Here is a 119,299-nt window from a genome sequence, read left to right as displayed (position 1 = left end):
TCGTCTGCGGTTGGGGATAGGAGAATGTCATAAAGAAAGATTTAAACAAAATGGGAACTTCCTGGAAGGATTTAAAGAGGGAACTAAACTAAACTTCTCTAAACTTCTTTCTAAGATGCCCTATCTCTATCATTTTTATTCTATAGTTCCTGGAAAAAAGTTTATTATCCTCATTTCTTTTTCTTTCCATGACTTTTACCTTTTAATCTGGTCTTTACATGTTCAAAGCACCCCATCTCTAGATTTTTTGTATAATTACAACACAAACACTATATTATGGATATTCCAGCGAAACACCATTTTATAACTTGCGAGGCATTTCGGAGCGGCAACTATGTATTCTACAAGTATATGGACAGATCATGGGGGAGACACTCCAAAAAAAAAAAAAAAAACCTCCTAAGAAACCCCAGATGTGTACACCTGTATAAATGAATTATTCTCTTTCTGACCAAATTTCCAAAAAGATTCCTGCTGGAATGAGTGAAACAAAAAGAGCCTAAATACATCCTAAGACTTGTGGGTTGGAACCAAGGAGTACCAAGAAACCCCTTTATCGAGCTGTTCCCAGCACCCATTGTACTGACGAGGTAGATGGATCACGTTATTCTGTGACCAAAACCATCTGCAATAAATAGCCATTTTCTAAAAATATATATTTAACAAAGAGAGGAAGAGGAAAGAGAGAGAGAGAGAGAGAGAGAGAGAGAGAGAGAGAGAGAGAGAGAGAGAGAGAGAGAGAGAGAGAAAGAAAGAAAGAGGGGGGAAATAATAAAAAAAAGAAAATATATACATACATTAGAATAACACGAGAACTAACCTGTAGAGGGTTGATAGGAATAGGTGCCCCCTCTATCCTTGGTTCTGGTTCCATATCAAAAGAAAATGTAGAATATTGTGGAAGTGCGTCTCTTAGATAATATAACGTACTGTCAAGCCGTTTCTCAAGCCTTAGGACTTCGATACGTTTTAGTAACGGATTATATAGTTCGTATTTGATTTCAACACCTATAAGAACAATACATATTGTAAAATAGTAAATACAAGAAAAAGATTGATGGCTTTACACCTTAAAATTCTTAGTTGTGAATTCAAATTGTCAAAATCACATTTTCATGCTTCCCAACCGGTATGTACTTGATTCTTCTACTGGGAGGGGGGGGGGAGAAGGAATAAAATAAATATAAACAAAATAACTTCATTAATAATAAAAAATAGGCGATAAATCTCATATTATATAGGGTTGCTTACTTGACAAAAACAAAGACAAATTTTATGGAAAATATACAGTCAGATGGGATACTTCACAAAACTCCGAAGGTTACTCATATGTATCTCTTCCCATCTGCGTACATACCATCTTAAAAATATGTTTATTTAGAGTCTAGCCCACATTCTTGGATTATTAAATCCCCCAGCCCTCTCTACCCGGAACATGTGCCGACAGAAAATTTGGTACATTATGACTGTGCAGCGAAATTCCATCATTGAAAATATAGGAAAGCTATAGGTAAAACTCTGAATAGGTCTGAGATATTACCCGTTTTTATTAGTTTTCCTTACTCTTTCATCTAACCTACAATATAGGATGGTCAGAATACTACTATTGGATGATGATTTCCCTTTTCCCCTTCTCTCTCATTTTAGTAGCTGGATTGGGTGGGCGCCACTATTGCGCAGTACGTCGCTAGTTCTTTACCTAATATAGTCCTCAAGTTTTATGCAACTGGCAAACGTTTGCTTGAAAAAAAATCAGCAGATGGCTTAGATGAAATAACCTCTTGAAGAAGACATTTCAATCCCGTTCCTTAATTAATGTGAACAGAGCAAGGTGTGTTCCTGCATAGAGACTTCCGGTAAAGCACGATTAATATTAAATTCAAATCTTTGTAGCAAACATTGTAACATGGTAAACATAATAGTAAAGGCAAAGATATATTACGAAATAAAATAAGGAAAGCTAATGATTCATTCACATACATAGAATTTTTACTACACTTGAGGTACGAATGAAAAATAGTTCAGTAAGACAACAATACAATTGATATATATGAAGGCACAGCCACTCAAGTCTTTTTTTGTACAAGCCTAAACATGGAAAGGCAAAGAGTTAAAATGAGAATCCTGAAAGTATGGACGCTTTATAGGATGTTAATAAAGATATAACTGCTATTTTCTTTAAGGAGTATTGTTGTTTTTTTATTTTTGTAATACGAAAATTCATATTGTTCTTCCAGGTACAAATTGTAACACGCGTATGTTCAAAATCTCTCGTAGAACCTTTTTTTCAAATGTCGATACATGGCGATTTGCATCGATGTTATGATACCTGATGAACTTAAAAAGGCTATCCACACGCAGTAAAATAATGAATTCTTTTTGTAGCCCGCTTGAATTCCTAGAATGGATTCAGCAAAATTGGGATCTTAAATAATCAATCAACTCAGCTGAAGCTTTTTCTTCTACCTTCGTTTTTTAAAATTGGACAGCCCTCTCACCCCACTGGAATTTGAAATATACCTTATTTTGTATCTTGATAAAAGATACCTTTAGAATTTGCATCATTCGGAAAAATCCTTTTTGCCAAAATATCGCTTCGGCAAAAGAGCTAACTTAGTTCAAGTTCTTTTACTTATAATTATCTCAAATGTAAAATAAATATCAAAATGATACCCTGACATAACTTTCACTAGTTCATTCATTTACTTCATGTCAAAGCTTCTTATTTCAGCTAGGCAAAGGAGATACAGGAGGCTGTAGGATAAAAATATTTCTTTCCACCTCTTTGGCAGGGAACCTCTGGGACCAGAACCGTGAAGTTGCTCATCGAAGGCTAACTCCGGGAGACAACTGCCATTCATTTGTTGTATGGGGCCTAGCCATCTAAGATCTTGCGGTTTTGTTTTATCCAGTATTGCATATTTGCTTTCAAATTATGCAGAAGCTTAGAGTTGAAGACTCTATCGTGGTATGTGATATAAGCGATGCGTCGTAGGGATTTCGTTTCAAAGGGAACTAAGCGACATCGACCGCCTGTTTTAAGCGCCCACGACTCACAGTCATAGATGGCGATAGGAATAACGAAGGATTAAAAAAGTCTCGTCTCAAGAGCAGTTACTGCATTCTAAATCCTCTAGATGTGTATCAAGCCTCTAAAACCGAAATTCGTAAGTGACTAGCGTCCCTTGAAGAATGGATTGGTTATTACCAGAGGAAGGTGAAATCTTCTACCCACTCAATGACATCCCCGATAAGCCCGGGCTGAGATTTACCTGTGAATTGGACTTGCGTGAGCAGTAACTGGCTTTCGTTTTTGAGGCATTAAAGGAACTTGGCAATTAGGTCAACGATATCGGCATATGCTAGTTCCGTGAGCTGAGATAGCGCCTCCAACCTCCAATCTAGGTAAGGGGAAGGTTGTCCGTGAGTGAAAGGATACCATTTGGGTAGAGATTGAACAGCTCTGGTGACAGTAGACAAACACTAGTTGAGGGTCCCAGGCTTCAAGTGAGTACTTCTCTAGTCATGGCGCGCCTGCTGAACTTTTTATACATGTCTTTAATGAGAGTGAGAAAGTTGAATGAGATTTCAAAGTGAAGAATGATGTGCCAAAAACCTTCTCTTCAGGCAATATCGAAAGCTTGTTTAACTCTATGAAAAGGTGGTAGATACAGCGGCTAGGTTCATCATACTTTTCCATGATCTGGTGGACAGTGAATATCTAATTAATTGCTGATTGTTTAAGTTCGAAGGCGGCTTGGTATTCCTAAATGACCATTGAAGAAATGGCTCATATCGGCTCGAGCATGATTCTTGTGAGAAATTTTGTGGCGTGTCTGGTAAGATTTATTGGGCAGTAGGGACCATCATGGCTCTCACGCCAGGGTGAGGGAAAATGACATTTTTCCCAATCAGCAGTGGCGATTTTGCGGTAAGTCTACGAAGAGTTCACAATTTTGGCTGGATTCTACCAGGGCCAGTAACTATGTTTTTTGTTTTTTTTTTCTGATGTCTGTTTATATTTCTGAGCAAAAAGATGGAAGACTTCGGTTTGTAAAGGTTACAGGAAAGTTGTCAAATATTATTGGGTCTAGATAGACAACCAAATTCAGTTTATTGTTAAACTGTTTTTTTTTTCTTCCATGGAAAGCAGATTCTGACAGTGGATTGCATTTAGTTTTCGTATTCGTCAAGAAGTAAATGCTTAAATGTTCCTGTAAATTAAATTAAAGCCACCAGGAGGACCTTTTTTGGGCCAATTGCCGTACTCTTCTGTATATAAAGAGAAAGTACCCTTCCTGGAAGGCCCATTCTCATTTTCCGAACTTCCCATTACTTTTTCTCAGACAAGACAAGGGGATTATTTGATAGTAATTGGAAAATAGTGTATTGCATTTTACTTAATATACTACTAGTTTTGTAACTCACACAAATTTTTCGGCCCTTCTATTCAAGGGGTTAAGATAGATAGAATGTCAAAAACGACAACAGGGAGTCATGGCCCTCCCTCAGAAGCTGGAAGTTTTAATTATTAAAATCAAACAGTTCGTGGTAACGAACTGTAAGTAAGGAGCGACCCAGCTCAATGGTAACCGAAACTCGAGAAAACGGAATTTTGATACCAATAGATACATCAAAAGAATCAGATTTTAATGCTGATTTCAAATATATCAGTTTCATCAAGTCTAGTGCTACACATCAAAAGTTAAGCGCCTGAGAAAATTTGGCTGATTTCCGAAAAAAGGGGGAAAGACCCCCTGAAAGCTATAGAACCTTAATGTAATTCACACCATCATATTCAGCGCATCAGTGAACCCTACTGCAGAGGTTTCAAGCTCCTATCTACAAAAATGTGGAATTTTGCATTTTTTGCCATAAGAAAGATCACGGATGCGTGTTTATTTGTTTTTTTTTTTGTTTTTTTTTCCAGGGGTGATCGTATCGACCCAGTGGTCCTAGAATATCGTGGGAGGGCTCATTGGAACGGAAATTAAAAGTTCTAGTGCCCTTTTTGAAGTGACCAAAAAAATGGGGGGCAACTAGGCCCCGTCCCACGCTCATTTTTTTCCCAAAGTCACCCGATCAAAATTTTGAGATAGCCATTTTGTTCAGCATGGTCGAAAATATGATAACTATGTCTTTTAGGATGACTTAATACCCCGAAGTCCCAGGGGGAAGGGCTGAAAGTTATGAACTTTACCCAATCTTAACATATAGTATTGGTTTATTGGGAATTATACAGACGTTTTTAGGGGGGATTTTTTCTGGTAGTGGGGGGGGGGGGTCGGGGGTTATGTGGGAGGATCTTTCCATGGAGGAAGTTTTCATGGGGAAAGGGACATTGCTATGAAGGGGGCGCCGGATTTCCCAATATTTTTAAAAAAGATCAGAAATTATATAAAAAAAAAAAACAAGTTTTTCAACTGGAAGTAAGGAGCAACATCAAAACTTAAGACGACAGAAAACATTACGCACATGATAAGGTTCACCCCCTAGTCAATGCCTCGATCTTTAAGCCAAAGATTTTTTAGTACTTTCATAATGAGCTATTTATTCTAATTAACGGCATTTGTGATTAAGGGGGCATTTTTAAAGAATTGGAACAAAATTCGAACTTCAGCTTAAAGGGTAAGGTATTGACTAGAGGGCAAACCCTCTAATATACGTATTAAAAAATGTATGAATATAGGATTTCGTTACGTAAGTTAATTCGTAAGTTACATATATTTAATACTAATAAAAACGTTCGTAAATAAAATTCAACAAGTTTCGAGAAAGCCATTTAACCAAATAAAAGTAACATTAACATGCAAATTATGTTTTTATTACTCATGTACGGTGAGCCAAAATCAAAACCTGCATTAATTCAAAAACGTCCAAAAATTAAATAAAAAAAAAAAGTTTTTTTTAACTGAAAGTAAGGAACGACGTTGAAACTTAAAACGAACAGGAATCATTCCGTATATGAAAGGGGCTGTCCCCTCCTCAACGCCCCACTCTTTACGCTGAAGTTTTACTTTCTCACAACTCTTTTTTTTTAACAATGAAAAACTTTAGCGTAAACAGCGAGGCGGTGTGGAGGGGACAGCCCCTTTCATATACGGAATAATTTCTGTTCGTTTTAAGTTTCAACGTCGTTCCTTACGTTCAGTTAAAAAAACTTTTTTATTTATTTAATAAAGTATCAGCAACTGCATCAAATTTACATCACAAACAGCAGATTATCATGGGTTAACACAGGTCCAACCCTATATGACAGGATAACTAGATAATTATATATTACCAAAGGGGTAAAAGGGAATGATAAGAAATAGAACCGTACTCCGGAAAACATTCAGAAGGGATTCCTCCCTCCAGTGTTTCCCTGACAATTATGGAAACAAACAACTCATCCTCCTTAACAAAGGAACACAGACCATAACTACAATGAATCTTAAATCTTAAAATCTAAACTACATAAATTATAAAAAGGCACCACAAATTTTACGTGAAGGTTATTTGAACATTTTTTCAAGAGAAATTTGATGCTTCAAAAAATAACTTTAGGACCAAATGTCTTCCTAGGCCTAAATATATGTACCCCTTCTGTGTATACATGGAATAACAAGCATTAAAATTTCCAAACGAGTGTTAAGAATACATTCCCTCTGATCATCGCTATAATTGAAGAAACAAATACGAAGTAAAGGATCAAACTTACCATGACCATCGACCATGTTCCTTAAAATACAGCTGGTTCTTAGTCCAGAGCCAATTCTGTCAATACAAATTCCAACAAATCGGTTATTCTTTGATGGTGAATTAGGATCTGCCACAGTAATTGCCAGTATACTACCTAAATACAAGAAACATACGTATATATATATATATATATATATATATATATATATATATATATATATATATATATATATATATATATATATATATATATATATATATATATATATATATATATATATATATATATATATATATATATATATATATATATATATATATATATATATATATATATATATATATATAAGAAAAGTTGCTATTAATCTTTACTGCCCTATTTCAGATAAATTGTCTGAAAATATGGCAACATGGGTATTGGTTTATTGATTTGGAGTGAAAAATTTAATCCTCTACTGCATCACTATTAACCATCAGCCCTGCCCCAGAGGGATGGCCAAAAAGTTCAGTATTTCGTAATCAATCACCCGTCATCTGTAAAACATGGTCTAACCATCTAAACTTTTCAGTCTTTAAACCCTCAGAATGTGGCATCAAACCACATTTTTCATTCAGTTTATTGTCTTTTATACAGTTAATTTCAACAGATACAAGAAAATATCCCTAGAGAATTCCCTGCAAAACATCCAGCATATCTTCTTCAAATTTTCAAATTCCCCATCCTTCAGATATAACCACTGTTATTATCTTGGATTTCAATATTCTATTATCAGTTACGACACTTGTCTTCCTGTATTTCCAAATTTTTTTCGACTACAACAAACAACCAAACACCATGCACCTAGGCTATTATAATTTCTCACCATCAATATACACACCATATTTACTGATAGTGCAACTCAGGTAAGTGAAGCTATCCCCTTCACTAATTGTCTCGTTATCCATAATCTACTCTTCATCCTTTTTTATTCATAGTCTTAACAACCCAGTCTTTCAAACAACAGCTTTTGAACCTATTTGCATATCCTGAACACTCAAAACCTCCAAACATTCATTCATTTTGCTTATATTTTACCTTTGACACCCAAATTAGCTGCATAATTGAAGTCGAGGAAAATTTAAACTTCCCACTTGATACCAAGTTCTCCCATAGCCTTTGCTGTGCTGCTCAGGACAAAATACATCAAAATAATCCAGGGATAAAGCCCAACCTTGCTTATGCTTATTTTCCGATTCGACAACGAATCAAATACCAGCCTTAGTTCCTACCTCAATCGCAGCAATGCTATTTTCGTACATAGCACCAATTACCTTAATGCACTTATTTGGCATACCATACAAGGATATGTCCTTGACTAAAGCTTTACTATCAGCTGAATCAAATGCCTGTTCATAACCTACAAAACTCAGGGACTAAAAATGTCCTTGCATGCGTCTTTTTTTTCAGGAAAATAGCTTTTCCAGGAGCTAATCAGTTGTTTTTATCAGTCCTAGGCCTTGGACCAACACAATAATATTTTAAATCTTTTGCCCAATTTAGAATAAAATTGTAAAATATCTTCGATCTATATTCAATTTTTCTTTTTTAGGCTCGGATATATTGGAGTATTCTAGGTTTTCAATGTGAGCAGTATAAACTATCACCTTATCTGATTAAACTGTTGAATATATATTTTTATGAAATCCCATCACTCTCTCTTCCCATTAACTTTGAATCCCCTTCCCCCTTTACAGGCTATGGAGCCTTTAAGGGAATCAGCTCTATTTTTTGTCTTCTGTTTAGATAAATAAATCTTGTCTTAATCTTTCATTATTCTATAAAAAGGCAATTAAGAGAAAATAGACTTAGATAAAAAAAAACACAAGAAAACGAAATAAATAGAAGAGAAAGAATAAATAGAAGAACCAGATAAAAATAAGTCAAGTAGGGAGTTGCACAGACTCACAAACTTAATTCAACTAACTTAAAATGGCACATATTAGCTTTCGAGCCTTAGATAACAAATTGAAGCCAACCAATCGCTTTGGTTTCACGTGGCAACTTTCCTTCATTGAAAACCAAAATAAACTGATCAATATACAAATAAACTCCAACTACATACAAGGCAGGATATATAATCACAAACAAAAAAAAAAAAAAAAAAAGGAAAAAAAATCTTAACCAAACAAAAGCCCCACAACCTTTTAAAATCCATGACTTTAAAATAAGCATAGCACAAAAAACCTGAAACAAACGCCTCAGTTGTGTAGAATGTAAGATATTGCCCACCACATTTTTAGAGGGCACCATGGCCCAAAGGCTCTCCGGATGCGTACCAACCTGTTTGCAAGAGAGGGGGGAGGGCAGTGAGTTTAAAAATGCTATACTGCATTTTTAATTTGATTTTTTTTTAACTGGAGTCTGTCAGAAATCATCTGCTTTGATATTTATACAAAAACTTATTTGATGAAATACAAAACTAATACAAAAACTTATTTGATGAAAAAGGAAAATACTAGTGAATATTTAGAAAATTTCATAATTTATAGGACTGCTAGTCTTGAATTACCAACCAACTACGAGAAGATATATCAAATTTTAGCTCTTTTTCACTGAGATGAAAAGCTGATTCAATTAGAAATATCAAAGCAGATGATTTCTGACAGACTCCAGTTAAAAAAAAATCAAAGTAAACAATGTATACCGAATTAATATATATACTAAACATGAAATATTAAGCATATAATATGTAATACATAAATGGTATGCATAGCATGTAAAACACATAATATATAATACAAGAATATGTAACACCTTACAATCACCATCCCTTCAAGAGCGTCACTTTAGTTTGATTTGCAAGTTTGGCTGATTTCCTACCAGCACTGATTAACAAAAGCATATTGCCATTACTCATGAGGATGAAAGTAAATCCAAGATTCAGACCCCCCTCCATTCAAACGAAACACTTTTCAAATTTATTTGTGTCATATTATATGTCATTTTTTTTTATAAATGGCAATCCAGTGTTTTCTTATTTGTTAAAGTGTAAGTACGGACACCATTTAGTCGGAATTTATTCTTGACTGTGACAGCTTATGCAGATGAAATGATTCTGACACTCAATTAGAAGGCATCTATCCAGAAGTACTTTATACTGCACAACTGAAGTTCAAGACATCACAGATTTGGTACAATAATAAGTTGATGTTCGATTTCTTAGATTATATTTGCAGCATAAAAGTTTCGAGGATGTAGCTATTAGTAAACGTGTATTTTAACTCTTATCTGTCGCAGACACATATGTATGAAGGCTATTAATTTTAGAGTACTCCCCTTTGGAGGGAGGGGGTAAACATAACAGAAAAAAAACCATAGAAACCAAGGAGAAAACTAATAGTAATCTTTATATTTAGAGGGACATGTGCATTTATAAGCAGACATGTATGCAGGAGTTTTTCAGATGAGAACCCAACACTTTGATTATAACTAAAAATAGGAAATTACATGGAAAAATACAAGGGGCGATAGAAAAAGCACAAGAATCACTAGATTTTGGTTGGAAGGGAGGGGGAACGAATCCAAGGGCCTCCTCTAGCTTGCGTACTCGATATTATTAGTAGCTATGTTGATTATTCAAAAAAATCTAATATTGTTGTACTTTATTAAACACAACTAACTGTTGGATTTTACAGACCCTGTGACCGATTCAGGGAGACAAGTACTAATCTTAGCCTGGGTCTGGTTTGGTTTTGTGCAGTTCTAATTAAATTCTTATTAGTTTATCAGGCAAAAAAAATAAAAATAAAAAGCAGGCCTGGAAAATGTAAGCCTATGAATATGAAAAGATAAAAAAAAAGAAAGAAAAAAAGATATGTTCTCGCCCAGGCCGCCATGAGAACTAAGCCTTGGTGTTTTCCCACCTTGTCGTCCCCCTTTTTTGGGGGCCCTGTATGTGGCTCATATGTCCGTACAAATAAAAATTGAAGAATAGTAAAAATCTTTCTAGAGGAGGTTCAACGCCACCTAATCTTGTTGGATAAGCAATTTAAGGTAATCTAAGGTAAAATAAAATTCAGGAGCACTAATGGTTGATCTCTCTCAACCATGCCTTTCATAAGTACAGAGCACAAGTACACTTAAGTACTGTACAAATATACTTAAATGCAACATCCCAAAGCATGTTCATAGAAAAGAAATTTAGGAATGATAACAAAATAAAATTCATGGATGCTAAAGTTTGATCCTCCCTAAGCATGTGCAGATATTGTGCTAAGTACAACACGCATATATATTAAAGTACAAACATACCTAAATACATTGTCCTAAGCATGCCCAGAGAAATAGATTTTAGAATATTTTTACCAACATAAAATTCAGGAATACTAATATTTGCTCTTCTCCTAAGCATGTCTAGTCTCTCCAATTTTTCTCTTAGCTTATTTCTAAATGCTGGATTGGGATCTGGCAAGAACTCAGGGTAAACAAATCTGTAATCTGGGAGACTCGTTCTTTCTTTAGTTGGCTGATCATTTTTAGTTGTTTCAGCTTTTGGAAATACAGATGTTGAATACTTTCCTGTAAGAAATTTGCAAAGTTAGACTAATAATGCAGGAACAGGTTCCTTATTAAAACTTCTGGTAACACTCTTGACTTTGTCCCCTTGTGAATCAAATATTATGATAACAACATTCTCGTTTTATAATATGCAAAAAATGTGTTACATGGATTTTCTTGGTTACTTCTAGTTTAACCTATATTTTGTTAATTTTCAATATGATTGCTACATCTTCTGCATGCACTTTCATTTGAAATATTATGGATATTAAACTCACACTATATTTTTTTCACTTTGACAAATAATTTCAGAAATAGCAAATTAAATTAAAAAAAATGCCAGTAGAGTAAAAAGCATTTTTACTTTATACTGCCTAACTGAATATATCATCAAAAAAGCCTTTCTTAAATATAACAATCTTTGAAGCTGATGTTTGCAAATTTTTGTTAAGAAAGAAATAGATGACACACACCACAAATATTTAAACACAGGAACACACAAAAGATTAAAACTGAATAACTACATTTTTTCAAATAAAACATAAATATAGAAAAAAACGTGAATTAAAATGGAAACAAGCAATAAACCAGTTGAATATAATTTTTCTGTACACCATAATATAAAAATATTGTTATTAAAGTGTTTTCTTTAGAAACAGGCAAAGACAAAAGGGTTACCGTGCTTATTCAGGTGAACACTTAAAACAACATTCTATTCTTCATATCTGCTTTTCTATCTGAAAAAAAAGGGGAGGGGGACTTTTATAGACAGTTATTAGCAAAGATTACTTTGCTTTAAAGTCCCATTTTTTGATTTTCTTCTAAGATTTAACGTATTATACTGCCTGTTTAAGAGTAAATTTCGTTTTTTAGCCTCCCCCCTGTTTTAAGTATATGCTGTTTTCTGCCACAAAAAAAGTTGACTCTGTAAAAACAATAATTAGTGGATGAAGGTACGAGATCGAAAACATATCCCTGGGTTCTGGTAATAGGTATATCTCTTTCTAAATGTTCAACTGGTATAGTACAACTGATAGCTTTTCCAATCAATAAGGTTTTTAAATATGCAACGTATACTTACTTATGAGCACTATCCATCCTCCCTGCAAACTTTTTTTGTGATATATTAGATGCACCTTAGCTAGAACCCGAGGACGTTGCATTTTTTTTCTTTGTTCAGGGTTCAAGTCTCAAACTCAAATAAAAAAAATGGACACCTTCAGATTCTTGTTCAAATAAACTTTTAGCTGGTTTGAGAGGCTGCTGCACTTCAAAATATCTAACAGTCTGTTGAAGTTAGTAAATCTTACTCAAATATGACAAGGTGCCAATTCAATTGTAACAAGTTAGTTCTGAATTCCAGGAGAAATCATCAACAGTTGGCAGATCAAGGAAGGTGTGAAAAAGCAGTAACCTGGACCTAAGGCTAACCTAGAAAATCCATAACTTCCTAAGAGGTTCAAAAACGTAGTTCAACTGCAAGTATGATTTCTCAAGAAGCTTCTATTTTGTGATTGTATTGATGGAAGAATTGTGGCTAAGAAAGACTCATTTCCTGCATTTCTAACCCCCAATTTTGAAACAATTATCTCATATTCTTCCATTACAGCTAGTGCTTGTGTGTGCCTGTGTAATGGAAAGCCATAGTAAAAACCCTCTTAAAGCAAGTAAATGATTGATGGAATACTAATTCACTGAGAAGCAACCGTCAAGCTTACATTACGCATGCTTCAGCCTACTGAGGTAACTAATCCTTTGGCAAGCCTTTTCACTGCAGATGTCATGATTTTAGTGACGGTTCTGGCATTTCTTGCGCTGGGGTAAAATCTTGATTAGCACCCCCCTCACCTGTCTCCCAGAAATCCTCACGCCAAATCTTAACAAAATTTTCACTAACTATCAAAATTATTTTCAATTAATTATTTGAATTATTAAATTGTTTATTCACTATTAATTATCTTAATTATTATTGTAAATTATTCTTTATTTTGTTCTTAATTAATTGATAATTTATTAATTGTTTTCATTTATTAACTGCACCCTCTACTTTATTTTAATAAAAAAGAATTTCAAAAATTATAAAATGATAATAACTGTTAAATTAATTATTTGACATTTTGTGTCCCTAAAATTTCCGTGTCTGGTGCAAGTGCGCCCTGTGTCCCCTCCCTAAAACCGCCTCTGCATGATTACATCCCTGATAAGTATCAGGATTTGTTATGCTTGGTAACGTAGAACAGCTGGTGCCGTCTATTTATTCTTTAAGATATAACATAGTGAAAATGAGGGGTAAGGATTTTTAAACTTTTTTTTTATTGCAACCAAATATAGTAAGCACAAAAACAGCTGAGAGGAATAAATAAAAAATTAAAGGGGAGTTGAACTAACCAAAAGGCACTATATACATACTACCACTACTGCTGCTTCACTAATGCTAAGGCAAAGGATGTTAGGGGAAAAATCTCAGGAAATGTTGAACTGAATCAAAACATGTTATGTGCATGCAGGTTGTCAAAAGGGCATGTCAGCAAAATCGCAGTATGTGTATACTACTACTCTTACTACTACTAATGCTGTTATAGATATATACTACGGGCATTAAAGTGAAACTTTCAGGGAATGTTGACCTAATTAAAATACATTATGTACATGAAGGTTGTCAAAAGGGTGTATCTGCAACATCTTAGGAACATAGCTTAGATAATTAAGTTGAAACTTTTTTGCATGTTCAACTTAACCACTGTGCATACTACTACTATACTGCTACTGTTAACACTACTACTACTACTGCTACCACTACAAACAAGGCAAAGTGTGTTGAGGTGAAAATTTCAGGAAATATTGAGGATGATTTTGAACTAAATCAAAACACATTATATGCATATGCAGATTGTGGAAATGATACATCAGCAAAATCTCAAGAAGAGCTTAGAGTATTAATTTGACACTTTTAGGGTGTGTTGAGGACGTTGAAAAAAAAAACAAAAAACAAGGTGCTATATGCATAATACTAATACTGTTAATACTACTGCTGCTGCTATTACTACTATTGCTAAGAGTACTGAGGTAAAACTTTCAGGGAATGTTGAGCTAAATTAAAACCTACTATGTGTACTACTCTGATAATTCCCTCTGTCAAACAATATCACATCCAACTTGTTTCAGGGAAGGTCAAGTTTTCAACACTCTTGATATGGTTATTCCCAACAATCCAGACCTTCTTATTGAGAATGTAATAACCACACCTGCTGGTAATATTGACCATGTTGTAATTATTTCTTGGTTATGTTTGCCTATTAAAAAGCCTTCTTCTAAGCAACGAAAATATGTCAAATACAAACTAGTCTCTGAAAAACTTGCCGGGAAGAATTCGATCTTCGAGACCTTTTGTCATATGAGCTTTGTACGTACCCCCCATCCCTTTTTGGATCCTATGAAGTTCTGCGTCCTGCTGACAAACCATCTCTGTCAAACGCAATTCGAAAGGCGTCAGGGGACCAATCGGATGAGCGCTTAGACTCGTGCCACTATGTTGTTGAGGGCGGCTGGCTTCTCCAGAAATTGAATTGGCAACCCAACTCTACATTTGACTTCATTTGTAAAAGTTATGTCAAGTATGTCACCACTAGATCTGGAAAAGCTTCAGTAGTTTTTGATGGATATGACAATGGTCCTTTGACGAAAGGTATGGCTCACCTCAAACGTTCCAGGGGTAAACAGTGCCCAGTGGTAGAATTCACTGGTACAACAAATCTAACAAGAAAGAAGGAAGAGTTCTTGCAAAACTGCACAAACAAGCAGCAGATAATTCTTGCAATAGGAGAAAAATTGTCCTCAGCAGGTTGTTTGGTACAACATGCCTCTGCTGACGCGGAGGTCCTGACTGCAACCACAGCCATTCATAGTGCAAGAACTCAGTTGACATGTCTCATTGGCAACAACACTGACCTCCTTATCCTTTCATGTCACTGCCACCCAGAAAGGTCTGTATTTCAGATCCGAGACGAAAGCTTCAAACAAACATAAGCTATTGAATATTTGCTCCATCAAAGAAAAACTAAGGGACATGTGTGATGCAATTCTATTTCTGCACGCGTTTCTAGGCTGTGACACCACATCGAGATTACAAGGAATTGGTAAATCTGTTGGACTGTCAGTGTACTGGTCCAATCCGTCTTTCCGTGATCCCGCTAAGGTCTTTATGGACTCAAAGGCTACGAAAGACAAGCTCTTTGTTGCTGGTGAACAAGCTCTTTTGAGAATTTATAAAGGAAAGCCTGAAGAAACTCTCGTGTCCTTGAGACATCGTCTGTTCTTGGCCAAGCTCGCTTCCTCTTCCGCATTTGTCTAACCTGATTGGATGCCTCCCACACCCTCAGCTGCAAAGTTCCAATCTTTTCGCATGTATTTGCAGGTAATGGAATGGAAAAGCGAGGCTGCTGCAATGAAACCGGAGAACTGGGGATGGCGACTCTCTGCTGATAGTTACATCCCAGTAATGACGGGGAAGAAACCAGCTCCCCAAAGTCTTCTTCAAATTATCTGCTGCAAATGGAAATCAGGTTGCAATACCGCCAGATACACTTGCCGTAAGAATGGCATGCCCTGCACACTTGCTTGCAGAGAGTGCATGGGAAAAAGCTGTAATAAGTCTGAACCAACATCTCTAGAAGTAGTGTTTTGCAATAACGGTGGTCGTGCTCTTTTGTAGTGCTCATTAATGAAATGATGATTCTCAATATTATGTGATCTAAAAATGATGATTATCAAAACTGTGATTCATATATAGAGGTGTTAATGTTTTTGTTTTCCGACTGTAAAAGAAGCTGATAATAAGAATGATTTTTCAATTTTCTATGCGTCTATGCCTATAGTTTCCCTTTTTCTGCAGTCTGGTCTTCACACAGTTGATTTTCATTGGATAACCAGGTTTCCAACGATTATCAAAGCAACAAAAAGTGGGGTACTTCTCTGCTCCTCTAAATTGCCGTTTGAGATTTTCCTGTGTTGCTGTTTGAAGTATTTCAGGCTTCCATTGATCTGACCTTTCTAACACTTCATAAGAAAAGCTATTTCCTTTATTTTTGCAATGGAGTTATTAAAATCTTATTTATAGTTTAATCTAAGCTGCAGATGTGTTACAATAAAAGTAACATCATTTTCGGTTTCAGCGAGTTGATTTATATCAGAATTGAATCCCCGAACGTACAGAAATACAAAAAATTGAAAAAAATTTCACCCCTTTCATGTCCATTTAAGCAGCTCAGAAGGTTTTCCCGGCGGGCGATTTTCGCGGATTTTGGATATGTTGTTCAGCGATTTTTTCTGAACGTTTTAGTGTAAAAAACGCTTCCTAATTGTCAAAAAAGGAAAAACCGATTTTTTTTTGTCCCTACCACCCCTTTAAGCAGCCGTAGAAGATTTTTCCAACGGGCGATTTTAGCAAATTTCAGATATGTTGTTCAGCGATTTTTTCTGAATATTTTAGTGTAAAAAACTTCCTAAATGTCAAAAATGGAAAAACCTATTTTTTTGCCCCCTTCCACCCTCTTCAAGCAACCCCAGAAGGTTTTCCCAGGGGGCAATTTTAGTGGATTTTGGATATGTTGTTCAGCAATTTTTTTTGAACATTTTGGTATAAAAAAACCTTTTGTTGCAATTTTGTCCCAGTCAAACCATACTTTTACTGGACTAAATTAAGTTGAAACTTTCAGGGCATGTTGAGGGGGCTTATTGATGTATTCCTCAATACTCAAGATTGTAACATGATGAGGGTCAGAATTCCTTCAGCCCTATATAACTCCAAAGGTTTTGTAGGTTTTCAATGCATTTATTTGGATATTATGCCTGATACACATTCATCCAAAGCATTATGGTAAAACTATTATTAAAACTTGTTGCAAAATTTCGTCCAAAATCATAAGATGCAATTAGTAAAAAAAAAAAAAAAAAAAAAAAAAAAAAAAAAAAAGACCAAACAAGAGCAAGAGCAAGAAGGAGAGGATTTATTAGGCTATTTTATAACTTAGAACAATGAGCTCTACTCATATACCAAACGTTTGAGCCAGGGATGCAGAGGCATGCCAAATTTTACAAGCATAATTTTTCAGTACCAAGTTTGCAGTTTATTTCAGATTTCCTCAAATAGGCATACCCAGCTAAGTAAGGCTGCTAGCAAAAGCAACTTCAGAGCAAGATAGACTTATTGAACTTCTGTCTACTTTACAGTTGAATGGCAGAACAACTCTTTTATATGTGTTAAAGTTCAGACCAATGTGGTCATACTCTTCTTGGAGAAGCTTGAAAGTCACCATCTTTGGAAAGTTCAGTAAGTCACTTACAAATGTAACTAGCAAGAGACCACCTCTTTTGAAGATAAATATACAGTTCAATTAATCCTGAGCACCAGTAACACAATTATTGAACAAAACTGGAGAAGTCAAAGCTCCTTGGCATATGCCTTTCAGGATCCAAAATAGCAGACCACCATATTCAATTTTAATTTTCAGATTTTTCTACATATACCCCATACAAAATTTACCATATCTCAGCATCAGCACCTTTCATATGAGACTCAAGCAAAACCTGCACACATGTACACAAGTCAAAAGCTCTTGTGACATCAAGTGTACATAAAGTCAAGAAATCACTTTGGTTTTCAATATCCCTTTGCAAATTAACAAGTCAAAAGAAAGCATGCTCTCTAGCTAAGCCTTGCTGGTGCCCAAAATGGCAAGGAGGAGCAGAACATTTATCTTCAATGTTTCTTATCAAAAATGACTTGAAGAGCTCAAGCACAATGCACAAGAAAGTAGTAGGTCAAGAACTGTACAATGAAGTGTTTTTTTTTTCTTTTTAAGAATAGGAGTTATTTGTCTGACACAAAATTGCATAGGAACTACACTGCAGACCAGAATAATCTGAAACAGTAGGACTTTAATGTTACACAATTAAAGGAAACAAAGATGATGAAGTAAACAATGATTCAGAAGAGGAAGAACTCAAGCTGGCTTTAGTCTCTGGGGATTGTAACTGTATCAACAAAGATATGTTTCCCTTTTTTTATTTAGTTCATGATTTTTTTTTGTAGTTCTCATAATTAAAAAAAATATTTGTATAATTCTGTTAAATGATACATTGAATAATTTAGCTTCTTTTCTATCATTTTTGAGGAAGGACACCAATTGGTTATGTTTTGCTCAGTTTTTCTGTATGCTATAGTTATGTTACCACAAAGTATATTGCACAGAAAATGCACCCTTAAATAAGGATATAGGATCTACATTAAAATTTTACCTTTGTCAACTTAAGTCCTTTTTTAATTAGATTGTATACATTTTCAATGAATCAATGCCATTTGAATATATTAGTTCAAAGTAATAGATTCAATAATTGAACTGTGAGTTTAACTTTATACCAAACAAAAAGAGTTCCAAATAGGGGCAGGTACTTATATTAGGCAGTGAAACAAAAATATATACAAAGGCTCTAGATATTTTGATGACACAGTCGGTCATCATCATCAGTAGAGTTACTAACATATCAAAATTAAAACAAACTATATTTATACTAAACAAAATAATCACTTCAGGGTCAAAGCAAGTTACCATTCCATTGACTTAAAAAGTTTACTAACTGTTCTTGAATTTTGTAATACTGTGTTGAATAAAAGTGAACATTTTTAATAAGAAGATTATTCAATGCAGTATTACATAATTCAAGAACAGTTAGTAAACTTTTTAAGTCAATGGACCAATAACTTGCTTTGACCTTGAAGTGATTATTTTGTCTAATGAAAGGATGTGTCCCTATTTGGAACTCTTACTTGTTTTGTCATAGAAAAGGCAGTGTAGTCTTGGAGAAAAAATAACTTTACATCATTGTCTAAAAACTATAAACAAGGTTGGAATATTCCCCAGGAACAATTATTATACTTGGAAAGAGCATAAAGTGATGTATTCACTTCCTAGCTAAATTATATGAAAAACCAAATATTACCAAATCAGAAATCTAAACTGTACCTTTTTTGTTTTAGCATGTCTCATTCTGGAAATTTGCCACTCTGCACCTTTAACTAGACAGTCTGATAAATTTTTGGCAGTTCATATTATTGACTTACAAATAAAGTGAACATACCACTCAATGCCTTTTTTTGTGGTCTTTACAGATATAATAATCACTTCTATTGGAAATTCAAATTTACCCACCCCCACCCCCTAATGTGCAAATATATACCATGAATTGTTGATGGCAAGTTTCAAATTGCAAAATTAAGTGCTATTTTTGTCAATGGTATTAAAAAAACTTTAAACAGTAGGAAAATGTTTGATATTTGAGTTGCCTAATAAATGAGACTGTTATAAATAGCCTAAGTATTTTTGGAATATGTTACTCTTGAAAAGCTTATTTCTAAACTAGTTAGACTGTCTTTTAACAAATTTTAAATAACTTAACTAGTTTTTATAACTTCTTTGTGTGTTTACAATTCAGGGCATATATTTGCACATTAGGGGGGTGGGGTGGGTAAATGCGATAGAAGCAATTATTATATTTGTAAAGAGCATAAAAAAGGCATCAAGTGGTATGTTCACTTTATTCCTAAGCCAATAATATGAACTGTCAAAAATTTACCAACAACCTTAATGATGAAACAACCTAATTCAAGCTGGCACAAAAGAGGGTAAAGTTCTACAAAATCATATTATTGAGTTAGGACAAAAGTGAATACACCATTCAATGCCTTTTTTTTATGCTGATTACGAATATAATAAGTATTTCTATTGAAATGAGTTTCAGCCCCCCCCCCCTATATCTCCCAGTTCTGGGTTAGGTTAAGTATAGCCTATATAGGGGGGGGGGGCTGAAATTCATTTCTGATATAAATGCTTATTATATTTGTAATCGGCATAAAAAAGGTATCAAATGGTGTATTCACTTTATTCCTAACTCAATAATATGATTTTGTAGAACTTTACCCAAAAGAGATTTTGCAGTTTGCCTAGCCTAATTTAACTTTAAAAGTGACTACTGGGTATTTTACCCTAGCCTGTGTTCATCCTTTTACAAGCACAATTAACTGAGCATCAACAAATATAGCCCATTATGTCAGAAGATAATGTTTAATGGAGAATCCACTGGTAGCCTAGATCCTTTTGTTCTTTTGGTATTATAGTGTTTAGCTCAAAGGGGACAATGCATAGGCTACAGCTGTTACCTTTCAGTACTAGGCAGATTTTCTGAGCTACCTGCATACATATATCCTTAAATTAACTACGAATTTTATATGACATTGACTGAAAGTTACTTTAACCTACTGTTTCAATTAACTTTTAGAAAATCTTATCACTGTCCTTGAGGGAAGGTGCCCAGTGGATATCTTTAAAAAAAATATATTCTATAGAAAGTAAAAATATTACCCAACTACACTTAGTATTAAGATAAAACATGATGCTAGACAGATAATAACATTTTTAAGACTCATACACCTTTAACTACCTAGCTGAACATTTGACTGTCTATGCAATATACAGAATATCTACCTAGTTCGATAATAACATAGCTTAGTGTTTTGGATATAGGATATCCAAATAGGCAGATAAGAAGATTCTCTAAGCAGTTTTGGGTTAATATCCAACTAGCCAGATAAATTGTTTCTCTTAGGAACAGCAAGAATATCCACCTAGTTGGATAATAATGTAGCTTAGTGTTTCTGATATATATAGGCCTATCCAACAAGGCAGATAAGAAGATTCTCTAAGCAGTTTAGGGTTAATATCCAACTAGCCAGATAATTCATTTCTCTTAGGCACAGCATGAACATGTAACTAGGTGGATAAATTGTTTACCAAGATAAATTAATACCAAGTCTTAACACTTCTGATATATATCCAACCAGGAGGATACGTAAATTCCATTAGGCTATGCAGTTTTGGGATAATATCCAACTAGCCAGATAAATTGTTTCTCTTAGGCACAGCAAGAATATCTAACTAGGTGGATAATGCTGAGTCTTAAATCTTCTAATATATATTTAACTAAGCAGGAAGTTACTTAACTAGCCTACCTAGTTTGATTAATATCAGAAGGGCTAGGATAAAGTATTATCTACTAAGTTAGATGTTCATGCTATGTCTAAGAGAAAAAATTGTCTGACTAGTTGGATATTATCACTAATTTGTATGAAGAATTAACTTATCTGTCTAGTTATATATATATCACAAACATTAATTTAAAGTATTATCCACCTAATTAGAGATACTAAGTTGGCTCTTATGCTCTATTGTATTTGGCTAGCAAGATTAAACTATTTTTCTTTTAAATTTCAATTATTTTCTTAGTTAGATAATTTCTTATTTTCTTAAAAGGATTTTTTCAGATAGTTAACTAGTTGGATAATTTAGGCAATAACTAAGTATGATTGGATATTATTTTTACATTCTATAGAATATAAATTTTTAGATAATATCCATTGGGTATACTCCCCTGTCCTTGATACTACATTACGTATACTGGGGTAAAAGGGATTTATAGCCAACATGAACCAAAAATATTTTAAACAATTTACCTATTGATTTGCATTTTTGGGGCATAAAACAGTTTCTACCAAAAATACAAGCGATCTGCTTTGAGATTTTTCCACTAGAATTTGCCATTTTTTACTCTAATCAGTGTTGACACGTTGACACTTGATTTAATTCGACACTACCATTGCCATTGCCAAGGTCTTGAGATAAATTGTCCGGTTTTCCGATCGAATTGTACCGCAGAAGCTTCGTTGTGAAGCCCAAAGGACCCCAACGCCGTGCCAATTTGTAGCTGGCACACCACCGATGAAAGATGTACCGGCATGGAGGAACGTTTCGATGTGTCACCGGTACCATTGGGACGGCGGCGCACCGTCAGTTTGTCTATATTTGGCCATATGTTTTTCCAGCAATTTGTTAATTTTGGTATGCTAGGTAAGCTAGCGTACTAGGTAACTTTTTAAAAGTCTATCAATATTGATTTATCACCATGAATTGTGAATAAGATCTTATAAAGAGAGTAAGCAGTGGCATATTTAAAAGGACAAGGGGGCTTGCCAGAAAATTTTTTCATAGAGCTTATCCCCTCATTTGTGGCAGTCCTCTTCATTTCTTGCAGCATAGTGTGAAAATTTATTTGAAGTAGCTCAGAGCAATAAAAAATTTTCCCTTGACAGATCTAATTTTGCATTTATAGGTCTATTAAGATTAATCAGTTTTAAGCTCTACTGGCGTCATGTGCCGTAGCTTATCATTTCATCGGTCATTCCATTCCCGTGCACTAGTTTCAAGTGCATTTTACAGCCAATTTTTTTTTTAATCTTGGGATTAAGGATTATCGGTTTCCGTCTTTAAAGTGACTCAGTATACAGCGAAGTGGCAAAATATTTATAATTTAGAGGATTTCAAAGTGTTCTATTCCGTAAAATTTTTATCCTGCTTAAAACGACCTGACATTGTAATGTATTAACAAAAGATTTGAACTGCTTGGATCTATGACAAGTATTGAAAAACCAGTTTTGAATTATTTTGAATTTTGTACACTGAAAAATGGGGGATAATACCGTTAATCGTTATTTTTGTTTTAAAGTGTAGATAAAGACTTCGGCTCAAATTAACGATTCTAATTTAAGAATATTTCTAAGAAGTCTTGAGCTAAAAATATATTCTTGAACTCTTGCTACCAAGGCCACATTTATTTATTTTATTTTATTGCTCACTGTTCAACTTTGGCGTAAAAAGATGAAAAATAAAATAGGTCAGAAACACATAGATTTTTCTTTCTTAGTTCAAAGTGAGCCAATTCGGAAAATTTAATAAAGTCCAAAGGTTGCCAATTATGTATTTTACTATATTCTTTTCAGAAATATCACTTGTATTTTGGAAATAAAAGAGGAATAAGATTAAAATCTTGTCCGAAATTCAACCAAATCCTTAACGTTTTTTCAAATTTACGAAACGATTTTATATTTTGATTCGGCTTTAACTATAATTATTATCTTGATATACCATGACGAGAACTGCTTTACAGAATTTTTAAAGCGTATCACTAAATTTTGGACCTTCTCTACCGGATCTTGGAATTGGTATCAATATCGGCTTGGAATTTAGACTTTCTGAGATTCTGCTGTAAGTAATCCGTTTTTTTATCGGATTTAGTATAATTTTTGGCTTTTGATTCAAATTTACCAGATCTTAAAAAGTTAGGTATGCTGCCCCTTTTCCGTTGTGGCACCCTTGTCTGCTAGAATAAAGATACAAAGAAGCATCCACTTGCTTTTCCATGCATTGCGGCTTCCAAATTTTGTCATAAATAAGGCCTCCAAACTGGGTCAAATTTAAATTGTATAAGGTATTTGTTAGAACTTGTTGTTCATTGTACAAGTACGTCTGAAAGGCAGGCAACATTATTTATTAACTTTTTCGTTCATCCTCCCTCAAAAACCAAATTGAGCACTATTTCTCGTGTGATGATTAGTTTGTAATTTGAGTAAAATTCTTTTTCAATTCGACAAAATATTTTTCTTTTGCTCAAAGTTTCGTATAGGAATTTCATACAGCCCAAATGTTTAAAAGTATGTCAGAAATTTTGGATTGTATCATAAAATATTCAAATGTACTGTATTTTACAGAGATCTCAAAATTGTACCAGAAATCTAAATGTATTATTTTGATTCTCGTTTCACAACGCATTCGATCGTTGCAAATGAATATCCCCACCAATAGCAAAATAAGTTATACATTCTTCAAGCATCAAATCACCCCACAGAGATTTTTCCATCCTCGGGGGAAATTTTCACCATCCTCGGTGAAAACTCGCCTCAGAAAATTTCCTAGGGAAAATTCAGCCTGAAAAATTCTCCTTACTTTCATTTAAAAAATACTTATTTTTTATTTAATTTCTGATCATTTTATAAATCAATCTGAAAATCCCTCAGTACAAAATTTTCCCCAGAATAATGATTCAGTGACTAGTATCTGAAGTGACACCCAAGCAAGCTAGTGATTATAGAAGGAGCGGAATGATCAAGCGACACGAACGCCTGTGACCTACTGGTTGAACGCGTTAAACCCTAAACAACAAACAGCAGCATGCAAAACTATGCACGAGCCCAACTCATAAATCAGACCGGGTGATCTTATTTCACTCAGCCATAAATTATATTTTCATGCTATAAACATAAGCGCGCAAAGGTTTAACTATTACAGGAAGAGTAAAGGTCTCAGTCTCTTTCACAAAGACTGACACTAAAACTGGTAACCAGTCAATACATGGCCATATGAGAAGGGGATGGATTAACTCCACCAAGCCATGCACTAATTATCTATTGATTATGATGTCGCTTGGACGATTTTATCAGAACAATGCAAATGATTGTTAGACGGTATAGGGGGGAGTCAGCCTCCTGGTCTTTGCCTGCGAACCAAAATAACAATATCCTTACGAAATTCCTACAAATAAGGCTTTTACTTTTATGTCATATAATTATTCAACCCCTATACATTTACTATATCCATTCTCCCTGTAATTAGCTTTTGCGACACAGCAGATGCATCATATCTATAAACCAAGGAGGTTGTGCTCGTTTTCTTTCTTCAGGATTTCCATAAAGACAAATTGATATCATTAAACTTTTGCTGATATGAACTTAAAATTGGCATGAGAGGCTGCCACGCTTCAAAATTTCTGATAGTCTCATGAAGCTAGTAAATCTATACTCAAATATAACACAGAGCCAATTCAATTGTTTTGTTAGTGCAGTTAAAAAAACTCACTTTTTTATCTTTATTTACTTAAATGATGTTTAGTATTGTTATGGGACAGAGACTGGAATTACCCCTTAAACTTGTTTTGGGCATGGGGGTAATTTCAATGGAACCTATTCTGAAAAGGGCTTTCTGTCATTGTCAAATATGAAAATGATCATCCTGTGCTCACATTTAAATTAAGGAGACTTGTCAATATTAGTATAAAACTTCTTTTGATATACTGATTTACTAATTTCATGTTCCAGCCTTTTTTAAAATTAAATGATAGACGAGTTCAAGCCTACGGGTATTTTTTCCCAGTCTAATTATTAAATAACACTGTTTAATAAATAATAATCTGCATTTACGTTGTGGAACCATAAGTATTATCAAGGAATTTAAAAAACGATTTATTTGGAGGAAATTAAACAATTAACAGGTTGAAAATAAAAAAAATAAGCATAGTGTTTTAAGCTAGCCTCTTTCTAGAAGTATTTGTAAGAAAATATCAAAAGTATTTGCTAACTATAAGAAATAGTAGCAGTCATGGTTTACACTATAAGTGTTTATAATGCAAAAACTAGTCATCCTATCTTCTTACAATATCAGCTTTTTACACTTCAAATTTTTAAGCTTCGATTCAATTTCTTAGGGAAATATTTAGCAATTCTAGCTTAAATTTGTTTGTTAGCTATCGAAAATAAAATTTAGTAAAACTGTTAGCAAACAGTTTTGTTCAGACAGTTGAAAAATAAATAAAATTGACTTTGTTTATTTAAAAAGAGAAGTCTCCGTTTTTCATTTAAAATCTTCAACTAAATATCAAAAACACATGTACTAGATTTCTCAGCTAGATGCAAATTAGCTGCTTAACGAAAAGGTGGGTATCTATCCAGATCAACTCTGGTGTCAAGGCAAAGTTGAACTAAAGCTCTTTGCCGATTTCACCAAGAGCTTATGCGGGGCTCCCACGGCCTGAATAAAGTTAATAAAGTTTGTCATGAAAGTACCAACCATAAAGTTTGTCCCACTCACACAAGAACATATAACTGTCCCACTCACACAGAGAACATATGTTGGACTATGTGTTACTTTACTGTCCCACATATAACTGTCCCACTCACACAGAGAACATATATTGGACTATGTGTTACTTTTCTTGCTTACCTATTCAACAAAATAAATTTATTTAGTTATGTTTTCTTATTTATTCTTATTCTTATTCAATAAGTTAAAAGTAACTTATTCAATATAGTTATTCTTTGTTTCTTTTGCCAAGATATTTTTTGGCAAAAGTATTTTTTGTTTCTTTTACCGAGCTGAATATTTAAACAAGTATACACGATTATATTTGTAGAAACTAATTTGTATGTTGTTTATTTGAAATTTTCCACATGTCTTCTGCTATTGGTTGAACTTTAAGGACTTTCTTGAAAAAGTTAAATAAAGATTAACTTCTTTCCGACTGCACTGTTTCAATGGCAAAAAAAATATCTAATCTAACAAATTTTATTGAATTAAGTTATTGCTAAGTTTACATCCAAGTTTTTTTTTTTATGAAAATGTCTTTTTTGAAATATTATTCAATGTAATATAGGGCTGCAAGAGCATGCTGGTGTACTTTTAGGGTTGAGATCGATGTCTGTTGCACATCTAAGGTATCAGATCCTTAAAAATTGTACTAAATTTTATTATTTTCGATCATCTGAGTCCTTTCTTAAATTTCTATTAAAATCCATTTTATATGATGATCCCGGCAAAAAAAAATAAATAAAAGAAACAAATGGGCAACATATTACTCTTTGCTAAGACTGTTATTGTTTAATCCAGGGGGTTGTAAGTTACATCTATAGATTTTTCAGCCATAGTGCTTCAAATAGTATACTTTTTGTATCGATGCGACACCCGTTTTTTAGATTTAGGGCTATTTTTCAAAATTCCTATATAACTCTTTCGAAATAACATTTTCTATTAAGACGAATCGAGATTATGGTTACTACTCCTGAGTCTGCTACAAATTACGATTCACTTGCCAGTTCTTTCGAATTTTTTTTGCCAGGTTTTGGTTATTATGGGCCGTGGTTCGTTCTTTGCAATTTGGAGCTACCGCTGCATCTACGATAGTGCTATTGCGTTGATTTCAATTTTTCCCAAAATACAACATTTGACGTTACACTATAGTACACTACTCTCTTTCGAATACATTCAGTATTTTTCAAAACTTTTCTATTTCTTTACTCAGTCAACCCTAAAAAGGATTGGACGGTTCTTATCAATGACCAGAACCTCACATCCGCTTTTATTTGACAATGGAGTTTGTATCTTTTTAATACTTGCTATTGAATTCAATAGTCTTAACCCAAAAAAGTTTAAAATCAACCGTTTTATTGTAGAGCACATGTAACGGCACCCTTGAGCATTCCTGTTAGTCGCTAGTCGCTAGGATTGATGCAAAAAGTCTAAGACTTTAGAGAATCAAAATAATTTCGGTAGCGGTCTGTTGTTGCTTGATATACGTTATTTCCCATGTTGTGTCTTCGGAATACACTGGGACCTTGGTTTTTCGAGCCTCAGGAATCAGCTGCACATTTTTGAGTCAACAATATTTTCACCAGAAAAGGCCTAAATGCTCCTGATGTAATATCCCGTGAATTATTACTATTATTTCCATTGTTTTAAATAATTAGACTCGCAACAGCTACATTTCCTGACGGTACGTTTTTTCAGAGATTTGTTAAAAAACTGGATGAACTACCACGTTGGTTTGCTGACCGCTGCATTACAATTGCAGATTTTTTAAGGGTCTGTCTTTTATCAAATGCCTAGTGTCCTAAGTTGCAAAGTCTCATAGTATCTGATTTATCCTGAGTGAGTGCTAAGATGTTAAAGTTGTCAATAATTGTGCTTATTTTTTGTCATTGTCATTTTGGTTTTCTTAAATTTTTTCTCATACTCCTCTTAGGAGGTGCTTGTTACATACAGGCCCAAATAATACATAAATGTGTCTAGAAGAGGTTTTAATAAAAAATGATAATTAATTGGTAAGCCAGCCGATTTCGAGGTTGAAGAAACTTTGTCTTGTCGCTTGCCAAAAAAAAAAAAAAAAAAAAAAAAAAAAAAAAAAAAAAAAAAAAACAATGTAGTTAAATTTTGCCAAGGAAATTCTGCACATCAGGCCGAAGAACCCAGCATTAATGATGAGAAAGGTCACTCTCATAATTAATCACGGATCAGATTGTAAGCCACCATAGTTCATCTCATTATGCGACCACAGAATAATATTAGACATTAAAATTACTTCCTAGTTCACCATTAAGGTGTTGATTCATATGTAAAAAGGTGTTAATTAACTAGCAGTTTTCCAAGGTAGAAACACCTGGAATTATTCGATGGAGTGTGATTCTAACTAACAGTAACGAAGTTTGTTTGTCTTTGGGTCTAGCCCCACATAAAAAATGTTCAGATTGACGCGATTTGTTCGTATAATTTATCTGCTTTGTATAAGATTGACGAACATGCCCCCCCCCCCCAAATATATAGTTAGCCTAAAATAAATATATTTGTAAATGATAAAAAGCAAGTTACTTTAAGAACGAATTTATCACGGAACGAGATTTAGTCAATTGTGTCAGTTCGAACAGTTCCTTCAATACATGTACTTAGAATGGACTCAATACATAAATGTAGATACTAAAAAACGGACATCAGACATTAGGACATTTTTTCTTATTGTTGCTGCCTTTACACATACTTTTTCTTATAGAAGACCACATGATTTGTCAGATACGCCCTTTCTCCTTTTAGTCTTTCAGCCCCAGCTTATTATTTCAAATTAGGTCATGTTATTAAATCAGATCTAGCTTGAAAGTGAAAATTCTAGGACCACTTGGTCGATACGAACATCTCTGGGAAAAACAAACAAACAAAACAAAAACAATGTAAATACGCATCAGTGATCTTTCTTCTGGCAAAATATTCAAAATTCCAAAATTTTGTAGATAGGAGCTTGAACGCCCACAGTAGGGTTCTCTGATATGTTGAATATGATGGCCTCATTGTAATTAAGGTCCCTTGAACTTTTGAGGGTCCCCCCCCTTTTGAAAATCAGATAAATTATCTTAGGCTCGTAGCTTTTGATGGATATCATCAAACTTGTTGCACTATATGTGTTTGGAATCAGTATGATAACACAATTCTGTTGATGTATCTATTGTTACCAAAATTATGTTTTTTAGAGTTTTGCATACTATTGGGCCGAATTGCTCCTTTATTATAGTTTGTTACCACGAACTACTTGAAATTCACAAAGGTGCAAATGTTAGAGGATCCAGTTTGAAAGTGGACCAAGTCAATTTTTCGTGTTATAAAAGTAGGCCACTATCATGACAAAAAAATATCATATTAATAAACTCAGGGCCGTATGAAAGGAGAGAGGGGGGGGTCTATCGGTATTAGCCCCCCCTCCAATACACCAAAATACAGTACTAATGTTTACGGAAACCAAAATGTCTATGGTTTAAAACACATTTACTTATTAAATCAGTAATAATCAGGTTTTTTAGAAGATAACTGGGAGATAACTGTTGTACAAATTAGCAGTGTTCTTTTTCAGGATATTCGTAATGACCCTGAACTAAACAAGATAGTTACTTGACCTATATCCATACACGTCTGATATCAAAGTGTGAGATGTTCAATCAATAAAGCACTTGTATTTTAGAGATGATGCGATGTTATGCCGTCAAGACCGGGAGCTTTACATCGTTATCAAACCCGGATCACGCCCGCGACATCACTTTTCGCAACACTAAACGCGTTGGGTTTTTACTTAATTTTTTACGTTAATTTAACAAAGACAAATAACATTTGAACATTCTATTGTTCAGAAAACATTTTAACTCCGTTTACTCTAACTTACTCTGAGACAAGGGATTTGCTTTTGATACTTATGAATAAGCATTCAGTACTGCAAAGGATCGCAATATCTCAAGACTGTTTTTATGTGCATCATTCGGAAAATGGAATTCTACCCCGTTGAAACTAATTTAACTTTCTTATAATTGTTTACTAAATTTTTAACTTAAGGATGGACTGAATGGTACCTGAGTAGCTTTCTCCAGATATCCTTATGGGTCTTAAAGTTCTATGAGATGACCTGCTTTATAAACGCGCTTAAAAATAGTTAGATCCTCAGATTGGCCTGGTTTTGAGCAACTTTTTCTACTACAAGAACAGACCAAGTCTAATATATATATATATATATATATATATATATATATATATATATATATATATATATATATATATATATATATATATATATATATATATATATATATATATATATATATATATATATATATATATATATATATATATATATATATATATATATATATATATATACGATATATATATATATATATACTGGAATAATTGGGGTACAAGGATAATTTAATGGCTCATATTTTTTTAATTAGCGATAATTTTTAATGGTTTTTGGCTTTTACCATTTGTTTTTATGCTTAAGACAAGATCAAACACAATAAAAACCTATTTAGTTTAAGTAGTCAACGTATCCAAAGACATTCTTCTGTCTTATGGATTCCTTATCTTGAATAGGCTATGATTCAACCTCCCGTTTTCTTTGGCAAGTCGTCAGCAATCAAACAGTTCGTGGTAACAAACTGTAAGTAAGGACCAACCCGGCTCAATGGTAACCGAAACTCTAGAAAACGGGTTTTTGATACCAATAGATACGTACATCAAAATAATCAGATTTCAATGCAGATTTCAAATATATAACTTTTATCAAGTTTAGTGCTAACCCATCAAAAGTTTCGCGCCTGAGAAAATTTGGCTGATTTTCGAAAAAAAGGGGAAAGACCACCTAAAATAAATCACACCATCAGATTCAGCGTATCAGAGAACCCTTCTGTAGAGGTTTCAAGCTCCTATCTGCAAAATGTGGAATTTTGTATTTTTTGCCAGAAGAAAGATTACGGATACGTGTTTATTTTTGTTTGTTTTTTCCAGGGTGATCGTATCGACCCAGTGGTCCTAGAATATCTTGGGAGGACTCAGTGGAACGGAAATTAAAAGTTCTTGTGCCCTTTTTAAGTGACCCAAAAAATGGAGGGCAACTAGGCCCCCTCCCACGCTCACTTTGTTCCCAAAGTTACCAGATCAAAATTTTGAGATAGCCATTTTGTTCAGCATGGTTGAAAATATGAGAACTATGTCGTTTAGGATGACGTAATCACCCGAAGTCCCCGAGGGGAGGGCTGAAAGTTATGAACTTTACCCAATGTTAACATATAGTATTGGTTATTAGGAAGTATACAGACGTTTTCAGTGGGGAATTTTTTCTGGTAGTGGAGGGGATCGGGGGTTGTGTGGGAGGATCTTTCCATGAAGGAAGTTTTTATGGGGGAAGGAACATTGCTGTGAAAGGGGTACCAGATTTCTTAGCATTATTTAAAAAAAAGATCAGAAATAAAATATAAAAAAAACAAGTTTTCCAACTGAAAATAAGGAGTAACATCAAAACTTAAAACGAACAGAAAATATTACGTGTATGATTGGGTTCACCCCCTAGTCAATACTTTGCTCTTTAAGCCAAAGATTTTTTAGTACTTTCACAAGAGCTATTTATTCTAAGTAACGGCTTTTGTGATTAAGAGGTCATTTTTAAAGAATTGGAGCAAAATTCGAGCTTTAGCATAAAGAGCGATGTATTTACTGGGGGAGAACCCACTAATATACGTATTAAAAATGTATGAATATAGAAGTTCTTTACGTAAGTTAATTCGTAAGTTGCGTATATTTATTACTAATAAGAACGTTCGTAAATAAAATTAAACAATTTTCGAGAAAGCCATTTAATCAAATAAAAGTAAAATTAACATGCATATTTTGTTTTAATAATTTATGTACAGTGAGCCAAAATCAAAACCTGGATTAATTGAAAAACGTTCAAAAATTAAATTAAAAAAAATTTTTTTTTAACTGAAAGTAAGGAACGAAGTTAAAACCTAAAACGAACAGAAATTATCCCGTATATGAAAGAGGCTGTCCCGTCCTCAAAGCGTCGCTCTTTACGCTAAAGTCTGACTTTCTCACAACTCTTATTTTTTTTAAACAATAAAAAACCTAGGCGAAAAGAGTGAGGCGTTGAGGAGGGGAGACAGTCCCTTGCATATACGGAATCATTTCTGTTCGTTTTAAGTTTTAACGTCGTTCCTTACTTTCAGTTCAAAATACTTGTTTTTTTTTATTTAATTCCAGTCTAGTATTAGTTCCCCGTAAAGTATACCGCTTAAGACGCTTATAAGGTTTGCGGGTACAATTTGGTACCGTGGAGGAACACAAGATAAAAGTGAAAGACATTATTTATTTCAATGAGAGACAGCGAAGTAATGCTGCCTGAAGAAAGAGCCAAATGCCATTTATGTATTATTTGCTGTTTTTTCTTTCTTGGTCACTTCGTATTAAATTGATAGTCATAGAAAATTGGGCCGGGTCTACTCGATTGGAAATTCAAGTTTTCATTGACCTTATATGAGCTGAGAATGATTGGTTAGCAATCGGCCCTCCTTCCGTGTTCTTTTTTTTCTACCGCTCCCGTTTTAAAATATATACACACACAAAACTCATATACACACACCTGAAGTAAATTTTCGAAGCCTCTTAGTATTCTATGGATAGCTTTAAATTTTATGAATTTTAGATATTATAAATCATTATGAACCAAATTATTTGATGTATATTATTTTTTTTTTGAAGAATTTTGGGTTTCGGCCACTATTAGCACGAGTTGCTCCATACTTACAGTTCGTTACTACCAACTGTTTTATATCAAAATTCCACATTTAAAAACTGCAAGACTTAATTTGGAAGAACGGGTAAAAGTCTAGGTGTGGCAGTAAAAAAAATGTTTGTGGTTTTCGTTTTATCTTAAGCTAATGACATTTCAAATGACTTGATGAAGTAATTGGTCTATAAAACACTACCTCGGTTATCAACCTGGCGTGAGATTCCAACTAGTATAGGAAATTGGAACTTAAACATGTTCACCACTATTTAATAAAGACTTCATCAACTGTTAGTGTGTTTGCAAATCTTATTATGAGTAATGGCATGGCAAAAGAAAGAGAAAAAAATAGTGCTAAAGCGTGGATAATTGTTATTTCCAGCTTTTTTGCGAATGGTATAATTTTTGGAATTCATAATTGTTTCGGTGTTTTATACCCTTGGTTAAGAGATGAATTTGCGCAGAATAACGTTGATAATCCATCAGCCAAAGCATGTAAGTTCTCTCACATCATTCAATTAATGACTAAGCTAGTGATAACTGCCTGGTGATCCGAAGTACAAATTACTTCGGTCATATCTTGGATTTTTGTTCGTTTTTTTTTTCGGGGGATGGGGGTATTAGGCTACACAAAAAACTGAAAAAACACATAAAAAATTTACTTATATGCTTTTTTATTGCGCTTTTACGAGTCGGGTGATCATTTAGGGGAGGGGTCTGAAACCTCCTAGCCCCCCTCCCTGGATATGGTGCTGACTGCTTAACACAAATCCGGCTTTGGGAGTAAATTCAACTACAAATTCTAAAAATTGATATCAGCTTTTTTCGGAGACAGTTTTTTTTTCAATTTCAAATAGACCATTCCATAATTTCAAACCTATATTGAAATTAAAGTTTTCTTGATGGAAGTAAAGAGCGAAGATAAAAATTAAAACGAAGACAAATTCCAATTTATTTATTTTTTATTTTTTTTTTTTCCTGTCACCTGACATGTTCTACAGTAAATTGTTAGTATATTTTTGAACAGATGACTTCAAATAAAAGAGTTAGAAGAAACACAACTATAATACTGGAACAACTTTTCAGTCTAAAATACATTCAATCCGTACGAATATAGATCTCGAACGAACAAAATCAAATGGATTATTTGGGTTTGTTATACTTCTGACATACAGCCTAAATTCCTTAGCAATTCGAGAAACCTCAGTCATAAATAGTACAATAGCGCTGCCTTAGTAAAGAGCGATGTGGACAAAATTTATTAATAATCTTTTTTATCAATTTTCTTTTCAACAAGGCCCTTCGTATAGAAGGGGTTGTCGTAAAAACTCGTAGAAAAAGTTGAAAGAATTGATTGAAAATTTAAAGCTCTAGTGCCATTTTTAATAGTCAGAAGTGATTGTAGGGCATCCATGCCCCCTCCCACGCCTAATAATTTACCAAATACATCCAATCAAAATTTTTAGATAACCATTTATTCAACATAATGAAAGGTCCAGAAACTACGTCTCTTGGGATGTCAACCCTTCACAGCCCTCGGGCCAAGGGCCCATAAGTTAGTAAGTTCGCCTATTTTTTACATATAGTATTTGTAATTAGGAAAGATGCCACATTTTACCTTTAGTGTTGAAAAAGACCAGGGACATTCAGCGCAAGCTATCAGAGAATGTTTTGGGGAGTGTTGAACTAAATCAAAACTCGTTATGTGCTTACATATTGTCAAAAGGGCGTAACTCATAAATGACTAAGGGTGTTAATTTTAAAAATTTCACGGAATGATGAGGGGGATGATCAAGAAGGCAATATTTGCACGCTACTACTACTACTCATACTGCTAATAATACTACTGCTATTCTACTAAAGCTTTCATTTTACTAAAGCTACTACTACTACAACTACTGCTTCTGTAACCACAACTATCAAGACTGAGGATATTGAAGTACAAACTTGAGGAAATGTTGAGCGGAAAATTGAACTAAATCAAACCATACTACTTGTATACATATTGTGAAAAGGGCATATCAGCAATATCTTAGGAACGATATACCACATCATGCGGAAATTTACAGGGCAGGATGAGGGGGGTATTCAACTGACCAAAAGGCAATTATGTACATACTACTACTAATGCTACTGCTAGTACTGTTACTACTACTACTAATATTATACTAGTACTACTAAGGCTAAAGAGTATGACGGTAAATATTTAAGAGAATATTGAGGGGAAAGTTGAACTAAACCAGAACGCACTACATGCATGCAGGCTGTCAAAAGGGCGTTTTTCAGGAACTTTCTGATAATGCTTTTGGGAAGATCAATTCACCAAAAGGCAATATGTGTACGGTACTAATAATATTACTACCATTACTAGTACTACTACTACTACCACTACTACTACTACAACTACTACTCCTATCAGGGGCGAATCTCCAGCATTTTTATTGGAGGGGGGGGTGGCAAGAGGGGTCCATATCTGGATAGTCAAAGGGCATGGGATGTATAATATTTTTTTCTCCACTTTATTGGGGGGTTGGGGAGCAACTAATACTAAGGCCAAGACGATTAAGATGAAAATTTTAGGAAACGTTGAGTGGGAAATCAATCTGAATTAAAAGACACTATGGGCATACAGGCTGTCAAAAGGGCATATCGGTAAAACCATCGCAACGGCTAATAGCATTAAGTCACAAACATTCAGGGCTTGATGATGGGGATATTCAACTGACCAAAAGACAACATACTACTATTGTTACTATTACCACAGCTACTACTGATAGTAGCCTACTACTAAAACTAGTAGCAATATTCCTGCTACTATTACTTTTAATACTGCTACAACTAATGCAAGGGTATGAAGGTGAAAATTTTAGGGAATATTAAGGGGGGGAGGGGTTGAAATGAAGGAAAACTCACTGAGTGCATGCAGGTTGTCAAAAGGACGTATCCATAATATCTTAGGGACGGCTTGGAGTATGAAGCTGAAGCTTACAGGACTTGTTATAGGGGATGTTGAACTAACCAAAAGGCAAATATTTGCATGCTACTCCTCCTCCTACTACTACTGCTATTTCTATTGCTACTACTACTACTACTACTACACCTTCTGCTACTGCTACTATTATTACTGCTTCGAAATCTAATACTGCTCCCAAAGCTCAGGGTAGGCTACCAAGGTGAGAATTTCAAGGAATGTTGAGACAGTGTTGAACTAAGTCAAAACACACTATGTCTATGCAGGCTGTTGAAAGGACATGTAAACAATGGCGCAGAAACTATTTACGGAAATAAGTTGAATCTTTCAGTGTGTGTTGAGGGGATATTGAAAAGAACAAAAGATATTATGTGCATACTGCTACTAATGCTACTACTACTACTACTACTACAGCTATTGCTACTACTGAAGCTAAGCGTATTAAGGTGAAGCTTTCAGGGAATGATTAGGGGACTGCTGAACTAAATCAAAACACACTATGAGCATGCATTTTGTCAATAGGGTGTACCAGCAATATCTCAGGGACGCATTAGATTATTAAGCTGACACTTTCAGGTTATGTTAAGGTGGATTTTGAACCAACACAAGGTACTATTTGAGTACAACTACTACCACGATTACTTTTCTTTGAAGATGTCTTTTGTGAAAAAGTTTTTTACAATTAATTTTTAGCAAAAACCTATGTTTAAAAATCCTTTAAATATAAGGACGTATTCTGGGTCAATTTCTTATAGCTAGTTTTGTAGATGCATCGTGTACAAATTGCGAAGCAATAATATTTTTTTTTTTTTAAATACAATATACAATAAACCTTACGATAAGATCTTTGTCTAGCTCGGTGATGAAGCTAAAGAAGTCAAAATGAGTTTTTATTAAAATAGCACATTAGCTATAAGTTTTGATTCCTACTTCTTTTAATTTTCCCCACGAAATATGCACAACTTTGTCACGTAGAGAAAGAATCCCAAAGTGAATAATAATCTGTCAAACATTTCGTGGTAACGAACGATAAGGAAGGAACGACTCGGCCCAATTGTAACCGAGATTCAAAAAACAGAAACTTTGATAACAATTAATGCATCAAAAGAATTGATTTTTTATGTTGGTTCCAAATATATAAAATCCTTTAAGTTTAATGTTAAAAATCAAAAGCTATGAGTCTGAAAAATTTGCCTGATTTCCAAAAAAAAGGGGGAAACAAACCCAAAAGGCCAAGTGATCTCAATAAAAATCCCATCATCAGAAACACTGTATCAGAGAATTCTACTCCTGTTTAGATTCTACTTCCTGTTTACATAAATTTGGAGTTTTGTATTTTTGCCAGAAGAAACATCACGGCTGCGTGTTTAATTGTTTTTTTTCTTTTTTTTTTTTTTTTTTCTTTGCGCAAGGTGGATCGTATCGAACCAGTGGTTGTAGAAGATTGAGAATGGACTCATTCTAACGGAATTCTAACTGCCCTTTTAAGCAACCAAAAATATTGGAGGGTGAATAACCCCCCTCTTACTTTCCTTTTTTCCATAAAGACATCGGATCAAAATTGGGTGAAAGGCAATTGGTTCAACATAGTTAAAAACTAATTTCCCTGGGGAGAAGAGTTTCCGGAGAGAATTCTAAGGGAGGGGGAATTTTATTGCATGGTTTGAAAAACAGTCAGAAATTAGATAAAAAAAAAAGTTCTTTTCAATTGAAAGCAAAACTGCTGTCAAGCAGGGTCGTATCCAGGATCTTCTTCGGGGAGAGGTAAAACACATCCTCCTCCGAATATACATGTGTACACATGTAATGCATGTATAACACATGTATTACATGTGTTTTATATGTAATATGTATCTTTGTTACTTTTGTACGAATCAGACCAAACTTAAGGGGGGGGGTCAAACTGGTAGCCCCCTCCCCCAATAGAAAACAAGAGAAGATAATGAGGAAATTTGTGAAGACAGCGAATAACACGCTAGTGTTATTCACACACACACACACACACACACACACACACACACACACACACACACACACACACACACACACACACACACACACACACACACACACACACACACACACACACACACACACACACACACACACACACACACACACACACACACACACACACACACACACACACACACACACACACACACACACACACACACACACACACACACACACACACACACACACACACACACACACACACACACACACACACACACACACACACACACACACACACACACACACACACACACACACACACACACACACACACACACACACACACACACACACACACACACACACACACACACACACACACACACACACACACACACACACACACACACACACACACACACACACACACACACACACACACACACACACACACACACACACACACACACACACACACACACACACACACACACACACACACACACACACACACACACACACACACACACACACACACACACACACACACACACACACACACACACACACACACACACACACACACACACACACACACACACACACACACACACACACACACACACACACACACACACACACACACACACACACACACACACACACACACACACACACACACACACACACACACACACACACACACACACACACACACACACACACACACACACACACACACACACACACACACACACACACACACACACACACACACACACACACACACACACACACACACACACACACACACACACACACATATATATATATATATATATATATATATATATATATATATATATATATATATATATATATATATATATATATATATATATATATATATATATATATATATATATATATATATATATGTGTGTGTGTGTGTGTGTGTGTGTGTGTGTGTGTGTGTGTGTGTGTGTGTGTGTGTGTGTGTGTGGGGTATATATATATATATATATATATATATATATATATATATATATATATATATATATATATATATATAGCCGTTAATTTCCTACTAATTCCTACTACTAAGCCGTTAAATTCCTACTAATTTACAAGAAAATAATTTGAATTAGGCCTATGTATGGACGGCTTTTTCTTATAATGTATGTCTAACTTCGTCCACCGAATCCCTTTGTCTTTGTGATTGAGGGTATTATTGCTGCATTTCCACTTTCCAGAAGAAAAATTTTATATAATTCTGGACAAGTTTTCCAAATTGATTTAATTGCAATCAAGAGAAATAATAGCAAATTCAGCGTTGGGTAATTTCATTGTATACAATATTATACGGCTATATATCTACTTATTGGCTGGTGGGGGAGGTTAAGTTCGTTGGTACGACTTAAGGAATCATATAAGTAATTCTTTCAGTATGTTTTTAAAATAGTATTCGGATATTTACAGTGTTTCCTTGTCGGGAGTGGTATTGCTCCAATAATAGCTAATTGAGAAATAATGGTTCCTCTATTAATTTCCAGCTTTTGTGGGGTCTCTTGCCGTTGGTATGACATTCCTATCTTCTCCAGTGGCTGGAATCCTTACAGATAAATTTGGTGCAAAGAGCACCGCTTTGCTTGGAGCCATCCTTGCGTCAACTGGCATGCTTTTATCAGCGTATTCGTTAAATAAGGTGAAGTTGTAAATGTTTTTATGTTCTATCGGTTTTCGGTTTTTATTTTTCGGCTATTTTTTAACAAACTGATTCTCAGTTTTTCTATTTTTCTCAATTATCGGATTTTATTCTTCGTTTTCAATTGAAAAAAATCGATTGTCGAGTTTTTTCTTGATTTATAATTGGAATTTAATAATTTTTTCAGTTTATGTTTCATTAATCAAGTTTTTGGTATGTTCTTTTTTGCTTAACTACAATTTGGATGCTTCAACGAAAGACGCAAATTTTGCTACCATCCAGTTCTTAAAAAACTCAGATTTATCCATTTGCCAAATGGAATTTTTGAAATTTGCATTGCACATTTTTTACTTTGCAAATAAGTCAGAAATAATTAAAAATATGAAAAACTTTCTAACTTTGAATCTCGCGTGTTTCGAAGTTTAAGCGTGATAACCAAGGCAAAAAGTAAGAGCGTAACATCACAAAAGCACTAAACAACCACTTGTAATCGTAACATAACATCAAAAGTGTATGTATGTGCGTATTTATATAATAGTATCTAGACAACATAATATCTGACCAATCAGGATTGCTTACACAAAGAGAAAACACATTTCATTGACTGAAAATGAATTCAGCTTTATAGTATTTTTAACTATACAAGTCATGCCGGAAGTTTTTGTCTCGGTTAAAACCATTAACCTGCAGAAAATGGCAACATTCCTAGTTTAAGGAAAATCTGCTTTTTTTTACCTTGAGACATGTGCACAACGCTTCTCGCTCCATCAGTTTTTACAATGACGTGCAATGAAAAACACTGGGTGTTCAGTTAAAAAAAAAGGAAAAATAGACAGATGGGGTTTTTGTCAATGCATGATTAATCGTACACTAAGGTCTGCACTAAATTTGCTAGAATTTAGTGGTTTATCCCTTTAAGGCTTCCGGCGACAAAATTTGATCAGTAAATTTTTTTTTTAATACTTTTGACAGGCAGGACATTAGAGTTGTTCTTTTCAATTTTTTGAACGAAAATACCAAAAGACACTTTTGAATGAAAATATCCCACCCCCAAAATTTATTCTTCAAAATCTACGGAGAAGAGGAAAATTTTGAGAGGGTGTTCTGGATTGTTTATTTTATTGATTGAATTTATTTGCTATATTATAGATTCTTTCTATGAAAAAATAAGAAAAAAAATACATACAATGAACAGTTTATGCTTCTATCTCCAAATTGTGTATAAAACCTAGATGCGTTTGATATTCACACAGTAAGGACCTTCCGTTACTGTAAATTCCTTTTATATCTGCCTCGTTGGTATAGGAACCGATAGGCTATTCAATTGTTTAGTGCCACTGATATACAGATATCTTATAATAAGCTGGGTGCTAAGTTAAAAGAAGAGGCGTCCCTGTGATCCTTTTCATCCTCTTGTGCGATTATTTTGATTTGCATTGTTGTTTTTTATATTTAATGTTGCTTTGCATGTGTTTCTTCTATATTTGTTTTTATTTTTATTGCCATCTGTTACTCCAATTTATTATATATAATGTTAGTGGGTAAAAAACAAATTATTAATATATTAGACAGCCAATCTTTCAAATATTCTATTGTTTCAACTGAAGATGTAAACTTATTGTAGCATTGTATGACTTGTGGTTGAAAAACAGGTTTATTTTCTTTTTCCAGTTCTACTTTTTTCAAACTAATCTTTCCTTGTGTTTCTTTTCAGCTATTTTCTTTTTTACTTCTTTTACAAAACTCTTTGTCTCTTCAAGCAAAACCAAGCTTTTCACTATTTTTTGTACCCTTTTACTTAGCCTTTTACAACTTCTACCATTCTAATGACCTGAATTCAATTAAAAATGTTTTTTTATAGTCATTAAAGATTACTGGACTAAAATTGTGAAGTTTGATGTATTTTTCTTATTCCGTGAAGCTTAGCACTACTATACCAAAACTAAGAACTCACTGCACCACCAATCTGTAGATGCCATCACAGCTGCACACGATCCTCCTCTACCTTGCAATATTCAAAGCTTCACTCCTAGCCCCTCCAATGAAATTTCCCCGTCTTTTAAATCCTTTCTTATGACCTCTTCCTTTTCTTCTATTTCTTCTTCTATTCGGGGTGACCAACTAAGTTTCATTTATCATGCCAATTTTCTTTCATGAAACAGATTTGAAATCATTTTTCCCGTGATTTCATAACACGGGTCCTGCAGAGCCCTGGGGTTCTTTAAAAAACTATTTAAGGTTTTAAAGACCAGAGTAAGCTTTGATTAAATACAAAAAAACATGATAACTAAGATAAAAAAAAACTATTAATTAATGAAAGAGATATGACATATGTGTGCCTATTTGTGTCCTTGCAAACAAATGTGGGTGCTTACAAATATGTTGTGCTAGTCTCTCAAGAGGAGAACGACTGAAAAGAGTGACGTAGGCATTTCAGGCATTATAGTTAAAATAAAGCTAAAAACAATCCTTCAGCAGCACGGTATGCAATTGCAGTCTACGTTTTTGCAAAATGTTCTTCGTTATTGCTCTTTTAAATACTTTTAAATTTAGTTGCATTATTAGCCGTTGCTGGAAGATCACAAATACTGATCCTTCAGGTTTGTAGCAGCTTCTTCAACTCTCTTTATAATTAGCACGTAAAATTAAACCATAAATTAATTGCCTGATAAAAAGTTAGAACCAGATAATATAAAAATAGTATTCTAAGTCACAGGCACGCAACAAAAAACAAGAATAGTTGTAATCAATGGTAATATAGAGTCAGATCCAAATAAGTGGTATTTCTTGTTTCAATCACGTTCGGAAGTAGAGTAGTACCTACCATTTTGCTAACTCTATGTTCCTTCCTATGCTATTCCAGGAGCTTATGTTCCTTCCTGTGTTATTTGGGGAGATTACGTTCCTTGGCACCTTTTCAGAGCATGTACCTATGAATTCTAGACGATTATGTTCCTTCCTGTGCTATTTGAGGAGATTACGTTCCTTGACACTTTTTCAGGGCATGTAGTTATGGATTTGGGTGGATTATGTTCCTTCCTATGCTATTCTATAGCGCTATGTTCCTTCCTATGCTATTATAAGGGCTTATGTTCCTTCCTATGCTAGTCTGTAGCGCTAAGTTCCTTCTTATTCTATTCAAAGAGTTTATGGCCCCTCCCATGCAATTCTAATGGTTCATGTTTCATCCTACGATATTTCATAGCACTATGTTCCTTCTTATGCTATTCTTAGGGCTTATGTTCCCTCACATGATATTCTATATCCTTATGTTCCTTCCTGTGTTATTCTATGGGACCTCTACACGTGATTAAGTCAAAAGTGTAATAGATATGAAGCGTACAAGAAAACCCACGCCTAAGACACTACAGTTACACGTGGACATTAAAAAAAAAGCTGGAGGCTATAAAGTGATTAAACACGTTTTGAAACTAGATGCTATTTGCATGCCAAAAAATTGGATGCTACAATCAGAATTGTTTGATTGACAGTTGCAAAAAGGGATAAGGGATTCGCGAATTGGACTGTACGAACGTTATTAATTGAATAATAGGAAAACAAACCGACCTAGATAACATTTGCGAATTGGATCGTACTAAGATGGAGAAACAAAAAGGGGTGGTCTTATGACTTGTCCTACCTTTACTTCTTCGATGTGTACTGTATAATACACAAGTGGTGTTTGAACAGTGTTGTCAATTTAAAATAGAGTTTAACGAGCAATGGGTGAAAAGTGTTTTGGGGGTGATGGGTTGATTGGCAGAAGGATGTATTAGCATAGTTATAGTGGAGGGCGAGTTGCTAGCGAAAAACTCGTGTGGATGAGTTGAAATAATATTTTTTAAGAAGAAATGGCTGAAAAGTGTTTTGGGGGAGATGGCTTGATTGGCAGAAGGATGTATTAGCGTAGTTATAGTGGAGGGCTAGTTTCCAGTGAAAAACCTGTGTGGATGAGTTGAAATAAAATTTTTAATAAGAAATGGCTGAAAAGTGTTTTGGGGGAGATGGGTTGATTGGCAGAAGGATGTATTAGAGAAAATTGCCTAATTATCGAAAAATGGGGAAACACCCTCCAAAAGTCAACAGGATTAGAATTGTCTTGGGGGGAATTTTCCATGGGAAGGTTGGGGGTATTTTTACGTGAAAACAACTTCAACCATGGCCCGCCCCCTGCGACCAGAAATTAAATTATAAAAAAGTTTCTTCGCCTCTTGAATACACAATGCCGAAATTTCATTCAAGAAATTACGAAAAAATTGTAAGTAAGTAACAAAATCTCTGTGTGTGGGCAGGGTAGAGCAAATTCCTCACAAATTCCACTATTTAATGCAAAAGTGTAATAGATATGAACCCTACGAAATGGCTGAAAAGTGTTTTGGGGGAGATGGCTTGAATGGCAGAAGGATGTATTAGCGTAATTATAGTGGAGGGCGAGTTGCTAGCGAAAAACCCGTGTGGATTAGTTGAAATAAAATATATAATAAGAAAAGGCTTAAGATAGGGTTTTTGTAGATGTGGTGTTTGTCAGAAGTTTTCATTAGGAAAATCGCCTAATAATCGAAAAATGGGGAAACACCATCCAAAAGTCGTCAGGAATGGAATTATCTTGGGGGGAATTTTCCATGGAAAAGGAGGGGGGGATTTTTACGTGTAAAAAACTTCAACCATGACCCACCCTGCGTGATCAGATGTTGAGTTATAAAAAAAGTTTCTTTGCCTCTCGAATACACAACTCTGAGCTTTCAGTCGGAAAACAATGACGGAATTTTCAGTGGGTTCTAAATTCCAATCAATAAGCTCATAAAAAGTCTGGATTTCTTACTGTGATTCCTAAGAGTACGGATTATTTTGCTGCAACACCGCCAGATAGAGGTAACTAGATTTTAAACATTACAAAATATTTGAAAAATGAAAAAACACCCTCCCCCCCCCGTGATGATTGGACTGGATGGGGGGGGAAAATTTTATGGACAAGAAGGGGGTGATTTTTACGTGAAAACAACTTCAACCATGGCCCGCTCCCCAGCGATCAGAAGTTGAATTATAAAAAAGTTTCTTCGCCTCTCGAATACACAATGCTGAAATTTCATTCAAGAAATTATAAAAAAATTGTAAGTAAGGGTTCAGTTGTAATCAATAAGCTCATCAAAAGATTTGGTTTCTAGTTCTGATTCCAAAGATTTAGGATTCATTAACTTTAGTATTGCCAGTCAGAAGCTACGAGCTTGAAAAAATCGCCTTATAATCGAAAAATGGGGAAACACCATCCAAAAGTCGACAGGAATGGAATTGTCTTGGGGGGAATTTTTCATGGAAAAGGGGGAGGGTATTTTTACGTGAAAACAACTTCAACCATGGCCCCCTCCCCGCAATCAGAAATTAAATTATAAAAAAAGTTTCTTCACCTCTTGAATACACAATGCAGAAATTTCATTCAAGAAATTACGAAAAAATTGTAAGTAAGTAACAATGTCTCTGTGTGTGTTGTGTGCAAGGTAGAGCAATTTCCTCACAAATTCCACTATTTAATGCCCCCTTCCGCCCCGGACCGTACTGCGGGCCTGGGACCGTCGCGGGCCGGGAAGCGCCAAGGGCCGGGAAGCGCCGCGGGCCGGGGAGTGTCGCGGGCAGGGGAGCGCCGTGGACCAGGGAGCGCCGTGGACCGGGGCGAAGGGGGCATTAAATAGTGGAATTTGTGAGGAAATTGCTCTACCTTGCACACACACACCCAGAGATATTGTTACTTACTTACAATTTTTTCGTCATTTCTTGAATGAAATTTCTGCATTGTGTATTCAAGAGGTGAAGAAACTTTTTATAATTTAATGTCTGATTGCAAGGGGCGGCCTATGGTTGAAGTTGTTTTCACGTAAAAATACCCGAATGAAATTTCTGCATTGTGTATTCAAGATGTGAAGAAACTTTTTTATAATTTAATTTCTGATCGCTGGGGCGCCGGCCATGGTTGAAGTTGTCTTCACGTAAAAATACCCTCCCCCTCCTGTCGACTTTTGGAGGGTGTTTCCCCATTTTTCAAAAATTAGGCGATTTTCTCAAGCTCATAGCTTTTGATTGGCAGCACTAAAGTTAATGAATCCTAAATCTTTGGGATCAGAACAAGAAACCAATTCTTTTGATGAGCCTAATGATTAGAATTGAACCCTTACATAAATTTTCGTATAGTTTCCCGAATGAAAGCTCTGCATTGTGTATTGAAGAGGTGAAGAAACTTTTTTTATAATTTAATTTCTGATCGCGGGGAGCGGGTCATGGTTGAAGTTGTTTTCACGTAAAAATACCCTCCCCCTTTCCATGGAAAGTTCCCCCCCAGACAATTCCATTCCTATCGACTTTTGGAGAGTGTTTCCTTATTTTTCGATAATTAGGCAATTTCCTCAAGCTCATAGCTTTTGATTGGCAACACTAAAGCTAATGAATCCTAAATCTTTGGAATCAGCATAAGAAACCAATTCTTTTGATGAGCCTATTGATTACAACTGAACCCTCACTTACATTTTCGTATAATTTCTCGAATGAAATCTCTGCATTGTGTATTGAAGAGGCGAAGAAAATTTTTTATAATTTAATTTCTGATCACTGGGGAGCCAGCCATGGTTGAAATTGTTTTCGAGTAAAAATATCCTCCCCCTTTTCCATGAAAAATTCCCCCCGTGACAATTCCATTCCTGTCGACTTTTGGAGGGTGTTTCCCCATTTTTTGATAATTAGGATATTTTCTCAAGCTCATAGCTTTTGATTGGCAACACTAAAGTTAATGAATCCTAAATCTTTGGAATCAGCATAAGGAACGAATTGTTTTGGTGAGCCTATTGATTACAACTGAACCCTTACTTACAATTTTTCATAATTTCTTGAATAAAATTTCTGCATTGTGTATTCAAGAGATGAAGAAACTTTTTTTTATAATTTTATTTCTGATCGCGGGGACCGGGCCATGGTTGAAATTGTTTTCACGTAAAAATACCCTTCCCCTTTTCCATGGAAAATTTCCCCCCAAGACAATTCCATTTCTGTCGACTTTTGGAGGGGTGTTTCCCCATTTTTTGATAATTAGGCGATTTTCTCAAGCTCATAGCTTTTGATTGGCAACACTAAAGTTAATTAATCCGAAATCTTTGGAATCAGCATAAGAAACCAATTCTTTTGATGAGCCTATTAATTACAACTGAACCCTTACTTACAATTTCTTATAATTTCTTGAATGAAATTTCTGCATTGTGTATTCGAGAGGTGAAGAAACATTTTTATAATTTAATTTCTGATCGCTGGGAAGCGGGCCATGGTTGAAGTTGTTTTCACGTAAAAATCCCCTCCCCCTTTGCCATAGAATATTCCCCCCAAGACAATTCCCTTCCTGTCGAGTTTTGGAGGGTGTTTTCCCTATTTTTCGATAATTAGGCAATTTTCTCAAGCTCATAGCTTTTGATTGGCAACACTAAAGTTAATGAATCCTAAATCTTTGGAATCAGCATAAGAAACCAATTCTTTTGATGAGCCTATTGATTACAACTGAACCCTTACTTACAATTTTTTCCTAATTTCTTGAATGAAATTTCTGCATTGTGTATTCAAGAGGTGAAGAAACTTTTTTATAATTTAATTTCTGATCGCGCGGAGCGGGCCATGGTTGAAAATGTTTTCACGTAAAAATACCCTCCCCCTTTTCCATGGAAAATTCCCCCCAAGACAATTCCATTCCTGTGTATGTTAAACCATTATGAAAATTTAATTGTAAGGTATGAGCATTTTATACAAAATATCACAGACGAATAAAAACCCGGAGAGGTAGAGCTAGGTCAACTCGCAATGTCATTCTATCATCATTAACCATTTTAATAGATTTATGTTGTCCCAAATTTATGACAAATTGCCTGAGTTAACAAGTCCTCGTCAGACTCTATTTTAAACTGACAACCCTGTTCAAACACTACTTGTGTATTATACAGAACACTTCGAAGTATTCGCAAATGCTAAACCCTTTTTTTCCACCTTAATAGGATCAAATCCGCAAATACTAAACCTTTTTTTGGAGCTATGATCGCAATGAATGGTACCTGTTATCAGACCAAAATGCAAATTGCCAAAAAAAAAAAACACGCCATGCTAAATGTGCTTTCAAAAACCCATCTGGTTGAAAACATGTTTGTTATTGTTAACCATTTCCAAAGATTGATATTGTTCCAAATTTATTATAAATATCCCGTTTATTTTGCATTGTCCACTTGATAATGTAGTTCCTCAGGCTTGGGTTTTCTTGTAGGGTTCATATCTATTACACGTTTGTATTAAATAGTGGAATTTTTTAGGAAATTGCTTTACCTTCCACACACACAGAGACATTGTTACTTACTTACAATTTTTATCGCTAACCATTTCCAAAGATTGATATTGTTCCAAATTTATTATAAATATCTCGTTTTTTTTTGCAATGTCCACTTGATACTGTAGTGCCTCAGGCGTGGGTTTTCTTGTAGGGTTTCTGTAAGTTTCTGTAATTTATAATAAATATCTCGTTTTTTTTGCAATGTCCACGTGATACTGTTGTGCCTCAGGCGTGGGTTTTCTTGTAGGGTTCATATCTATTACACTTTTGCGTTAAATAGTGGAATTTGTGAGGAAATTCCTCTACCTTGCACAAACACAGAGACATTGTTACTTACTTACAATTTTTTCGTAATTTTTTGAATGAAATGTAACATCTGTAAATTGACACCTATTTCATCACCTTCGAGTCTCTTTGGCGTACTCTGTCCTTCTGTTTAAATTATGGTCCTTCACTCCTTTCGTCTTGGCAAAATTTTTAAGGCACTTACAACATAGTTACTTCATGGAACAGTTCGGGTATCATTGTGTTCACACGACGAGATTTGTATAATTGTCAACTGGGAAATGATGCTTCCAACTACAGGTGTGGGAATATGCTATCAGAGTTCATTCTCACCTGCTTATTGATAGTTCATAGGGTGACTTATCATTAAGGGGGCGAATACTGGGAATGCGTTCATTTTATTCTTAGCATATCATTTTTGGGATATTTTAAGGCACATAGAGAATGTATTTCTCGTATAAAATTGTTCTTCGTGCACTTAGGGATCACAGTTCTCTTATAAAATTGTTAGTGGATGGCTTGTGTCTATTAACCTTTGCGGTGATTCCTAGGTTAATCACGGGGGAATTGAAGTTTGGATTTGGAATAGGTCGACATCAAACGATAGTGACTCCTTCAACATATTGTCTTCTAACTTGTGGGAGGGGTGGATTGTCACTGAGATGTTAGTCACTGGGGTTAATTTTAGTTTCTGTAATTTATTATAAATATCTCGTTTTTTTTTGCAATGTCCACTTGATACTGTAGTGCCTCAGGCGTGGGTTTTCTTGTAGGGTTCATATCTATTACACTTTTGTATTAAATAGTGGAATTTGTGAGGAAATTGCTCTACCTTGCAGACACACAGAGATTTTGTTACTTACTTACAATTTTTTCGTAATTTCTTGAATGAAATTTCGGCATTGTGTATTCAAGAGGTGAAGAAACCTTATAATAATTTAATTTTTGATCGCAGGGGGCGGGCCATGGTTGAAGTTGTTTTCACGTAAAAATAGCCTCTCCCGTGTCTATGGAAAATTCCCCCAAGACCATTCTAGTCCTATCGACTTTTGGAGGGTGTTTCCCCATTTTTCGATAATTAGGCGATTTTCTCTAATGCATCCTTCTGCCAATCAACCCATGTACCCCAAAACACTTTTCAGCCATTTCTCGTTAAAAATTTTATTTCAACTCATCCACACGGGTTTTTCGCTAGCAACTCGCCCTCCACTGTAACTACGCTAATACATCCTTCTGCCAATCAAGCCATCTCCCCCAAAACACTTTTCAGCCATTTCTTCTTAAAAAATATTATTTCAACTCATCCACATGGGTTTTTCGCCAGCAACTCGCCCTCCACTATAACTATGCTAATACATCGTTCTGCCAATCAGCCCATCTCCCCCAAAACACTTTTCACCCATTTCTCGTTAAACTCTATTTTAAATTGACAACACTGTTCAAACAATACTTGTGTATTATACAGTACACATCGAAGAAGTAAAGGTAGGTCAAGTCATAAGACCACCCCTTTTTGTTTCTCCATCTTAATACGATCCAATTCGCAAATGTTATCTAGCTCTGTTTTTTTTTCCTATTATTCAATTAATAACGTTCGTACAGTCCAATTCGCGAATCCCTTATCCCTTTTAGCAACTGTCAATCAAACAATTCTGATTGTAGCATCCAATTTTTTGGCATGCAAATAGTATCTAGTTTGAAAACGTGTTTAATCACTTTATAGCTTGCCAGCTTTTTTTTAAATGTCCACGTGTAACTGTAGTGTCTCAGGCATGGGTTTTCTTGTACGCTTCATATCTATTACACTTTTGACTTAATCACGTGTAGAGGTCCCATAGAATAACACAGGAAGGAACAAAAGGCCATAGAATAGCATGGGAGGGAACATAAACCCTTATAATAGCATGGGAGGGAACATAAACCCTTATAATAGCATTGGAAGGAACATAGCGATATAGAATAGCATGGGAGGGAACATAAACTCTTATAATAGCATAAGGAGGAACATAGCGCTATAGAATATCATAGGAAGGAACATAATCCACCCAAATCCATAACTACATGCCCTGAAAAAGTGTCAAGGAGCGTAATCTCCTAATATAGCACAGGAAAGAACATAGTCGGAAAGAATCCATAGGTACATGCTCTGGAAAGGTACCAAGGAACGTAATCTCCCCAAATAACACAGGAAGGAGCATAAGCTCCTGGAATAGCATAGGAAGGAACATAGAGTCAGCAAAATGGTAAGTACTACTCTACTTTCGGAAATCTTTACTTGAGCCATGGAAGAAAAAGCATAAAGAGCTCGCCAAAACACGGATTTTTTTACCTCTTTCACAAGATTTGTTCGTAATATCTTGGCAATTCCTTTTCTAAATAAAGCAGTTTTTCCTACCTCATGTCGATGTCAAATTGGTAATAAGAATTACCCGTCGTAACATTCGCAAGAAGGTACAAAATTCAACTGTCAAAATGGAATAGCATATCGATGCATAACATGTAGATTTGTTCGTGTTTTAAAACAAAAATTCGTTGAGCAAATTAGGGTACTAGATAATTCCAATTGTAATCGTTTCCTATTCTTCTAAACATATAGACCTAACGGATGAAGTAGTACCTTTTAAGTTTTCTTTGCCTTATTCGACGTTCTTTAAGGCGTGGAGGTTTTCATTAAGCTGACTTTTCACTTTGTATTTCACGGACAAAACGCCAAATGAATCAGCCATTTATAAAGTTAGTGTTACTATGCTGAAACAAAAAGAAAAAAATCTCACAGCTTCACTGATTGATTTGCCTCCCGGCTTATCTGTAAACTAACAAGTGAAAACCGTGAACAGTCTGTAAGGTTGTAGCTCTCCAATAATGAAGAGTAAATGGGCCACCAACAGAAAAGGGGGGGGAGGGACATACGAAAAGGGTCCACTTCACTTCTTGCAATATTGTGGATATCTGAAGATATATTTTGAAAAAAAACTAAGATAAGTTTACACTCCAATTATAATTTCTGAGGGCGAGTCTTATACCTTTAAGCGATATTTGGTCAAGGGTTTTGTCACGCGTGGTAAAATCTACAGTGTATTAAATGAATTTCCAGAATTATAGCAATTAGCCAGCACACTCTGTAAGGTGCCAACAGGCGAACACTGGTTTAATCATCACTAATATTCTACAGCTAGGCCGTACCCAAGATTTTTTTTCGGAGGGGGTTTTACTCAAAGATTTTTTTCGGGGGGAGGGGGTACACAAAAAACCTGAATAAACGCATACAAAATTTGTTTATATCCATTTTTGTTACGTTTTTACGAGTCAAAAACATTTGGGGGGGGGGGGTGTCAAACCCCTTAGCCCCCCTCTGGGTACGGCCTTGTTCTACAGTAGGAAAACTTCGTTGAATCTGCAGATTCCAAGGCAACACCGGTTTGTGTACTAATTAGGTATCCGTAAACGTGTTCCCGATTTCATCCATCTCTATCTAGAGAATAGGATATTACAACTGTATACCAGTGTTACAGTTTAAGGGTTATTTTTATAGGCAAAACCTATTTGTAGAATCAAGATCCAGACTTTTCTTTTATTTCCAATTTTAACCAGTTTCCCTTACCCAAAGTTAAGTGTGCATATAAATGTAGAGGGCCTCTCATTCTTGAGCTCCATGCTGCTTAGTGAGCTTAAGCTCTTTTGGCGAGACTCTATAGATGTATTTTTCTTCCTGTAGAACTGTGTATGAGGAATTAACAATCCTGGACATCAGTATACTCTCAGACCAAGGGCGTATCCAGGAATTTGGTTCATCGGGGGGGAGGGGGATAGGTACCACAAAACTGTATAAAATGCATTAAAAAATTTGTTTACATGTATTTAGGTACGTTTTCACGAGTCGGATAAAACTTTGCGGATGGGGGCTCATCCCTGGTATCACGCACCCCCCTCCCCCTAGATACACCCTTGTCTGAGATAATACCAAGTTATGATTTGTAGGATCATACAACTTTTTTTATTTGTCTTGAAGTGCATTATGTTTTTTTTTGCATAGGTTGAAGTTCTTTACGTAACATACGGAGTCATGTTTGGAGGTGGTTCAAGTCTCGCGTACAACCCGTCTTTGGTTGTTTTAGGTCATCATTTTGACAAGCGTCTTGGCCTTATCAACGGCATTGTTACTGCTGGGAGCTCTATTTTCACTGTTACCTTACCATTTATTCTACAATATATTCTAGATAGAGCAGGATTAGTTGCAACATTACAGGTAAATAATTATATTTAATAAAAACAAATTGCACTTCACCAGGCACAATTGTATGGAAGGATGATTCCGAAATCCCCGAAATGAAAACAAATAAACGAGCGTGAATTGTCAGTTTAATATACATATACTAATATTCATTCCTTAAAGTTTGTTAATTTTTTATTTACTAAAGAAACAAAAAGTTGTAGCGATAAAAAAATTTGATTGGCCTTAATTGTGGTAATAATTGTGGTAATAAAGATTTACCGCGTCAAATGTAATCTTAGGCTTTAAAGCTGTGCACTTACACCTTATAAGTTCTCCGATAGAGCCACTCATAGCGCTAAGGACTGCACCATATGTAATATTTTGATTTTAGGTGATGTATCGATTGTACCCCTCACAGGAAGCGAGACAATAAAATATTTAATTATATAAATGTAACCCCCTTTCCTTGGGTTATCTCGAAATCAGTGACCTGTTCTAGCATGTAGAAATCAGATCCCTGGGAGCACTACCTTGGAGGCATACGAACTAATTACCTGTCGTGTGACTAGATACAGACATATAAAATGAAATAAACACAAATATAGAAGCAATAGATTTATTGTAACTTACATTTAAGGTGTACAGCAATGCTCACTTCAATTGACGACAAATAGGAGCAGAGATAATAATAATGACTGAATTGCAATGCCTGAACGCCGAAATAATTCTGATCATAATAATCCTCTAAAAAGCACTTTTACCACACTATAAAATATAGTTTTTGTCCTGCGCTCTAAGAGCTGGCTCACAATTGGCCCAAGTCCTGAGGAGGGGGCCGCTATTTTGTAATTATGTTCGCAAACTCACTGCATTATGCGGACTATTTATCCAATAATTTTGTTTTAAATATTTCTGATGATTCCAACCTTCACACACTCTTATAGCTCAGACTTCCTGCGAAAAATTGTATCTATCATTTTTCTTATTGCCAAAGATCTTAGCGAAATCCAAAACCGTCTAGCGTCATTGTTTTACTGAAGCTAAAATGCAATTTCTCTTTTTGCTGATTAAGAATTTAAACTCTTGGAAACGGTATTTGAACTTAATTAGGGGACGTTGAATTTCTGTCGGAATTGTCTTTAGAAAAGGGAATTTTATTTTTTTGTATTTTAAATATATCACATTTTACTCATGGTACATATTACCCTTCCCATTATTTAATGACGTCCCGTCATTAGGATTTGCTTGCCCTTGCGCTTTTGAAATATTTGAGATCTATTTACTATTTGTCCTACGTAATTGTAATTGACATTGTATTATTTTATACTTTTATATAACCTTAATAAGGAGTGATAAAAATTTTCTATATTACTTTTCTTATTTTATTATACATCCCTATCTAAAATTTATCTACGGGACTAAGATTATTTATGGTTCTAGCCTAGCTACTTTACTAAAGGTTTTTTTTCTACATCGAACACTGATCACTTTTACATTTCCAACAAGGTTGGGGCTGTTCTACCTTTACATGAGAGTTTTTGTGAGAATTCACCTTTTTCAATTTTTTTTTATTTTTCTGTCTATAGGGCCCACTGCTTTCTATCTACGCTACATTAAATGAATAGCACGACAACGCTACACATAACTCTATCTGAAAATCTAACACTACATATAAGAACGATTTAAAACACACAATATTGGGATATTGGGTTTACCACGTTCACTGGTAGCATTAGCACACTTTCGCTGGGGATGTTTGCTAAGTAACATTAATAATAAAATGTTAGAATTTTTGATTTACCAAAGTTATTAAGAAGTAACATATGTAAATTCACACATTTTTCATCACCTTCGTGTTTCTTTAGCATATTCAATCCTTTTGTTGTAAATTATGGTCCTTCACTCTTTTCGTCTTGACAAAATTTTTAAAGCACTTACGATACAGTTTCTTCATAAAACAGTTCAAGCAGGATTGTGTTCACACGACAAGCGTTCTCTAATTGTCAACTGGGAAATGATGCTTCTAACTACAGGTGTGGGAATAAGCTATCAGAGTTCATTCTCACCTGCTTATTGATAGTTCATAGGGTGCCTTATCATTAAGGGGGCGAATACTGGGAATGCGTTCATTTTATTCTCAGCATATCATTTTTGGGATATTTTAAGGCACATAGACAATGTATTTCTCGTATAAAATTGTTCTTCGTGCACTTAGGGATCACAGTTCTCTTATAAAATTGTTAGTGGATGGCTTGTGTCCATTAACCTTTGCGGTGATTCCTAGGTTAATCACGGGGGAATTGAAGTTTGGATTTGGAATAGGTCGACATCAAACGATAGTGACTCCTTCAACATATTGTCTTCTAACTTGTGGGAGGGGTGGATTGTCACTGAGATGTTAGTCACTGGGGTTAATTTTAGTTTCTTTAGTTCAATTGTTGATTTCCAGGTCCATTTTTCGGTAATTACTTCGTAATATTTATGGGATAACAGAGATATTAACTTTTCGCATTTGATAGAGGTGATAGGATGGATTCCGAGAGATGGTCGAAAGGGATTCGACGCGTGAATCTGCGACACATAAATGATTTTTGGGGTCATCAAATGTCATATCTATACAGTCGTATGGTACATGGTTCCATAATGATTATCAAGGGTGATATTTATGTACTTATATCTTGTACTGGTCGATGGAGCTCTTAGGATTTAAGTGATTATATAGTTCTATATTGCACTGCATACTGAAAATCAAATATAGTGTTACCTTATACGTGATATGGTTCGTGTTTGCGGAAACAAGGATCAAACGTAACTATAATTTTCGCCAATAATCTAGGATTAAAATTGCCTGAGTCAATTGGGAGTACTCTTCGTTGGTTGAGGAATGATGAAAATAGATGCTACTAGGCTGTATCTGCACTAGGCAACGCATTGTAATGATCGATTTCCAATATGTCAATCCACTCCCTGTAATGAAAATAACGATGCAAAATCACAACGTTCTTTATAATAAAGTCATACTATATAATAAACAATACGATTAGGTGCATTTTACGGTGAAGATTACCCTACAAGACAATATAAAAAGATACATTATATTACTACTTAACATTGGTTTTAATAAAACGAAATTATTATCATGTTGGTTTCATATACATATATTTCCCATTGGGATATCTAAAACAGAGATGTCTTCAAATTTTTGTTTTGAGAAAGGAAACAACAATAAAAGGTTTATTTAATTCTTCAATACTTATTTAATTCTCCCTTAGATTTAAAATAATCCTTTAAACGTAAGTTACCCTACATTGTTAAATTTGAGGTCTCAGTTTAAAACATTTTTCATGCCTTCATTGTTCACGCACGTCCGTGCTGTTCCAGAAACGTATGTTGCAGCGTCATAGCCAAACGGTTTTACTTATGTAAAACCGTTACAATGAGGGAACAACCTTACAATGAGGGAACAAGACACAGCAAGGACGAGTGGAGACCTCTATACCCACTCGTTCTCTAATGTCTTCCCCTTTTATTGGCTTAGAAATTCTCTTGGAGTTCTAGGTTTAACTTGTGCATTTTGGCTGGTTCCCCGTGTTTTTCTCTTGGTTTTCGCCTTCTTAGTCTCAGGATTTTTTCGTAATTAAAAGTCAATAAGGTTTTTATGCTCAGGGAAGTCCCAAATGCGAAACATACGGTTAGTAGTATGTTCCACCAGAAATTGGTTGAGAACAATCCGTATCTATTATCCACATACGTTAATCTCTGGTCTTCATTTGTAAATAGGAGGATCTGGGAATCTAATGCTTCTCTTATTTTTGTAAGCCTCAATGTGCCTTTATTTTTTTCTATTTTGGAACATAACGAGGTTTTCATTTCCTCGTTCTCTATATCAGGAATAGTGTACAACAGGTTAAGTTCATTGAAGTTTATTATTTTTGAAGGTATTATATTCATCCTCCGGGTAATTAACGGTGTTCGAAAATTTGACTCCTTAGCTACAAGTCGACACCCTTTCTTTATAGTTATTGTACCCACGTCTTGTAACAGTAATTCTGTTTTGTAACTTAGGTCTATTCTTTCTGTATTATTATAACAAGACAAAGTTCCAACAGTTTCTCTTCGAACAGAAAATAACCAAAGATCATTTCTAAGGTGTATGAATATTTCTCGCTTAGTACTTCCTACCACGGCTTCTTTCAGCTGGACTGGATACATCGTACCGGAAAGGTAGGGGTAGACTTTTTATATTAAGGAAATTATTCAAATTAAGTATATGCAATGTGACTTTCTAATTAGAATTTGTTTTCGGGAACTGATATATGTTGAACAGACGGTATTTTTCTACAGCATTTTTATAATTGTATGATTTTTACTCGTACATTAAAAGTTTTTAAATTATTATTTCTTCATGACTCCTTTCCATTAAAGTCTCTTAATACTATACTGATTAGGTGTAATTCCATCTATCGGGTCTTTTAACCGTTCTACCCGAATGTGTCGTTACTTTCTCCTCGACTTCTTGCGGTTCTTTCTTTTTCGATTTTTCTAGCGAAATAAGATCAAACTTTTGTATTGTTTTTTCAAAAAAGTTTGCCCTTTCAATTTTGTCTCTTTCGCGTGCGCAGCTACTGAAGTCGGTTTTGATTTTCCCATTCCTTTAATTACCGTATGGTCTGATTCACCGTCAGATTCTTCGGAACTGGTTTCTGACGAATCCAGATTAGAACTTTTAGAGGTGGCACTTTTTGAGGTATCACCTACCCTTCCTTCGTAAATCTCTACTCCTCTCGAAGTAGAAGGTTTATTCTCCAAGTCTTCGCTTTGAGTTTTCAACTCAGGAAATTTGACAGATTCTTGAGAACTTTGAGAGGAATCAAAAGTTTTCGCGGGGTTTCTCCACTGTTCAAATGCCATGTCTTCAGGGGGATGGGGCATTCTTTGCACTAGTGTTTCCCTTCATGAAGTCCATTGTTTGGGCTTGACCTTGGACACAGTTATATCATGATATTGTCCTTGCTGGTCATCTTTGGGAGTTTTATTCTTTGACAGTGTATTTCAAATCGTCTTTGTTGGTACATTTATAAAATCCATAGCTTCTCGCAGATTTGTTTTAGTTGAATCTTTGGGAGGAGTTTTCTTTACAGTAATACCCGGAGTTTCTACAGCTCTGTTCAATTCTTCCTGCAATGACAGGGGCCTTTCTATTGGTGTTGCAGGGGAAACCATATCGTCTGGAAAACTTACGGGGGGACAAGGGTTCGAAATTCTATCAGGGAAAAATTGGGTTTTCGGAGATATCGTATAATCTAATTCTCCTGCGCTCTCTGATGATGAGCTTTTTGGATCTTTTGGCATTTTTTATTCTCATAGGTATTAGGGATTTTCTTTTGGGAATAACTAGATTTTTCATAGCTAAAAATTCTTCAAAGTTTTCCTCGTCACTTTCATTCTCGAAATAGTTTTGCTTGAAATTAAAGGGTTTTGGCTCTGCCAATCTTGATTTAGGGGGCTCATTTTCTGCATCTGACGAATCGGTAGACGGGGGACGCGATACCCATCTTTCTGGAAATTTGGCTCTTTTTATTCGGCTAACATGAGCCTTATAAGTTCTTCCACTGTCGGGGTTCTCCATTTTAAAAGTATAATCGTTATCGTACTTTTGACTATTCTGTTGAGTCCAGAATATTTGTTGGAAAGTTTTTTGCCTCCCGTCTTTGCCTCGTTCTTTAGGTAGACGCAATCTCCTATTTTCAAATCTATGCTCCCCTTGACTTTGGGTTGGTTTCTTAGCTCTTGGTTTATTTTACATTTTTACTACTCTTGCCTAACTATTTTATAAGTTTTCCTCATTCTATTTATGGATTCTTGTTTGTAATACTCCGAGTTATTGTAATATTGCCGGGATTCAATGATCTCGTCATAGGGGATTCTAAAAAAAAGTAAATACAATAGATTGTCTTTATTTGTTTTTGAATAAGCAGTATTGATTACGTTAGGTAAATTAGGTAAGAATTGATCCCAATTGTTCTTGTTGTCTTTTGTATAAATGCTTAATACATTGGAAAATATTTTATGCCTATTTTCTATTTTACCATTAGCTTGTGGGTATACGGAGATGTCACCATTTACTCTATGTTAAGAAAACTCATTAAATCTTTCGTTACCTTTGAAACAAAATTGCTTCTGTTGTCACTTAAAACTTTATTTGGAATACCAAATTGTAAAAGTAATTTCGCTAACGCCTTACTTGTGGCGTAAGTGCCTTGATTCTTTAATGCTTTTGCAAAAGTAAATCCGGAAAATGGTCTATAACTGAAAGAATACAAGTATGGCCTCTGTTGGAAACAGGCAAGCCTCCGCTTGTTCCATATAAGTCAAATGAGACAATATCGAAGGGGAATCTCGCTACCGGGACTCTTCCCATTGGAGAATTAGGATAAGCTTGGGGTTTTTTTCTTAAGTTACACGCTTCGCAAGTACTTACAAATTATTTAAGTTTTGTTATTCCCGACGGCACGTAGAAATATTGTTTTAATTTATGGAAAGTTTTTGTTACTCCTAAATGTCCACCTATGTCTGAATGAAAATATTTGAAGGCGGGTATTATTAAGTTTTGTGGTAATACAGGTATTATTGAGGTTTGGTTTCTATTTGTCTCAGCAGTCACGATTCTACATAGTATTTCTTCATCGAGATCATAGTAAAAATTATTTATCTCTTTTCTAGGATCTTTGAATTCATCCGGCAATACTTCATAATTCACAACACAGTTAATGAGTATTACACGTCTTTCCTTCTTTTTTTGATTTATTTTTATATTTTCTAAAGACAGTGTACAATAGTTATCCTGATTTTCTTTTACTGAGTCAGTGTCTTTGTTTTTCTTACATTTATGTTTGCTCTTAGTATTGATAGCGTTAACTTCATTTTCCTCAGTTTCCGACGGAATATTTTCTGGGTATCTACTCAAAATTTCGCAAGCTGCAATTTTTTTACCTTTTAAATATTCAAATTCGTAATCTAGGTCTTGGATTTTCATAATCCATCTAGCTAGAATTCCCGTGGGTTTTTTAAATATGCGCTGGTACTGCAAGCTTTTATGGTCTGATCGTAATATAAATTTTCTACCAATTAAATAGTGTCTAAATTTGTCCAAGTGGCGGAATATAGATAATAATTCTAAGTTTGTGGCGGAATAACTACTTTCGTCTTTTGATAAGGTTCTACTCGAATATATAACTTTTTCCATTTTTTTGTTTAGGCGTTCCCTCTAGATGATTAGGGTTTTCTACCGGGATTATTTGCGAAAAAATAGCGCCAATGCCCTTTGAACTAGCATCAGTTGTGACCACAAATTGTCCGTTTTCGAAATCAAAAAGTGATAATATTGGTTCAGAAATGAGTGCCTTTTTGAGACGGTCTAGGGAAGTTTGAGCTTTCTGGGACCAGGTGACATTTTGGGAGTTCCCTTTAGTTAATTCAGTGAGGGGTTTCGTAATTTGGGCGTAATTGCGCACGAATTATCTAAAGTAGCCAGTAAAACCTAAAATTCATTTTAATTCTCTCATAGTTCTAGGGGGTTTGAGGTTTTCAACACATTTTATTTTGTCGGGGTCTGGGGATATCTCTCCTTGTGTCACTACTACTCCTAAAAATTTAATTTTAGGTTGAAATAAATTTACTTTTTCAGGCCGGCATTTTAAATTGTCCTGTCTGAATTTCTCGAACACCTTAGCTAATGTTGCTAAGTGTTGTTCAGCGTTTTCTCCCACGCATATGACGTCATCAACAAAATGAATGATATTTTCTAATCCTCTTAATAGATGCAATAATGGTCTACATAGTGCGCTTGAACTTGTTTTAAGTCCAAAGGGTACTCTTAAGTATTCATATGAACCACATTCAGCTGTAGAAAATGCAGTTTTATGGATATCTTTTTCGGTTATTTGCACTTGGTGGTAGCCTTGGGTAAGATCCAAAGAAGTAAAAATTTTGTTTTTGCTTGAAATAGTCAAGAATTTCATCTATTCTTGGTAAAGGAAATTTATCACTAACTACTTGTTTGTTAAGGGCTCTATAATCTAGTACAAGTCTAAGATCGCCATTCTTTTTTGGTACCAAGATCACTGGTGCACTATACGGACCTATACTTGGGCGTATAATTTAATTTTTTTCTAATTCATAGATTTTATTTTTTAACCGTTCTTTGTGCTTATACAGCACACGATATGGCTGTTTTGCGACAGGATTGCCAGTTTTTTAAAATAAGTTTTCATAAAGCGGTATCAGTCCGATATCGTTATCGGATGCTAATAATACGTTCTTAGAATTGCTTAGTAATTTGCATAATTTTTCTTAAGTCCTAAATCTGTAATATGACCCATGCTGAATTTGTTTAAGAATTTCAATTCATTTAGAGGATATTTGTTAATTGAGGTTTTAATGCCGTTAACAAGGTTTCTTTTGCAATTTTCCCATCTATTTAAATCATTCTCCGATAAAACTTGGATTTGACTAAACACGTCCCCTTTTTACGGGGTCGCAAACCATATTTCAGATTTTCTTTCCACTGGTTCAATCATCTGTGATATTTGAATTCTTTGCATCGTTATGGGAGGACTTTTGTTTTCCGTATTGCGAATCCATAATATTTTTTTTATTTTCATTGTCTATTAAATTTAGACTGGCGCTGTCCGCCAATAGCATTGGCTGTGCCTGAACTGCATTGGGGTTCACTACTTTTTTCCATAATTCCGCTATTTTCTTGATTTTGTTTGACCTGTACTGTCGCATATCTCCTATTTTTATTTTTGCAGATTCAATCCGCTTATTATTTAAATTTAATTTATCTCTGCGATGTCTCACAGAATAATTGAACAAATTTTTGGGTATGCCATGTCCTCCTTGCGAGACATGAGGTTCAAAAGATTGTGACATTATACCGCTGGATATTTTATTTACTGTTACGTCCTCTTCGTAACTTCTGTTGCAATTTCTTAAGGTAGAAATTTCTTTCCCTACCTTAGCCGGGTAGACAAGCCTTTCGTTAGCCACATCTAATAGTACTCTATTAGACCTAAGAAAAATTGTGCCGATCGTACGAAAGGTTATCGCATATTGTAAAATTTGTCAGAAAGATTCTATTATCCCTTTTTACATTAAGGCGAATTGAACCTTTTGCATCCAATCGATGCCCTGTCACGCTAGTTTAATTGGGATTATTAAAATTTCTTTGTTGCCTAATATGTGGAGGCAACATTTTGTATACCCATGAGTTTATGATGTTCGCGGTAGCACCAGAGTCAACTAAAGCCTTAAAGTAAACGTTTGCTACACAAAAATCATTAAATATAGGTAACTTGTTAATATTATCACTACAAGATGGTACTACTATCGGTTTGGACCTATTAAACATTCTAGGCGCCCTCTGGGTCCAATTTATAGTTCTGAGGGGCCTGAAACGTTTCCCTGAGGATCTATTTCATGCGTCGGTGCCTGCAATAGATATTCGGATATGTTCGTGGAATCTAGCTGTGGAAGCGCTGGCTGCTGGCGCTGACTGCCAATGCCGTCGGCTTGAAAAGTTTTCATTTTCTGTCGGCCAATTAACTATTTGCCGTCGGTTTGAAAAATTTGTATTTCCCGTCGACAAATTTTCGGGATTTCTATATACTATTCTCGCATTATATTGGCTTTGGCGAGTATTTGGGTTTTCAAATCGGTAATTAATTTGTCTATTGGGGGGAGGATTGTACAAATTTGGTTGGTACGGCGTTGTAAGGTACTGATTGCCGCAATCTTCCCTGGCTATTGCCTAGTGCACCACTGGCGCTAAAATTTGTTCTTCCGAACAAATGGTTGCCATAATTTTGCGTACTACCGACAGCAATTCTTGGTGTGCGATTGGGGACAGAACGGCACTCCCTCGCGATGTACCCAGGTCGATTACAAATATAGCATCTTATTATTGTAGGGTTATTTTCATAACTAAATTGTTTGACGGGCTGAAAACGTACTGTTTTCTGCCTAGCGGGTTCTTGCGTTTTATTTCTTTGTGGCACTGGGGAGTTTTCCCTTGAAAAGAAATTGGGAGACGCCTGATCGCCCTTGGAGGTCCGTTTTGCGTTTGTTTTGCCAAGGCTATTTATTTTTGCTTTACTGTGATTAACCACCATTGTATCAACTTCGATCAATCGATCTACCTCTTGATCTGCAACATCAAACGTCTGAATATTTTTGGATATTACCATTCTATATAGTTTTGGGGGTAGCCCTTTCAAAAAGGTATTTAGTGTGACTTTTTCATACAGTTCTCCTGAACCTTTTCCGTATTTTGCCTCTACTGAAATGCGTATATTATCAAGATATTCTCTTATGTTTTGTGAATGGTCAAAGCATACTATTCCGTGTTTTAATTTATTCGTAGAACTGGTTTCAATAAATCTATCTTTAAATGCTGTTAACAATTTGTCCACCGTATTTATTGGCAAGTTGGCGTCATCACCTAAAGTACGTTCAATCTGCTTTAGAAAAGTTTAAGCCTGGCCTTTTAATCTTAAAAGAAGCATGCCAACTAACGTTTCTAGCTCTGTTTTTGTTAATTCTACAAACTGGGCCGATTGAATATTAAATTCGTCGATATCTGATTGTCCATTGCACTGCGGAATAGACTTTGCTATTTCTACATTTTTCGCGACCAACTTTCGCGCCATTAATAAATCGCTTAATTCTTCTGACATTTTATTTTGCGTTTGAATAACTCAAAATAAATTTATTTCTTCACTTAACCTATTTTGGGGGAGGCTATTATCTCCTATGAGATATTATAAAGGGTTTTCCTGTAATAGCTTAGCGGTTATAGGCCTAATCTTTTTTCTTATATGTCTGTATCTCTCCAATAATTAAATTTAAATTACAAAGTTTATAGCCTAATTAGTTCGCATGATTTTCTCCAATTTCCGACCGTGCCATTTGTATTGATAAAAAAATATATTGTGGTAATAATTGTGGTAATAAAGATTGACCGCGTCAAATGTAATTCTAGGCTTTAAAGCTGTGAACTTACACCTTATAAGTTCTCCGATAGAGCCACTTATAGCGCTAAGGACTGCGCCCTATGTAATATTGTGATTTAAAGCGGTGTACCGATCGCGCCACTCACAGAAAGCAAGAAAATTAAATATGTAATTATATAAATGTAACCTCCTTTCCTTGGGTTATCTCAAAATCAATTACCTGTTATAGTATGTAGAAATCAGATCCCTGGGAGCGCTACCTTGGAGGCATACGATCTAATTACCTGTCGTGTGACTGGATAAAAACATATAAAATAAAATAAACGCAAATAGAAAGGCAATAGATTTATTGTGACTTACATATTAGATGTACAGCAATGCTCAATTCAACTAACGACAAATAGGAGCAGAGATAATAAAAATGATTGAGCTGCAATGCTTGAATGCCCAAAAAATTCTCATCTTAATAATCTTCCAAAAAGCACTTTTACTACACTATAAAAATATTGTTTTTGTCCTGCGCTCTAAGAGCTGGCTCACAATTGGCCCAAGTCCTGAGGAGGGGGCCTCTACTTTGTAATTATGTTCGCAAACTCACTACATTATGCGGACTATTTATCCAATAATTTTGTTTTAAATATTTTTGATGATTCCAACGTTCACACTCTCTTATAGCTTAGACTTCCTGCGAAAAATTGTATCTATCATTTTTCTTATTGCCAAAGATCTTAGCAAAATTCAAAACCGTCTAGCGTCATTGTTTGACTGAAGCTAAAATGCAATTTCTCTTTTTGCTGATTAAGAATTTAGACTCTTGGAAACAGTATTCGAACTCAATTAGGGGACGTTTAATTTCTGTCGGAATTGTATTTAGAAAAGGGAATTTTATTTTTTGTATTTTAAATATATCATATTTTACTCACGGTACAAAGTGAAAACATTTAGAATGTATTTTGTTTTCAGTAAAGAGGCGTTCACATGCGTGTCTAGCTAGAATCTCTTGTCTAGACACGTGTCTGGCCAGAAATCAATGTCTAGGATATTACCGTTCACAAGTAGAATTCAGTGCTTTGCTAAAACTACAAATTTAGTTTCAAATAGATTACAGTTGTCATTTCTAGCCAATCAAGAGAGCTTATACGGGCAAAACTTTTCAAATTGTAATCGAATTGTCTTAGTGTGTTTCACTATTATGTCTGGTGTTGTATATTTGCCTAAAATGAAAAAAAACAACAATTAATGAGAAAACAAAAATCAAATTTCAGTTTAAAAACGTAAACATAGATGATGGAGATAGTGGAACTTAACACATTCTGATTGGCTGTAATCGAAAATCCTAGACTTTGAGCTCTAGAGTGTAGAACTGGGTGATTAGCTGTAACTTGTCTAGCCAAGCACCGAATTTTACTTGGGAACGGTAGTTGACTAGTTGCCTAGACGTTGATGTCTGGCCAGACACATGTCTAGACATGGGATTCTAGCTAGACACGCATGTGAACGCTGCTTAAAGTGTAAATTAGGTGCTGGTCTTGATAAGGTCTGGGGGTTGTCAACCCTACTACGCTTGGAAGATTATTCAAAATTATTTCTGCTCATTTTGGCTTTTCTTTGAAAAACTTTTTTCATCGAAAAAGTTTTTTAAATTAATTTCTGTTTGTTTTTTATTGAAAAAGTCTTTTTCATGGAAAAATGTTTTGTGTTTTCTAGGTTTTTCTTCTATTAGAATCCACAGTTTGAGTTGCTATTTGTGTGTTGGAGAAACATTTTCAGCAATTTTTAGTCTGGCCACAAATAATATTATTTAATTTAATTTTATTTCTCATCAAGTCGACATGAAACATAAGACTTAATATCATTCCCAAAGCACTTTATTTATGCTCTTTTACAAGTTGGATACACTTACACTCATTTTATTTACTTAAATTGTAAGAACAGAAGTAGTAATAGTAGTAACCCCAAAACTTTCAACTTAATATCCTAGTCGTTCTAGAGACATTGCTGAGGTGTCTGAATGGCAACAATGGACACGATGCCATTTGATTTAATCTTAAAGGATTGAATTAATTCCTCAACAAAATTCCTCAAAATTACTAGTAAAAGTATTGATAGTAATGGCGGTAGTACTAGTAGCAGTAGCAGTACCAACTTATTGCCTTTAATATAGTAGTAGTGCTAGTAGTAGTAGTAGCAGTAGTAGTAGCAGTAAATGTAGCAGTAATAGTAGTATTAGTAGTAGAATGCATATGTTGCCTTTTGTCCCATGATCTTCGTCTTTAAGCATTCTGTGAAAGTTCCATTTTAAAACCCAATTCGATTCTCGACATATGCTGTATTGAGAATTTGCATGCACATAAAGTCTTTTGATTTAGTTTAAATTTCCCCTCAATACTGTAAATGAATTAGTCTGATACTAGTAGTGGTGGTAGTTATAGTAGCATTTGAAAGCTTTTGAAAGCCTTAAGATTCTCATTGGCAAGCCTTCTCATCATGGTGTGCGTGGGGAAGCATTATCATGGTTCTCTCCTTACCTCACTGACAGATCTATTCCCATGAAAGATGCGGATGAGCAAATTACAATTGAAAACAGAGTACACCAAGGTTCTATTCTTGGACCAACTCTCTTCTTCATCTGTGTAAATAACCTCTACCGACTTTTTAACATTCTAATTACCAATGTGTGCTATGGATTGTGTCATAAATTTTACTCTCAGACTACATCGGCGTTCACATCTGATAATCGAGAATAATTGGTGGCATTTGCAGATGACACTACTCTAAGTCCTTCGACTCCGAATGAATCATCCTTTGTTCGAAAGCTTCAAGCAATGACTGAGAAGATGCTCAATGAGTTTGACGTAAATCAACTAGCTTTAAATGTAAAAAAAATCGTACTTTTTTTTTTTTTCTCATACGAGTACGAGCTTCCCAACAATAACTGGGCTTCGTTTAAAATTTGACAATGTGGAACATGGTTTGAATCATTTTAGAAAAATAATTTGTGAAGTTGTGAAGGTGTCTTAGGGAAGAAAGCTAGGACTGCAGCTAAGAATATTAGAGAAAAAGCTTTATGTTTAATAGAAAGGAGAAAGAACTTGTACAGGAATTATCTGAGTGATACATTATATGAAAACAAAATGAATGTAAAGAAAGTGGAGAAAGCATTATAATATAAACTAAGGAGGTGTGAAGTGGAGGCCATGGACAAAATTGTCAAGGATCTGGAAGATGCAGCTAGACGGTATAATAGTAAAATGCTGTACTGGCATGCTAATAAATTGAGAGGGATTAATCGATCTGGACTTGTCCCAGTTAAAGATAGGAAGAGGGCCACAGTTAGTGATAAGGAAAGAATTAAAGAGAGACGGGCAGAACATTTTGAAAATTTGCTAAACCAAGATAGAGTCGCAGGAAAAGATATAGAGGAAAATGGAAAAGTTCGTAATAACTTGGATGTGTAAGAAGATTTGTTTTGTGAGGAAGAATTACCGACAGTACTAAAAAGATAATAATAGATAATAATAATAATAATATAAAATAATAAGGCTCCAGGTTCTGATAGGGTGGTAAATGAGTTTCTTAAATATGGTGGCTCTGAGGTTAGAAAAAGGTTACTGAAGATTATGAATATGATTTTGAAAAATGGGAAGTACCTAACGATTTTAGGAAAACCTTAATTAAGCCACTTTAAAAGAAAGATGACAAAAATGAATGTGGTAATTATCGAGGCATTAGTCTGGTCTCTGTAGGTAGCAAATTACTTATTAATATGATAATTTTTAGACTGAGAGATGCCGTAGACAAAGTTTTAAGAGAAGAACAGTGGTGTTTTAGAAAAGGTAGAGGACATGTCGACCAAATTTTTACTCTTAGGTTAATAATTGAGAAATGCCTGAGTCGTCAAATACCTTTGGTCCTCAGTTTTATAGATTGTGAGCAAGCGTTCGATTCTGTTGATAGAAGAGCTTTAGTAAAGGTATCCTTGTTTGGTATACCAGACAAATACATTAAAGCTCATGACTCTAGGTCATCATTGGGTAACTCTTCAGGGAAAGACTTGAGTTGAATGTGTCATTTGAATGTCGATGTTGAGGGCCCATTTCATTGTATATATTCGTGTTAAACCGTACTTTGTTGTTTGTCTTTTTTTTCTTTTTTCACTTTTCTATACTCTGCCACCCATTGTATCTCTTACAGTTTTGGCAGGTAATAAATCTATATTATATTATATATATATATATATATATATATATATATATATATATATATATATATATATATATATATATATATATATATATATATATATATATATATATATATATATATATATATATATATATATATATATTAATATCTCAGGAAATTCCGTCACTGAGTTATATATTTCTGTATATGACTTATATAGGCCTAGTCAGTGAGTTATATATATTCAAAAGTACTAGGTTAAATATGTCACTGAGTTATATATTTCTGTATATAACTTATATAGGCCTAGTCAGTGAGTTACACATATTTATAAGTAGTAGGCTCAATATGTCACTGAGTTATCTATTTCTGTATATAACTTATACAGGCCTAGTCAGTGAGTTACACACATTTATAAGTAGTAGGCTAAATATGTCACTGAGTTATATATTTGTGTATATAACTTATATAGGCCTAGTCAGTGAGTTACACATATTTATAAGTAGTAGGCTAAATATGTCACTGAGTTATATATTTCTGTATATAACTTATATAGGCCTAGTCAGTGAGTTAAAGATATTTATAAGTAGTAGGCTAAATATGTCACTGAGTTATATATTTCGGTATATAGCTTATAAAGGCCTAGTCAGTGAGTTACACATATTTATAAATAGTAGGCTAAATATTTCACTGAGTTGTATATTTCTGTATATAACTTATATAAGCCTAGTCAGTGAGTTACACATAAATATAAGTAGTAGGTTAAATATGTCACTGAGTTATTTATTTCTGTATATAACTTATATAGGCCTAGTCAGTGAGTTATTCATATATAAGTAGTAGGTTAAATATATCACTGAGTTATATATTTCTGTATTTAACTTATATAGGCCTAGTCAGTGAGTTACACATATTTATAAGTAGTTGGCTAAATATGTCACTGAGTTATATATTTCTGTATATAACTTATATAGGCCTAGTCAGTGAGTTACACATATTTATAAGTAGTAGACTAAATATGTCACCGAGTTATATATTTCTGTATATAACTTATATAGGCCTAGTCAGTGAGTTACACATATTTATAAGTAGTAGGCTAAATATGTCACTGAGTTATATATTTCTGTATATAAATTATACAGGCCTAGTCAGTCAGTTACACATATTTATAAGTAGTAGGCTAAATATGTCACTGAGTTATATATTTCTGTATATAACTTATATAGGCCTAGTCAGTGAGTTACACATATTTATGTAGTAGGCTAAATATGTCACTGAGTTATATATTTCTGTATATAACTTATACAGGCCTAGTCAGTGAGTTACACATATTTATAAGTAGTAGGTTAAATATGTCAGTGAGTTATATATATCTGTATATAACTTATATAGGCCTAGTCAGTGAGTTACACGTATTTATAAATAGTAGGTTAAATATGTCACTGAGTTATATATTTCTGTATATAACTTATATAGGCCTAATCAGTGAGTTATACATATTTATAAGTAGTAGGTTAAATATGTCAGACAGTTACATATTTCTGTATATGACTTATATAGGTCTAGTCAGTGAGTTACATATATTTATAAGTAGTAGGTTAAATATGTCAGTGAGTTACATATTTCTATATGTAACTTATATAGGCTTAGTCAGTGAGTTATATATATTTATAAGTAGTAGATTAAATATATCACTGAGTTATATTTTTCTGTATATAACTCATACAGGCCTAGTCAGTGAGTTATACATATTTATAAGTAGTAGGTTAAATATGTCACTGAGTTATAAATTTCTGTATATAGCTTATATAGGCATAGTCAGTGAGTTATATATATTTATAAGTAGTAGGTTAAATATGTCACTGAGTTATATATTTCTGTATATAACTTATATAGACCTAGTCAGTGAGTTATATATATTTATAAGTAGTAGCTTAAATTTGTCAGTGAGTTATATATTTCTGTATATAACTTATATATTCAGTGAGCTATACATATTTATAATTAGTAGATTAAATATGTCAGTGAGTTATATATTTCTGTATATAACTTATATATTCAGTGATTTATATATATTTATAAGTAGTTTGCCTGTTTGGGTACCTCTATAGGAGGCACGGACCAAGGGGGGACCTTTTCCCTGGGGATCCATAATAGAATCTGGGACACCCTCGCCCGGGGTCATAAATACAGGTGGAGGAGGAAGAAGGCCCCTCAAATGTACGCTCAAAAGGACCCAATGGTTTGTCCACAAGTCCCATGAGTTGCAAACCGTCTCCCAGTAATGGGTTAAATTGCATGGTGATGCAGAACACCATCACGGGAGGATCCTCTATAGGAGGACAACTGTGGCAGGGCATAAGATCCAGATCTATGGACAACGGCCTCTGCAAAGGGTTGCCTCGACCTTTTCGGGGTACCTGCAAGACTGGGGACTCCTGCATTTAACTTTATTCCCACTTGAGGAGAGGCACCCCTCGAGGAAATTATAGCCTAGTAAACGACACAGCATTCGCACGGTATTATGACTAATGGACAATTCTTCTGGGCTTGGTATGTTTTGATGGGCGTCTTTGGGCTGAAAAACCTCATCCTAACTAATTTATTTATTATGGGTTGCCTCCCCGTAGTAGCATAATATTTGTAGAAATGAATATTTAATGAGTTGGAGGTAATAGGCTTGAGAATGTCTGTGCAGGATTTCAACTCTTGTTGATAGAAGAGCATCGCCAAGTGCTGAAAACCATGTTGTGACCAAGATGGCCCAGGATTGCATAAAGCCTCCATTCATGGAGGTCCCAGGGACTTCTTGCTGTCCGGTTCTAAGCCGGCTTAAGCACTTCGGTGTAGACTTGAGAAGATATGCGATCCCCGTCCTGCACTGGTATCCGGGATCATTGCTTTTCCTGAGGCGAAAATAATTTCAATGGTTTAAAGAACATGAAAATTGGAACTTGGAATATTACTACATTAAAAAATGACTATCATATTGACATTTTGAATGACGAATTCAGACGATTCGAGCTGGACTTTTTAGGAATTTCAGAAACTCGTATCCCGGGGGTAGGAAAACTAACGTGAGGTGATATAGAGTTTTTTTACTCAGGCAGGAAGGATGGGGTACATTGACAAGGAATAGTGCTCATGATGAATAAGGAAGCTGCTAAGTCTTGTTTAGGCTGGGAAGGTATTAATAATAGAATACTAATTGCTAATTTTATGACTAGAAAGTTCAGGGTTTCAGTTATAGTAGTATACGCCCCTGTAGAACCAACAGACAGAGATACTAAGGACTCAGATGAATTTTACTTACAGTTACAGGAGCAAATAGACAAGGTCCCAGGTAGAAATATGATGTTATTACTGGGAGATTTTAATTCCCAGTTCGGTAGAAATGGGGATAGATGGTATTCTAGTCTAGGTAATGTTGGTGTAGGAAAAGAAAACAGCAATGGCTACAAACTGTTGCAATGTTGTACGTATAACAATCTAGTTATAACTAATGCGTTGTTTGGTTATAAAATGGCCCGTCAGTTAACATGCTATTCACGTGATGGTATGACAGCAAACCTTATTGATTATGTTATAGTAAACCAAAGACTGGAAGGATCAATACAAGATACTAGGGTATATAGGAGTGCTGTTATTGATGTTAAAAGTAAAGATCACCATCTAGTAGTGTCAAGGGTTAATTTAAAACTGAAATATCGGAAGGTTAAAAACCTCCCGGGAAGTTATGATGTGGGTAGACTCCAGGATGAGAATTTGAGAGAAACTTTCCAGGAACAGTTGAATACTAAACTTGAGAGTTTAAAATTTGATAATGTGGAAGATGGTTGGAATAATATTAAAAAAATAATTTGTGAGGTTGCTGAAGGTGTTTTAGGGAAGAAAGCTAGAATTGCAGCTAAGAATATTAGTGAAAAAGCTTTATGTTTAATAGAAAGGAGAAAGGACTTGTACAAGAGTTGTACAATTGATCTATCTGAGTGATAGATCATATGAAAATAAAAGAATTGTAAAGAGAGTGGAGAAAGCATTAAAATATGAAGTAAGAAGGTGTGAAGTGGAGGCCATGGAGAAAATTGCCGAGGATCTGTAAGATGCAGCTAAACGGCATAATAGTAAAATATTGTACTGGCACGCTAATAAATTGAGAGGGAGTAGCCAATCCGGACTTGTCCCAGTTAAAGATAGGAATGGGGTGGCAATTAGCGATAAGGAAAAAAGTAAAGAGAGATGGGCCGAACATTTTGAGAACTTGCTTAACCGAGATAGAGTTACAGGAAAAAATATAGAGGAAAATGATAAAGTTTGTGATACTTTGGATGTGAAGGAAAATTTGTTTTGTGAGGAGGAATTAGCAACAGTACTAAAAGGATTAAAAAATAATAAGGCTCAAGGTGCTTATAGGGTGGTAAATGAGTTTCTCAAATATGGTGGCTCTGAGGTTAGAAATAAGTTACTGAAGATTATGAATATGATTTTTGAAAAAGGGGAAGTACCGAACGATTTTAGGAAAACCTTAATTAAGCCACTTTATAAGAAAGGGGATAAAAGTGAGTGTGGTAATTATCGAGGCATTAGTCTGGTCTCTGTAGGTAGTAAATTACTTAGTAATATGATACTTTTTAGACTGAGAGATGCCGTAGACAAATTTTTAAGGGAAGAGCAGTGCGGTTGAGGATGTGTCGACCAAATTTCCACTCTTAGGCTAATAATTGAGAAGTGCCTGAGTTTTCAAACACCTTTGGTCCTCAGTTTTATAGATTACGAGCAAGCGTTCGATTCTGTTGATAAAAGAGCTTTAGTAAAGGTTTTATCCTTGTATGGTATACCAGACAAATACATTAAAGTGATTAGTGCTATGTACGAGAATAACACTGCTGCGGTTAAGGTAGGATATGAGGTTAACAGCTGGTTCTGTATTAAATCAGGAGTTAAGCAAGGCTGTGTTCTATCCCCCTTTATATGAATTATTTTGATGGACTTTGTTTTAAGGAGCACAGGAAAGGCAATGGGAGACCACGGAATCAAATGGGGAGGAAAGAATCTTCTGGACTTGGATTATGCTGATGATTTAAGTATCCTAGATGAAAGTATGAGCAAAATCAATGAGGTTTTAGAGGTTTTGCGGGTTCAGGGTACTAAAATTGGTTTGAAAATTAATGATATGAAGACTAAGTCACTAAGGCTAGGAATAAGTGAAGATGAAAAGGTGACGTTGGGTAATGATAAGATTGATCAGGTGGGCAGTTTCACTTACCTTGGTATTATTGTTAGTATAAATGGTGAGAGTAGTGTAGATGTTAAAAATAGAATAGCGAAGGCTCAGGGTATTTTTTCACAGTTAAAAAAAGTCTGGAAGAATAGGAAGATAAGTCTGCAAATCAAGATTAGACTCTTAGAAGCGACATTGATGACATTGGTCAAATATGGCTCAGAAGCATGGACGCTCCGAAAAGCGGATGAAGATTTGCTAGATCTTTTCCAGAGAAATTGCTTAAGGATTGTTCTGGGTACCCGGCTGACTGACCGTATTTCAAACAATAGGCTGTACGAAAGGTGTGGTTCAATACCGCTCTCTAGGGCTATAATGAAAGAAAGGTTGAGGTGGTTAGGGCACGTTGTGCGGATGAAGGATGACAGATTGCCGAAGATTGTTCTTTTCGGCCAACCATCTAGGGCTAAACGGAAAGCAGGGCGTCCCCGTCTGGGGTGGGAGGACGTCATAAAGAAAGATTTAAAGGAAATGGGAACTTCGTGGGCGGGTGTAAAAAGGGAGGCTTTGGATAGATTGGGGTGGAGGAGGATCGTGCGTAGCTCTGTTGGCCTCAGGCGGCTTGGTGCTGCGGTGAGTAATTAGTAGTAGTAGTAGTAGTAGATTAGTGCTATGAACAAGAATAACACTGCTGCGGTTAAGGTAGAAAATCAGGTTAGCTGCTGGTTTTGTATTAAATCAGGAGTTAAGCAGGGTTTTGTTCCACCTCCTTTATATGGATTATTTTGATGGACCTTGTCTTAAGGAGCACAGGAAAGGCAATGGGAGACCACCTTTCCTACGTATTTTATATTCCTCTCTCATTTACCCGTATACATGCTACTGTTCGTCTGTGTGGATGTCTATATTTCCTTCTGTACTTGCTTCTGTTCACCATCTTCATGACAAAGCAAGAGTCCGCCTGTCGACTACAAACACTCCTGTTGATCTCCTAAAGATGAAGAATATTTATGTTATCTCTCTATTTTCGCTGGCATATAAATACTTCCACGGAGATATCCCATGTTGTTTTTCTGGACTACTTAAACTAGTAAGGAAAGTAAATTTGTACACAGTTCGTAACTGGGAGGATGTGATTATTCCGGCTACTCCCTTGGTTCGTTTAGACTCCGGTCTATCTCAAAATTAATTGAATGTGTTTAAGGAAATGGTGGGCATGGAAAGGGTTTTAGTTGCCTTCCAGTCACTTTCGACTATTAAAAAGGGCACTAGACATTTCAATTTCCAATCGGACGAGGCATTTTTGAAGTTTCTACGACAACGCTTTCTATAAGAACCTTATATGTCCCAAGGACATAAATTACATCCCTTGCCCTGAGGGTTGTGGGGGAGAATCCTCCTCAAAAATATATTTTCTATCTTGAAATCAACTACGCTGAACAAAATGGCTATCTCAAAATTTTGATTGGATGTGCTTGGGGAAATGATGGGCGTGGGGGGGGGGGGGCTAGTTGCCCTCCAATTACTTTTGACTATTAAAAATAGTCGACTTAAAACGAACTTTTAAGTTCGTTTTTGCCCTCCTGTAATAGGAGGGCTAGTTGCCCTCCATTTACTTTCGACTATTAAAAATAGTCGACTTAAAACAACTTTTAAGTTCGTTGACAACACCCCCCCCACATCCCTGAGGGCAGTGGGGGGGGGGTGTTGTCATCCTCAAAGACCTAATTTCCAAATCTTGCAAGTACGTTGAAGAAAATGGCTATCGAAAAATTTTGACTGGATGTGTTTGGGGAAAAGGTAGGCGTGACAGGGGGGTGCAATGAGTCCGTTGATTTTGAATTGAAGTTATCAAGTATTTTGCAATAGGTTGCATAGATTGCATCAAGACGCTGGGTATTTGTAGACAGAGAAAAGTCAAGACAGATAGTCCAAGTAATTGAGAGGCAAATTTTTAAATGGCTGGGGCACGGGTAAATGGCAAGAGTATGCATGACTCTCTTATTGGACACATACTTGTCAGGTTAGTTTTTGGAAATACATGCCTGCCTAGAGTCTTAGGCATGCTGATCAAGAATTCAAAAATTGACATAAGACCATTAGATTGCCTGTAATAAGAGGCAAACAAGGCACGCCCGCCTATGGTCTTAAGAAGGTTGACCAAGAATTTAAAATTGACATATGACCATAAATTTGCTTGAAATAACAGGCAAACAATCGTTTAAGGCCATCTTTATCTTTCAAATAGTACCTATTCTTTGCCTAAGCTTAGCCCCACATTCTGAAAAAAATTTGAATTTTTCAAAAAAATTTTAAATTTTTGGAGCACTTGCCCAAGACTCTGGGCGGGTAGGCGCCCCCAAATATTGTCCCAAATTCCTCTCTCAATTTAGCACTTGTTCAGGGATGCCCAGCGTCTCCAATCACTTTCCCAATAGTATCTATTCATTGTCTCAGCTCAGTTTAGCAATTTGAACCAATTTTCACTTTTTCAAGTTTAGGGTCACTTGCCTGAGACTCTGGGCAGGTGAGGTGGGCACCTCCAAAAATTGTCCTAACTTCCACTCTCGCCTTACAACTTATTCAAGGATACCTAAAACCATCAACGGTTAGACTGTTGCCCTAGCGGTAGCCATGCATGCGCTACACACATACCAACAATACATTTTTTTTTTTTTTCCACATGGGGTCCCAATCTAGCCCATGTCCATCGCTAAGCATTCATCTTGCACACATAACAACAACATTTTTTCCATTTTCACATGGGGTCCCAATCTAGCTCATGTCCATCGCTTAGCATTCAGGCCTTGACAAATAAAGCCCAGATAGTCAGACCACAACGCTCCAATCTGAACACTGAACGCAAAAAAAAATTAATTAAAAATTTGCATTCTGAACCCCTGCCGATAATCCACAGACCTTATATGAGGGGGTCACTATGCATTGAAAATAGTGAAAAATGAAATTTGCTCAGAATGCTGGACTGAGATGAGGCAATGAATAGATACTATTTGAATAGATAATAGGCAATGAATAGATAATAGATACTATATATAAAAAGTGCAATGAGTATAAATATTGGGTGTTTTATTTACTGATACCCCTTAAAAACACAAGGACTGGACATATTATAGTTTAAAGTAATTGCACATCAATGGGCTCTTCCACTATCGAGATGTTGAGAAAAGCTCCTTTTATCCCCCTTCAATTGCCTTTGTCCTTGAGAAGTCACTCTAAAAGCATATGGGTCAAAAAGACAAACTTTAGCATAAAGAGTGGATGGTCAAGAAAGAGAAAGCCCTCCACATATAGAGTAAAATTCTGTTCGTTTTAAGTTTGAATGTCACTCTTTAATTTCATCTGAAATGTTTTTGTATATTTGATATCTCTTTGGTATTTACCGTCATATCCTGATAGGGCCGTATTCAGGATTTTTTTTTTTGGGGGGGGGGGGTAGAACAAAGGCATTAAAATGTGTTTTGGGGCCTTTTTATTACATTTTACGAGCCAGAAATTTTTTTTAGACGTTGGGGGGGGGGCTCAAAAACCCATACTCTTCCTCTGAATAAGGCTTTGTATCCAGGGATTGCCTACATATAAGGAGGCACCCTCAAACCTACCTAAAGGACCGTAAAATTTGGGTCAATATCTACCAAATCATATTATTGAGTTAGGAATAAAGTGAATACACCATTTGATGCCTTTTTTATGCTGATTACGAATAAAATAAGCATTTCTATCGGAAATGAATTTCAGCCCCCCCCTATATAGGCTATACCTAACCTAACCCAACCTAACCTAACCCTGAATTGGCATATATAGGGGGGGGGGCTGAAATTCATTTCCGTTAGAAATGCTTATTATATTCGTAATCAGCATTAAAAAAGGCATCGAATGGTGTATTCACTTTAATCCTAACTCAATAATATGATTTGGTGGATATTGACCAAAATTTGACTCTTCGAATGCAAGTGCAGATTTTGCAGAATGAGGCTTTGAGGAAAAAAGGGTCATTCAATGTAACTACTTTCCGAAATAAGCTTGTAATTGTAAAAAAGAAACTTGACAGTAAAAGGGGAATTTTCATAGGAAAAATTCAAAGAAACGAGCCTCAAACGCTTTTTTTTACTTAGATACCCCCTCCCCCTCCACATATGAGAATCCATTGACCAACATATTACTAGATACAAATGATACGAATTGGAATTACAAACGAATAACCAAATAAAGCTTCAAACGAAAAAAATTACCTCATATTACTGTCCGTGAATTAACCCTTTTTGGGAGAGAAAATCTCAAAAACAGCGACGTTGCCATTTTGTAAAAAAGGATAATAAAAGTGCAAGCTTAGCCACTTGTGCGGCTCACTTCCTTCCTAAGATGCATTCGTCAATAATATATTTTCATCCCTCTCAACTCTTGTTAGTTAAAGAGATTAAGACATCAATCTAAAAGAAAGGAGAGTACAATGAATACAATTAAAATACATTTTTCATGAAATGAGACATAATCCATCTACCATTACACTATAAGAAATACTCATCGTGGTTCTTATCATTACAATTAAAAAAAAGAAAAATAAATGATCAAAAATTTTCGGGAAAAAACACAAAAAAATTCAGTATATTTTTCCTGTTCTCTAGTTTAATCTATCCTGTTCTCTAGCAGAAAGAATATTGAACCTATCAAGTAAATCAGTAATAAATCAAATTGAGAGACATCAATTTAATGTTTTAAAAGGTACAAAACAGTTCTAATAAAGCTTTAAATGGCCATATACAGCATCAACACTACTAACAGAATTAGGTCCAATACCAAGGACAGTTAAAGAACCTGGGGCGATTTGAGTCTTTCGAGCATCTTTAATTAAAGCAGTCACTAATCCAACATTCTTTGCTCTTTTATATAAAGTAAGAAGCTCTGCTTCAGAATCCACTTTTAACGTAATCTTTGGCCTCCCAGACAGCATCCATTCCACAACTGTATCAGGATTACTTTCCTCAGCATTTATATAACAATTAATAGCTGCATGAGCAACTTGAGCTGCCACCTTCCCTTTCCCCATCCCTAAATCAGTTCTAACCAAGAACACCATCTTAGCATCTTCCACCTTCTTCTTCTTCTTTTCATCTTGCTTCTTTTTGGCTGCTGTGGTGTCTTTAATAGCTCCATCTACCTTCTCCATAGTAAGAGATTCAACAGTTTCCTCGGGTTCTTTCTGTGGCTTCTCAATAGCAATTTCTTCCTTCCCTTTTTTGTTCTTCTTTTTATCCTTCTTTTTACCTGCTAGAACTTTCAATTTCCAATGAAATGATCCCCTCTGTAGTTTATACGAGCACCGATTCTGTAACAACTACATATTATCAGATAGGCTTAGAAAAAAAGGGCGTGGGGGCTAGTCGCCCTTCGATCGGGTTTGACTCTTAAAAAGTGAACTAGAACTTTCAATTTCCAATGAAATGATCCCCTCTGAAGTTTATACGAAAACCGCTTCTGTAATAACTACATATGCCCCCAGGGCAGAACTTACAACGCCTGTCCGGGGCTTTGGGGGCTGTGTCAACCTCAGAGTTTTATTATCCGGTCTTTGAACTATTTTTGACAAAATGGCTATGTCAAAATTTTTATCGGATGGGTTTGGGAAAGAAGGCGTGGGGAGAGGGAGAGGGTACTGACCCTCCGATCTCTTTTGAATCTTAAAAAGTGAACTAGAACCTTCAATTTCCTACGAAATGAGTCCCCTCTGAAGTTTATACGAGCACCCCTTCCATAAGAACCACATATGCCTCAGGGCATAACTTACAACGCCAGCCCCCGGGCTCTGGGGGGTTGTGCCAACCTCGGAGTTTTTATTATCTGATTTTGAACTATCTTCAACAAAATGGTTATCTTAAAAATTTTATCACATGAATTTGGGGAAAAAGGCGTGGGGGGGGGGGGGGGCTAGATGCCCTCCAATCACTTTTGACTCTGAAAAAGGGCACTAAAACTCCTAATTTCCACTCGAATGAGCCCCCTCCGAAATTTTTACGTTCACCCCGTCCATTTGAAGTGCTCTTGAGACAACATAATAAATAATCAAACAGCTCGTGGTAAAGAACTGTAAGTAAGGAGCGACGCGGCTTAATAGTAACCGAAACTCTAAAAAACTAAATTTGACACCTATATATATGTATCTAAAGAGTTGGCTTATTATGCTGATTCCAAATTTATAAGTTTCATTACGTTTAGTGTTGCACATCAAAGGCTACGAGCCTGAGAAAATTTGCCGGATTTTCCAAAAAGGGGGAAACATCCCCTAAAAGTAAAAGTATATAAATGAAAATCACACTATCAGATTCAGCACATCAGAGAACCTTATTTCAGAGGTTTCAACCTCCTATCTGGAAAAATGTGGAATTTCTATTTTTTACCGATAGAAAGATCACGGATACCTGTTTATTTGTTTTTTTTTCCTGGGTGATCGTATCGGCCCAGTGGTCCTAGAATATCAGGACAGGGCTCATTTGAACGGAATTTTAAGTTCTAGTGCCCTTTTTAAGAGACCAACGACGAGTGGAGGCCAACTAGGCCCTCTTCCTGCCCCCTTTATTCTCAAAATCGTCTGATCAAAATTTTGAAATAGCCATTCTGTTCATCATAGTTGAAAGGCCTAATATGCCTTTGCATTTAACATGACCCCCCCACAGCTCCAGGGGTAAGGTTTTTAAGTTATAAAATCTGCCCATTGTTTATGCATAGTATTTGTTATTGGGAAGTATGTATACAATTTCGGGTAGGAAGGAACTCTGCACTGAGTTTTTTAAAGGGGGAATTTTCCATGGGGAGGGAGGTTTCCAGGGGGCGTACTTGTCAGGGGAAATTTTAAACTGGTGGAATTTGCCTGAATTCCTATACAAAATTCCTGTTATGTGTCTTGCTTTCTCTTTTCCGTCTCAATTTTACGCGTGGAGTTGTTAAGGGTAGTTGTCCTGGGTTAATTTTCACCGAGATTGAATTGTATAGGGGACATTTCCGTGGGAAGGGGGATTTCTACGGGAGGTGGGGCCAGATTTCCTCGTATTATTTAAAAAAGATAAGAAATTAAATAAAAAAAACTAGTTTTTTTCAACTGAAAGTAAGAAGAAACATTAAAAATCAAAACGAACATAGAGTATTACGTTTATGTAAGGGGTTCACCCCTCCTCACCACCTTGCTCTCTACGCTAAAGTTCGAATTTTGTCACAATTCTTTAAGATTGACTCCTGAAGCACAAGGGTCGTTTAATTAGAACAATAAGAAGCTTTTTTAAAAGTACTAGAAACTTTTTAGCGTAAAGAGCGACGTGTTGAGGAGGGGGCAACCCCCTTCATATATGTAATAATTTTTGTTCGTTTTAAGATTTAATGTTGCTCCTTACTTACAGTGGGAAAACTTGTTTTTTAATTTAATAATAATAAAACATTGAAGCTTTATGGCCTTTACTATAGGCAACACTAAAGCGTTACCTCTGATACTAGATAAATATCTGGTCATAGGAGAAACGGAATTAACTGGGAAGGGAAAACTCTCCTAAACTCCGACTATGTAGATCATTTGGGTGTCCTAGATAATAGTATTATCGAAATGAATGTATTTTTGGAAGTTGAGAGTGCAAAACTAATGTTAAGAACACTGTACCATTTAGACAAGAAATACGTTATGGTGGAGAGGTGATGTTAGATAACGAGAAAATTGATCAATTGGGTCGTCTCACACTTACGTGAACAACGTTTTTACTAGAGATCGTGGATGTAGCAAAGATCTAAAAATGCAAAATAACCGAAGTGCAGGATGTTTTATCGCTGTTAAAAAAAGTTTGTAAAAAAATGAAAGTAACTCTATGAACTAAGATTAGAACATTGGAAGCCATGGTCATGACAGTAATCAAGTATGGCTCTGAAATATGGGCATTTCGAAAGCCTGACGGGACTTTCTTTAAATAAAATTCCAAAGAAGTTGTTTAAGGATAATTTAGGTACCAAACAGCAATCAGTAGTAAAAATGCGGCTCGATCCCACTTTCTTTGGCTATAATGAAAGATAGGTTAAAACAGTTAGACCGCTTTTTACGTATGATGAATGACCAGATTACCGAAGATCGTACTTGTTTGGTCATCCTTGTTGTGCAAGACAAAGATCTTGTCTTCCCCGAACGAGGTGGAAATAAGTTCAAGAAAAACAAAATTTAAAGGAAATTGGAACTCTATAGGAGGAGATAAAGAGTGAAGCTTTAAATAGGTTGCGGCGGAGCAGGATTGTGTGCAGGTGTGTTAGTTTCAGATGGCTTTGTGCTGCGGTGAGTCGTTAGCAGTAGTGAAGAAGTATTTTATGGTTTTAGATTAGTTTTCTTTATTTTTATCTTTTAGCTAGTTATGGTTGGATTAGTCATCTGAATGTTTCGAGCAAAGTTGAAAAAAATATAGCCTGCCTGGCTAATTATAGTGCATCAGTAATCTGATAGATAACGTTGTGATATTTTTTTTATTTCATCTTTTGAACACAAAGAATGCGTTTACTACGGGGTTGCTAAAATTGTCTCAAGACACAAATCTTTCTAATCCCCTAGTCTTATTGTGTGGTTTTGGCTTAGTAATATTCATTCTCAAGCAATTTCTTTATGACTTTATGAAGCTAAGAGTTTAACAGAGGGTCTAATGCTGAAATATCAGAAAATTTAAAACATAAGTCTGGACTGGGTTCGTGAACTGTCGATCGTAATTAATCTGAAATATCTTTTATATATTAAAACATAATTGACTGGTCATTATTGACATTTTTATGGGCACAATTGAATTGAACTGATGGTAATGAAAAAAAATATGGAACAGGTAACGCAAAAATGAAAACGAAAACAGAAAATGGAAAAAAAAAACAACGGAAAACGTGATTTTTTTTATTTTACTTAATTAGCAAAAAAACGTTTTTACTATGGAAATAGTAAAATCCTCTTAAAACACAAATTCTCTTAATCCAAGAGTCCTGTTGTGCGGTGTTGGATTAGTGATCTATATTCTTAGGCATTGGCTTTATGAGTATACAAACTTAAGAGTCGATCAGATACTCTGGTGCTAAAATATAAAAAAAAAAAATGTGGGTCATAGGGTTTGACTTTTGAATGACCTATAATGATGAGTCTAAATTGTTTAATTTAGATTTAAAAAAGAAAAGAAAAAAAAACATAGGTCACAGGGTTTTGACTTTTGATGGGCCTGTTATGATAAATTTTAATTGTTGTTGTTTTTTTAATTCTTAAGCACATAATTGACGTTTTATTGATTTGAGTTAGTGGTAATATAAAAAAGTTCTATTTAGTGTTAGCATATAGATAATATAAATAAAATAAAGAGTACTAAAAACTGTTATTTTTTTAATTATTTTTTTCAGATACTATCTGCAGTGCTAGCATTCCTTATCCTGAGTTCTATATTTTACGACATTCCTTATTTGGAGCAAAAGGTGGAACCTGGAATAAAAGTTTTCAATAAAGACATATGGAAGAGTAAATTATACATTTTCTGGATAATAGGAGTGCCTTTTGCCCTGGTTGGTTACTTCGTACCGTACGTTCATTTGGTAAGCCATTTTTTTAGTGTTTGATTATGCAAATGCTTATCAGATTTCAGATCAGCCCAGAGGAAACCAGTCGGAGAAAAATCTTCCGACAAGGGTAATTTTCATACATTCTAACATCTCCTTCATCTTTCATTTGAGTGGTATGGCACCCCACCCCTCCCCTACACTGCCGTTCCGTGTCGTGCAATTGGACTGTAGAGCTTAGAAAACCTATTAGTAAAAACAAGTTTAAAAAAAAGAGCCAAATCCCGAAAATAACAATTTTAGAAAATATCTGGGCCATGGCTGACGATATTTTTGGCAGCCTTCAGGCTTAAATATAGCACTAAAAAATTCAAACAAACCGTTTAGTTCATTTCGCAAGTAAAATCAGCTAAGTTAATTGTATATGTAAGTAGGGACCTATCATGAGTTACTACGAGAACACCGTGCTGCCATCAACAATTTAGTCTAACTCTGACCCCACACCATATATGGGCGTAGAAACCCCAGGTGGCAGCACGGTGTTCTAGTAGTGATTTGTTGGTATTCTTCCAGGAGAATTGTCTCCGGGCGAAGTTTGCACATGGGCTTTCAAGGTCAATTGATTTGTTGGTGGTCGTCCAGGAGAATTGTCTCCGGGCGAAGTTTGCACAAGCGCATTAACGGCGGGGAAGAGATATATTGATCTTAGAGATGAAGAGAATAACGCGGGAAAGGGTTTCCTAGGAATTTCAAATGTGACAGCGCAGGGATGCCAAAACAAAAGGAACACTCAGAAATTACGTTTAGGAATTATTTGGGCAAAACCGTTTTGAGACATTTTAGAAGATGATTTGGGCGAAACAGTTAGAGACATTTTAAAAGATGATTTCAGAAGATGATTTAGAAGAGGATTTGAGGGTGAAACTCTGTGGTCGTTATAATACACAAATTCTATTTGAACAGTGTTGTGAGCTCCTCTACCCCAACCCCAAAGAGCCCCGATCCCCCTACCCCAACCCCGAAGGAACCCCCCGGCCCCAAAGGTCCCCCGGCGCCCAAAAGGCCCCCCCATTTTTTAATACTTTTTTATGTGCACTTGAGACATAGAAGGGCCCTCCACATTTCAAAAGGCTATATTATATCTTTTCAGAACATGTTCCTTTCTTAATATTCCCTCCTAAACCCATTTTACAAGTTGATGCACTCATCCTTTTCACCACAACTTTACCTTACGACTTTTTGAATACCCCAACGCCAAGCAGTACTCTTAAAAAGATAAGTTTATATTATTTCAGAACAAGTTCTTTACGTAATATCCCGCCTAAACCAATTTTACAACTTGAAGTACTCATCCTTTTCACCCACAACTTTACTTTATGGCTTTTTGAATATCCCATCACCAAGCAGTATTTTTCAAAAGACTTTTTATATTATTTCAGAACAAGTTCTTTACGTAATGTCCCTCCTAAACCAATTTTACAACACACACAAATTTCTCTTAGAAATAATATTATTCATCAATGATAACACTTTCTGTTCGAACTACCAAGTTTTCTACCAAAGATACCAAATTTTATTTAGAAGTAACATTTTTTTTACTGTGATAATAACTTTTCTGTCAGAAGTAGCAAGTTCTGCTTAACACTAACAAACCTTCTCATCAAAGTAACGACATTTGACCTTAATACTAGCATACTTTTACTGAACACACACAAATTTCTCTTAGAAATAATATTTTTCATCAATGATAACACTTTCTCGGTTCGAACTAGCAAGTTTTCTACCAAAGATACCAAATTTTTTCTTAGAAGTTAAATTTTTTTTACTGTGATAAAAACTTTTATGTCAAAAGTAGCAAGTTCTGCTTAACACTAACAAACCTTTTATCAAAGTAACGACATTTTACCTTAATACTAACATACTTTTACTGAGCACACACAAATTTCTCTTAGAAATAATATTTTTCATCAATGATAACACTTTCTCGGTTCGAACTAGTAAGTTTTCTACCAAAGATACCAAATTTTGTCTTAGAAGTAACATTTTTTTACTGTGACAACAACTTTTCTGTCAGAAGTAGCAAGTTCTGCTTAAGACTAACAAATCTTCTCATTAAAGTAACGACATTTTACCATAAAACTAACATACTTTTACTGAACACACACAAATTTCTCTTAGAAATAACATTTTTCATCAATGATAACACTTTTTCAGTTTGAACTACCAAGTTTTCTACCAAAGATACTAAATTTTTTCTTAGAAGTAACATTTTTTACTGTGATGACAACTTTTCTGTCAGAAGTAGCAAGTTCTGCTTAATACTAACAAACCTTCTCATCAAAGTAAGGACATTTTACCTTAATACTAACATACTTTTACTGAACACACACAAATTTCTCTTAGAAATAATATTTTTCATCAATGATAACACTTTCTCGGTTCAAACTAGCAAGTTTTCTTGGACTCGGTTCAAACTTCTCTCCAGATTGACTGCTCTTTCAAAGGAGGAAACACAACTATCAGTCGATATATATTGTGCAGAAATTGGCCATGCCCTTCGCTGTGCTGGAAAAGCTGCCATCCCTCTAAGTAGACCCCGTTATCCTACCCTTTCTGGCTGGTCGGAAAATTCAGAGTTAGTGGATACCCATTCTAAGTCTAAATTCTGGCCTCAACTTTGGATTTCTTGTGGATGAAATCCACAAGAAATCCCCGAACCCTTGTTCGGGGTAGTCAATTCATTTCGCCTATTCACAAAAAGAAAACTCGTGAAGGAGCTAAAAGCGCAGAGAAAAAAGATGATTGATATTGAATCTGCAAGGGTCAAAAGGAATCCTTCTTTCCTTTGGTGTTTTCTGCACTCTAAAAGCGATTAGTCATGCGCTATCCCTGATTCTGAATGGTATGCGTACTATGAGTCAGAATTTTTGGCCCCTGATCCAGCCCTCAACGAAAGATACGAAGCTGAGTTGGACGACTTCTTAGATAGTTGTTCCCAGGGTGATTATGTTGTAATAGTGGGAGCTATGTGCAAGGCCATCTCTCACCTAAAACCTAAACAATCTTACGAGATTGATGAAATCAGCGAATCCATTAAAAAAGTGGTGGGTCCGCTCTCATTAGTCACGTAACTCTCCTGATGCAGATTATCCTCATTCAGGGTATTGTCCCAACCACTTTCTCAATTGGAGATCTTACGCCAGTTCCTAAAAAAGGGAAAACCACCATACAATGCTCCTCTTTCCGTCCAATCACGATTGCTACTTCTCTTTGAAAGTTATTTGAACTTTTATTCATAGATGAGTTGGAGAAACTCTTTTGCAGTCCTCCAAGACAATTCGGTTTCCAACGTGGTATTGGTTGTGCTGAAGCTCTCCAAGTCGTTACAAATGCACTCCTAGATGCACATGATTTCTTAGCTAGTTGTCCCAAGGGTGATTATGTTGTAACGGAAGGAGCTATGTGCAAGGCCATCTCTTGCCTAAAACCTAAACAATCTTTTGGGATTGATGAAATCAACGCCCTCCATTTAAATAGTGGTGGGCCCACTCTCATTAACCACGTAACTCTCCTGACGCAGATTATCCTCATTCAGGATATTGTCCCAACCACTTTCTCAGTTGGAGATCTTACGCCTGTTCCTAAAAATGGGAAAACTGCCGTGCAATGCTCCTCTTTTCGTTTAATCACGATTGCTACTTCTCTTTGCAAGTTATTTGACCTTTTATTCGTAGATGAGTTTGAGAAACTGTGTTGCAGTCCTCCAAGACAATTCGGTTTCCAACGTGGTATTGGTTGTGCTGAAGCACTCCAAGTCGTTGCAAATGCACTCCTAGATGCACACAAATCAGGAGAAATCCTAGCGATCGGTGGCTTAGACCTGCAGAGATCGTTTGATTTATTGATTCATGCACTTATGTTGCTAAATTCAGCTAAAAGAGATTGATCTCAAACATAATTCTGGCTTTCCGTGAGCTTTACTCTCGCCTTCGCGTGTGACTCAAGCTCCCTTTCGATAAAGGCCTTCTGCCAGCACCACGGTTAGCTTTGATACCAGTCTGCAAGGATGCCCGTCAGGGGGCAGTTTTATCCCTCCATTTCTTCATTAACTACATTATTGAGCCTCAAAATAGCTGTCCTTCATCATGCATTCTCAGTTCCATTGACATCTCCCTGGTATGCTTTGCTGATGACGCTCTGAATCTCAGGCGGACGCTTAATCGCCTTTCAGAAATATTCCCATGTCTGCAGTCCAATTACGAGAAAGTCGGTCTGAGATTTAACTCCCACAAGTCGGAAATCTTGTTTCAAAATTGGAAGAAGGACCCTCCTACTAAATATCACACTAGGTGATTACTCAGTAAAACCAGTTGATAAAATAGTATATCCGGGGCTGCCAATAGGTACTTCATTACAGCATACCCGCTCCCTCCTATTCTAACATCTTGAACGTTGAATATCCAGCTCCTATGCCTTGATCATTAAATCCACCCTGAGATTTAACCGTCCACTACTGGCAAGTATTTACAACGCTACCGCTCTGCCACATATCTTATATACGACCCCTTTCTGGAAACTCTTGGCAAACCGTGAAAGGTCTAAAATTCACTCTTTGTTTTTCCGTTTCGCCAAGTACCCTACTAAAATTGCCGCCATGGATAAAAAATTGTTTTCAAATTTGGCGCTATAACCTAGCCGACCCAAATCTAGCTTTTGAGGAACTTATTAGCCGGCAAAAAATAAAACCAGTAATGTTAAAGCACGAATGAGAAAGTTTGCTTGTTTAATTATTCCACTTGTTTCCAATTTTTTTTCTCTCTCTCTCCCTTTTCCTTTTTCTTCTTTTTTCCTTCCAGATGTTGTTGCTTTTTGCTGTTATTTTTGAAGAAGTTGTTGTTTTTATTGTTGTTTTTGAGTATATTTTCTTTCTGTTTCATTTTCTCGTATTTTTCTATATAATCCGTCATTGTACATCTTTTGCATACGATGGGTTTTCAATATACTATTATTAGCACTTTAACTGATGATGCTTTGATTTACTGATGATTAACTGATGATCATTTTCTAAGAAGGAGCTGACGACTAACATACTTGTATGCATTTTGTTGCCAAAAAAGAGCTTAAAATCATTTGATCAAGGTACCTCAGAGGGGTTTGGAGACTCACAAGGGATAATTTAATAGGAAATCAATAAGCTGACATGTTTTGATACTGGCTTTACTGCAATTTCTGAGAAACATATTGCAACTCTTGGTGATTTTGATGAAACAGTAGGACTCATAAATGCTTGTCTGCTGCCCACGTCGAGGTCTTCTAAGGCGAATATACACAATTAAGATTTTTTATATTTGAGAGGGGGAGTGATTTTTTGTTTAATAAACTTAAACACTCGTCCACATAACGTCTACCAAAAGGCTGTATCATGTTTTGCTCGTCTAAGGCGAACTGCAGCACACAGCACTAGTCCAAAAATACCTCTTACATTAAGCAGCTTTAAAGTTTATTTTATATCAAGTTTTTATTCCGAGCTTCAGACCTGCCAAGACTTTTCTCCGGCAACTTTTCATTTTATTGGAGGAATTCACCAGAAATTTTTTAGGTCCACGAAAGCCCATATATCAGAAAAAAATGTTGCTAAGAGTTTTTCTTAGAACAATAAAACATGCCTTTGATCTCACGGACTAAGAGATATGGGATTTAACAGAGACAGGTCTAAAACATTTTCAGACAAGAAATTACATACTTAAGTTCTTTTTTCATAATAGGTGGCGTTTTCTGAAGAAGTTGCTGTAAAAGCTGATGGAAAGTGGCTTGTCCTGTGTATTGGTTTAACGTCTGGATTGGGACGATTATTATTTGGTCAGATTGCTGATATGCCAAGTATCAATAGACTTCTTATCCAGCAAGTTAGTGTTATCTTTTTTACTTCCTTTTAATGGGTATTAAAAGAAATATTGGAAGAAAATGAATTAAAGTTCTTCCTTTTTTTTAAATTAGCTAATAAGTATATTGAATTCTTTGTTGTTGTTACAAAAGTGTGTTTCTTTTTTTTTCCTTATTATAAATTTTATGTTTGTATGTTCATTTCTCCGGATATGCCCCCCCCCCCCAGGCACTGAGGATTAAAATGTTTGATTAAAAGGACATGACTCATGTTCTTTGTCAAATATTAACAGAAAACTTCTGATAAACATGATTAGTTCCTCAGGTACTTGTAATTTGTGGTTCTAAAAAACTTTCAATTCAGATTAACGGATGCTATTTTCAACCGGTCATTAGAAATATTTCAGCACAGCCGTTGAACCGTTGTGACGCATAAGCTCGCAGCAAAAAATGAGGAAATTTGCAGGAAAACGGCCGCTTTTGCGTGAAACTGCATTAGTGGGAAACAAGAGTAACACAGCTGATCTTAGTAAACTAAACACAAAAAGAAATTAGAAAGCCTTGATTCAGATACTGGACTGCCAAGACGTGCCAAAACCTTGCAATGGAAAACACTGGTTACATTGCCTTCTTGATTTTTTTTTTCTTCGGAGAATACCTTCATTTTGCATTCTACTCATTATACTTTTGCTGCACTTACCTCGAAACTAACTGAGTTTAAATTGTATTTCTTATGCACCTTAGACCCATGAGCATCACCAAATCTCAACAATAACTTACAATAAATCTGCTTAAAATTAAAGCAGTGTCAATTAACATTCCAGGACGAGTAAAAATTTCGAAGCTAGGTGCGATCATTTTTATTGGAAAGAAAAGTGTCAAAATCTTCGGAAAAATGAGCTTTGCATGCTTAGCTATTATACTATAGAGAAACGTTCTACCCAATGAGCTTTGTGAACTAATTAAGATGTACGAGATTATTTCCTCTTCTTTTTGGGGGAAATCATACGAGAATAAAATAAAACTGACAGCTAAAATTTTGCTTTTATACATAAATTAAAAAAATCAGTTTATATACGTAGATATATAAATCAATAGAACAGCCAAAAAAAAGAAAAAAGATATTAGGTAGCGGAGCGTAGATAGAAATTGCAATTGTGCTATTCAGATATATGGTTATGAGTTACTTGCTTCTGATTTCAGGAAGTAATTAAAACTAACTTTTAATTTCACTACCAAATAAATTAAATTTGTTTATTCTGATGAAAAATAATCTTGTGATTAGCAGTATAGCAATTTTTCTTTGACTTGGAATCCTTAACTAAGTCCTCTTAGGACCAAAAATATCCTGTGGTAGCGGAATGGATTGAAGTCTGCTTGGTAACAGTGATGCCAGGTGCCTGACTTAAGAATGCGCACCAAGGGAAACGAAAATGCGCAATCGGCGCATTTTCAGTATCTATTTTTTGGGTGGAGTTCGAAATTCAGGTTAAATTAGATCTTGCAGGGATGAGTGCAAAAAAAAAGAAAAAAAAAAAAAAAAAATCAGAGACAATGTTACCAGAAAGTGTGAATTTTGCTTTTCAGAATACTAGAACTCAAAATTGGTAGGATTCAGTCTTCATTGACAGAATTCGGCATCATGTTCCAACATCTGAAACAGTGAAGCATTTTTGACTGATTACATGCGCTTTTGTGGTCGAAATTTTCTGTTCTCGGTCTCTGGGTTGACGAGAAAGATACTTTCCTTAGTTCCCTGGTACGCCAAAGAATTAAAAAAAAGGGAACTAAAGAAGATCTAACAAAAAAAAATACTTGCCAATATCTAAAGTGGTATTTTACATACTTTCTGGCTAATATGCGGACTTATTCCCTATCAACAATAGAAATTGCGATTAAAGAACTAAAAAAAGAAATAGGTACTCAGTATACTGGTCATGCAATATGGATAAGTTATACAAAAACGTTGAAGTTAAAGGCGCATTTGATAAAGATAATTTCTTAAGTCAAAGATAAGAAATTAGACCGGCCGCTCTTAATGCAGCTATCTATAAAATTGCAGGCTAAGGACAACGTTCAGAGATTTTGTCAGGAAATAAAAGCCAAAGACATATACATATGAGACAAAATTGTACTTGGCAAGGTCCTTTAACAGTTCCGAATGTTATTTTATTTATGTTTCCCCTTTAATGAACTTTGAATTAGTTTTTTACATTTTTAATCCAATATTATATTTATCTTCGACCAGTATTCAAGATTATTTTTAAAGTTAAACAGCAAACCCTCCTTCTATATCGCCCAAAATTTCCTTGATAGTTTCATCTTCATTTTCATTGTCATTGAATGGTTTTTTGATGTCATACATGGCATTGGTAAATCTATTCAGCATACGGGTGTAGAATCAAAGACCCTACAGCACTTTCCCTGGCAATTTAGCCTAAGTCAGATGGTCACAGTAGAGTTAAGCATTTAAAGGTGCATCCTGTTTCAAATTTTGTACTTGAAAAGATTCATAACAGAGAACACTCTCTTGACGAAGGGGTTGTTGATGGGTAAACCTCAAATGGAAAAAGTTGTTTTTGCTATGTCAAACAAAGGTCAGCTTTCCCCGCTCTTTTCTGTATTTATTTATTTTTTTTTTTATCGGACATTTACCTCTTTCCCATTTGGTTTTTAACGCTAAGGATAATGTACGCTTTGATAATTTGAGATTTAGGTCATCATGGAGCCTAGAATGTGATGTGAGAATCCCTACGGGGTTCTAGTTAGTCAGTTAACACTAGACTCTGAAATTTTGATTTTTGTCATTCTTATTGTGAAGGCTAAAAGCGCCCACTTTGTGCCGAATTTTTCTAACATGCACCAGATCGGCGCAATTCACCAATTTGAAAATTCAATGTGCAATCGACTAAAACAAAAAACGCCCAAATGGCGCAAACGCACGCCACGTGGCAGCTATGCTTGGTAATACAACTAGACCTCGGCGCCGCGCCGACGAGGGAAGACCGGCGGTGGCGGGGCCAAAAATAGCACGCCACGCCGCGCCGCCGGTAAGATGTCGGCGGCGCGCTGCCGGCGTGATCAATGCTGACCGCATACATTAATTTTTTCATCAGTCTTTCTCAAATCACAGCTTAAATTTACAACAGATTCGAGCCTATTCATGAGTTAAAAATTCACAAGTCGCTGGCTGGAAACAGGTCTTCTTCGTTATCCTTCAAGAGAAGTAGAAATGTGGTAGAAACGAAATGGCTGTGGCGTTTCAGAACCCTTGCATAATACGAGCAGTTGAAGTATCTATTCGCTATGTATTCTTAACATAAATAATTATCAAAATTAGTAGTTTTTTTCTTCGAGCATTACTGCATACAAAACTTCAAACACCGTATCACAAAATTCGTCAGTTATCTGGGTAAAAACTTTGAATATAACTTTGAACTTAGAAGCTTAATTTTTTCATAATGCCCTTTGCCTATATCTTTTTTTTCACCTTTAAAACAATTGAAATGGGCGACTTTGATATTGATTGTTTGTTTTTTTTTTTGCTCTTTTGGATTCTTAAAAAGACTTCTTTTATTAAAAATTGTTTTTTAATTACATTTTTAAAAAAAAATGCACTTTAAAGTTTTTTTGGCTTCTTTATAGAATATATGTCATGTAGGCTGAACTGCTGCTTTTTTATTGCTTTTGGCTGCTCTTTTGGATATTATTCGTTTTTTTCTTTTGGGGATTCATTCCAAACTATAAATTGATAAATACCTAATATCAGTCAAATTATAAACTGCATTAAAAGGAGTAAACACATCAAATTGAAAAATACATGGTGAACACTTCACATGAGAACACTTCAATTACAATCAAACAAAAAACACTTATAGTTTATTCTGTATAAAGAAAAATTAAATGCCACCTATGTTCTCGTAAAAAATGAAAAGCCCGTCCGTTTTAAATGTAATTAAAGGAAATAATATGCAGACTGAAGTAGCTCCAGGAAGATGTTGGGATTTTCATCCTAGTTCGTCACTTTTAATCCAAGCAAAATGTTAGGACACTTAGTATCAATTATTGAGTTTAAGCTTTGATTTCCAAATTCTCACAAAAATTACCAAATTTAAGAAATTCGCAACAATAAGTCCCCTGTGGTGAAAATACTCAAAGACTCGTCTTAGATTCCCACCCAGGCTCAAAGCCTCTGTTATGGTCATTTCCATGGAAATCTCCAAAGAGTTTCTCATTATAATAGCTTTTAGGCATTGTTAAGGGTATTAGCCTTTTTTGCCTTTTTTCAACGCTTGCAAAAGAATGTTATAATATTTCAAATGATACATTTGTTATATTTTTGCATATTTTTAATCACTGTAGACACTTCAGAACATTGCAACATCTAGTACTCTGAGGTCATAAGACTATCAAAGACTCCTCCTTGAACCTCCCAAATGGAAAGCTTTTATTATGATCTGGCCTTTTAATGTAACTTGGGCTATTGACAAAGGGCGTCATTGCCACTCGAGCACAACGTTAGGTGGGGTTGTCGATATCGCTTTCGTCACACCGATTTGTTTTAGTGAGAATCTGCATGGTACATGAATGAATATTTTCAAATTAAACCTGTTTCATCAATAAAAAAAAAACGGGTTGGACGCATATGCCCCTTTCTCTTTGGACGAAAAAACAATGCAAGTGCTGTATCAAGTATGACTCACGAAAATCTTGTTAATTTTGTCAACTTTTCAACTTTTTGGCATCCCTGCTTTCAATAATAATAATAATAAAAAAAAAAAAAAAATCAAGGTACTATCACTTATATATAATAACTCCCTATGCCCCCCCCCTATGGATACTATCTTGATAGGATACCGTCTCTGATTTAAACAAAAAAAATAATAAACTTATTGTCACCCCTGTTTAAAAAAAAATCGAGGTATTATCATTTAAATATGATAGCTCACTACCCCCCCTCTCTATAACACCTTGATAAAATGCCGTATCTGCTTTAAATTAAAAAAAAATAACTTTTTGGGATCCCTGCTTTCAATAAAAGAATTTCGAGATATTATCATTTAAATGTAATACCCCCTACCCCCCCCCTGGATACCACCTTGATAGGATACCGTCTCAGCTTTCTTTAGAAAAATAAGTTATTTAATAATTAACTAGGTGACTATATGGCTCAAACAAACACGCAAAATAACGTTAAACAGCTTAGTGTTCCTTGAAAAAAATTGAGGGTATGAGTAAAGGGGTACATAGACAACCCCAAAAATGTCGAAATTATTCAGATATACCTCAAATTATTGGAAAACTGAGTCATAGATTCGCCGTGGCATTCAATAAGATCCAAAGAATCTAATTAAAAGGGTGCACACGCAAAAGCCAAATTAGGCCAGTAGCCTATGAGAAATCGCAAAATACCCAAGACAATAAACAAGTCTTAATTGGGTGCCCTGGGTCTATCAAAATATTTCAATGGTTTCCCATGGAATTTGATATCATTTTCTTCTGTCTCCACTTTAAATGAAAAAAATATTTATTCTTTTGGCATCCCTGCTTTCAATAAAAAAATAATGTATTATCACTTAAAAATGATAGCCCCCTATCCCCCCCTATAGGTAATAATTTATAATTTATTTGTGGGTGATATTTTTGGGGTAGCTTCGGAACAATTGAATATTAAACATTCAGGCGTTCAACAATTGAGTATTAAACATTAAGAAAATCTTATCTAAAAACAGCAAAAAAAAGAAAAAAGAAAAAATCTGCAAACTTATAGTTCTGGCGTAGAAACAATCTGACAGATGACAGTTTCAAAATTCAACTGGATGCTGAAGCTGTATAGTAGTGAATTCGTTCTATAATTCTATTCAACTTGAAAATAAAATTTTTGACTACGAACGATGTGAGAAATAGCGATTGGGAAACTACATTCGAAATGATTTGTTTTTTTTCAACACATGAAGAACAGTGTATATTGCATTATTTGTAATTGCATATTGCATCTGTCTGGTTTTTATGCAAAGTAACAAAAGAGACGAAAATTAATGAACAGGAGAGCGGTGAAGAATTATGGTATGCAAAGTAATATTTGGCAGGGAAGTCACTGGTGATAAATCGCTAGGAGTGGCACCGTGATTGCGTGATTTTCGGTGATTCGGGGAACCCAATTTTTTTCGGGGTCACGCATAGATTTTCGGGGAAATACCCGAAAATTTGGGGATAGTGCAAGCCCTGCTTCATTTCTAATCTGGAAAATCGAAATACTAAACCACACGAGAAGGAAAAGCTCCAACTTTGCGGTTGACGCAATAAAGAATTGCCGCAAAATTAATTAAAGTCGACCAAACGCCGCCGCCTCTGTTGGCGGCGGCGCGCCTTTGACGCGCCGGCAGCGTTACAACACTCCGGTGGCGTTCGACCGGGCCTCTCGTCGACGGCGTTCGGTCGATCCACCGGCGCGGCGCCGGGGTCTAAATACAACACTCGGGGTTTTATCCCAGCTGCCGCAGCGTTAGGAGATAGGCCTGCTATCAGTTCCTATAAACAAACACCGACCTCTGCGTCATCACAGGCTCTGAAGGGTCTTTATACTTTTATCCTGTCAGGTATTCTTAGGTTAGGATAAGAATCCGACCTGGTTTCAGAATATGTACCGTCTGTGTAATTATATGCTATCATTGTAATCGTTTTAAAACTTGGACATTTTTTTGTTTCTAGTTTTCTATTCTTTTGATTGGATCACTTACTATGCTTCTCACCATTTGTCGTTCGTTTGTTTGCTTCATCATCCTTTGCCTCTGCCTTGGTTTAGCAGATGGTTGCTTCGTCGCTCTACAAGGCGTCATTCCCTTTGATCTCTGTGGAAGAGAAGGGGCATCTCAAGCTCTTGGTTTTGCTTTAGGAATTATGGCTGTTCCTATCTCGATTGGACCTCCTATAGCTGGTAAGGATAATTCATCGTATATATTTATAGAATTCATATACTTATATAGATCGTAGCCAGGACTTTTTTTTGGAGGGGGTATTTTTTCCAGGTGGGGGTCTACAAAAAAAAACTTTAAAAAAGTGCTGTATACGGCCTTGATATAGACACATAGATATATAGGAATTATGGAAGTCCCTATCTCGATTTAACCCCCAATAGCTGGTAAGGATACTTCACCAAACACATCTTTGTTATGATTTGACATACTTATATAGATGTATCTGCTGCGTGGTTTTAGATTCTCACGACTCTTGGAAAACTACCCGAACTTTCAGTGCCCTTCAGTGCAATAATGCTTATATGTTTTTCACCGTCACAAGAGCTATTGGCCCTAATAGTCATTAAATTAAAAAAAAACAATTTTTTTTAAATTGAAAGTAAAGAGCGAAATTAAAAATTAAACAAAACAGAAATTATTCCGTATATGAAAGAGGCTATCCCCTCCTCAACGCCTCACTCTTTACGCTAAAGTCTGACTCTTTGTCACAACTCTGCTTTTGAAACAATAGAAATTTTAGCTTTAAATTAAATCAATTAAAATGCTTTTTGTTTGTGACGCTGTCTTACGCCATTTTTATACAATCCTAAAAGGGCTTATGCCAGATTTGCCATCTCATTCACTCGGACTATCTGTTTTCGCTTTTTCTACTATTAGCCATGGCTTGATGTCCGCAACTACTTGATTTCAATTCATCTAGATACAATCTACATAAGAGATGATACAGCTAGATTTAATACATCTAGATAAGAGATTGTAAAATTAGGTCTTTTTCAGAGGAAGTCCGACTTATTCAAACGTTCTAACTCTGTAACGTGGACCTTGAGCAAACGTCGCCAACATGTAATGAGACGTGTAACGAAAGATTTTTTTGGACAAAATTGATATATAGCTAAATGAGTAAAGCATATTCTCATTTGTGCGGTGTTAAATAGAAGTTTCGTTAGGAGATTCGAAAACTAATTGTTCTAAAAATGAGAATGGCGATGCTTAGTTTTTCTCGCTCATATTGACTCCTTAAATTCCTATGTAAAGACACCATTTTTTCGATTTTAGTGGTAACCCCCTCAGAAGGGAAGACGGCACTTGTTAATTATAAGGAACACATTCAAGAATTTTGCTCTGGAAGATATGAAAAAAACCGATTTAGCTATCTGTATTCGGAGACATTTACCTTAGGCTCAGTGGAAAAAGTACGTTGTAGGTATATTTTAATTGGTACTTCCTTGTTATATAGAACACATGCGAGAAATTGTATCGCGGTTATGAGACAATAGCCGATTTTCACTGCCTTTATACTTGAGAATTAGTTTTTGCTCGATGAGAAAATACATTGTAGCTATATTTTAATTAAATATTTAGTTGGTATTTTGGTTAGGTTAGAATAGGGTTGTTTAGGTTACCTATTTAAAACATGCTATGCTTTGCCTCCACCCCCTAATGTGTAAATATACAGCCCAAATTTGTTTCTGAGCTATTACATTTTTATCGTACTTAGGTATATTTCATTATGATTAACCTAACTTCAATACTCACGTGTGTTCTGTATAATAAGGAAGTACCGAATAATTAATATGTAGGATTTGGTTAGGTCAGATAGTTAATAAAATGCGTTCTGGGTGGCCTGTTTTCCATAATTTTCTGCTGTAGTTCCCATAATTTTGTTAATAAGGTATTGAATTTTCATCATATTTTGGTATATTTCATTGGGATTAACCTAATTTCACTTCTTAGGTGTGTTCTGTATAATTAACAAGTACTGGAAAGATTATAAAATTAGGAAAACTGCTTTAAAAAAATCTTAAAATACTTATATGATTCCTAAAAGTGCTTCGCTTTGCTCCCCCCCCCCCAGCCTAATCTTCAAATATTTGGCCCAAGTTATTCATTCTCCATGAATTTTCCACACGTGACTCTTTTGATATAATCATTTAACAGCAAACAAGCAACGACAATTGGCACCAAGCGGCGGTAAAATTCATGAACAATATTGAATAAAAAAACAAGTTTTATCAACTAATATTATAATAAAATTAAAACTAAATAATTAAAATTAAGGAGCAACAATAAAATTTTAAACGAATATTATTTATTCTGTACACGAGGGGGACTGCCCCTTCCTCAACCCTTGCTCTTTACGCTAAAGTCGTAATGCTCTTTAAAAACACTTTTCATTCAAAATCAAAGGGCCCTGTGTTTGAGTAGCCATTTCTAAAGAATCAGGATAAAAATTAAAACTTTAGCGTAATGAGCGAGGGTTGAGGAAGGGACAATTCCCCTCGTTACAGGATAACTTATGTACGTTGTACATTTTCATACCGGTTCTTAGTTTCAGTTGAAAAAACTTGTTTTTTTTTTTATTTAATTTCTCACTGTTTTCCAAATCATACTAAGAAATCCATTCCCCCATGTGTAACATTTTCCGGAAAAAATTCTCCTAGAAACCTTACTATCCATGGAAAATCCTCCCCTTGGAAAATCCCCCCTCCTCGCAAAAGAATTAACCCGGGAAATTTCCGTATGTTTCCCAATTACAAATGTAGTATGTCAACAGTATGGACAAATCATACGCCGAACTATAATAATTTTTTTCCTGTATAATAATTTTTCTGTTGTATCTGGGAACAAAGACAAAATATGCCTTTGTTCCAAAGACATTGGAGAAATGTTTAGTGTAGAAAAAACTGAAACTCCCTACATTACCTTGAATCAATCATGTATATTTATCTTTCCCTAAACCTGCTTTTAAGGATTTTACTTTTTATGTTTTTAATCAAAAAATACACATGACTTTTGAAATTACATATGGTTTTATTATAAAGAAATTACTTGTCTATTTAATTTGCGCACGGTAAATCTATTAATGAGAATATTCTTCATAGTAAATCTTCTTTAATTTTTTTCTTCTCCTAAATACAAGCCCATTAAACAAAGATACAAACATTTAACCACTATGGAAATTGTATCATAGATTTTACTTTATGTTTTATTTTTAGTTACATTTTAAAATTCAATTAGTTAAAAAGTGTCTAAATAAAAATTTTATATTTTAGGTGCCCTTCGTGAGAGCCTTGGGTCATACAAGATACCATTCATTCTTGCTGGGATTCCACCAATTGTTGGATCTCTCTTCATTTTCCTTAGTTTTGCAGTAATTAGTAGGAAACAGGGTAAGTTGATGATAATTTTTTATTGAGCACAGTTGTATCTGAAGATAATGTGAGCCTAATCCAGTAACTCTCTGACAAGACTAATCTCCTATTGCCAACAAGTCTTGCTATGAATAATTATTAGAGCTAGGTGTATCCAACCCCAAAACATCCCTCGCATAGAAAATTCATAATTCAACGTTGATGAGTGACATTCATATGTTCCAATTGGTAGGGTCTTTTGTCGTCCCCCCATTGCCAATCTGGATGCACATTGTTCTTTTTGCTGTGGTTCAACATCTTCCTTAACATTCGTTAAAAGTTTCAACTTAGTAACCGTTACGGTTCCTAAGTTATCGCAGATACGCCATTTTTGACTACCCAGATCTAAGTCGTGTCATTTGATTTATTTCAAACATACTCCTCAGCATCCCCACGAGGTTGAAACTTGGTGCCCTTAGCCACTCTTGAGAAGCCGCAGAAGAACTCTTTTGGCAACCTTGATGCAAATAGTGTCTTTTGATTTGGCTCAACTTTCCCTGAAAGTTTCACCTGGTGCCCTCAGCCTTCTCTAAGATTATTTTTTTTCTTTTTGGTGTTATCATTTAAAATCGAAAAGATACCTAAAACGCCGCCAGGTTTTGACTTCTTTGTAACTTTAATACAATACACGAAAATTCTCCCCTCCCCTTTTTTGCTTTACGTGCTTGAATGGTAATCAAGCACGTAAAAAAAAATATCAAAAATTATTTGAAAAAAAATTATTTTAGTCAAAAGATTTAATGTGTTAAACAGTCATTGATCAACGGTTATGGACTTTAACGCTATTGATCAAAATTTAACATTTTTGAACTGAGCAAATAAATTACTGGACTGTGTTTTAGTCCTTCCTTGTGAGTTTAATTATATGCCATACTAACGAGAGTAAGCTTTGATAAAGAGTGACATTTTTGCCCAGCCATAAAAGTTGGCATTTAAATTGGTACTCACGTTCGCAAAAAAAAAAAAAAAATCTTTTGCAAAAATGTCAGGCTTGTGCTGGAGAAACCACTTGCCCCAGTGGCGGATCCAGGGAGGGGTGAGGGGGTGCCCCCCAACGTAGTCTAAAGTAGTGTAATTTACTTAATTAACGCAAAATTGCGTCAATTTAACTTGCTCCTAACGCAAGTTTTTTGGATCTTGCGCCCACCTCCCTAAAAAAAATTCTGGATTCACCCCTGACTTGTCCACGTTTATTCTCAAATTACAACAATTAAGAATATTGGCATGAATCCATTACATAAATATTGTAAATGTTAGTCCAAAAAACACAATGACTATATATTTACAATATCTTTGAACCAATTTTTACCATATTAAGTTAGTAATTAAATAAATCGATTCGAATATAGATCACGTCAAACTTAATTTTGAGATGAACAATTTACAATCTTTTATTCAGCAATTGCTTTAAGTTACTTAAAAAATTTACAGTTGTTCTTTTTTGTAAATTAACTCTGTCTCTCTCTTTCTCTGTCTTTTTTCAAAAATCTTTTTATGAGGAAATATTTTAAATAGTATGCCTTTAGATTTTTAATACTTAAATATGATATTTTTCTTACGATCTCCCTCCTTTACAGGCCATGGAGGCCTTTTGGGCATTAGCGATTTTGGATTTTAAGTACTGAATGATTTTTGTTATTTTTTTGTTTGAAATATATCTATGAAATGTATCTATCTAAACCTGGATTTTAATTATACACAGGAATGCTAAGGGGGCACCATATTTTTTAGTATGAATCCTACGAATAGAATTCAGGCATCTTATTAATTGAGTGATCTGTGGTTTAACTCTCCATTGTAATACTACATTTTAAAGCAAGAGCGCCTATACGTAAAGACCTGAAATCTGAAAAAAATAATTTAAATTTATGCCAAGTTTCAAAAATCTGTCACCAAGACCTATTTTGTTCAATTTGTGCAAATTTTTTTTTATTTCTAGGTAGACATGAATTTAAAACTTTTCTATGTGAAAATACTACTTCAGCCGTAAACACACCAACATAACTTTTCTACTAAGCTCTTAACTTTTAGTTGGGTCATTTTTAGTCACAAATTACTAATTAGCATAAAAACTAATCAAAAATACTTTTGAAAACACTCCTAAATAAAGAAAGAAATGTAATATAAAAGAAATAATTCAGGGAACAAACTTTTGAGATCTCTCGGAAAAAGGAAGAAAACCAACCGAAAAGAATAGAGCTAGTGAAAAAAAAAATATCTGAAAGACTTCATAGGGAGGAAAAAACTGGAAAGAAATAAACTACTAGAAAAAATTCTTCCAAAAGAACTCACAGGAAAATAGATAAATTATCAGAAAGAAAAAGGAACTCTCGCTAAATCACCTGTGTTTTTCGCTCGCATGCCAAGTCAAATTGTTCATTTTGTGTTGAGTAAATTGTTTATTATTCAAAAATTGAATTTCTTGAGATGTACGGAAATTCATAAAATATATTTTTTTTCTGTTTTTAGTAGATTCTGAAAGACTTTTATTTGAGAAAAAAACGTATTAAACTGAAAGGCTAATTCCAGGTTTTGCTCCAACAAACGAATAGAGAAAGGAAAAAAACAAACACCGAAAGAGAAAAAAAATACTAGGATTTAAGGTTTATTGAGAAGACGGATAGGGCCTTAGAACCTTCAGGGCCAGGAAAGGCGCATAGGGCGTCTGCACATCCACGCCAGACATCACATAGCTGAGCTACGGCCCTGACGTCCTCCCACTGTGGTTGAAGAGACATCTACCCTCTACTCAGATCTGATTCATACTGTCATCCCAAAGTATTTCTTTGTCGACCTTTTTTGTCAACTCCCTTCATGCACCACTCATAACCACTCATATATCTTGATTGTTAATTATATTTTAGTTATATTTAATCTTTTTAATTACAAGATAAAAGAACAAAAATTTTACTTTATTACCCATATTGGGAACATATACAAGGTTGAATTTGTATTTATCAGTCATTTTAGTATGAAATTGATAACAAATAGTTAACTATAATTAACGGTAATCTGCAACTGAAACTAATTCTGAATAAAGTTTCTACCAAACCCTTGGAGCTGCTGGTTTACAAATAATAAGTTCTCATTTTTCAATTTTCCATTGTTTTTTTTTTCCAATTTTAAACCCACAATTTTAGGCACACATAGTCGGTTAGGTGCACACACAGTGGGGGGACATTTCATGAAAGATTTTATTTCACTTTATATTTGTTGATCTACGCTAAGTATTTATACATATTTATTTATTTTTATTGAGCTACATACTAGTTGCCAGGCGTGTAAACATATCTTTATCTTTGGAGAGTATAATTACCAGAGGGTTTGATAATATCTCCAGTAATTCATTAATTTAAGTGAAGATTTGATTTTAATCCGTATTGAAGGACAGTGCAATTACCTTCATTAGCACTACACTCACCAGTTTCAAGTTAGACTTTTTCATTTATATTTTTATTTAATTACAATTATAAGTTTCTCCCTTTGCAGGTTCAAACACAGTAAAAAACCCGGAGGATTTAGAAAGAAGAACAACAGAAGACGGTGAAGAAAAGTATAAAACTTCAATCTTACAGAAAGATAAAAACACAAATGTCAATTTAACGGGATATGCGAATGAACGACCAGATAATCTGTGGTAGCTTAATAATTACGCAAGGATGTGATAGGAGAATTAGGTTTTCATTGATAGCCCGGCTTGGATTTTGTTGTCTTTTTTTTACTAAGCCTTCTTACATTCTTTCAAAAACGCAGATGCTTTCAATGTGAGAGAAAATGTTATATTCAGCACGGTTTTCAATTCCTTTCTGTAAAACGCTAGCGAGCAAGTATGTCAGCTAGGCACTTTCCAAGAAGTGTACCGGTATTGAAAGAATGATCAGAAATCATTAAAACATCTATATTTCAAAATATCACTGGAGGCACTCTTTGATTCTATTTTGTGCCGTGTTTATGTGAAACCTGAAAGTTGTGTTAATAAATCATAATTAAAACAAAATTGCAACTCTGCTCAATGAAGAGCAGAGCTCGATGTGTCAGCTCAATCCATAAATAAACGGAAAGCAACGCCACATACTACACATATATTCAAACAACAACAAAAAAAGATCGAACGAAAAAACAAACGACGCGAAGAAAAAAGCCAGGAGATCATGCGTGATTAAAGCGTGATTATAATGAACTCCGAAATTATAGCTCAAACTGTCATTCCAGAGTCCTAATATTCTAACAAAGAATCTACAAGGCACTTATTCATTGAAGAAAAATTCTTTAAATTAGGGTTTATTTCAGCTAAATTAAAATTATTTACAACCTATATGCAATCTATATATCTCTCAGAATTTCGGCAAACAACAAACAGAAAAGCTTAAGATTTCGGATGAAATTTTTTCTAAGCGTGAAATAGTATTTTAAAAATTACCACATTCACAGCTATAATATGATAATATAAAAGCAGCAGCAATATGAACAGTTTCGCATCACACAATGTAATATAAAAACTAAAGAAACAAACTTAGGTTAACCACTTATGGACTTAGTCTATAGTTCCAGTGCACGTTAGTACCTGCAAATAGTAGCCTACTTGGTACGTAAACGAGCCGTAAAACGATACCACATAAAAGTCCAAAAGAGAATTTCTAAGGAATCGTTAAGCAGTTATTTCTAGCAGGCGTCGGAAAACATCCGACACTGGTTAGCCAATATATAGGCTATAGATAAAAAGTGATTCCAGTCATGAAGGAACAGGATATCAGGAAACCCTCAATACTTGACCCTCCATTCTAATATTTTACCTAGGCTATTCTTGGCATCTAACATTTTCGGTATAAGAGTCTGTGACTGATTTAAGAGAGCGCCAGCTTACTTCTTGAATGACCCCTTGACATCCTATGCACTGTTAATATATAGTTTTTTAGCCAAACCTATATTGTACCATTCACAGGAGCAGCAAAATTGAAATTATGATGTTAATCTAAAGGTAGTTTGACTATTATCCTAAAAAATTATCGCTTCTCGAGGGCTTTCGATAAGAGAACAGTCTTTTCTATTCAAAGTGAGAATCGATTCACATTCGTATTTTTTTTTCTAAAAAAAAGCTTAAGCTACTAAAGGAAAACTATTCAGACTGGATGCACGAAATATACTTTTAAATATTTTTTGGTTGTTTTGCATATTTTAAGTAACTTATAATTTAAGTAGCTTATAATATTTTGTGTCCCAATCTGTGTCCAATTTGTGAAATAAATCTGTGTCCCTTGAACATGGAATTTAGATCTTGTCCTGGCTGTATGACGGTATTTTCTGTTGCATCAATTTTTTATTAACAGATCCTTAAGATTTTTCACAGTTGTTTCCTGCATGTTTTACCCAATGCCTGTGTAGGAGAGGGGCCTCTGGGCCCAGCCCTCCAAAAATCCCAATATTTGTATGGCTTTCGTGGATATTTTTTGTCTTCTTTATATAAGACACGAGCCTCTAGTGAGTTCCGAATTTACTCCCCATTCCCCAAAACCTACCCCCTTCAAACCTTTATGATGTGTATATGCCTGTCTCCCAGATATTCGTATATTTTCCTATATTTGTGTATGCTAGTTTAATTACTACTGAACGATTGGTGTACCCTGTGACTATGCCTTTTAGCCTCTTGTTATTCTATTTTGATTACATGCATATATACTTACTGTATTGAACTAGATAAAGATGCCCCATCCTTTCAGTAAAAATAGCTAGGGATAAGAGTGACAAGGTAACTATGTTAAATTATTGCATTCTGAAATAAATTTACGTATGTTTTATTTTGTGACCTAAAAAAGATGTTTCGAAAGTGGCCTTACTTCTTTGTAAGAAACAAAAACATCCATGACCATTCTGTCTTTTTATAAATTGCGCCCTAACTTAAATTGTGCCCCAGCCTAAACTTAAGTTGCTCTCCAGCTTCTAACGAGTAAAATTCACGAAAGGAATCAATACAAGATGGGTGGAACTCCCGACCTCTTTCCCCATAATTTTCGTTTTTTTTTTACATTTACCTGAAATTTATCACATTTCTTGTTATATCGTCTGTAATTAGTGTCTATGTCCAGGTTTTGCCCTTCCCCTCCAAAATTTGGAGACCCCAATACAAGTTTCTGCAGATATGGTTTTGAAAAACTGTCATGAGGAATAATGTTTCTAGTTGACCTCTTAACTAAAGCCAACTTTAATTACAACTTTTTACTTTTTTCTGTCAGATATTCATTGCCAAAATTTGTATTTTTCTACGTTTATTTTGTAACTTTTAATAAAATAAAGTATATACTTGGATTTCTCATATTTCTATTTATCTCCTTTCATTTATAATAGGATTTAGCACCTTTTTGTGATTTTGATAAAAACAATCTACGATATGCATATTGAAGACACGGGCCCAGGCCATATAAGATAAGATATTTAATTCAAAAAATGACTATTACAAGCCCCGAGGGGCCGAATTCGTATTTCAGAGTCGTATATAAAAAAAAAATCATAAAAATAGCAAAACAACTAAAAAACTGGCTAAACAATGCCAAAACAACAATATCAGAAAGGCAAAGCCATTCATTAGTCTAAAAAAAGTGTCAAATGCAAGGAAGTTAAAAAGGTAAAAACTAAAACAAAACCGAAAAAAAAGATTGAGATAAAAAAAAGCGTTAAAAATGTTTAAAAGAGAACACATAAACAAGGGAGAGGGACTGAAAGAACCAAACACAAACTTAACACAAACTTGAGTATCACCAATACAAAAAAAAACAAAAAAAAAACGAGTGGTTTATTTGATCAGTAATGAATGGGACAAAGGTTTTTTTCATACCTGGAGCTAAAGCAACGGATGGGGGACAACATAGGAACGGGTTCAGAAACAGTACGTGGCAAGCGGTGTCTGGATGGGGAGTGTCTTTTGGGGAAAATATTTTCCGTGCGAGGTTTTTTTATTGCATTTTTTGCAAAACGGAGGCAAAGCGTTTCTATCCTGTGCTCAAGAGTTTCCAGCTTGGCTTTTTTTTTTAGAAGGAGTGAATATGGTACCAAAGCTTCTTTAAAAATTATTCTAGGGCTCTTTTTTGAATAGATTCAATTTTTGCTGATTCATCACGGGAGAAGCCAAACTGGACAAGCATATTCAAGATGCGGGCGGACAAGGGAAGTATAGATCCTTAAAGAATGGGATGGGGGGATGTTAAATTTATTCTAGAGCCTAAGGAAAGACATGGACGCATTAGCTCTATGTACAATATCTTTCACTATATTTCACCAAGTAATTTAAAAGAAGACACAGAAATATCTGGGGGGATAGGGTCAAGTAAAGCGGGAGTGGATTTCAAGAAATTTATCGTCATTATATTTGATATGTGACCGCTTCTTCTCTTAAGTATGGCTCATGCACTAAGATGATAGAGGGTGGTGAATTTGTCCACCCTTCTCACAGTCACTTCAAAAAGGGAATAAATCACCGTCCTGTTTGGACTATTAATAAAAAAAGACTTTTTCAACGAAATAAGTTTTTCAAAAAAAAAAGTAAAGAGCTCCATTAAACCAAAAATGAACGAAAAAAAAAAGAATCAAATAATCTACCAAGCATACAACTACCACAAATCAGTATCAATAAATAAATGAAACCCAAAACAAACAGAAATTAAAATAAATAACAAAGTTAAACTAAAAAAGAGCAGAAATTAATATGAGTAGGGTTTTAAACCCCTATGCTTTCTAAAATCCAGAATATAATTCGTACTTTACTGAAAAAAATTCAAACGAATCTAGTGAAATAAAATGTGCATTGTCAGTTTAATATACATATGCTGATATCTATTCCTTAAAATGTTAATTAATTTTTGATTGCTTAAAATTCTGAGAATTAAAACACTTAAAAGAATTGTTTTCAGTAAAGTACAAACTATATTCTAGCTAGGGTTGGGGTTGGGAAATGGTGGGCGTTAGAAGGGGGTTAGATGCCCTCCAATCACTTTTGACTATTGAAAAGGGCATAAGCTCTTTCAATTTCCAATCCAATGAGCCCTTTTTGAAGTTTCTACGACGACATTTTATGTAAAAACCTTATTTGTCCCTATGGCATAACTTACAACCTTTGCCCTGAGGGCTTTTTGAAGGTTGTCATTGTCAAAGACATAATTTTCAGAACTTTCATCTACGTTGAAAAAGAATGGCTATCTCCTAACTTTGATCAGATGTGTTTGGGGAAACAATTGCACTTTCGACTATTAAAAAGGGCACTAGCCCTTTCTATTTCCAATCGAATGAGCCCTTTTTGAAGTTTCTACGACATTGCTTTCTATAAAAATCTTATATAACCCCAGGGCTTAAATTACAACCCTTGCCTTGAGGGGTGTGGGGGGATTATCATCTTCAAAGACCTAGTCTGCAGAACTTTCAACTACGATGAACAAAATGGCTTTCTCAAAATTTTGATTGGATGTGTTTGGGGAAAGGGTGGGCGTGAGAATGGGATCAGTTGCCCTCCATAAACAACCTTAAAGGGGGTCAGTTGCCATCTATAAAAACCATATATGCCCCAAGGGCATAACTTACAACCCTTGCCGAAAGGGGTGTGGGGGGTTTGTCATCTTCAAAGACATAATTTCCAGAGCTCTCAACAACGTTGAATGAAATGGTTGTCCCAAAATTTTGATTGTATGTGTTAGGGAAAATGATGGGCGTGAGAGGGGGGTTAGTTGCACTCCAATCACTTTCGGCTATTAAAAAGGGCACTAGCCATTTCAGTTTTCAATCAAATGAGCCCTTTTTGAAGTTTCTACGACAACACTTTCTATAAAAACTTTATATGCCCCAGGGCATAACTTACAAACCTTGCCCTGAGGGCTCTGAGGGGTATATCATCCTCAAAGACCTTATTTCTAGAACTTTTAACTATGTTGAGCAGAATGGCTATCTCAAAATACTGATTGGATGTGTTTGGGGAAAGGGTGGGCGTGAGAGGGTGGTCAGTTGCCCTCCATATAAACCATAAAGGGGCTCAGTTGCCGTCTATAAAAACCTTAAATGCTCCCAGGACATAACTTACAACCGTTGCCGAAAGGGGTGTGGAGGAGCTTTGTCAACCTACAGGACATAATTTCCAGAACTCTCAACTACGTTGAATAAAATGGTTGTCTCAAAATTTTGATTGGATGTATTTGCGGAAATGATGGGCCTGAGAGGGGGGTCAGTTGCACTCCAATCACTTTTGGCTATTAAAAAGAGCACTCGCCCCTTCAGTTTTCAATCAAAGGAGCCTTTTTTGAAGTTTCTACGACGACACTTTCTTTAAAAACTTTATATGCCCCCAGGGTATAACTTACGAACCTTGCCCTGAGGGCTCTGAGGTGGTTATCCTCCTCAAAGACCTTATTCCTAGAACTTTCAACTACGTTAAGCAGAATGGTTATCTCAAAATACTTAATGGATGTGTTTAGGGAATGGTGGGCGTGAGAGGGGGGTTAGTTGTCCTCCGATCACTTTCAACTATTAATGTGAGCACTAGCCCTTTCAATTTCCAATCGAATGAGTCCTTTATGCAGTTTCTACGACAATACTTTCTATAAGAACCTTATATGCCCCCAGGGCGTAACTTACAATCCTTGCCCTGAGGGCTGATGAGGGGTTGTCATCCTCAAAGACATACTTTTCTATATCTTTCAACTACGTTGAGTAAATGGCTATCTCAAATTTTGATACGATGTGCTTGGGGAAATGGTTGGCGTGGAAGGGGTGTTAGTTGCCTTCCAATAGCTGTCGGCTATTAAAAAGGGCACTAGCCATTCCAATTTCCAATCGAATTAACTCTTTTCGAAGTGCCCAGAACTCCTTCGATACGAAGTGCCCTGGTCTAAATTAAACAAAATAAATAATACATTGTGCCAACATCGTTCTTTACTTAGGCAGCGCTATTGCGCAGCCTAAGATATTTTCCAAAAATTAACGGCTGAGCCAGCTTCCTTAGAAACTCGAGTGCAAGTCTCAAATTCGCAACAGCATTATTGTCACTTTACTCATTGCTCTCGCATTTTTGGACAATAAAAAAAAAAAAAAAAAAAAAAAAAAAAAAAAAAAAAAAATGGCGGCGGAAACATACTTAAGAGCTTTAGAGTGACTCTCAAATGCAAAACAGCGTTCTGGTGGAATTTAAAATTTTTTGGTAAATAAACATACGTAGTTTCCTTATTTTTCTCTTCCATTTCTATTTATTTTTTGTCTTGTACCAAGGTTTCAAATAGAATGAAAGTGCGGCTTTTTACAGATATTAATTAAAAAAAAACTTTCCAAAAAAGAATTTTTCTTAAGAAAAGTAAAGGCCATATCAAACAGTTCGCGGTAACGAACTGTAAGTAAGAAGTGACCCGGCTCAATGGTAACCGAAACTCTAGAAAACGGTATTTTGATACAAATAGATACATCAAAAGAATCACATTTTAATGCTGATTTCAAATATATAAGTTTCATCAAGTTTAGTCGTACCTATCAAAAGTTAGGTGCCTGAGAAAATTTGGCTCATTTTCGAAAAAAGGGGAAAAGACACTCTAAAAGTTATAGAACCTTAATGAAAATCACACCATCATATTCCGCGTATCAGAGAACCCTACTGTAGAGGTTTCAAGCTCCCATCTACAAAAATGTGGAATTTTTTATTTTTTGCCAGAAGAAAGATCACGGGTGCGTGTTTATTTGTTTTTTGTTTTTTTTTCCCCCAGGGAAAATCGTATCGAACCAGTTGTCCTAGAATATCGTGGGAGGGCTCATTGGAATGAAAATTGAAAGTTCTAGTGCCCTTTTTAAGTGACCAAAAAAATAGAGGGCAACTAGGCCCCCTCCCACGCTCATTTTTTTCCCAAAGTCACCTGATCAAAATTTTGAGATAGCCATTTTGTTCAGCATGCTCGAAAATATTATAAGTATGTCTTTTAGGATGACTTAATCCCCTGAAGTTCCCGGGGGAGGGCTGGAAGTTATGAACTTTACCCAATGTTAACATATAGTATTGGTTATTTGGAAGTATACAGACGTTTTCAGGGGAGATTTTTCCTGGTAGTGGGGGGGGGTGGGTGGGTGGGTCAGGGGTTATGTGGGAGGATATTTCCATGAAGGAAGTTTTAATGGGGGAAGGGACATTGCTATGAAGGGGACGCCAGACTTCCCAGCATTATTTAAAAAAAGATCATAAATTTAATATAAAAAAACAAGTATTTCAACTGCAACAGCAGCAACATCGGAACTTTAAACGAACAGAAAATATTACATATATAATTGGGTTGACCCCGTAGTCAATGCTTCGCTCTTTAAGCCAAATATTTTTTAGTACTTTCATAAGAGCTATTTATTCTAATTAACGGCCTTTGTGATTAAGCGGTCATTTCTAAAGAATTAGAACAAAATTTGAACTTTCGCTTAAAGAGCAAGGTATTGACTAGGGGGAGAACCCCTAATAAACTTATTAAAAATATATGAATATAGAAGTTCGTTACGTAAGTTAATCCGTAAGTTACGTATATTTATTACTAATAAAAACGTCCGTAAATAAAATATAAACAAGTTTCGAGAAAGCCATTTAACTAAATAAAAGTAAATTAATATGAAAATTTTGTTTTAATTATTCATGTACGGTGATCCAAGATCAAAAGCTGCATTTATTCAAAAACGTTCAAAAATTAAATAAAAAAAACAAGTTTTTTAAAGTGAAAGTAAGGAGCGACATTAAAACTTAAAACGAACAGAAATTATTCTGTATATGAAAGAGACTGTCCCCTCCTCAACGCCTCGCTCTTTACGCTAAAGTTTGACTCTGTCTCACAACTTTATTTTTTAAGACAATAAAAAACTTTAGCGTAAAGAGCGAGGCGTTGAGGAGGGGACAGTCTCTTTCATATACAGAATAATTTCTGTTCGTTTTAAGTTTTAATGTCGCTCATTACTTTCAGTTTAAAAAACTTGTTTTTTTTATTTAATTAAACTTAAGATCAGAAGCAATAGAAACCTACAATAAATCAAACTTCAAACAACCATAAATTACTATTAAAGAATAAATGAAACCCAAAACGAAAAGAAATTAAATAAACAATCATAGCAAAAAAACATACAACAGGTACTATTATACAAATAAATTAATAAATAAATCTTAAAACGATTAAAGCTTAAATTGAATACGCAAATCAAGCTTTAAACGAAAAATATATTTTGCTATTCAAATATAAAAAATTAAATTAAAAAAACAAATTTTTTTTCAACTGAAAGTAAAGAGCGGCATTAAAACTAAAACGAACAGAAATTATTCCGTATACAAAAGGGGATGTCCCCTCCTCTATGCCCGGCCCATTACGCTAAAGTTTTTTATTTTTATACAAAGTAGAGTTATGACAAAGAGTCTAACATTATCCTGAAGAGTGGGGCGTCGGGGACGGGACATCCCCTTCCATATGCGAAACAGTTACTGTTCGTTTCAAGTGTTAATGTTGTTACTTACTTTCGGTTAAAAACTTGTCTTTTTTATTTAATTTCTGAACGTTTTTTAATTAATACAGGTTATGATTTTCGCTCACCGTACATGAATAATTAAAACGGAATTTGCATATTAATTTTACATTTTTGGCTAAATGACTTTCTTGAAAGTTGTTTAATTTTATTTACGAGTGTTTTATTAGTAATAAATATATGTAACTTACGAATTAACTTACGTAACGAACTTCTATATTTGTATATTTTTATTATGTATATTAGGGGGGTTCGCCCCCCTAGTCAATACCTCGCTCTTTACGTTAAAGTTCGATTTTTTCCAATTCTTTAAGAATGACCTCTTAATCACAGAGACCGTTAATTGTAATAGATATCTCTTATGAAAGTACTAAAAAAAAACTTTAGCGTAAACAGAGAGGTATTGACTAGGGGGCGGACCCGATCATATACGTTATAGTTTCTGTTTGTTTTAAGTTTGATGTTGAAAAGTTTCCAGTTGAAAAGTTTTTCAGTTGAAAACTTTTTTTTTTAATTTAATTTCTAATCGTTTTTAAAAGCGTAGGTAGCGCAGGGACGTAGCTTTGGACGGGTAAACTTGATCAAACTTATATATTTGAAATCAGAATAAAAATCTGATTCTTTTGAAGTATCTATTGGTATCAAAATTCCGTTTCTTAGAGTATTGGTTACTTTTGAACCGGGTCACTCCTTACTTACAGTTTGTTACCACGAATGGTTTGATGTATATATATATATTAATTAAAAAAAAATTTCCACAAAATAAGTTTCTCAAAGAAAAGTAAAGGACTCCATTAAACAAAAAGAACTCCATGAGCAAAAAGAAAATAATCTACCAAGCTCGAAACTACCACAAATCAGCATCGATAAATAAATGAAACCCAAAACGAACAGAAATTAAAATAAATAACCGTGTCAAACTCAAAACGAGCAGAAATTAACATAAGTTGGGCGCAAAACCCCTATCAAAACAAAATTTTCCAGAACAAAATTTGCACTTTACTGAAAAATACAAATGAATGTGCATTGTCAGTTTAATATACATATACTGATATTTAGTAATCAAAATGTTAATATTATTTGATTTATTAAAGTTATAAAACTAAAAACATTTATATTTTTTTCAGTAAAGTGCAAATTCTATGCATTCCCTATGCAACCTATGCATTCTCAAGGCCAGAACAAAATTTGCACTTTACTGAAAAAAATATAACTGTTTTTACTTTTATAACTTTAATAAATCAAATAATTTTAACATTTTGATTACTAAATATCAGTATATGTATAATAAACTACAATGCACATTCATGTGCATTGTCAGTTTACAATGCACATGACGCTAGCGCTGCCTAAGAAAGGACGATGTGGGAACAATGTGTTGTTTTTTTGTTTTTTTTTTGTTTTTGTTTTTTTTTCTCCATACCTGGGTACTTCATATCGAAAGAGTTGTCGTAGAAAGTTCGAAAAGGGCTCATTCAATTGGAAATTGGAGTGGCTAGTGCCCTTTTTAATAGTCAAAAGTGATTGGAGGGCAACTAGCCCCCCACGCCCATTATACCCCAAACACATCCAATCAAAATTTTGAGATAGCCATTTTGTTTAGCGTAGTTGATTTCCAGATAGAAAATATGTTTTTGAAGAGGACACTCCCCCCAACCCTCACGGCAAGGGTTTTAAGTTATGCCCAGGGGGCATATAAGGTTTTTATAGAAGGCATTGTCATAGAAACTTCAAGAAAGGCTCATTCGATTGGAAATTCAAAGGGCTAGTGCCCTTTTTAATAGTCGAAAGTGATTGGAGGGCAACTAGCCCCCCCCCCTACGCCCATCATTCCCCCAAACACATCCACTCAAAATTTTGAGATCGCCATTTTGTTCAGGGTAGTTGTTTTCCAGATAGAAAATATGTTTTTGAGGATGACACACCCCCACAACCCTCGGGGCAAGGGTTTTAAGTTATGCCCTGGGGGCTTATAAGGTTTTTATAGAAGGCGTTGTCATAGAAACTTCAAAAAAGGCTCATTTGATTGGAAATTAAAAGGGCTAGTGCCCTTTTTAATGGTTGAAAGTGATTGGACGGTAACTAACCCCTCTCTCACGCCCATCTTTTCATAGGCAGCGCGCTAGCGCTGCCTAATTAAAGATCGATTTGGGCGCAATGTTTTGTTTTTTTGGGTTTTTTTTCTCCATACCCGGGCACTTCGTATCGAAGGAGTCGTCGTAGAAACTTCGAGTAGGGCTCCCTCTATTGGAAATTGGAGTGGCTAGTGCCCTTTTTAATAGTCAAAAGTGATTGGAGGGCAACTAGCCCCCCTCCCCGCTCATCATTCCCCCAAACACATCCAATCATAATTTTGAGATATTCATTGTGTTCACCGTAGTTGATTTCCAGATAGAAAATATGTTTTTGAGGAGGACACTCTCCCACAACCCTCACGGCAACGGTTTTAAGTTATTCCATGGGAGCATATAAGGTTTTTATAGAAGGCGTTGTCGTAGAAACTTCAAAAGAGGCACATTCGATTGGAAATTCAAATGGCCAGTACCCTTCTAAATAGTCGAAAGTGATTGGAGGGCAACTAGCCCCCCTCCCACGCCCATCATTCCCCCAAATACATCCAATCAAAATTTTGAGATAGCCGTCTTGTGTAGTTGATTTCCAGATAGAAAATATATTTTTGAAGAGGACGCTCCCCCACAACCCTCAGGGCAAGGCTTTAAGTTATGCCCAGGGGGCATATAATGTTTTTATAGAAGGCGTTGTCGTAGAAACTTCAAAAAAAGCTCATTCGATTGGAAATTCAACGGGCTAGTGCCCTTTTGGGTTTTGCGCCCAATTTATGTTAATTTCTACTCGTTTTGAGTTTGACTCGGTTATTTATTTTATTTTCTGTTCGTGTTGGGTTTCATTTATTTATCGATACTGATTTGCGGTAGTTTTGAGCTTGGTAGATTATTTTATTTTATTTTTGATTATTTTTTGTTTAATGGAGTTGTTTACTTTCCTTTGAAAAACTTATTTTGTGGAACAAGTTTTTTTTAATTCATTTCGGTTTGTTTTATATTGACACAGTCTTTTCAGGGAAAAAAAATAACACTTTAAATATTTTCATTTTTTAAGACTTTATAGTTTGGCCTGCTATTTGTATTCTGGAGAAAAATTTTCAGCAATTTTTAACAACATAAACCATTTTAAAAATCTGGACACAAATAGTACTGTTTAACTTAGTTTCATACCTCCTCTAGTTGACCTGAAATGGAAAACTTGATACCATTCGCAAAAAGATCTGTTTACTTTCTTTGATAGCTTTGATACACTTACTCTATTTTGATTTAGTTAATTTTTAAGAGCAGAAGTAGCCTCGAAAGTTTGAATATAATACCCTCAGTCGTTCTTGGGTTACTGCTGAGATGCCTTATTGGGAATTAGCATTATCACAGTGCATTTTGATTTAATCTTGAGGGAACATTTAGTTTTTAAACATAATGGGCAAATGGGAGGGTGGGAGTAGAAGGGGATTAGTTACCCTCCAATCCCTTTTGACTATTAAAAAGGGCGTCAGCCCTTTCTATTTTCAATTGAATGAGCCCCCTTTCGAAGTTCCCAAGACAACTCCTTCGATACGAAGTGCCCTGGTCTAAACAACAACAACAACAAAAAATATTACTAATCACTTTCGAGTATTAAAAAGGGCACTAGCCCTTTGGATTTTGAATCGAATGAGCCCTTTTTGAAGTTTCCATGACAACTTCTTCTATAAAAACCTTATATGCCCCCAGGACATAACTTAAAACCCTTGCCCTGAGGGCTGTGGCAGAGTATCCTCCTCAAAAACATATTTTCTATGTGTATATCGACTACGCTGAACAAAATGGCTATCTCCAAATTTTTATTGAATGAATTTGGGGGAATGAAGGGCGGGGGGGCTAGTTGCCCTCCAATCACTTTCGACTATTAAAAAAGGGCGCTAGCCCGTTAAATTTCCAATCGAATGAGCTTTTTTTGAAGTTTCTACAACAACGCCTTCTATAAAAACATTATATGCCCCCAGGGCATAACTTAAAACCCTTGCCCCGAGGGTTGTGGGGGAGTTTCATCCACAAAAATATATTTTGTATATGAAAATCAATCAAGCTGAACAAATCGGCTATCTCAAAATTTTGATTGGTTTTGTTTGGGGGAATGATGGGCGTGGGGGGGATAGTTGCCCTCCAATCACTTTCGACTATTAAAAAGGGCACTAGCCCTTTGAATTTCCAATTGAATGAGTCTGTTTTGAAGTTTCTACGACAAGGACTTCTATAAAACCTTATATGCCCCCTGGGCATAACTTAAAACCCTTGCCCTGAGGGCTGTGGGGGTTGTCCTGCTCAAAAACATATTTTCTATCTGGAAATCAACTACGCTGAACGAAATGGCTATCTCAAAATTTTGATTGGATGTATTTGGGGGAATGATGGGCGTGGGAGGGGGGGGGGCTAGTTGTCCTCCAATCACTTTTGACTATTAAAAAGGGTTCTAGCCCTTTGAATTTCCAATCGAATGAGCCTGTTTTAAAGTTTCTACGACAACGTTTTTTATATAAACATTATATGCCCCCAGAGCATTACTTAAAATCCTTGCCCTGAGGGCTGTGGGGGAGTTTCCTCCTCAAACACATATTTTCTATCTGGAAATCAACTACGTTGAACAAAATGAATATCTCGAAATTTTTATTGGATGTGTTTGGGGGAATGATGGGCGTGGGGGGGGGGGCTAGTTGCCCTACAATCACTTTCGACAATTAAAAAGGGCACTAGCCGTTTGAATTTCCAATCGAATGGGCTTTTTTTGAAGTTTCTATGACAACGCCTTCTATAAGAACATTATATGCCCCCTGGGCATAACTTAAAACCCACGCCCTGAGGGTTGTGGGGGAGTGTCTCCCTCAAAAAAATATTTTTTATCTGGAAATAAACCACGCTGAACAAAATGGCTATCTCAAAATTTTGATTGGATGTATTTTGGTGAATGATGGACGTGGGGAGGGGCTAGTTGCCCTCCAATCACTTTCAACTATTAAAAAGGGCACTAGCCCTTTGAATTTCCAATCAAATGAGCCCCTTTTGAAGTTTCTATGACAACGCCATCTATAAAAACCTTATATACCCCAGGATATAACTTAAAACCCTTGTCCTGAGGGTTGTTGGGGAGTCTCCTCCTCAAAAACGTATTTTCTATCAACGCCTTCTATAAAAACATTATATGCCCCCTGGGCATAACTTAAAACCCTTGCCCTGAGGGATGTGGGGGTTGTCCTCCTCAAAAACATATTTTCTATCTGGAAATAAACTACGCTGAATGAAATGGCTATCTCAAAATTTTGATTGGATGTATTTGGGGGAATGATGGGCGTGGGAGGAGGGGGGGGGGCGAGTTGCCCTCCAATCACTTTTGACTATTAATAAGGGTACTAGCCCTTTGAATTTCCAATGGAATGAGCCTTTTTGGAAGTTTCTACGACAACACCTTCTGTAAAAACCTTATATGCCCCCAGGGCATAACTTAAAACCCTTGCCCTGAGGGCAGTGGGGGAGTTTCCTCCTCAAAACATATTTTCTATCTGGAAATCAACTACGGTGAACAAAATGAATATCTAAAAATTTTGATTGGATGTGTCTGGGGGAATGATGGGCGTGGGGGGGGGGGGCTAGTTGCCCTCCAATCACTTTCGACTATTAAAAGGGCACTAACCACTCCAATTTTCAATCGAGTGAGCCCTTTTCAAAGTTTCTAAGACGAGTCCTTCGATACGATATGCCCGGGTATGGAGAAAAAAAAACCCAAAAAACAACACTTTTTACCCACATCGATCTTTACTTAGGCAGCGCTAGCGCGCTGCCTATGAAAAGGTGGGTGTGAGATGGGGTTTAGTTACCGTCCAATCACTTTCAACTATTAAAAAGGGCACTAGCCCTTTGAATTTCCAATCAAATGAGCCTTTTTGAAGTTTCTATGACAACGCCTTCTATAAAAATTTTTATATGCCCCCAGGCCATAACTTAAAACCCTTGCTCCATGGGTTGTGGGGGAGTGTCCTCCTCAAAAATATATTTTCTATCTGGAAAACAATTACGCTGAACAAAATGGCTGTCTTAAAATTTTGATTGGATGTGTTTGGGGGAATGGTGTTTGTATAGTCCAGCGGCTGATACTGACTTTCAGGCGGAAAACTCGGGTTCGATTCACCATCAGAGCAACTTTTTTATATACTTTGAAAAAGAAACTCAGTTTCTTTTTTTAAATTATTTGAAAAAAATTACGTTTTCTAAAGAGTTAAAGAGGCTGAGTTACAAGGTCGACCCTTAAAACGTACAGGGATTAGGGAGGCACAGTTGGGGGCTGTTAAAGAGGCTGAGTCACAAGTTCGAACCTTAAAACGTACAGGGATTAGGAGGCACCCTGTACGACGTGATTTGAGTATTCAGGAATTAAAAGCCTTAACACAAGAATGTTCAAGAGCGGGGGTTTGGGGGCGGAAGCCCCCAACTTTAACTCCTGACACGATCAGCTAACAGTTAGTCAAGCAATAATAAGTAATAAACTGTACAAAAACGTGCAGAAATTATTTGAAAAAACTACGTTTTCTAAAGAGTTAAAGAGGCTGAGTTACAAGGTCGAACCTTAAAACGTACAGGATTAGAGAGCACAGTTGGGGACTGCCGCCCCCAAACTTCCCCGCTTTCGCAGCCTTTAAATATAAAAAAATTTCTTTAAACTGAAATGTGAGACGACATTAAAACTTAAAAAGAACAGAAATTATTCCGTATATGAAAAGAGGCTGTGCCCTCCTCAACGCCTCGCTCTTTACGCTAAAGTTTGACTTTTCACAACTCTTTTTTAAACAATAAAAACTTTAGCGTAAAGAGCGAGGCGTTGAGGAGGGCACAGCCTCTTTCATATACGGAATAATTTCTGTTCTTTTTAAGTTTTAATGTCGCTCCTTACTTTCAGTTTAAAGAAATTTTTTTTATATTTAAAGGCTGCGAAAGCGGGGTTTGGGGCGGCAGCCCCCCAACTGTGCCTCCTAATCCCTGTACGTTTTAAGGTTCGACCTTGTAACTCAGCCTCTTTAACTCTTTAGAAAACGTAGTTTTTTTCAAATATCTATGACTAAGTGCTATCGGATTTCTTCACGGGCTGCAAACATCACAAATAGGCGCAGCAAGCAAAATAGCCGACGCAAGGAGTCCCCCGTATTTATTTCACTAAGCTCGGAGAGTGATGTCCAGTCGATCATGAACAATGTTAAAAAGCTAAAAGGTAGTGGGATTATAATCTCTACAGACCTGCCCCCTGCTCTCAACATGATTCGAAACTCCCTACTCTCGAAAGCACAAGAATTGAAAGAGTCGAAACTGATCGTTTCATCCAGAGTGCGTCATAAGTGAAAAAGAAGTGAAAAAAAGTGATTCTTCTGACTGGGAAAAGATTAATTAGTTTGTTTGTAGTGTATACGCGGACCATTATTTGTTTTATTTGTTTAATGAAATACGTCCGCGATCGAGAGATGAAACAAGTTCATTTGGTTGGTGTGCGTCATGATTGGGAAAATGACCACTAGTCAGTGTTGGTTTTTTTCTTTTCGTTGTTTTTTTCTTTCTTATTGTGTTCAGTGCTCAATGCGACTTCGACTTGTTAAGTCTGCCATGCCAGATTAAGCTTCATCGTCGCTTTTCTTTTTTTCTATTTTCCAAAGGCCAATAAATAAGGTTGTGTTTTTGGTTAGGGTTTTTTTTTAATTTGAAGATAAGATATTTAACAAGACGTGCCGTACTCTTCCACATCAAGGTTTGGTTGATGATTTATTACTGCCTCACTACAGACTCCCACCAGACGGTTTTATAAGTCAAAATGATAATGATTAATTCTGCTGGTGATGGGACATCGAGCAGGTTGAGAGATTTAGAGAGAGACCCATTCGATTTAATAAAAATTTCTCCAGATTGTGGTTTTTCGGATGATGAATATGATATTTTTATTAGATCCCTCCCTATTAACAAATATTTACTCCCTAATGAGATTAACGGACATGTTTCTCCTGGTAGTGTGAGGCTGGCGAGTTTAAACTGTTGCGGGTTGATGAGTAGTTTGGACCATTTATCTTCGTTCCTTCCAAACTACCGAGTTGATGTATTAGCTGTATGTGAGACTTTCTTAAATGAGTCAACTAGTCACCTAGCGAATATTAACGGTTACAATTTTATTTCTAAGACTAGGAATGACAGATCGAGAGGAGGCCTTGGTTTTTTTATTCATAATGATATTACTTACAGGATTGTTTCGGATTTTGATTCTATGTATGAAGAAATGTTGTTTGAATTTTTGGTTGTCGAGCTTGATTTTGGTAGTGAAAATGTGTTGTGTTGTTTGTTTTACAGACCACCTAGCTCTTCGGTGCAACATTTTATAAGTAAGCTGGAAGTGTTTTTTTCGATCGCAATCGAGCGAAGTC

The 119,299-nt window shown here is 35.4% G+C and overlaps 3 protein-coding genes across 3 annotated transcripts; 1 reads left to right on the top strand and 2 right to left on the bottom strand.

Annotated features, from left to right (window-relative positions):
* Window positions 1–820: 820 nt before the first annotated feature.
* On the bottom strand, window positions 821–21,932 carry LOC148938578 (large ribosomal subunit protein bL19m-like; the record flags this gene model as incomplete). Its single annotated transcript, XM_089107691.1, has 4 exons — window positions 21,783–21,932; window positions 10,973–11,239; window positions 6,701–6,835; window positions 821–1,008 (listed from the first exon to the last, which is right to left on the bottom strand). Coding segments are annotated over exons 1-4 (678 nt in total), but the record flags the coding sequence as incomplete, so codon positions are not given.
* Window positions 21,933–33,074: 11,142 nt separating this feature from the next.
* LOC148938576 (monocarboxylate transporter 10-like) lies at window positions 33,075–104,610 on the top strand. The gene is made up of 8 exons (XM_089107689.1): window positions 33,075–33,298; window positions 39,287–39,438; window positions 52,101–52,313; window positions 82,104–82,292; window positions 88,022–88,162; window positions 94,851–95,076; window positions 98,170–98,286; window positions 101,797–104,610. The coding sequence occupies exons 1-8, from the start codon at window positions 33,118–33,120 to the stop codon at window positions 101,946–101,948; spliced, it is 1,371 nt and encodes a 456-aa protein (XP_088963815.1). The 5' UTR covers window positions 33,075–33,117; the 3' UTR covers window positions 101,949–104,610.
* Window positions 77,452–80,835, bottom strand: LOC148938577 (peptidyl-tRNA hydrolase 2, mitochondrial-like). The gene is made up of 2 exons (XM_089107692.1): window positions 80,812–80,835; window positions 77,452–78,042 (listed from the first exon to the last, which is right to left on the bottom strand). Exons 1-2 carry the CDS (start codon window positions 80,833–80,835, stop codon window positions 77,452–77,454), a joined length of 615 nt encoding a protein of 204 aa, XP_088963818.1.
* Window positions 104,611–119,299: the final 14,689 nt, after the last annotated feature.

Source organism: Artemia sp. Qi Xiang Cuo, unplaced genomic scaffold, assembly GCF_049724085.1.
Source record: "Artemia sp. Qi Xiang Cuo unplaced genomic scaffold, ASM4972408v1 HiC_scaffold_3115, whole genome shotgun sequence".
Taxonomy (NCBI): domain Eukaryota; kingdom Metazoa; phylum Arthropoda; class Branchiopoda; order Anostraca; family Artemiidae; genus Artemia; species Artemia sp. Qi Xiang Cuo.
Note: the sequence above shows the minus strand (reverse complement) of the source record. Positions and strands in the feature narration are given on the sequence as shown.

Bases quoted from the DNA above. Each gene is read 5' to 3' on its own strand.
- LOC148938576 (XM_089107689.1), top strand. From the start codon at position 33,118: ATGAGTAATGGCATGGCAAAAGAAAGAGAAAAAAATAGTGCTAAAGCG. The intron at 39,439-52,100 runs GTGAAGTTGTAA...TTTTTTGCATAG, and splicing joins CAGCGTATTCGTTAAATAAG to GTTGAAGTTCTTTACGTAAC. The intron at 82,293-88,021 runs GTAAGCCATTTT...TTTTCATAATAG, and splicing joins TCGTACCGTACGTTCATTTG to GTGGCGTTTTCTGAAGAAGT.
- LOC148938577 (XM_089107692.1), bottom strand. From the start codon at position 80,835: ATGACCAAACAAGTACGATCTTCG. The intron at 78,043-80,811 runs GTAATCTGGTCA...TAGTTGTTACAG, and splicing joins CCAAACAAGTACGATCTTCG to AATCGGTGCTCGTATAAACT.